We start from the raw sequence: 116673 nt of genomic DNA, 5'->3' as shown, positions 1-116673 counted from the left end.
TTGATGTCATTATATAAGGACAAAAAAGGTAGAATTTCAATAATTGTAAGAATCTTTCTTAGAAATTGTCAAATACTACGTTTTATGAATTGTCACTGTTGATAAAAGCAATATTCTTAACGTAATAATGTAACATTTTTCATGTTATTATATGCGAATAGAAACACATTTTAAAGTGTAAATAAACTATATTAGGCAAAGTGTTATGTGTTAGTTAGAGTTGCTCGTATATTCCATGGCGGCATAAGCCAGATCGAGTGCTTGTGAGTTCAGTTCGTTCACCCAGCCTACAGGTCATGGCGGGAGATCTGATTCCGTTCGATGAAGTTGTTTTTGTTGTTGTTGAGAGAGGGTTATATGGAGTGTAACATTAGGTACAGAAATGTGACATATTGAATTGCTATCCCATATAGAGTAATATTGCTTCAAAAGGACTCACTCGGGATAATGAGTGTCCCACTTTCGGACCATATATATCTTTGGTTTCTTATGAGATTGTTTGAATGATTCTTCTTCCTCTTCTGTTTAAGTTTTTCAAAAACAACATGAAAGAGACCGTTACAGCGTTACTGCGATCTACACGTTAAAAAGCTTATGTGCTCTTAAATTAGCTTGGAATGACATTAAGTGTTTTGCCCTTGTTTCACTGTGGGCTATAGGACTACACGTCTGATATTGATATAAGACAATTATTCATAATTCGTTTGTTGTGTAAATGCGTAACCCGCTGGGTAACTGAGGTCAAAGGTCAAGGTCACGAGTGACTTAGAGATCACCAATTCACGCACGTTTCATATTCAGCAGCCACTGTGATCATTGCGTGTCGACACTTACTCCGCACATGGAATACTGTCGCTGCGACATCGTCGCTATGTATCGCCCGTCCTTACTATCCGACATGTCCCCACCTTTGATACCATAACTATGACTCACGCCCTCACAACCGTCTACTAAAGCCCGATGCTGATCTTCAAAGAGTGCAAATAACCGAATATCCCAAATCATTAATCTCTGAATACAACCAAACCTTTCTTTTGTAAATGAATTTTAGTGAGAGGATCGAACGAGTCTACGAAAGGGTCGACTTTACTCGGGCTGTAAATATGTACTGCCATAGTTACAGGCTCAGTCGGACTATTTTCAATCGGAATATTTGCTTTCCTAGGATAAATGATTTGGACACAAGGTGATATAAACATCAGCAAGATATTCCTTAATTTGAACTCTGACAGAGCGTGTGAAGACCGTTGCAAAAATCAGCATCCGAGTTCAGTTTGGTGATACAGTATGATTTGTACAGGTGCCCCCGGGGCTACGGGTTAGTCCAATAGGTCTGAGTTCTATATAATCAGAGTGCGACGCTTATCATTTGTTTCCGTGTGCATATCATAACATCAGTAATTGTTACCCATTGTATTATCCATTTATCAAATATACGAATCTTCGACGTTCGGGAGTCGAGAGTGCACTTGTTATGCTTGCAGTCTGAACAGTTTCAGATTTCAAAAGATATGGATCGGAATAATTGCGCCGTCAGCTGATATGTCTTCCAAAGAAACATTTTGTTTAATGAACTTTGATGAGTGAGTGAGTGAAATGTTTGAACAGCTTTCAGCTGTAGTACATGAACCGCGCGGCATTGCTCACTCTGATGTTCATTTCCTTATTGTACAGCAATGTACTGCCTTTACACCATTCAAGCTTAACGATTTATGCCCCTTAATTGAAATATGGGTCATTCGGAGAAAAACAAAGAAAGTATAGAACCATCAATTAAACATCTTTCTGTTGACTGAAAGATCCTGTTTCATTACAAAGAAAGTAATTATATTTAAGACGATATAAAACTGTCATTAATTCTAAGCCGGCACATGACAGTGGCAGTGGTGTGTTACTGGTTGACAGTGTAATCTATCACTCCATCAACCTATTGTTTTCTCTGTGGCTCCAGGGCGGTCTCGCACTCGGTGCGTCCGCGTGACGTCATCAAAGAATTGATGGCTTAAGTTAGTGTGAAGTGTAACAATCGAAGCGCCCTTGTTTATTTAGGCATTGTTCATGAGACGCTCGTCTTAATGACTCGCTATGTCAGATTTATTCTGTACAACAAGGGCGCTGTGACGTGGGACTGGCTTTGTCTGGGGAACTAAGAAGCTTTACTCTTGGCAAAAATAATTTACTATAACTAATGGTATATTATAACCAAATAATATATTATTGCTATACAATTTATTATACCCAAATGATTTATTAAAACCAAATGATATATCATTGCCATACAATTTACTATAACTAATGGTATATTATAACCAAATGATATATTATTGCCATACAATTTACTATAACTAATTGATATATTATAACCAAATGATATATTATTGCCATACAATATACTATAACTAATTGATATATTACAATCCAAATGATATACTAATACAATATGGTTTACCCTAACTAAATGCTATTTCATAAGCCAATAATATACTGTGTGGGGGCTATGTTTGACGCCGCTCTTAACAGTGTTCCTTGTTATATCACGGCGTGTCAGCTTAGTGTCGGAGGAAAGCCCGAAGTTATGCAGGTCTCAGACGTTTACCACTTTGGTGAAACCCATGAGCATGGTTATGGTGCTGACAAACCTAGAAACATAATCGGGGCGAACCGGGATTCGAACCCACGATCATAGGTTTCGTTTCGCCGTGGGACGCCCAAGGGACGCGACTCTGCACAGCGAATCGTGGCGCCTTAGAAGACTGGGCCACCCGTGCCCCAAATAATATACTAGTGTCATATGATTCACTATCACTGATGAAATATATTATAATTCAAACCAAATTAGTCTTACCTAACATAAAAACACAGTGATAAAAATACGTCCATATTAACATTTATGAGCCACCCGTTTAGGGTTATTCGAGATTATTATTTGCATTAAAATACAAATAGAATATTTAAACAACAATGAGTTATCACAATATTGTCAATAGCCCAACAACAATAAAAGAAACCCGGCCACCATGATATTAAGACATTTGTTTCCTTTCGAGTCAACCATTGCAGGTTTTGCCAGTGATACAGCACAAGTCTGGGCGAGACAACCGTACTTTCCGCAAATCATTAAAAGTATTAACATTGCACATATTTCTTTGCTAAAATGGCACATCATTACGTCATTAAACAAGGGACAGTGTAATAAAACGTAACATTATGGATCTTTAAACCGTACTACAAAGGTTGTTTTGTAAAATAGATTTCTGTGTACCTTATAACAGCGACGACGGTAGGAAAACAATTGTATTAGGTCTGTGATCACTCATCTGCACTGCACAAAATGCTACATTGGAAACTATATGGCTGATATCTTAACATGCATAATTCAATACCCAAAGAACAGGCGTGCAAACAGAAACGATTGCATGACTTTGAGCTCAGTTTAAACACAAAGCTGCTGAAATGAACCACACTAAATGGTAATTTTATGAATCACTGAATATTGTTTTACGACGCCTCATTGTTTAGGAGGCAGAAGGTACTGGGTATCTCAGTTACCTGTGATAGTTTGCCTGCTTTGATAATCTCTCGGATTTCCAAGAAACAATGCTTCAGTGTCTAGGTTCCGTTCTTGTTACTGTTCTTGCAACCGTAAACTATGCGACGATTCGAACACGAATTCCAACGCAACAAGCGAAACGACTGTCCACTCAGACAAAATAATGACAACTGCATATTATTATTATTATTATTATTATTATTATTATCATTATTATTATATCTGAAATATTTTCCTGTTAGGTGAAAAGACCCGGTACACCAAAGAGATATTGTTCTGAAGGAATCTAGTTCAATTCGGGCCACACCTGAAACCCTATAACCGATATTCGCTTTCCCATGAAACTTATCAGAGTTAACAAAGGATGACCATAAAATACACTGTCACGTTATGTTTTATCTCCCCAATCTATCACACGTCGTGTCGGAATTGGCTAAGTATTAGACATGGGTATGGCAGCAGACGACAGTCAGTTGCGCCTAAGGTGCTTCGTCCTCCACCTGCGGCAATCTCTGACAGGGAGTCGATCAGTCAATGGCGTCATTGTTTTCCCCCATGGCTCACACGTTCATCGTCATTGGTGACGAGTTGAATAAGCCACGCCCCCTTTTGTCACGAGAAGGGTGTATAGGGTCGCGTCCTCACTTCACCCAACACACCTTCCTTCAACCACAAGACGACACCGGGACATTGGGACGGTGCCCATCTGAAGTGTGCCTGCAGTAGTTGAGAATAAGTGACCCCGACTTGGTACAGTGAGTTAACATTATTGTTGTGATAGACTGATATTATACATAACGATGAATTCCGAGGAATCAGCAGCAAGTATTTTCATGTTTACTGAACGAAAGCCGGCGCCACCACCCCGAAGTGCTTTCGTGGAATTCTTCAGGAGCAAAATTCTGTGCCGGAAGGATGACCCTGAGGAAGAGCGTAAGGCTTTACTGAAGAAGGAAGGTGGCTATAGGATCACGTACACAGGGCTGAGTGAACATCGAAGGAAATACGTTGCGGACATTTACATCACGCTCATCGACCTGGAATGGAGGTATGCTATCGCGGTATTATTCAACGTCTTCCTTGTAACGTACTTGGTGTTTGCTTTCTTCTGGTGGCTCATGGCCTACAACAACGACGATTTCGCCAACTTGGACAATCCGGATCACGTGCCGTGTCTGCTTGGCGTCAAGTCGTTTGCTGGCGCGGTTCTGTTCTCCATTGAAACGCAGACAACAATTGGATACGGGTATGCCTACCCTAACGCACATTGTGCTGGGACCTTACCCTTAATCTATCTGCAAGTCACGCTGGGATTTTTCTTAGAAACAGTTCTCCTTGGTTTTATCTTTGTGAAAATAGCCCGCCCCAAATATCGTGCTAATACCATCATCTTTAGCAAGAACGCCGTGGTATGCCAGGAAAACGGCCAGCTCTGTTTACAGATAAGAGTGGGAGATTTGAGGAAAACACATCTCGTCGACGCTCACCTCACGGCCATCATGGTTCGCAAGAAAACGACGGAAGAGGGCGCTGTGTACCCTTTGTTCCAGTACGAGGTCGAGATGGAGGCGAATGGAATGGGCGACAGGATCTTCCTCCTTTGGCCCCTCATCATCACCCATAAGATTGACGAGAACAGTCCATTCTGGGACATCAAGCCTGCTGATCTTTGCTCCGAGAAGTACGAACTCCTTATCTTCCTTGAGGGAACTGTTGAAGCTACGGGAGAGGTGTGCCAAGCCCGAACGTCGTACGGACCCAAGGAAATCCTTTGGGGGCACAGATTCGAGCGAGTTGAAGAATATGACCTGGGTATGAAAAGGTGGCATATTGATTTCACCGGGTTCAATGACGTGGTTTACTGCCAGAACCTACGTCACAGTGCAAAGGATCTCTCGCAGTACGCTGGCAGCACCCAGAAACTAGATACAACAGGGATCTCGAAACGCAAGTCTTCAGAACGACCGTCCCCAAACCCTCTTTCCCTTAACAGCGGCGTCCGGTACGACATGACGAATCTGAATGGTGCCCAGAATATGGTAGAAAGCAGCAGCGGAGCAGCCCTCCTCAGCAACGAAGATGAGACATCAACTTAGGTGAATATCTCTTATATTACCCCCTAGACATGTAGAGTGGGCGACTGAAGGGCCGTGTAGGCAGTAGGCAGCAGTGGTATTACTTATCATACGGTCGGTAAAGTGATTGAGCCTGGACTAGACACAGGTTACTGGTGGTGTGAGTATTGGTCACTGGGGATCACGACACACATCCAGGCCTGGGGCCATGTGCAACCCTAACAATATTAATATTCAGTAACCATTTGTACCATCCAATCCACATGGCTAGGGTGGATTTTTTGTATGGATTAGATGCGAGTTGCAATGGGTAGTTTGAAGGATCTATGGCTAAGTTGGCTAACTGGGGGGTTGAAGTGTAATTTCGTATGGATTGGTAGGTGTTCTATGTCAGATGTGAGGTCCACATATAATTCCCTTAGAAGAATTTATGGCATACATGTCCTCTTTGTTTATGTAGAAAACAATAAAGTGCAACATAATGAATACATATGTCACGAAATCACAAGACAGTTTCTTACCGTCTGTCATTCAATATTACATGGGAATGTATATATGTCAGTGGTGATTAATGACTACATAATAATATTTATTTTAATAATGGATTTGAAATAGCTTCCATGTCTCATGTATGTCATGCATTGTGTTATACACTCAATTAAGTTGTCATGTATTTATTCTTCTTCTTCCAGAACTTGGATTTCTGATTTGGTGTTACGCTGTTGACTCCCGGAGCCACAAGCTCTTCGTCACTGACAACAACTGATGATATATATGTGGCCTTAAAACAATGATCTGCGCGCCATGGGATGAACTATGGAGCTCTTTACATTATGTAATAGGCATAGGTTCAAACGGCGCAATAGAGAACTCTGATTGATTCAGTGTTTATTATTTATTTGTTGTCATGTTGTAAATATTCTCCATGTACATCTATTTCTAATCACGCAATGAGAGATTGATTTCATTGCTCTTGTAATTCATACCTCGCATTTGTAAATAGTTTTATAATAACTCTTTTTCATTGTTTAAATAAACATCGTGATTGTGTAAAACTGTTTTTCTTTGTGCTTATGAACATCACTACACTGTCAAACCTCCTTCCTCAAAACGAACACATATATACACTACTCAATACCAGCTACGAATGGTATGTTTTTGAGGTTAATATAACTTAATAATAGATTATACAAGAGCCATTTTTGGTCCAGGGATAAACATAATTTATGAAATGAGGAAAATCTTTTCAAATTTTTGTCTTTTTCGTTGTGAGAAGTGCCAACATTTCAACAGTGCGCTCGCTGACGTAATTCGCACAGCAGTTGCAGATTGCGATTGTAAGAAGTTTTGGTTTAAGATAGAAGCACTACTGCATAACTGTAATGAGAAGAAACATATCTCGTCAGGGAAGTGGTTTATCTATCTGAAAGATTTACTACATCCGACTCATTGTAACAGCAGTGATGGGTTTTATGTAACTGTCAATGATTACGACACATGATGATGATGAATGTACTTACTGTAACATTATCAATAATCTATGGGAACGTATTACCTTAGTTGAGATTGAGAAATCAAATGAAGTCAGTTAAAATAGTCAAATTCCCGGGTACTGATGGCAATCCACCCGAATGTTTCAAACACGTTAGTTCAATCGAATTGAATATTCCATGCTCTGTTGGAATGTCGGCTTGTCGCCATTGTATAAAGGAGGATGTTTATGATCGGTATTATTACCGTGGTGTTTCTTTGTTAAAACATTCACATCTATCCTTGAATCCAGAATAGGGATTTGGCTACAGGTACAAAAAGTATTAAATGAATGTCAAGCTGGTTTTAGACATGACTATTCAACAATTGATAATGTATTTGTCCTTCAATCTTTATGTCAAAAGTATTTGTGAAAACCAAAACACAGATTCTATGCAGCTTTTGACTTGACAGAAATGAGCCTTTGTGTTTACTTCTTATGAAAGGTGTACAAGGGAAAATGTTTATAATTCTAAGATATGAATGACACGCTTGTGTTAGAATCGGAAGTTCGATCATGTGAAGTACGCCAAGGATGTATGTTGTCATGTTTTATTTATATTTTTCTTTATGAAAGAGCTAGTATATCAAATGAAAAAATGTGGACTGAAGGGTGTTTTTTTGTCTGAGATGGACTAAACGATATCATGCTGCTATTTGCAGATGACGTAACATTGATTGATGACACTGTAGTATCATATTATATGCCTCCAACGAAACAATGATGTGTAAAAATGTTATTGCAACAATTAGGGCCTAGAAGTTAACCTAGAGAAGTCACAAACTGTTGTTTTCAGAAATGCTGGATACCTAAGAAATACAGAACAATGGCCATGATGGTAGACATATGAAAGTAGTAGCCCACGATAATTAGATATGGTCTCACATCCAGTAATTAGTAATACAAGCAAGAAAGGGTTCGTTACCTATTCTTACCGTTTTAAATGATTATCCAAATATGTCTCAAGAGGCAGCGGCTACAATATCGCACCAGTAAGACAGCTTCCATATTGTTATGTGGTTCGGAAATATGGGGTGTCACTTCTTGTGCAAATATTGAAACAAATCAGAGTTTCTACTTAAAACGATGTTTGTGTTAATAAAAAGTATCCATCTTACCCAAACTCATGATATGACATGTTGAAATCACAGGATGAAAACGGCAGCCACAACTGGATTACGCATGTTCGTTTACTGCCTTTAGAAACTGGATTTACAAATGTTTGGATCGCACTGGATTGTGGTAATATATCTAATTTTATAAAATGTTTTAAACAAAGATGTAGAGACAGATTCATAATTGGCATGCTAAAGGTATTCCTTCATCATTTCTAAACCATAATTCCACATAAATCTGGGTACTTGAACCTGAGAAATATATTATGGAGTTATGTCCAAATAAAGATCTTACATATACATATATATATACATATATCATACATCCGCATATTATTTAAATTCCGATGTCTGAGCAATAAGTTGGGTATTCAAGTTTCGATACAATGACAAAGTCAACAATGTTTAACTGAAGTGCAATAAATGTAATCATTCTTTCCATTTCCTTGCAGCTTGTCCGTTTTATATGAAAAACAAGACTACATCCCAAGCTACTGTTACATCCATCGATCACAATATTGCTATATATTTGGAAAGAAATCTGCCTGTATAATGCATCTTATAAACCTCTAACGATGTCACTGTTATAAATATAGGTTAGATTTTTCTCGGGTAAACCCGTAAAGGAGTTATTCCCTCAGAATGCCCGGGTAAGCGGGCATTCCGTGAAATTTAACGTTTCATAAACTTGCCTCTTGATGTGAACACAATTGTTTGATGATTGGTTAAAAGTAAGAAATTTGTTTTAAACATGAAAATTCCACGACGTGCATCGAACCTGCAACCTCACATATCGCGTTAATTTTGTAACTCACTGAGCTACTGGGGCAGGTGATGAGAATTTGTTCAGATTACCATGTCAGGACTCCCATTCGTGACAAACTCGTGTTATTCCGGGACAAGCCGAAAAGCGACTCGTGCCCCTCTCGTGGCCATTTTTGCGACCGGGTTCCGTCTTAGCGCAAACGGGCATACCTAAAACACATTGTCAACTCATTGCGTAATCGTTCACACATTTTCCCAATATATTATATATATTTCAGATGCAATTTAAAGCACATCGGGACGTGTGGAATTATACAGTATGCTTGAACACATTTAACTGTGTCTTTGTATATTTTTAGATGCACGACATATGTAAAATCAAAAAATATTTCTGAGGGATTCTTTGACGAAGAATTTTAAATCATACGCGCATTCTGATTGGTTTGTCGTATTTTCGCACATAACATTCATCGGTAGGGGGACGAGTCTTCTTGCAGGTTACGGAAAGGGGCGAGTGGTGACGAATGCAGGACTCCATCTAGTCCAGGCTGCACGTGTTTTTTTCTCTCGCACGCTTTGAACCAATTCGTTTTTAAAGCGCGATACTGTGCTGTTACACTATAGGGTATGTCGATATTTTCTTATTTTTCCTGGTGTTTCTTGCATTTAGACGGTTCATAAATAGGCCCTCCCCTATTTCCCTACTCCCCGGGTTTACATTCTCCGTCAAGACCTCGAGGGGAGTTTATGTCCATAACATAAGTATTGTATTGAGATGTAGAACATTTGTCCTACCTGTCCATGTGCCAAAGTTTTTTATCATGTTTCGTACTCCTTACCATGTGGCCTTAGATACCAACTAAACTTCATAAGCGACTGAGCCATAAATTGCAGGTGCGAAAATAGCATTTTCTGAAGGAAGATCGGTGTAGTGAAACTGCCTATCGTTTAGGTCGAAACCCTGCTGTAATGGAAAATTGCATCATTGAAAGTTTCGGCTATTATTGTAGGGTGGGTGATTTAACTGTATTTTACAGCCCAGACTTAGCCCCAAGTGACTATTTCCTGTTCCGGCAAATGAAATCTCCCCCACGTGGAAGACGCTTCCAGGATGACGAGGACATAAAGGCTGCCACAGAGGCGTGGTTAGAGGGCCAATCTGTGGATTTCTATAAAAGTGGTATTAAAAGCTTGAAGGGCAAATGGAATAAGTGTATTGAGTTGAATGGAGATTATACTGAAAAATAAAAGTGCAAAAGACATTCTGCGACTTGGTCTTATATTGAAGTTGCAAAACTTATTGAACGCCCCTCGTAGGTCCATGCGTTAAGTGACATTGTTTTGCAAAAACAGGATTTTTTATAACAATTCTGCTACAATAGTAGCCGGAAAAATCATATTTATAGGCGATGATTTCCTTATCCCCTTTCATTTTTCTATGTAATAAGACCCGGGATCCTTTTCATGTTGAAAACAAACGTTGTGACGTACTTCATAACCAAACACAAACTTTTGTTGCAGGCTATACAGTAGGACGGATATACAAATTGCAAATCCTTGATTATCCAATCTTCTCACTCGGACTGGGCGATTGTTGTTTGTTGTTTAACGTCCCAGACGGCAATATTGCAGCATCCTGGACCAGACCAGGGCTTAGGGTAAAACCCCATCCACAAGACACCGACACACCTCAGTGCGTGCAACTCGGCCCTGCGAATTCCTGGGTCCCTCTCAACACTATTACGACTTCAGCAACATGAAGGCCTGGGGCCTTTTCCCGACAAGGTAGCTGCTCTGTAGGTCAGTCGCAAGACCAGACAGATGAGGAACTCTGTTGGTCAGTGATGATGCCGCCCGGCAGATGTTCACAGGCTGACATCACACAAATGAAATAATGCCGAACAGGACCTCAAAGCAGGAAAGGGGTTCAAACATATAACGCTTTTACCACTGGACGACCCTACACTCATTCCCCATGAAAAAGTTCTTTTTATCATTTTATTTTTTCTTCTAATACATAACTCTGTTGGACAGCTCTTTCTCATGAATATATTTCCCCGTCCCTAACTTGGTGACAGATTAGATAGAGCTTTTTGGAAAAACTGAGAGTAGTGAAGTAGAGATTAGATGTTCAGGGTGAACCGTGATTCGAACCCACATTCATATGTTTCTAGTGTTACCAAGGGATACAACTCTGCACATCGAATTGCAGAACCTAAGACAACTGACCATCCCTTGCCCTGCTGATCACTTGATGAATAGGTGACAAAAAACAGGGAATGCAATGGTTCACTGATTTGAATTTGTTGTCATGAAAACCTTAAAGACAAAAAAATCCAAAATAGCAAAAAATCACCAGTTCATGGCTACACTGATATCAGTGCGAAGTTCGATCATGAAATACTCTTTGGAGTTATGATATGGAAACAAAGCATAACAGCGTTAGAAATTGGCACTAGTCCTGTAGTCCTTACCAAACTGCCCAATAGTAAAGGTATCCTAAGGACTAGTAGAAATTAGCCCATTTTAAGGGTTCTGCTATATGTTATCATCATAAGGGCTAGAGGACAAACACTGTTAGTTTCTAACCCTGCATAACCAATCCCCACCTTTACGGTGAGGGATACTAATATACATCCATACTTAGTCCGTTCCAAAAGAGATGGTGTGCACATTTTCCATTTCAAACAAGACAAAAAATTTGGACAAAATAAGCAAAATAATGTGTCTTTTGTATTTTTTTTATTTCCCCTTTTATAGTTTCCACTGCTTAGATGATGCCAATCTGTAAAGAAAAGAAGGTGTAATAAGTAAATGCAAAACTAGGATAACCAAAGAAATATGAAAATAGCCCACATGTCATGGATGAATCATTTGCAAATATGTTGCTGATAAGGAACTAGTTCTTCGTATTATCAGTTTCATGCCTTTAATAATCAGTTTGCCCAAGTATTGAGGGAGTTAACCTGTGTTAAACATGTCTCAGTTTCAGACACTTTCAGTGTCTGCCTTCACTTTGAGTGGGTTTGGTTAAACCCCGCTTTCAACAGTATTCCACTTATATCAGGGCATGTCAGCTTCATGTGGGAGGAAAGCCCCAAGTGACGCTGGTCTCGCACATCTACGACTTTGGTGAAACCCACGAGCAAGGATATGGTCCTGACAAACCTCGAAACAATCAGTGCCGAACCGGGATTCAAACACGACCATAGGTTTCTGGAGTGCCCAAGGAACACAACTCTGCACAGTGAATTGCAGTGTACCCCTGCCCTACTGAGGCTTAAGACTAGTTATCATAATTGACACAGAACAAACAAAATTCTTCCTTTTCAATGTTGATTCTGTCATCAAGCAAGCAGACGAGCATACACATACTAAGTGATGTGATGAAAGAAGCAATTTTTACAAATGTCCATACATTTCCTGCTTCACATGGTCAATAACAACCTTCCTTGTACATTTGATACCCATCAATACTACATAGATAACTATAGACCAGGGGCATCCTGAAACATGCCCTAACCATGTGTTTACATCAAATGTCACTACAATTGCAACACAGAAACTAACCGTCCCTACCATCTTGCCACTAAATCTCAACTTCTAATGCCACTCTTAGATATATTTATCAACATGCTGAACTTGCCTTGTTTGCAACATCCAGAGCATCATAATCTGATGCTAGCCTCACGTAAGCTTTCTTCTCCCCATCAGGTCTGAAAATAAAAGACAAAAATATCACGCCTATTTCACAGACAGTTGAAATCAAATCTACATCTGCATTTGAACAATGTCAGTAAAAATGTGGTTATTGGAGAAATAGATTGTCCCCCTTGAATTGTGAATTCATCCTTTCAATAGAACCATCCAATGCTTTATAAATATAGGAAGTAAAATCATGCTGCACCAAATATATGTGCTATCTTCGCAACTATGTACTATAATGGACAAAAATACCCTGCTGTTTCAGGCCAAATGTTATGCTAACATGGCCAAGCAAGTTAAATTACCAAAAATAAACCTTGTTTCAGTTACCATGACACTCATCAGAGACTAAACGTGGGCATCAAACAATGAGAAGAACAAACATGAATCCTTTACTTCTATGTAAAGTAAATCAATCATTTGTATTAGTGAGGGAATGTTCATTAAAGCGTCAGTAATATTCCAGCAATGTCACTATTTCGCTTTCAGTGAATGAAAGCATTCACTTTGGAGGTTTGATGTCAGGTAATTGACAAAGTCTGACCACCCGACCCATATTTACAACAAGCATGGGGTACTGGGGATCTATTCTGACCCTGACTTCCTTCAGAGGTCATGTGGATTAGAGTGAGTGTTTGTTGTTGTTTAATGCTGCACTCAGCAATATTCCAGCCATATGACGGCTGACTGTAAATAATCGATTGGACCAGACAATCCAGTGATTGACATCATGAGCATTCATCCATGCAATTGGTATATGATGACATGCATTGTATTATTGTATTAGAGAGTATGGTATTACACCTCTTTTTAGCAATATTCCAGCAGTATCACGGCAAGGGACACCAGAAATGGAATTCACATTGGGTTTCTGGCGTGACAAGCAAACGCTTTAATCACTAGGCTACCCCACCGCCCCCCACGTGTATGCTTACTTCTTACAAACATGCAGACAGGAAATAAAAAGAGTACATACCTGACCAAAGTGTTTACTTTAGCGACTTCAATATCATACAGCTTCTTGACGGAGCTCTTGATGAGGGGCTTGTTGGCTCGCTTGTCCACGATGAACACCAGAGTGTTGTTGTCTTCGATCTTCTTCATGGCAGATTCAGTGGTCAGGGGGAACTTCACAATCTTGTATCTGTCCAACCTGAAGGAATTACCAGAAGGAAATTAGAATTAGTAAAATCTAATCTAGTAAATTTTTTTTTTACATTTGTATACTTATCCTGCAATACTCCTTAATGCAGTCACTGCTTACCTTAAGACAACAAAAAGACAGCACACAGCAATGTTCTTGGGTGAAGAAATAAAGTTGTTTCAAAGTACCACTCCATCACCGCTGTCATCTGACCTTGATGACATGTCACCTTCCTCAAATCACTAAATCGGCTTAGCTTAAAACACATACTTTTGAGGTTTCTGAAGCCAAAGTAGGGAGGCAAGTCTTCGACAAGTGGGTCCTTAAACGTAGTAATGCTGGATAAGTATACAAATGTAAAAAATATTTAGATTTTACAAATTTTTTTTACTTATCCTGCATTATTCTTATTGCATCTGTTCCGCATACATATTTAGTAATAAAGAAAATATTAGCTAGGCAGCTAATTCTTCACTTACTTTGTCATAGAGCCAAGGCCGGACAAAAATGATTGTCTATTTTTCTTCCACTGGCCGAATCTCAGAAGACTGGCTCTGTATAGGGCTAGTTCATTACTTGCGTGGGGGGATGGTAACCTGCTGGGCTACTACTACCAGAGGACCAAAACTTTGCATGCCTTTCCGACTTCCTCGAGAGGCACATTGCAAAGGTAAATGACTAGCAAAAACTGTGTCTGACCTTCAAAAACATCCTTCCATGATCGTTCTAATAGAACAGTTGCTGTGTAATGCAAACGCACTGATCTTGCGAGAATTATTCAAACTCCTGCTTTTTATACGGACCATCGCCACTGTCATGTGACCTTAATGACAAGTCACCTTCCTCACATCAACGCCCTGATCTCGTGAGGATTATTCGCCCGCAGAAGATTCAGTTTGGTGATCTCGTAAGCCTGAGGATGACTGCGCATAACCATAGAGATATGGTGTTGCGACTACCTTCGGTATTGGACGTAGGAGAAACAGGTATAAATAACCGCTTCCTCTGACCATGTCTAGCGTTGGAGCGGCGGATGAAAACATTGATGCTGGTTCTAAGCAGTCTCAACGTGGTGAGGCGGTAACAAGGTGGATGCTTCAGATAACGTTCGTTGAACACGGGGAGATTGTGGATCATTCTCGTCTCGTCCAAGTCCTTCTTGGGTACCAGGCAAGTGTGAGAATAAAGCCCCAGTGTTAACTATGGGGTGTGAACCATCTCTACAGCTCCTTTCACCAACAGTATGTATGTTGGATTTTAATAGCAGATTGGATAATTCCAAAGCGAAGGAGCTGTGGTCAACAGTGGAGTTACCTCTATGACTAGACCGTAACAGTCTATAGTACGCTGAGTATGTAATCGTCCTTGAGAATGGTCCAGTTTTTCCAGAACAGATTCAGTCTCCTGCCTATGGGGGAGTCGCCAGGCATGAGTGTCGAAAACTTCAGCGTTTACCCCTCTTATCACCTCCCCTTCCCTGGTATTTACCACGACAGGATTGATAGGCTTGATGTTGCCTCTGCCACGCCCTTTCAAAGGAAGGGAATCCTGGTCTTGGCCTTCCTTGAGAGCCACGCCTCTAGGCTTATAATTGCCTGACTTACCGGCTCGCTGAGATAGACTATGAGAGACGTGCTCTAGAGCCTTGAGTGAGGTCGTCATTGGGAACTTTGGCCTTCGATATGTTCAATGGACAGGGAAGTAGATGACCAAGGTTGATGTAGCAGCTTGAACTCTGATGTGGACAATCTGACACTGTTGGAAATTAGCCATAGTTTGGAAATAATGTTATCAGATAGGGTTATCCTCTGATAGATCCTGATCCACCTCATGCGTTGACGATTTTGGTGCTGACAAAGGTTTCAGTACACAGCTGATTTCCGAGTTTGTCATCCTTTGAATGTTCTCATCTGAACTATGAGCTTGGGCTGCGACCGCAACCGCATGGATAGGATAGGAAAATCATCCTTCCTAAACTTGGGTGGCTTAAATGACGGAGCAAGTGTAAGCTTGGAGAAGTACTTGTCCAATGATCTTATCATGTCTGTCACCTCGGATCCGCTGGCAACGATGTAGGATGTGACCATATAGTGTCCCTTTTATCCAACCTGTTACCAGGGGAGGGCGCCACTGACACGAGACAGTCTGCTACCCATCCGGGTACTTGTGCTAAGCCTAGATGTGTATTCCACTCCACAGAGAAACCGGTGCGTAGCGCCTCCTCTATCAGAAGGCTTTGATGACCTGCCTGGCGATAAGGAGTGATGCGCCGATGTCCATGTACGCGCTGGCGTACTAGCGCTGCCCAAGGATGTATGTGTGTACCAAAACGCCACATTAGGCACCGATGTAGGCGCTAACACTTGTGCCATAGTTGTAGCCGACAGTAGACTGCTTAGCAGTAGGCAAGCGATTCGCTAGGTGTAGGTCTATGAGACGCAATGACTGGATCATGGCTAACGTCTACGCTATCCCCCATCAAGGCGTCTTGAAACGCAGACACCGATGTCGCTGGGATCATAGATCTTGATGTCCCAGGCGCCTGAAAATTAGGAGCAGCTACGATACTCACAATAGCCTCCGGTAATTGGTTCGTATAAAAAGCAGGAGTGGGACTTTCTTTACCCAATACAATCGCTGTGCGCTTGCTTTTAATTGTTGTAATGTAAGCAGTGAATGCATTGAGGAGCAATGCAGGATAAGTAAAAAATAAAGCATTTTGTAAAAACAGCATAAAAGACGAATCTTTAGTAACAATTGGGCTAACTACAAAACTTAAATTCTTAGAAATAAAACTTGCATGACTACATAAATGAACAAGAAGCCAGATAATAGCTGCAACAAGTGCAACAAGTGCACACATCGTTTGTTGTTTAGCACCACACTGAGCAATATTTCAGCTTCATGACAGATGTCTGAAAACAAAGTCCGGGCCAGACAATCCAGTGATTTACATCATGAGCATCTACACATTTGGGATATGATGACATGCATCACCAAAGTCAGCAAGCCTGACCATCCAATCTCGTAAAAATAAGACGCCCGTTACAGCAAGCATGGGTTGCTGAAAACCTATTCTAACCTGGATCTTTAAGGGTCTGAGCACTCATCAAACTCTTAGTAAATCTTTCTGGTTAGGTTGTATCCATGCATTGTAACCACCATTTCAACACCCAACCATGTCGATTGAACAATGAAATGGATGCAACCATTCTTTCCCAGTAATACTAATATAGTTCACAAATGTTCATATCCTGATCAGTATCTCAACTGTAAAAGTAATTTCGAGATTTTCTTCAATGGGAATTACCTGTCCCTTCGTGCAACACTTTTACGGGGATATCTGGGAGCTCTGGGCAACTTCATGGTCTTAGGCCTCCTGAATTTGACGGAAGTCCTGGTTTTCCTGTTTCTGTTATCATGTACACCACGAAGGACGGCTTTCTTTGCTTTCAGGGCCTTGTCCTTGGCACCTTTAGGTGCTGCTGCTGCCTTTTTGACAGGCTCAGCTTTTGGTTTGTCGGCCTCTGTAACAGTGGGTGTGATATTAATCATGAAATATAATAAATTTCTAAAATAGGTTTTCCTTACACAACAATTATAACATTTACCTTTATATCTAAGTGAGTGAGTGAGTTGTGTTTAACTTTGCTTTTAACATTATTCCAGTTATATCACAGCGTGTCAGCTTAATGTGGGAAGAAAGCCCGAAGTGATGCAGGTCTCAGACATTTACCACTTCGGTGAAACTCACGAGCACAGGTATGGTGCTGACAAACCAAGAAACATAATTGGGGCGATTTGAACCAAACAATCATAGGTTTCTGGCGTGTCCAAGGGACGAAACTCTGCAGCGAATCGTGGCGCCTTTTACGACTGGGCCATCCCCTTTAAATCTATAACTCTGTGGATTAATCACATGTGAACGATCCTCTTTATTTTCATTTCTCACCACAATGCAGCTAATATTTCAATAAAATATTCTTTCTACAAGAACACGAACAATGCAATACTGCAAGGAGTGCTCAAAATTAAAGGGGGTCCTAGGTTCCATGTATTGTGCTGTGATAGTATTTGAATGCTGAACTTGAGGCACCCCCTTAATCATTAACTGTTAATATTGGAATTGTGACCAGGACCCCTTGACTTTCATGACTGTGTCCACTGGTGACTTATTATCTTTCCCAAGATCATTTAGTATGGCAAAACATGGCTGCTAAGTCCATATTAACACAACTATTTACTCAATGGATAGAAAGAGACCAGTCTGGGCTATTAGACTTAACTATCTTAATAACAAGCATGGTCATTTTCAAGCCGTTCATTAACAATAGTGTTGTGTAGAGTGTTCTTTACTATCAGATAACAGCATCAGTTCTTTGGGCCACAGGTTAAATATCCCCATGTCACGTTTTCTAACCTCACCTCTTTTCATTTCAGTTTTCAAGACCCTAAACAATATGTAACCATACACTTAAAAAATGCAATCAAGGTAGACGCTTCTAAGCCCACTGAAGACTTCAAAGTGTTCACCACTTGCTGTTATGTTATGTTACAAATTAAGCTACAGGTGTCAGGTGGTGATATATTCAGTAAGCAATGAATACCCAAAAACATACTTTTACACTTATGCACATCTTCATCTGATAACTTTGCATCAGAACAACAGTATGCATCTGGTTGCTGTTTGTAAACTTCTTGACTGTAATGTCATGTGACTGTTCATATTGTGCATCTAGTTTAAACTTGAATGTCATGGACAGGCCTCAAAGCTGCGACTACAACGGTCGCCAATGCAACCCAAATTTCAATTTGTCTAAAATTCAGAGGTAGCCAAATGACTACCTTCAAAAATATCTTGTGGTGACTAAATTCTATAGCTACACATATGTAGACACAAAAATAAACATTTCTGCTACCGATTGTAGTTGCAAATAATCCCTTCTTTAAGTCAACAATGAACCAAAATGCATAAATATTATGGTAATTAGTATTTTATTTTAGTTGGTAGTTTTTTGGATAAGCAAGGATATACCTATATAATCTAGTAACATAAATTGCATCATTGTTCGCGTCACAAATAACAAAACTCAAGTACAGCATGTACAGTTTCCACCAATATACAATTCCAAGGCTAGTGCTATGACTTGTACATATAATAGTTATTTCATAAAAGATAATTTCAAATCCTTTTGGATACCTACAATATTGGCTCGACTTCTTGATGTTACCACTGGCTACCCGGAAAAAAATACTTGCAGCCATATGGCTACTTGGTTAATATTTAAACTTAGAGGCCTGATGGAGGGGCTCAAAATTATGTGACTGTAACAAGATGGCACCCGATCGACTCGTCCAGCTTAGCATTATCACTGTAAAATTAACAAGACATAGTCATTATGTAATCCAGTGTTAGCAAAAATAAATGTTCTCAAAGATAAAATGTAATTTTAGTGTATTGTGATTGTTGTAAGACACATAATCGGAAATACTATTTATGGCCTCGAAAACACAGTACGCGAGGATATATTAGACCCATAAATATTGAAAACAACCAATTGTAGCACAAGTGTACTTTGATGGTCATTCCCCTTACTATTATACCTACTCCGGGCACATGACATTGTACTGAGTAGGTACAAATCCTCAGACTCCCAATAGACCAGTGTGCCAGTCAAAGACCAATAATAAGATCACATAACTCTGCACTACACAGTGATGGACAAAGCATTATTCCCAGGATCATTAAGCGACAAGAGGTACAGGAACCGGTAAGAAATCAATGCTATTTACTGACTGTATGTACACTCACATAACCATGTCTCTGTGCTAGTTGAAAATGTAAACTAACAGGCATGATCCGTAATCCGTCACACGCGTGCACAATTAGATTTAAACCATCAAGTTCTTTTTGGTCGATTCAACCGTCATTACCGATGTCAATAACAACATAGCTATTACTTTCATACATAAAGTAACTTTTATCCAAGTGTGTACGATCGGGCTTTTTCAGAACCAACATGTGCCTTCACCCTATCAATTTGTTATGGGCTTGATTGTAACGTGATGCGACACTTCTATCACCATATTAAACTACAATCCACAAGTGCGATAATTAAAAAGGGTATCGGTATACTTATTTCTTGTGAACAACGTTTATTTTTTCAGATACATATCATGTTTTGTACGCACTTGCCGCTGGCTTCTTCTTAGCAGCCATGTTGGTGTGAAAGAGACCGAGTTGGGGCTACACGTGCTAGACCACGGTGGACGGGCACTTGCTTCCGTTTCCTTAACTCTGTTGCGCATGAATAGGTGTAGCGGTTCCGCTTCCGCTAAATTCCAAACACATGAACACGAGCTCTGTGGAGATTATCCGTCTATGTACGTTAGACAGTAGGTTCTGTTTCGAAACAGATCTGTTACTATTATTTTAATCGATTCGTAGAAGAAACCCACTTTCATTGCAAATTGACGGTTTCATTGAAAATATTAATGGTGTTTCAAGGATTCACCTGGTCGTCACTGTTTTATTTAGGCCCTAAAGGACAACATGCAACTAACGGTGTAAACCCATGTTATCAGATCATGAGAAAATGTGACAACATTGATAAAAAAAAGCCGCCTACCTTTGTGGGTAAAGGCAACATTTGTTCTTATTTCAATCCTTAATTATTTTGACTACCGTTGTTACTGAAAAGTCCAACAACTTCTATACTTCTGTACTGGCAACATCCAGAGGGACAGCAGCTTTCGTAAATTTAGAATTCCTACAAAGTTTATAAGCGGGTTGTGGTAAGTTCGTACCCAAAACGAATTTGTATCCCTATGGGTAAATAAATTGTGTTATATGAAATAACCCCATGCAATAAATTACTTGTATATTAAAATATGCCAATGTTTAAGAAAACACTGAGAATGGAAATGTGTATTTAAATAGAGCACCTTGCCAAATGAAAATAAATTGATGGGGCAATATGTTATTTCAACAGGATGAACATATGGGATTTATCTATCGATCGATGCTAATCTTTAAGAAAAGATTGTTTCAATTTATTTACACAGTTGTGATGGAGATTGGAGATGTTTATTTAACGAACAGCTGATGACATTATATATTTAAGCTATGAGAGGGCTTTCTAGACCTGGCTTTATGGTGATTGAATTATTTGTTTTGATAGTTTTGTATAAATGTATATCTGTGTTTTCCTTGAATGTTACAGAGAATGAATGCTTGACTGCTTAAATATGAATGCCAATGTTTTTTAACATGTGATGTTTTGGTTGTGTATGTTGTATGATAATAGTTGTATGTAAATTTTTATATATGTGTGGTTGACTGTGAAAGATTGCATGGTAATAAGCTTGTTTTATGACATCTCATCAGCTCGACTGACTTTCTCCAAGGTTAGGGCACCATCTAACTGAATCTGTCTGAATCAACCTCATATTTTACTGGCCGAGACAGATCCACCTTAGCCATGCTGGCAAACACGTTGCAGTCATCATTGATGAAAATGGCCCTGCCTGCAAAAATTCACCTGCAAAGATTACAGAACCACCTTTTCACCAATGCAGGGCGTTTTTTACTTGGGATTGTTTTGGCATGGGGGTTACTTCAGTCATAACCCATCCTTAACAAGGGGATGTGCTGATCCTGTTAAAAAAAGTGTTCCGCCATGATTCTTCTTTCATGAAATTACACATACTGTTTTCATGAAAACAAAATGCTTATTTGAATAATTTAATTCAGCTTTTATTTTTCAGTTGATATGCAGAATTAATCATTTGCTCGACTTACTGCAATCACTCCGTCCGTACCCCACTGTCCCAGCTGTGTGACCAGCGTCATGTCTGCAGGTCGTACAATTACGTCGGCTGTGGCCAAAGACAGGGTCATTTCCAAGTTCCCTCAAGTGAGAACATGAATTTTAATTAGGACTCATAGAAGTATGTCTTAATTTCAAAATGTTCACAAATTACAATTAACCTTTGTGCATGCTAAAGATTTTGGCCATGAAAAAGCAGTCATTATAGATGCATCTAAGTCCAGAATGAAAACAAATGATTTGTTTGCCCTTATCAACTGTCCAAGCCAGAAAAACATGCCAGACTAAATGCATTAGCAAATTGTTCCTTAGCAAATTGTTTTTGAACTGTCCACAGCAGCGTGTGATTTTGAAGTGATTGATACACGTCAGAGAAAGTTGTCAGAGAAAGTGTTTGAACTTGATTATCTTTCAGAACTGAACTGAATATGATGAATGTTTTTCAGTCTGTCTCTAATGTTATCATAATCAAAAATGAAAAACTCGTAGAGTGTCCAGTGTTGTCCCAGTCTGTATGTACGACCTGGTGAGACCGGCACTCGTAGTGTCCTGTGTCGTCCTGGTCTGTATGTACAACCTGGTGAGACTGGCACTCGTGTCCTGGTCTGTATGTACGACCCGGTGAGACCGGCACTCGTAAAGTGTCCTGTGTCGTCCTGATCTGTATGTATGACCTGGTGAGAACGGCACTCGTAGAGTGTCCTGTGTCGTCCTGGTCTGTATGTACAAACTGGTGAGACTGGCACTCATAGTGACCTGTGTTGTCCTGGTCTGTATGTACGACCTGGTGAGACCGGCACTTGTAGAGCGTCCTGTGTCGTCCTGGTCTGTATGTACGACCTGGTGAGAACGACACTTGTAGAGCGTCCTGGTCTGTATGTACGACCTGGTGAGACCGGCACTTGTAGAGCGTCCTGTGTCGTCCTGGTCTGTATGTACGACCTGGTGAGACCGGCACTTGTAGGGCGTCCTGTGTCGTCCTGGTCTGTATGTACGACCTGGTGAGACCGGCACTTGTAGGGCGTCCTGTGTCGTCCTGGTCTGTATGTACGACCTGGTGAGACCGGCACTTGTAGAGCGTCCTGTGTCGTCCTGGTCTGTATGTACGACCTGGTGAGACCGGCACTTGTAGGGCGTCCTGTGTCGTCCTGGTCTGTATGTACGACCTGGTGAGACCAGCACTCATAGTGACCTGTGTCATCCTGGTCTGCATGTACAACCTGGTGAGACCAGCACTCATAGTGTCCTGTGTCGTCCTGGTCTGTATGTACAACCTGGTGAGACCAGCACTCATAGTGTCCTGTGTCATCCTGGTCTGTATGTACGACCTGGTGAGACCAGCACTCATAGTGTCCTGTGTCGTCCTGGTCTGTATGTACGACCTGGTGAGACCAGCACTCATAGTGTCCTGTGTCGTCCTGGTCTGTATGTACAACCTGGTGAGACCAGCACTCATAGTGTCCTGTGTCATCCTGGTCTGTATGTACAACCTGGTAAGACCAGCACTCATAGTGTCCTGTGTCGTCCTGGTCTGTATGTACAACCTGGTGAGACCAGCACTCATAGTGTCCTGTGTCATCCTGGTCTGTATGTACGACCTGGTGAGACCAGCACTCATAGTGTCCTGTGTCATCCTGGTCTGTATGTACGACCTGGTTAGACCAGCACTCATAGTGTCCTGTGTCGTCCTGGTCTGTATGTACGACCTGGTGAGACCAGCACTTGTAGAGCGTCCTGTGTCATCCTGGTCTGTATGTACGACCTGGTGAGACCAGCACTCATAGTGTCCTGTGTCGTCCTGGTCTGTATGTACAACCTGGTGAGACCAGCACTCATAGTGTCCTGTGTCGTCCTGGTCTGTATGTACGACCTGGTGAGACCGGCACTTGTAGGGCGTCCTGTGTCGTCCTGGTCTGTATGTACGACCTGGTGAGACCGGCACTTGTAGGGCGTCCTGTGTCGTCCTGGTCTGCATGTATGATGTTGTTCCAGGCCTTCCACCCGGATGCAACACCTTATCAGAAGATGAACTTCCACCCCAAGGTGAAAGCAGCATGTACAGAAAACAGAACAGGAAGAGTTGGGTAGGTAGATATGACTCACCTGTCCCCTGTAGTCAGGATGGGCTTTCCAGGATAGAAGCTGTTCTCTGTAACCTGTGTTTGGCATAAGTGGCGATTGTGTCACCAGACACTGCTAGCATGGTAGTTTGCTCATAGTATCAACCACTCTTTTATCTGACTTGATTGTTTACAGTCAGTTGTCCTGTATATTTCAGGTGGCCCTTTGGTACCCCATTTATCTATTTTAACCGTGAAGATCTGGGGTAGATTAGGTCTTCAGCAACCCATGCTTGCCGTAAATGGTGACTATGCTTGTCATAAGAGACTCAGTTATTTACAGACCGCTGTCATATAGCTGGAATATTGTTGAGTGCGGTGTTAAAACAATAAACAAACAAACATTTGTCTATTCTCCATTTTACTTCAGATTATATTTGATAAATATATTTGTGCATCCATCAAACTTTGACAGTTGACAGTTTTGTGTTCAAATGCTGTGAAGTGTTTGCCGTGGTTACAAGAAAGATGTGTTTGTGGTTGCAGGTTGAAGATATCCAAGGCGGTGCTGGTGGGAGATGTGGCTGTTGGGAAGACCTGCCTCGTTAACAGGTGAGAGATTGTGTGAGATGCACCTAGGACAAAGGCTGTCAGAATGTGCTTGATATTGTTCGGTAGCCTAGTTGTTCCTTAAATGTTTTCTCGTCATGCTAAATATCTGTTTGATTTCTAATATGGGGAAGGTTTGTGAAACCAACTCTTGATATTATGGGAAGATTGCTAGAAGCAGTGGAAACCATACTCAGTCAAATTACACTCAGATTTGAAAAAAGATGAGCATCCTTCATTATCAGTGTATCTGCCATAAATATTGTTTTGAGGCTTCACATGACACAGCACTGAAAAAGTCATTCCTTCAAATTTCATTCATGTGCAAGAGAAATTCTACGAGGTGTTATTGCAATGTGGGGTCAAAGGAGCTGTGATTGTGAATTTGTCCATGGTATTTATCGTAACTGGAGCGTGTACAGTCTGTTTGCAGCAAAAAACAAATTGCTCTGTATATTAAGAAACTCATTCCTCAATCTCCCAAAATAACATTTATTTACCCCAGCCGATTCATTGTTGTTTTTGATGAATTGACGTACTTAACTTACTTAACATGCCTGATATGTCTGACTTGATTATTGACAGGCATCAGTGATGTAGTCAGTTGTTGTCACAGTTTGAGTGTTCCCTGCCACATGTTCCAGGTTCTGCCATGACGTGTTTGACCGAGACTACAAGGCCACAATAGGCGTTGACTTTGAAGTGGAGAAGTTCAGTATTTTGTCCACGCCTTTCACCTTACAGATGTAAGTTGTTCTGGGTATTTGGTTCAAGTCAGTCCTGTCTTTTGTAAGAATTTTACTGCCAAAGTAAGATGCTGTTTTTTATATCAATGACTGGGAGCGGGCAGCCCAGTCTCCTCAATTTGCTGTGCAGAGTTGCTTCCCTTTCATATGCCCGCAACCTATGATTATGGATTTGAATCCCAGATTTGCCCTGATTATGATTCTTGGTTTGTCAGTACCGTTTAATGTAGTCAATGTCAAAGATCTGCATTTCAAAGATTGTAGACACAGGAAATTTAGGAGAAACTGTCAAAATAATTTTGAAGCATTGTTATTGTTTTGTGAATGGGTGACCGTTACAGAGAGGTTGTCATGCAAGTGTGTTAGGGATGGCAGCATGATGACCAGTAAACCTCTTTATTATGCAATGTCATTTTTAAATGCTGTCGTCATAAAAGTATTCTCATCTCTCAGAAAGGTACCTAAAAATTGCAAGTTAATAGTTTACCAAGAATGTGCGCATTAATATATCACATGTTACGGTTGGTGATTAGTCAGTCAGACATTGACCATAGGCAATATAATTCCAACTGAAACTTGTTTTTGACACTGATTTTCGGTATCAGGGATTTACCCACAACACATAAATGGTCATGTTTAACTGACAGATGGGACACAGCAGGTCAGGAGAGGTTCAAGTGTATAGCTGCATCATACTACCGGGGAGCCAACAGTGAGTACCACACAACTAGGGGGGGTCACTCTGCCCTTTGTTCCCCACTCTAACTGGCTGTCATGCAGTGACTTCTTTAAGGCTAAGAACAGCAGTGTTTCTTCTGCACCATTGCACCACTTTAAAACATGTGCATAGGGCCCTTTCAATTCTATTTAAGAACCTATATTTGATTTCCTGGGTTGTGTTCATCTGTCATCTGTCATGTAGTGTAGGCAGTTGGGGTTTCGCCAATTGGGGATCAAACAATCTGGCCTGACTTTATTTCAGTTGAAAAAATGAAGTTGAAATGCCTCATTTGTTTTGTTTTGATTAATCTTATCCTATCTCACACTACGCATTTCTTCCTTCTTCTTTCATTCCATGTATGGAAACATCCTAAAACAAGGTTTCCAGATTCTATAACCATTTCTCTGTGACTGATGTGGTGTTTGTAAGCCTTGTCTTTGGTGTTGTGAATGTTCTCACCTATCAGCCTTTATGAATTACCTGCATAAATGTGAAAATGTAACGTTAATCAGAGTTAAACCTAAATAAAGCTTTACTTATCATTTACCACAATCATTGGATGTTGTACATGGGCCGTTGGCTACCAAGAAGCCTAAAAGCGTTACTACCAAAGCTTTGGTCCATTCCATCGTCAAATTCTCTATCAAACCACCACTGCCACCTACCTTCTGGTGCATGTGGGATTCTCCGACCATCACCTGAAAGGCGCCTTCTCCTGTTAACACAGTTAAACCCAGCGACGTTGTCCCGCCATGTTCTACCTCCTCTCCCCAGGTTCCACAAGTTCTGTCGACCACAGCTACAATCGACACCTCGGACAACTTCCACATCAACTATTGAAATAAGGAGGAGCAGAGAGCGTCAGGGGAAAAACCACCGGTCCAAAGAGCGACTTTCTAAGGAACGACATCTTGGAAAGCAACACAAGGGTCGACATTGAAAGGATCGATCTTCCAAGTGTCAACATTCGCAGGATTGATCTTCCAAGAGTCGACATTCGCAGGATCAATCTTCCATGGTTTGACATTATACTAAGCAGAAGTCTAAGGGAGATTGACATTGCACCAATGAGGAATATTCCGACTCTCATGAGTGTCGTCACTCTACAGATCAATGCTACACCTACGCCCAGCCGCAATCATCTGACTTTGACCCTCAATAACACTCCCACTGACACTTTTCTAGGAGGTATAGATACGACAGGTCATGATTGGGATAGATACACCTCAGGTCATGATTGGGATAGATACACCTCTCCGTCACAGCAATATCATCATATGCTGTACCAGCCGTTTGCCTGTCATGATCGTTACGGGGACCATCGATACCATCCTTTCTTGGTCTATTGATAGATGCCAGATTACTATTAATATGCATATCCTCAAAATTAACATGAGGATCCAAAAGAGGATCGGCATCGACCTTCCTCTTGTACACGTTCTAGTTCCCCGGCAGCTAGTAGTACAGGCCAGATCATCCAGCAGATCCCATTCCCCATCGCCGGTACAGTAACGTGACCTCCCCCTGTGGCAACTTCTACTAGTACGATCCCTCCAGCCACTGCACTTTTGCCGACTTTGTGGGATCATAGAGATCAGACCCTCTTTGGACTTTGGTTCCCTTCTACGGTCTTCATCTGCAGCTCTTTTGCAGTGCTCCGGACAGTCAACATTACCACCCAGGGACTGCATCTCAGGCGGCTGCTTCTATTACACTGGCTACAGCTCATCTCAACACTACACCTATGTAATGGGAAACTACACCAGACAGTCAAGCTTCACCTCTTTCATCAACTGGCATATACACAAGCTTTGACCCTGTATTGCGGACATGCTCAATCTTCCTGAGCTTCCAGTGATGATCTACTCACAGGTTTTGTGATGTGGTCCAGCACTGCTTCGTCCATGACGCTGCCCCCAGGCAGACTATGACAGACCTGCCTAAGAAGTGGGATCAGGCCTTTTCAGCTTTCCGTCATCAAAGGGACAAGCTGTCTGCTCCCCAGTTTATCATTGCAGAGACTCATGGGATGTCCTCCATTGCCACTACTCCGGAGTTAGACAGGACTGTTTCGACGCTCAATCCCAAGTGCTATTCTAATACATCCATCATTGAAGAACGGACACTGGCTCATCTTGAGATTACCATCAGACATACTGTCGGCTCTTCTTGTGGAACTAATGGACTGGAGAACCCTTCCTAATTGGTTATAAGTCATGGTTGAATAAATTCCCTACTTCAAAGCTATGCAGTCATTCTTAAAACGATGTCCTACGTGAAGACACATAATGAATGTTATACCAGATTTCATAGCGTTGTGTCCTAGTAAGGTAAAGCGGTCATTTCACTTATTACAGTCCATGTCATTCAGACGCTATTGTGTGACAATCTTGTGGTTGAAGCATGTTTTGCATCAGCTTCCTCGTGTATATCTTACAGGCTTCAGTATCTGCGACCCACCATCCAAACATGGGATAAAATGCATCGTGTAGGATAGGATGAGTTTAAAAATTATATTTATATTCTTATCCTAGCTCACATGTTATATATCCATCTGATCATCCCCGCATCACAGTTACACTAGCCTGTCAGCTCCCATCTTCCCGATGCAAGTGAGTTATCTGACTTTAAAAGTCCAGTTTCCACCCTTGATGAACTACGTCCCTTGGGCACGCCAGAAACCTATGATTGTGGGTTCGAATCCTGGTTCGCCCCGATTATGTTTCTAGGTATGTCAGCACCATACCTGTGCTCATGGGTTTCACCGAAGTGGTAAACGTCTGAGAACTGCATCACTTCGGGCTTTCCTCCCACATTAAGCTGACACGCCGTAATATAACTGGAATACTGTTAAAAGCGGCTTTAAACCCAACTCACTCGCTCACTCACCTTGATGAACTAGGCTGGAATTCCTGGGCTCGATTGTAGCGCCACCTGTGGCTATTATGAGTTCTGTCCCTCCTATGCCTCTCCTATGGACCAATCAGATTTCAAGCCCTCGTATCACTTGCGTTAGCTTCAAACAAAATAGCGGCGCCCAGTCAAGACTATCTGATCGATAATCAAGGTCTATGTTGTGATAAGACGGATCTTACATCGCGAATTGCATCAAATCATGTGAGATCCGTGATTAAAAACATGAAAAGACTTGAAATTATCTGTTGACACCGAGTTGGTGGTGCACATGCTTTGCAAATCCTGCAATCGACCGAGATCTGCATGACAGTTTACAAACCGTATTTCAATTTCATTGTGCGGTTTTGATTTGACTATGCATAGACTTGTTAGTCCAGCCAAAATGTAACTCCATAATACCAGCCTAGTTAGGCAAGAGTTTTAGAAGCTGTAAACTTTATTTTACGATGTTTCCATACAAGGAATGAAAGACGAAGGAAGAAATGCGAAGTGTGAGATAGGATAAGATTAATCAAAACAAAACAAATGAGGCATTTCAACTTCCTTTTTTCAACTGAAATAAAGTCAGGCCAGATTGTTTGATCTTTGGTAGTGGCTAAACCCCAACTACCTACACTACATGACAGATGACAGATGAACACAACCCAGGAAATCAAATATAGGTTCTTAAATAGAATTGAAAGGGCCCTATGCACATATTTTAAAGTGGTGCAACTTTGTGCAATTTTAAATTTATTATTTATTTATATGTTTATTAATTTATTTATATTAAATCCTCCTTCCAACATCACTTTCAAAAGAAAATATGCCTGAGAAATATTAAGTTACTGTTTATGAGACACAGCCTTACATTTTGTGAGTGCTTTTGTGTTTTGAAGAGGTAGAAAATGTCCTAGTTATATGCTCATTGATAACTCTCTCTAGATTGGTGTATTGAGTCATGGTTCAGTAAGATTTAATCTCTTCTGTTGTTTAGTTTTGACTCACAGATACTGGCACTGTGAAGGATGAAAAAGATGGAGGATATTACCATAGTTACAGTATATTTTTATCATGTTAGGGCTCTATGTTAATGCCTGGCTCACTCTTAACTGACTGTTCACAAAATCGAACTACTCAAACCTCAATATTGACATCTCTAAGAGAAAAGTCAGGTTGCAGCTAGATGATACTTTGAAGTACAAACTGAGGGTGTATTATTTCTGTGTTTACAGTTGTGATGGTTGCATTTGACCTGTCTGACGAGGCATCATTACGGAGTGTTCCCAAGTGGATGGACGAAGCATGTGAGAATGCAGCGGACCCCATCAAATGTCTTGTTGGAACAAAGAAAGATCTGATGGTACGCAGTGGTCTGAGTAAGGGAAGTGATTCTAGGGGTCGGGTCGGGAATGTAGATGATGGTTTCACTTCCTCTAAAATTATTGATCCATATATTTTCATACTTGGTATACACCTTCTCTAGCATGGGGCCCTGCTTTGAAAGCGTTTGGGTTAAGATTAGTCAAAGGTCAGGGTCAGCATTCAGTGCTAGTTCCTTGTGCACCTTTACTGGCAAAATCCTGATATTTGGATCATTGATGGATCTTAAGAAGTTCATCAAGGTAGGAAGTCAGGTATTGTGTTCAGACTGGACCAATCTCGTTAAGATTAGATCCTAGTTCCCACTACCGTGAAGCAAAGATCTGTGGACATCCCATTACAGGTCATGTAAGAACGACCTTTTCTTCCAACAATCAGAACATCGCTTTCCAGATAGGGTAAGTGACAGTCGGGATGTGTTTTCTATTCATGCAATCTTGAAAAGGATAACACAAGGTATTGAAAATGATAGCTACAGTCTGTAAGACTCATTATGTCAAAATCATTGTGTATCTCTCATTCGGCTGTACTGAGAGCGAGCCTGAACATGCTGGAAATACATGGACTGTTAAACTGTGAGCAGCGTGGAGACAATGGCAGTGAAGGCACTACAAACTCCTCCAGTTAGGGAATATGTTTGACTAAACAGTAAGGTGTTTTTGAGTCAGTAACAGTTTACACCGCAGTTATCATGGTTATCCTTGTTAGCAGGTAAAACACTGCATCCAACAGCCCTCATTGGTCGTCTGTTAATACCATCATGGCGAATTAGGACCCCATTCTGACCCACAATGATAAATATCAACTCTGTGATAGCAAGAAATGCTAATACTACAGGTGGAGTTCTGAATTAACTCCCTGTCTTACTTTTCAGTCTCCGGCTGGGTACATCGATGTCGAGTTCCGCGCCATGGCACTGGCCAATCAGTTAGGTGCTGAGTTTTGGGCTGTGTCCTCCAAGACAGGTAACATTATAACCAGTGAACTGAGATGACCTATTCTTGTTGAAATACCAGATATGCACTGTTCCAACAAACTAACATTGGTTATATGTTATCATCACCATGTTTTATCTCCACTTATACAGGAGGAAACATTGTGTGAAAAGGTGGTTCGTGGAAAAACAGAAAAGTTAGAAATATTCAATTTAAGTCCCAGATATAATAATGACATAATGTGGTGAACACTTGACAATATTTCATCTCATTCACCTCAGAGGTGTTATCAAGTGATCTCTGGTCATAGTCTATTCCACAATGTGTGCTTCAGTTTCAACAAAATACTTCAAATCATCAAATTACCATTACCAAAATGCCACTTATTTGGATTATGTGTTAATATCAATACACTGTGTCACCCTGTGTTAATATCAATACACTTTTTTGCCCTGTGTTAATATCAATACACTGTGTCACCCTGTGTTAATATCGATACACTGTGTTGCCCTGTGTTGATATCAATACACTGTGTCACCCTATGTTAATATCAATACACTGTGTCACCCTGTGTTAATATCAATACACTGTTTTGCCCTGTGTTATTATCATAACACTATGTTGCCCTGTGTTAATATCATTACACTGTGTTGCCCTGTTTTAATATCAATACACTGTGTCACCCTGTGTTAATATCAATACACTGTGTTGCCCTGTGTTGATATCAATACACTGTGTCACCCTGTGTTAATATCAATACACTGTGTCATCCTGTATTAATATCAATACACTGTGTCACCCTGTGTTAATATCAATACACTGTGTCACCCTGTGTTATTATCGATACACTGTGTCATCCTCTGTTAATATCAATACACTGTGTTGCCCTGTGTTGATATCAATACACTGTGTCACCCTGTGTTAATATCAATACACTGTGTCATCCTGTATTAATATCAATACACTGTGTCACCCTGTGTTAATATCAATACACTGTGTCACCCTGTGTTAATATCGATACACTGTGTCACCCTGTGTTAATATCAATACACCGTGTTGCCCTGTGTTGATATCAATACACTGTGTCACCCTGTGTTAATATCAATACACTCTGTCATCCTGTATTAATATCGATACACTGTGTCACCCTGTGTTAATATCAATACACTGTGTCACCCTGTGTTATTATCGATACACTGTGTCATCCTCTGTTAATATCAATACACTGTGTTGCCCTGTGTTGATATCAATACACTGTGTCACCCTGTATTAATATCAATACACCGTGTCATCCTGTATTAATATCAATACACTGTGTCACCATGTGTTAATATCAATACACTGTGTCACCCTGTGTTAATATCAATACACTGTGTCACCCTGTGTTAATATCGATACACTGTGTTGCCCTGTGTTAATATCAATACACTGTGTTGCCCTGTGTTGATATCAATACACTGTGTCACCCTGTGTTAATATCAATACACTGTGTCATCCTGTATTAATATCAATACACTGTGTCACCCTGTGTTAATATCAATACACTGTGTCACCCTGTGTTATTATCGATACACTGTGTCATCCTGTATTAATATCAATACACTGTGTTGCCCTGTGTTGATATCAATACACTGTGTCACCCTGTGTTAATATCAATACACTGTGTCACCCTGTGTTAATATCAATACACTGTGTCACCATGTGTTAATATCAATACACTGTGTCACCCTGTGTTAATATCAATACACTGTGTCACCCTGTGTTAATATCGATACACTGTGTTGCCCTGTGTTAATATCAATACACTGTGTCACCCTTTGTTATTATAGACATGCTGTGTCACCCTGTGTTAATATCAATACACTGTGTCACCCTGTGTTAATATCAATACACTGTGTTGCCCTGTGTTAATATCAATACACCGTGTCACCCTGTATTAATATCAATACACTATGTTGCCCTGTGTTAATATCAATACACTGTGTTAACATCGATATGCTGCGTCACCCTGTGTTAATATTGATACACTGTGTCACCCTGTGTTAATATCAATACACCGTGTCACCCTGTGTTAATATCAATACACTGTTTTGCCCTGTGTTAATATCGATACACTGTGTCACCCTCTGTTAATATCGATACACTGTGTTGCCCTGTGTTAATATCAATACACTGTGTTGCCCTGTGTTAATATCAATACACTGTGTTGCCCTGTGTTAATATCAATACACTGTGTTGCCCTGTGTTAATATCAATACACCATGTCACCCTGCATTAATATCGATACACTGTGTCACCCTGTGTTAATATCAATACACTGTGTCACCCTGTGTTAATATTGATACACTGTGTCACCCTGTGTTAATATCAATACACCATGTCACCCTGCATTAATATCAATACACTGTGTCACCCTGTGTTAATATCAATACACCTTGTCACCCTGTATTAATATCAATACACTGTGTCACCCTGTGTTAATATTGATACACTGTGTCACCCTGTGTTAATATCAATATGCTGTGTCACCCTGTGTTCATATCAATACAGTGTCACCCTGTATTAATATCGATATGCTGTGTCACCCTGTGTTAATATCGATACATTGGGTCACCCTGTGTTGATATCGATGCTCTCTCTCACCCTGTGTTAATATCGATATGTTGGGTCAACCTGTGTTAATATCGATACGCTCTCTCACCCTGTGTTAATACTGATACTGTGCCACCCTGTGTCTATATTGATAAACTGTGCCACCCTGTGTTAACGTATATCGCTGTGTATAAGGCGAGTTTTTCGTACCTAAAATGAGGGGGTTAAAAAGGGGGGTCGTCTTATACACGGAGTCGAAGATCTCACATTTTTTTCCACTGGCGATGTCAACCGGCGTCCGATAGCCAGCCAAGCATTTGACAAAAAAACTTCGCATTTCGTCCTAAATAACTGTTCCAATAACTATTTCCATACATAAACATGATTTGTATCTCTTTTCCTTGAATAAAGTTTAATAATTTCTGCAAATAAAGTTGAAATGACCCTCGCCTCAATGCAGATTGTCAAACCACCTGACACGATAAAACAATCAACATCCGTGAGTAGAGAGCCGGAAGTACCGGTAAGCATTTGCATATTGCACATGTGACATAACATGTGATAACCGGTGAAGCTGAAATCAATTCCCGCTGTTTTTACAGTTGTGTTGGAGACGGTGTGTACATGTGATTGTGGAATAAACACGCTGAATGTGAAGCAAACATAAGCCTAGTTAGTTACAACATAGTTAACTGGCGATTAAATTACTCACCTGTGTTAATATCGATACGTTGTGTCACCCTGTGTTAATATTGATATACTGTGCCACCCTGTGTTAATATCGATACACTGTGTCACCCTGTGTTAATATTGATACACTGTGTCACCCTGTGTTAATATTGATACTCTGTGTCACCCTGTGTTAATATTGATACACTGTGTCACCCTGTGTTAATATTGATACTCTGTGTCACCCTGTGTTGATATTGATATTGTGCCACCTTGTGTCTATATTGATATACTGTGCCACCCTGTGTTAATATTGATACGCTGTTTCACCCTGTGTTAATATTGATACTCTGTGTCAACCTGTGTTAATATTGATACTGTGCCACCCTGTGTCTATATTGATATACTGTGCCTACCAGTGTTAATATTGATACACTGTTTCACCCTGTGTTAATATCGATACACTGTGTCACCCTGTGTTAATATTGATATACTGTGCCACCCTGTGTTAATATCGATACACTGTGTCACCCTGTGTTAATATTGATACACTGTGTCACCCTGTGTTAATATTGATACTGTGTCACCCTATGTTAATATTTATACTGTGCCAACCTGTGTATATATTGAGATACTGTGCCACTCTGTGTTAATATCGATGATACACTGTGTCACCCTGTATTATCGATACGCTGTGTCACCCTGTGTTAATATTGATATACTGTGCCACCCTGTGTTAATATTGATGTACTGTGCCACCCTGTGTTAATATTGATGTACTGTGCCACCCTGTGTTAATATTGATATTAGGGGTTGGGACGATTCACCGATACATCGATGTATCAAGATACATTACAGTTCGATACGACTATCGATTCGTGGGTCTATGTATCGATACAAAACGATACACAGCTGATATACTACGAGTAACAAAACGTATTTGCCGCTGTTTACATCGTCCGTTTTGTTCCAACGCAGTCAGTAAAGAAAATAAAGGGATGAGACAAGGGCAAATATGATTGGTTGATTTTCGCAGTACGACCAATCAAATGACTCATATTAGTTTCAGCCTTCAATCATGGCGACTGGTTTTCCGGCCAAGAAGCATCGAGTCCCCAGACACCGTAGGCCGGTTTACGGGCCAAGCCATAGTCACATCAAAACAGTATATATTTTTATGGACCTATCTGTAATATCATTCATTTATTAAATCTATCACATTTCATAATGTCTGAAATACATATTCCAATTCAATTTATCATTCTTTATCAATAAATTAAAAAAATATTCACTAATTCCCGCGATGTTATTGAAATACGGGTTCACATCGAACATGTCAAAGAGCAAAATAAAGACGTTTTAAACAAATCTTTGAATATATTATACAAAGTAATAAATAATATCAACAAAAATATATCTAAAAGTAATCAAACTTACATCTAAGTTATTATTTCCATCTTTTCGTGCGATCGCGTGTAATGTAAGTCAAATGACATCTCGGCTTTCGTCGCCTTGAATTCTCGGCTCGGACACGATGTTTGATGCAAAAATATATGCATGAAAAATCTTTGTCACAGCTCGTAACCTAGCACGATACGTTCATGAAGTTCCATATTTTTAATATATATCGTGATTTCCTGCTTAAAACGTTCAGAATAGCACGATTTAACAAAATAAATTTCTCCAACTTCTGAAATTTATCAAACACGAGCTTGGTATGGTAGAATATCTCTTCATGTTACTGAGAGGACAGCCGCTGTTATCGGAAAATGGGTGATGACAGAAACTATTCATATTTCTTTTTTTAAAATGATTTTCCAATTACGTAAACAATGAAAATAAAACAGAAATAGGTAAGTGGATTTTATGAAATCTTATAAGTTATATTTGCCGAAAATCGTCAAGTTTTCACTTCCTTGGTCCTTAATCTGGATGTTAAACGTGTTAGCTTACATTTTTTATTTACAACGAACTTAATTAAGTTGTAAATGCATTATTTTAAATAATGTGAAAAACATAACTTTCATATTTATAAACCATAGGATCAGACCTTTCAAGTGGTGTATAACATGTAGTGGCAAATATGTTTTACAAGCAGATATTTTCTTTGATAAATGTTTGCTTCATCTGTCCCACAAGAGTCTCTGGGAACTCGGTGTCCCAGCAGTAAACACTTCTGGTTGACTGGTGTTGAAAGAGTTAATGTTCAGACATCAGTTAAACATGTCTGACTTTGTTTTGTGATTTACTAATTAGTGTGATGTTGATTATTCAAGTTCAGAGTTTCAGACAATTTGCCTTTCATTGATCATTGTGAGAAAATCACAAACCAGTGGTTGTTTTTACCAAATAGTTCTGCTGTTCAGATGACATTTAGAATGCATTTTTATTGCAGAAAATCCAGGTATTTAGTCAGGCTCCTCAACTCAGGTGTTTTGAGTCTTACTATTGAGTGACATGTGCTGTGTTTGACACATGTTCTGAAGGAAAATTTGAGTTATTTGATGAGAACTATTTTACATTAAACTTTCATCATCTTCCACCATCTTGTGACATTATTTTTTGTATCGTATCGTACGTATCATATCGTGACCCCACTATCGTGATACGTATCATATCGTGACCTTGTGTATCGTCCCAGCCCTAATTGATATACTGTGTCACCCTGTGTTTATACATCTTCCCGAGGCAAGAGAGTTAATTGACTTTTAAAGTCTAGTTTCCACCTATTCTGTTCCACCCGAACTAGGCTGGTATTATGGAGTTACATTTTGGCTGGACTAATGAGTCTATGCATAGTCCAATCAAAATCTCGAAAAAAAAGGCGATTTCGGTCAATTGTAGGATTTGCAAAGCATGTGCACCGCCAACTCGTCAATAGATATTTTCCAAACCTTTTCATATTTTTAATCAAGGTGCTCGCGTGATTTGATGCACTTCGCGATGTTAGACCCGTTTTATCACAATATAGATCTTGATTACAATTATATCGTCTTGACTGGGCGCTGCCATTTTGTTTGAAAAAAATGCAAGTGGTGGAATCGGATTGGTCCATAGGAGAGGCTCAGAAGGGTCATAGCTCATAATAACCCCTGGTGGCGCTACGATGGAGCCTAGGAATTCCAGCCTAGTTCGGCAAGGGTTTAAAACTGGACTCTTAAAGTCAGTTAAATCTCTTGCCTCAGGAAGATGGTGTTTATATTGATACTCTGTGTCACCCTGTGTTAATATTGATACTCTGTGTCACCCTGTGTTAATATTGATACTCTGTGTCACCCTGTGTTAATATTGATACTCTTTGTCACCCTGTGTTGATATTGATACTATCACCCTGTGTTAATATTGATACTCTGTGTCACCCTGTCTTAATATTGATAATCTTTGTCACCCTGTGTTTATATTAATAAACTTTGTAACCCTGTGTTAATATTGATATGCTGTTTCACCCTGTGTTAATATTGATACTCTTTGTCACCCTGTGTTAGTATTGATACACTAGGTCACCCTGTGTTAATATTGATACTCTGTGTCACCCTGTGTTAATATTGGTACTCTTTGTCACCCTGTGTTAATATTGATACTGTGTCACCTTGTGTTAATATCAATACACTGTGTCACCTTGTGTTAATATCGATACACTGTGTCTCCCTGTGTTAATATTGATACACTCCCTGACCCTGTGTTAATACTGATACCCTTTGTTTTCCTGTGTTAATATTGATACTCTGCATCACCCTGTGTTAATATTGATACTCTTTGTTCCATATTAACTATATTTAATCCAAACTCTTTTTTTTATATCTTTTCTGCCAGTACATTTTGGTGTTAGTTGAGTTGTGCCAATCATGTTCCAGGTGAGAATGTACGAGACTTCTTCTTCCGAGCAGTGTCCTTGGCCTTTGACAACGCTCTCCTTAAAGAAGTCGATACCTCTGCCACATCACCAACAAAGCAAATTGGAAATGATTTGATAAGTGAGTAAACAGTCCTCGCCTAAGTTGAAAAGTAAATGGTTCTACTGCATGTATATTAATTGTTTTCCCTTTAACTTTATCATATTGAATTTTGTTCTTGCTGTTCTCTGCCACAGTATTGAATTGTAGGTACCGATACCCTTAGGATCTTTACATTTTAACATTTTGGTACTGATTCGCCTCTAATCTTTACATTAGAGTTCTGACATGGACACACCAACTTTCATCCTCAACTTCTGCATTGGATGTCTACTGCCTACTGTAACAAATGATAAACGACTTGTATATTAATCATCATCTGGTTGAATCCATGTTAACCAAAATAATGATGTCATTGACAGATGATGGAGGAACATAGTGAACACAATAAATTCTGTTTATAGTGGGAATACTTTCACTCACTCTGTTTATAGTGGGAGTACTTCTTGACAGACACACTGTTTATAGTGGGAGTACTTCTTGATAGACTCACTGTTTATAGTGGGAGTACTTCTTGACAGACACTGTTTAAAGTGGGAATAGTTCTTGACAGACACTGTTTATAGTGGGAATAGTTCTTGACAGACACTGTTTATAGTGGGAATAGTTCTTGACAGACACAGGGTGATGGGGGTGGACTAGTAGTTAAAGTGTTCGCTTTTCAGGTTCAATTTCCCCACATGGGTGCAAAATTTGAAGCCTATTTCTGGTGTCCCCCGCCCTGATATTTCTGGAATATTGATAAAAATGGCGTAAAACCATACTCACTCACTCACTCTTGACAGACACTCTGGTTATGACACTCTTTGTTTCCAGATGTACAGCAGGAAAATACAGACATGTTTGAACGTCGGAAAAAGAAGATGAACTGCTGCCAGTGATGACTGTATGTGTGATGAGACGAAGCCAGGATGTATCTACGTCCTGCTGATTGTGTGCTGGTGCTTGAACTGTTTGCTGTTGAGGCAGGGTAGACAGTGCCATACTTAGAGGGGGAAAAAGTGGCATAAGTTTATGACCAAAACTGTTAAATCAAAACTGCCATTTTTTTCTTTGAAGTTCCAACAAATGTACATAAGTAACCTACTCTTTCATTCTAGATACATGTACAGATTGTAGAAGCATATGATTTAAGTTGCCATGATTAGTTTTGCAGAGTTGTGTCCTTTACCCATGCCAGATCACTGGTTTGAGTCTGAGGTTGCACAATGCCTATGGATGTTACCACAGTGGTGAAAGTCTGGAGACCTGAGTCACACTGACACAGCTGGCTGTAAGGGAAGGAAGCACTGGAGTGCTAGTCACACTAGAGCTGCCCCTCATGAAAGTGTGTGCAACATGGTCATTTATTGGAATGGTTGCATGCCTCAGTACCAAGATTATTGTATTTTCATGATTGTTGTTTGGTTGTATGGGAACAAGTCATCCCAACATGATAAACTGTACACTGGATTCAACTCTGAAATGACAAGGTACAACCCCTAACAGAACAAGCATGGCAATACTCATCATCACACCAAAAGCAGATGAGTAGCTGACTTCATGTGGCCAGGTTACACTAGGGCTATCTGGACATACTCTGGTAGGACATGTTAGAAGTGGTAGGGAAATGAATCTCCACTTCAATGATTCAGCTTATAGCAAATGTCATTTTTACAAATTCATTTTGGCATCTTGTTGTATAATATTAATTGATATATATTGTATCATCTATGGCATGAAGTAATGGATTGTGACAGCATCCAATGTACAATCACAGTGTTACCATCATGTAGTGATAATCTGGCATGAAAGTCAGGAGTGAATTACATGCAGCTGATAGAGAATAGAATCACATGAAGAATTTGCTTGAAGGTCAAACTGCTAAGGAAATTTAGCATCTATAGGATGGTCACACCAGATTTGACTGTCCATTGCACTTTTATGTGTTGTTTGTGTAAGAACTGCCCGTACTGAGTCTGTATTGATCGGGCATTACGCCCACAGGTCTTGCCTGGAACTGCTTCTGTACAGCCATCTCTGCATGTATCACTTGAACAGAACTACATGTTAACCACAACAAAGTTCATTTTAACCCTCTGTCATAGGAAAAGTGACATTGTTTTTGTGAGTAGCTGCCAACATAAGCAGCTACTATTAGAGCACTGTGTCCACTGTCCAGCAAGTGTCAGTGTGCTGTGTAGACCACTTGTTTTCTTAGTAAATGGGGCTGTTTTCCCTTATTGTGGTGAGATATGTGGTGATATGCTCAGATGAGCACAAAGTGTGAGCTGTAACTAAATCTGCTGTTATCAGTGGATAGCTATGGTAATAGTGTTGTACCAGGACCAGTCTAGAAATGATGTACTTCTATCTTCCTGCCTAGGACCTCATTAAATTCAGGTTTGCTGCACAGAAACATTTGAATTCTATGCAGCAAATGATAATGTGTCCTCATACAAATCACTTGAATATCTTAAATCATGAAATTAATGCAGAAAATGTGAGATTGCCTGCTTGCAGTGATGTACTTCCTCTGAACAGATTGGAGTTTATTTTCATGTCAGGTTCTCTGCACAGGCGGAGACAAGGACATACATAACAAAGCTCACAGTAGACAATGTAACTGCATGCTAGATATAGACCAGTTGTGCATGCCTTGTGGTCAGGTTGTTTCCACAAGTCGATTGAGCCCTTATGACAGTCGCCAACCTTGTAAGGTAATCTTACCGTTACAAGTACCACACTGCTCACCCAGGGAGTGAGGATGTCCTGTAAGAGCAGCTCATCTCTGTACAAAGGATTGCGTACACCAACTCGTGGAACAACACTTAGTCCCGGGACCAAAACTATCTCATTTGAATACTCCTTATTTGGAATTTCCTGCTTTGATTTCATGAAGTTAGATCACATGTCAAGTTAAGATTGTAAAGATATTGTGATATTCTTCAATCGACCTGTTATCGCCCCAAAACTGTTTCATGAAATTTGAAGTTTACAGTCTTGGTGTTAGGACTTACCAATTTGTCTTTTTACATATTTCAAAGGCAGGGCTATTAGCATTGATATCCTGATACATTTTAATCCAAATGTTGTCACTGGCATTAGTTTGGTGACACATTAACTTCATGACATACACTATATTGCTTGTTGTTTTTACTGAACTGCTCGTGTGTATAGAACATTGAAGCTCTACATCCACACACTTCCTATATGACTATGATGATACACTAGATGTTGTACAGTACAATGTTACTGCAAGGGTCACAATGAATGTATATATATATATATATGTTCATTCAGGGTTTAGATGGGATACATATTGTTGTACATGGGTTATGATGTTAAACTCTTGTAACACAACTTCATAATTCCTGTTGCGACTGAAACGAGGTTTGTGTATGCTCCGCCCAAAGGTCACAATTACATTGTTCACCTCAGGCCTTCTGCTTTATTGTCTTGGTTTACAAAACCAAAGGACAAAAAAAATGAAGTGAGTTTTGGCAAGTTTCCCGATCAATTATCTTTCCATATTATTTTGCAGTTGCACTTCATTGATGTTGTGACCTATGAGTTTGTTTTTCATTCATTAGCAGAAGAACTGATGTGGAATTTGAAAATTATTATATATTATTTTTTTACCACCTACATTGAATTTTAGGACTTATTTGATGTATCATTCATTTGTATTTGATCATTATTGTGATACAGAGGTCAGTTACAGTCTAATACAAGCTACACGGGTTATCATACAATGAGTGGTATACAAAGGTAAATGAATTGTGGATGCCTTTTTGACATGTGAAGTTTTGTCAGTGCCTTTGTTGCAATAATTTTGTTGTAGCTTAGGAACTCCTGTATGACTGTATCAAGGTGCACAGCGGGGCCACGGGTGGCCCAGTCGTCAAGAGTTGCATCCCTTGGGCAGGCCACCAACCTATGATTGTGGGTTCGAATCCCAGTTTGCCCTGATTGTGTTTCTAGGTTTGTCAGCTGATGGGTTTCACCGAAGTGGTAAACGTCTGAGACCTGCATCACTTCCGGCTTTCCTCCCTCATTAAGCTGACACCCTGTGATATAACTTGAATACTGTTAAAAATGTGGTTAAAGCTTGAAATTGTTAACTTTCTGGTGCTTTTCCTCATTGAATTCCGAGGTGATTTAATATCTAGATCAAGGCTCATGATGTCAGTCACTGGATTGCCTGGTCCACACTTCTTTACTTACAGACTGATGTCATATAGCTGGAATATTGCTGTGTTCAGTGTTGAACAACAAACAAATGAACAAACGAAATAGCAAACTTCATAGATGATCAAAAGTGCAAGATGGTTTCCTGAGTGTGAGGGACCATTCCCAAGACATGGTTGTAGTCACAATTACTGGTGTAATTAAGGTTTTCTTCTGATGCTGAAGTTATGTGAACAGGAAATTCACTGAATATTTACCAGCCAATATTGCCTCAGTTTTATTTCTGTACTGATCTTTGAGTGAGTTCCTTGCTGATTGATATCGGCTCAGCACTACAAGGGTCTGCTAACTGGGGGTTCTAACCCCAGCTTTATCCCATGATGAACATAGGTGTCAGGCACCCATGTCTGAAGGTTTCACATCAGGCCGCGGAAGGCAGGTGGGGCAAGCTGAAGAGTGAGGTAGGACTTCGTGAATTTGTTTTATTGAAAATAAAAGTAATGACTGAGGAACATTATTTTTATTTTTTTCCCACCAAGAATACATAGAAACAGATCTGGGCACACGTTGAGTTTGGCTCTTTAAGACAATGTCAGTTGTCAACCAAGGCATTCTTCATAGGATATGGGATAATTTGAAAATTCTATTTCTTCATTGGTGATACATATGACCAATGTACAGAATTTAAAGTGATGTGCTGATACCCAAGAAATATTTCCTTTTGTTTTAGTCTTTAAGTACCTATGAATGACATCACCTGGACGTTCCTTCCACAAGAAGCTATCAAGCTATGATGTTACTGTACTACTTAGAGATGCTTTGAGTGTTGACATCCTTGCCTTTCTGTACATAGCCTTATCTAATGTTTGTATTCTTTTAGGTATATTTTGTTATCATTACCGTCCATCTGATCTAGTTGTACTGTCTTTCATGCCAAACCTGTTTTTAAACCAGATGATAATTCCGACATGTCTGTTGTTGTTTGTGTATTGTACATGTCTAATTGTAGAAGCATTTGTTTTTGTTTTGAATTGAAACTTTATGAATAAGTTGACAAGCGTTTCTATGTTCCTATGTGTTCATATATTGTTGTGTGTATTGTATGTGAAGTTGATGTGCAGATGATGAGGTGCCTATGTCTGAATTATGTCCCACAACAATCTCCTGTGTAGAGAACCATCAGCAGTGCCAGGGTCTTGAGGCCCTGTTTTCTATAATTATGATTGATGGTTTCTCAGTGCCATACTCGTGGTCTTGGGTTTCAGCAAACTGGCAATTGTCTAAGACCTGCAACCTTTTCATGCTTGATTTAATTAAAATACTGTCAAAGCAGAGCCTGACACACTCACTCACCCTGGTTATGACTACTGTCCATCACGACTTGATGAAGCCAAGTTATTGTCCTGAAAGGCAATCCACATGGCGTACACTATCACTTGGCAGTACGTTATGGTGATGGACGAAAGAACACATGATGTTAGCAGGAGGAATATTACTGCTGCGTTCAGTATATGGCTTCAGTACAGCAGGTAACTGTGATGCCTCAGTGTATCGGTAAGCACCAGCCTGTTTGTAGGTGTAACCACTGTACCAGACATATACTCTTACTTCACTTTGGGCTTGCCCTCCAACATTAGCTGACACTGGAATGATTTACCATAAACTTAAATAGTGTTGAAAGAGATGTTGAAGCCAGCTCACTCAGTCACACCACAACGTACATTGCCTAACAATCTCTGGCCAGTTGAGGCACGCACAGGAGATGTAGCAAATACTTCCCTTCCTGGAGAGTCCTGTTTCCATCAGCATATTGAGATCATTGTCCCCTTTCTTCTTTCTATCAGCATGTCTCGAATGTTTCTGAAGTCCATTCAAAGTTTACTCTGTTAGATTTGGAAACCAATAAGTTAGATATTTGTTGTTCATAAGAAACGGGCATACAAAGTAATGAGTTGTGTTTAAAAAAATTCATGTCTCATCTCTTCCCATTTTCAGGAGAATGGCATAATTGTATTTTGTATATGCCCTAATACTGATCTTGTCACATATTTTAGTGATGTTCTACATTCTATATGTTGTATATTTTCAGGATATGAGTTCACTTTGATCCTGTTTTACAAAAGGTCACATATCAAGCATAATGGTGAATAATAAATCTTATAAGATTGTGATATTAATAAATTTGGCTTTTATGAAAAAAATTGTGTTCTTGCTTTGATTCAGTAAGTGTCTTAAAACTGTTTGATATCTTTTCTTAACTTCTATTATGTTCTGTCATTAGCCTTGAATTATTATGTTCTAAATGTTGTTAGGGGCCAGTTTATATTGTTATGGAAGCCTTTGATGAGTCAAGACTGCAAAACCAGTGTAGAAATCTGAACCATATTAGTATGGGACATTGGCACCTTGTCTTGCCAGTAGTTGGGTGCAGACCCATGTGAGGATGCCATGCCACTAAAGGTCCCCAGATCCCCAGTCTCCTGACAATTCAGGGTCAACACTGTTCCAGATAGGTTTCAAGCACCCTATACATGTTCCCACTGTGTGTCAGTGGTATGTCATTAATGACTGGCTTGTCTGGTCTACATCAGATAACTTCCATGCTGCATCCTTGATCAACTTCACCAACATAACTTCAAAAAATGTAGAAAATGACCCATGCAGCAAGGATTCCTAATGTCTGCAGGTCTGACAGTTTTACTGCAGTGATATTGGTAAAGTGTTGGTCTTAGTGTTATAAACATCTAGTGAGAGCATCCTATTGTTTTTAAGGGGGAGGGGGGCTTGTTTCTGTAGGTTAACATATTGGCAGGACTTACTGCAGAATGTCCATCTGTATTATGGATGTTCTACAGCAAGGCCCTGTGCCATGAATATTCTGTAGTAAGTCCGTTTGTCCTAGGAAGATTTTATGGAAAGTCTCCCTCTTCCAGGCATACTAGTTTTCAATATTCTACCATGACACTGAAGAAAATGACAGGTCAAAATACCTCAAACTTAACATGCCGTTTCGTAAGGTTCATGGAAAGTGTTTTGGAAACCAAATCATTGACGAAAATTGTTTCAGATTGGTCTTTTGACTTATGAGACAGATAAAACCCTCTGGGTTGGGTTAAACATGTAAACACTCAGGGTCGGGACAAACCCACGAGGCTTTCCCCCGAGTTTGTCTGTGTCCCTCATGTTTACCTTTTCACCCAAACCTCAGGAGTGTGTTTATCCTTTACATAATCCCTCCAACAATAAGTGACAGACACCACCGAGCAGTCACTTCCTATTGCTGACTAGTCAGATTCGCTTGATTTTGATTGGTCAATCAGAGGTTTGAAATCACCTTAAACACCGCTGATAAAGTTCCGTGAATGAAATTCCACACGGTCCCATATTCCATTGTTGTGATTCTAAAGTACTGTCGGAAATACTAGAAAACTGCTTTTCTGGCTTCATTTGATTAATACGAGTCACAGGACTATAAAATGAGCAATTATCAAAATAACGCAACTTTCCCTAATCTAGCCTGTCATAACTGACACTGTGATTACCCTTAAAATGTACTTTTATAGGTAAAATGATGATCAACTTAGATAATATTCGTGTGTTGTCATGCATGTTTATATAATCTTTATTCATTGGGTATTTTAGGCCACAGGCACAATATACATTACAGTTTATACAGTGAGGTGAGGTGAAATTGGGTTTAACGTCGCGTCCAAGATTATTGCACTCACACACACACGTGCATGCACGTCGCTATATGTGTGTGTGTGTGTGTGTGTGTGTGTGTGTGGCTGCTTGTACTAGAACGGACTGATGCCGATTTATAGTGCTAGCCCACTGAGATACCATGCCGCAGTTTTAACATGAATACCCCACTCAGACACAGTATACTGACTCCGAGCCGACCAGTCCTTGCTTTAACCCCTTAATGCCGAGCGCCAGACGGGGTAACAACAAGTACCATCTTTAAACGTCTTTTGGTATGACGCGGCCGGGGATCGAACCCCGGACTTTCTGCTCTCCGGGCGGACGCTCTACCACTAGACCACGGAGGCGGTTTATACAGTGAGAGAGAAACATTACACAAGATTTACACAAGAGGTAGTTTCATTGATTTGTAAATGAATACGGATATATTTTGAATGATTAATACATTATTCGATGCCATTAAAATATTAAAGGTATATATATATGTGGGGGGGGGGGGGGGGGGGGCGGGGGGCGGTGTAGGTATCGGTAAAACTTAGGTAAAAAAAATTATAAAATGAAATTCATTTTCAATTTGATTTTGATTGCAAGCCACACAACCTTTCAGATTTTACCTCTTTTTTTTTATACCTCCCAGTCTCAATTCGGAGCTGGTGGGAACAGCATCACAATTGCGCAAGGGCACGTCATATTATAAACTTGATAATTCTTTTAAACATGTTTCTAAGCCGACATTTGTTTTGAATAAACTGTAAAGAGTTGATTTTGAGCTTGATGAAAGAGCTGCGTGCCAATGTTGTTCATAACATAATTTTAGTCTGAGTATAAATTCTGACAGAAAGCTGGAGATATTACTTATAAATTGTTGTTCCCATATGTAACCAAAACCAGTAGAGAATAGGATGTGTTTTACTTTTGATGCCCAGTTAGTTTTACCACTACTACAGTCTAACAATAATAAGTTATAACATTTCCTTACCAAACGTGATTCAGGCTTATTAATTATTTTCCACCAATACTTAACAACACGTTTAAATGCAAATATGTACATTGGGTATCTTCCACATTCTCCTCTAACAACGTGATTTGCGGATGACTGCTTAACGCATAAAAATCTCTTACAGGCAAACATTTGTACAACTTCTATTTCTTCGTAATTATGAACACCCCAAACTTCAGAGCCATACAATAGAATTGGGCTGATTTTGGAATCAGAGATTTTAAAAAATACATCATGAGGTCATGGATTTAACATATATAGTGATTTAATAATTCCACACAGAACTTTTTTTGCCTGAGTTGATGCACTTTTAATAGGAGTAGACCACAGAAGTGACCTAGAGAATAATAATCCCAAGTATTTGTAACATGAAACACATTCAAGTGCATTTAACATTGGGGGAAACTCCCCTGTGATTTTAATATGAACCACAATCCAGATCTTTTAACAAAGTCGAAAGCTTTTTTGAAGTCAACAAAAGGCGCATAAAACTTACCACGCTTTTGTGAAAGTAGGGCAAAATAATAGTTTGTGAAATGAAAATATTATCTATTGTGTTATATCCTTTTCGAAATCCCGCTTGCTAATTTTGTCGTACGAATTTACCAAAAATACTAATCTTGCATTAATAACTGATGAATAAAGTTTACTTCAAGTGCTTAAAAGGAAAATACCTCTATAATTATTAGGATCAGATTTATCCCCTGACTTCTACAAAGGGATTACGACACCTGTTCTCCATGATTCAGGGAAATAGGATGATTAAAAAATGTCATTAAACAACAATTCCTTGTATGGCAACAATATATCGGAGGAGGATTTGAAAAATTCTAATAATGTGCCCCCATAGACAGGATGGAATATTTTCCACTGGAAAAAAGCTCGGTCATCGGCAATAGTTAGTGCAGTTAACATAAATTGTATCTTAATTCCTCCCAAATTCTATTACAAGTCAGGGTTACCTTCTGTTCATAAAGCTTGTACACTATACGCTTAATCACCCTGTATCCAAGCTGTCTAATATCCTTTTACGTCCCAGTTTTGTTTTTGAGACCACCCCTATACCTGTTTTGTTTTATTTATCATACCGTAGACTTGATGGTATGAATTGAAAAACCGGTAGCTTGGCCAGTTCCGTAATTCACCCTATCTAAATTAATTAACAGATTTCCCTCTATCTCTCTAAAGTGTAAAGAATGTGTATACATTTCCTAGTACAGACTCCATATGCTCTACCATGGTTATGGATCACTCGTCACCACTCGCCCCTTTCCGTACCCTGTAAGATGCTATTCGGCTTGTTTTGGAATAACACGATTTGGTCACGAATGGGTTATGGCTCTGCAAGTGAAATGTAACATGCATCATGGGAGCAATGTTAACAAAACAAACTCAGCGTCATTTTGTCATCTTAGAAGATGCACATCTAGAATTTTCTCAAAATAGTTTTTGAGTGTGGATTAGATGTTTTTTTATGAAGATTACATTATTATCATTATAACGGAGTCACGTGCGCATATTTCTATAATCCGTTTCAGAATGCCAACATCGGACTTAATAAATGTAAACTTCCTGTTTTCGTTCGAATTTGTCTCCTGTAAACTTGTCGATAGGACTCCTTGTGACTGAAATACTTCAAACCACAGGTAGGTCGATCGTTAGTTACTCGATATTTCAATAACAACAGTCTGTGAAAAATTATATCCTTTTTTAACAGGCAAAAACACAGCTTTATAGCATTTCCGATAGTACTTCAGTGTAGCTGAATTAATAATCCTTTGAAACTTAAATACGCAATCTTGTTCGTTGATTAATGCTATTGATATCCCGACGGCTTGTAAATTCTGGAGAATGGACCACACAAAGCAGTCACCGAGAAAATCACCTCGTATGAAAGGCATAGGTTGCTGGAGACCGTTTTTTATCCGAACCCCCACAGTAACAGTAGGTGTATCTCCTGCCTCTAAACACGCCCATCTCCCAGTGATGTATACGGACATGCACACACTGGGGTTGTTTGTCGTACTCCACTCTCTCAGGAACAGCTTCCTCTGCTGTAAGAAGCTGCCCCTTTACTGACTACTTTCCATATTACGCCTACTTGTCACAGGAACCACTGTCGCGGTCATGGAGCTGTCAGTAACAAACTCGTCTAGTTGGTTTCACCACAGTAGTAAACGTGACGACCTGCCTCATGTCCTGTGTTTCACCACAGTGGTAAACGTGACGACCTGCCTCATGTCCTGTGTTTCACCACAGTGGTAAACGTGACGACCTGCCTCATGTCCTGTGTTTCACTACAGTAGTAAACGTGACGACCTGCCTCATGTCCTGTGTTTCATCACAGTGGTAAACGTGACGACCTGCCTCATGTCCTGTGTTTCACCACAGTAGTAAACGTGACGACCTGCCTCATGTCCTGTGTTTCACCACAGTGGTAAACGTGACGACCTGCCTCATGTCCTGTGTTTCACCACAGTGGTAAACGTGACGACCTGCCTCATGTCCTGTGTTTCACCACAGTGGTAAACGTGACGACCTGCCTCATGTCCTGTGTTTCACCACAGTGGTAAACGTGACGACCTGCCTCATGTCCTGTGTTTAACCACAGTGGTAAACGTGACGACCTGCCTCATGTCCTGTGTTTCACCACAGTGGTAAACGTGACGACCTGCCTCATGTCCTGTGTTTCACCACAGTAGTAAACGTGACTACCTGCCTCATGTCCTGTGTTTCTAAACAGTGGTAAACGTGACGACCTGCCTCATGTCCTGTGTTTCACCACAGTGGTAAACGTGACGACCTGCCTCATGTCCTGTGTTTAACCACAGTGGTAAACGTGACTACCTGCCTCATGTCCTGTGTTATTTCCTGAAGGGTTTCCTCTGGATTTCCTCTAGGGTTTCTGCTGGATTACCTCTAGGGTTTCCCGTATATATTTCAAACAAATACATCACGAATATGTCCGTTTGCAGAATTTTATTTGCAACACTTCATTCAGATAAAACATGTATAATATGGCACATAATTGTGTCCAATATCAAGTTAACAAACCTGCTTACATCTCTATGAAAAGGACAAATTGCTTAAATGAACAGAGATAACTTACAAGGAACACATACGAAGCAGGTGAGCTAGCCAACAGTAAGTAGATCCGGCACAGCCGAGGACACACAGGACATAGGACAGATGATAGCAGTTGTCGTTGTACAAAGCGACGGGGACAGAATGACGCGGAATGAGTATGGGTTTACGTGAGAGGTTTAGTGTGAACTCAGTAGTAACAAGTTCAACAGTATTAACAGTTGTTCATTTATAGAAACTAGGACATCTCGCCGGGGTCGCAGAGGATCCAGAATCGAGCCTGAAAAAAACAATGTTTGTGATTAGAAGGGGGAGGGATAGAGAGACCTGCCAGATTCAATCTGCTGAATAGTGTTGACCAGTTTGACCATTTAGGGCTGTTGCTGAGAACAAACCCGTTTCCCCCTGAATAAGGAGAGTGAAAAAAGAAACCGAAAAAGAGAGGGTTTAAGTTATATCCAGACGCTTTGTATATAACCCTAAGGTTAAGGAATACCCGTAAATAACAACAACAATAATAATAATAATAATAATAATAATAAACAACACAGCAATGATAATAACAATATACAAATATTTATATACTTATTGAAATTGATAACATGGATGCACAATAATTTTGTCAGATAATGTTTACTGCAGTGTTTAATAAACATACACGACTTCAAGAAATTCTGCCCCTGAGAGAAATTTTATCTTCAGTTTAACATCTTATTATTACGTCTCTGTCCACCAATACATACGAGGGGCCTCGTATTTGTACATATATATTGCAGATGCGCCCAGCTAACTCACCACCACAATGCCCTTGGTGGTCGCTGATGGTCGCAAGGAGAGACGTTCGCCATTACATTTGCATTGAGTAGGCAGTTTACCTACTTATTGCTCTATCAGTTTAGACTATACTTGTACGTACGTGTAGCACTCCGTGGACACTATAGGTTGCACTTACCCAGTCGACGAAGCCTACAAATGATTGGTACAGGTAGCCCTGGCCTATTTGCACCGGACACTCACGGGTGGCGATTTTACCTGGTTGAAGAAGAGACGGCCAATGAGATATACAAAAGTAGGCCTATATATATAGTTCGGCTGCAAGGTCTCCTAACGTGGGTGAAATTAGGACAATGTGTACTGATACTCATTAAACATGAGTTGATCACAAAAATTAAGTAAACATCTCTTATTCTTACCAAGACCGTATGGATCTTGTTTACAAGAAGGTAACAAAATAAAACGTATTGCAGCAGTTGCAACTTCATGCGACTCGTAACGAGCCACTCAACAGCATTACGCTATTATATCTTATCATGAGATCATGTGTTGAATGTTACTGGAGAACATGTATGGTATTAACTTTTTGTATAATTAATATTTATTATACTCATCGTATCGTGACAAATGTTATCGACACAGCACAAGCTGCGCCCATTGTAGAACTCATAATATTGGTCATTGACCCGGAACTCACCCCCAAGTGTCACTGTTGAAGTACGTGTAACTGCGCCTGCGCCCTTGGCACTTCCTGTCAGGTCGTAAGATCCTTCCCCACTGAGGACATACCTCAGCTCGAGAGTGACCCAGTCGTTCTGAAACAGTACACATGGTTTAATAATCCCGAACACTGGGGGGAACACTTGGGACACTAGACGTCACAATGTATGCGGGGTTGCGTACCTTAGGCGTACCAGGATCTTATGATAGTAGGCTTTGGTCTCACATTCGCCTTGATTATGATCATTGGTTTGTTAGTACCTTGCTCGTTGTCCATAGGTTTCATCAAAGAGGTAAATAACCTTCGTCACGTGATTTCCTCCCACATTAAGCTAACATGCCCCGATTTAAGGGACCAACCAACCAAAACTCTTCAATCACAAGAAACTTACAGAGTCAGTTGTATATTGGAGATCGACTGCTGATTCTTGGTCGTTACCCTCAGCAACAACCTTGAAAAATGCTTGTCCGCTTGTGGAAGACGACGGGCGTACAGTGATGGCCATGCTGGCAGTGACGTTGCAGTCACCGTTGCTGACAACGGCGTATTCTTGACCGGGTTGCAGGAGAGATGTTTGGATGCGCACACGGGACACGAACACGGGGTTATGGAAGCCGGACTTGGCGAAGGGATTGATGAAGACCCGGCTTCTACCGGTGAAATTGCCAGCCTTTCCGTCGGCACCGCTTCTTGTAACCAGATCGACGTTCTCGAAGACGAAAGAGGAGTTGATTTTATCGTTGAACTCAATGGGCCAGTCAGCACTGTCACAGGAGCCTGAATGAAACGAAATAAGTCAACTAAGGATATAACTAAATCAAATATGTAATCAGTAGTCGGTCATGACGAACCAACATTTCTAATCACACAGCAGTTGGGTCATCAGATGTTTTCTCGTGTGTCGACTTTGAACAAGTCTCCTTGGGTGAGTGGAACCACACAGATAACGATATGTTCTTGTTTCAAAGTCGTTTTGAAATAAGGTTGTAAAACATGCTTTTTGAATAGTATCCTTTAAGACTAAAACAGAATTAATCCATGGCAGTCTCAAAACACAGTACCATATGAATTGTGAACGATTAGTGTGTACAGATGGCCCACTGGTAGAAGTCACGTTGTTTCAGGATCGGCTGATCATGGGTTCCTGTCCCAGAGTCGCAATGACTATGACTCTTGGTATGTCAGCACCATATTCTAGTTTCAACAAGAGGTAAATGTCTCTTGCGTCAATTTGGGTTTCGTCCCAAGTTACACACATTGCTTTTGAAAACGGTTATAAAGCCAACACTCATTCACTCACAAAGAACACTTGAATACTTTAATGGACCTACCGACTCTGGTTGTGGGTCGTGTGTCATGTACACACACGCAGTTGTCCAGATCGAACACGGTGCCAGGGCCACAGCTGAATGTCTTTTTCACATCCCCAACCATCTGCGAGAAGACTTTGGGGTTCGTTGGGTCGTGTATCAGGTGACATCCTGGGAAGAATCAGATTAAACGTCTATATAGAGCGTGAAGGGCCATTTTACAGACGACAGCAGGCATGTTTGTTGTGATTAATTATTATGACATTATTATTATGTTTAGTTAACATTTATTACACATTTTTTCTCGTTAGAATATGAAATATTTAGATTAGTTTATGACGCAAATTAACCCAAGCTGATTCTCAATCGACCAACTTCGATGTTATACTGAAATGTATTTTGTAAGTTCGCTCTTTTATTTTAATAACGACTTTAAATACTTTGTTTAGGACCCCTTACTCTTTTCTCCGGGACATGGAGGCCTGCTGGTCGCGTCACGCCGACAAGTCTCGGGGCAGTTGGGGTCGGGGAGACAGCGCCTCTGTCCGCGGTCGTAGCCTTGTCCAGGGGGACAACACATGCTCTGGACCGTCTTCCCGTTGGAACAACGCCAGTAGGGTTGGCATTCCCGAATATGGGAGTAGGTGCTGTTGCTTGCTTTACCAAGACAGAAATCTGGAAATGCCATGAGATGAAAACAATGGTTAAATGTTTTTAATAATTTAACAGCCTATGGCGCAGAGAGTGTGTATTGCAGGTGATCATTCGTTCATCATTTGAACGTTTCTAAAACCTGAATCACTTTCAGAATAGGAATCAACATTTTATTGATTGGTTTCCGTCATGGTGTAAGGTAACACATGGTCACTTGTTGAACTTTGTGTTACACGGCTGAGACATTATTCTAATAGAACGGTTTCTGGCGAATAACACATACGTTGTGTTCATAATGTACGGTGTCTACGATACAGAAACAATTTATATGACCTCACCGTCTTTACAGAAGACCTGGTCGGGGTGGTTGCAGGTGAGCGTACTCTGATCGAAAAGAGTTCCAGGAGCACATTCAAAAATCTCTGGCACTGGTGGCCCGCTGACCGACTCCTGACAGCGCACAAACAGATCACAGCGCTGCTGGACACCAGTGTAGCCCACGCCGTTCTGGTACTTGCAATCGTCACACAGGTTGGCTAGAAAAATGGTGGACGAGAATACAACGCCGGGAGACCGCTGAACAGATATAATGATACAGCAGTTTATCACTGTATGAACTGACTAGCATAATTGCTATTACATAAGAATGTGTGTTTACGAACTGTGTAAATTGATACTGTGTCCCAGCAAGGTTGGGTTTCTGACATGTTGGAATTCTTTGTTTCAGGTGGAAGGGGACGGTAAGGAGGCGAATTTTCCATTTTAAATTTCAGAGAGAAATGAGGATTAAGGACAATCACACTCAGATAATGATGACAGTTTCAATAGTACGAAGGCATTTGCCACGTTTTTGTCATACTAGTTTACCTCTCAGTTCAATGTCACATCGCGGTCCACCCATAAAGCGTGGGCACCTGGTGCAGACACAGCGGCCATTACAGTCCCGGGTGGCCTCGCCTCCAGGGCCGCACAGTTCCTCGGAGTTGTCGCAGGTACGAGTCGTCAGGTCTGTAGGTAGAACCATAGAGGAACCACTTAACTTGACTCGGTACTATTTGCATTGAAATTCCGAATCCTCTTTGTATCCACTGGACAATGTAACCCCCAGAAGTAAGAGCGATATACCCTGATGCATGTACTACGACCTTGAAGTGATACTTTTAAAGACAATGTGGACATCATTGGGTACAATAGCAGTTTTGCTATTAAATGTTCACAAGGTCGACCCATTTCTTTTTTTCAACATAATGAATAGGAGTTTCAAAAGCAACTGTGATCATGAAGATATAAACTGTATTTGCTGGGATAAATAATACAATACAATAGTATTACAATACTGAGCTATATTGAGCTTCTTTAGTTATTTTCAGTTTACGTTGAAATGTCTGGATATGTTAATTCACAAATTTGTGTGTTTCAAGAAATACGCCTTAGTTACTGTGGCTAATGGGTGTAGAAGTGGTGAGCTAAGACTACGGTGTCAAACTGTCAATCTCTAAAGGTGTGTTCTCTTCTATTTCCAACCCCACCCACCCTTTTTAACTTGAGCGACATATCTGTAGAACCATAACTATTTATAACCAGTTATCTTTCCCCATAAGGTGACTCCTCTACTTCCAACACACCACCCGCATGTGAGCTCACACCCTTCAGGTGTGGCAGGGGGTAGGTGGACCTACCCGTGATGTCCTCGCACTGTGCCCCAGTGAAGCCGAAGACACACTGACATGTGCAGCTTGTCGTGCGCACAGTCCCGCCATTGAAACAGTTGAGGTTGCATGGAGTGCCGATCTTGTCTGGAACGAAGCAATTTCCAGCATGACACTGTTTCATGCACGATTACATTACAACAGCAGCTCCCAGCCCAGCCCTTTTGTTGATCGCCAATGTTACCACCAAGCAGCGCTCATGATAGATCGTGTCCTCATGTCTAACCTCTGAATGACTACAGTTATAAATATTCCATTGTTTACCCCAGTTTCTACCCCTCATGTTCTGTCACTGTGTGATAACATCCCTCTTAACAATACCACTCTGAACACCATCGTGCAAGAACAGCTACTACTGAATGAATGCACACTGTCGCGTAAAACACGTCCAATCCTCAGGAGGACATGGCTCTGAGGCATGCATAGGCCACCACGGGGGGATCTTCTGCCCGACTGCCCGCATGACTTGAGATGGGTTTGTACTTACCACTGCAGGTGAGACCTGTGTAGCCGGTGTCGCAGACACAGACGCAGTTGCCATTGGAGGACACAGCCCTGCCGTTCTGGCAATAAGTCCGACTGCATTCTGTAACCAAGTGTCATTTACTTACAGTCAAGTTCGAAAGGTACATGTTTCTAAACTGATGGCATTTATAGGGTATCCTTCTGTCCCTGTGTTTGACATGGGTCAAGTTCAAGACCTAGGTCGCTTTGTGTAACAATACAGTGTGGCACAAGGATCTTAATCTGAGTTTGTTGTGTCATATATTCTCCAGGGAAAAGATACGAATGAGAGAATTTGTCGGGGAATGTGTATCTGCATGTTTCTCCATTGTTGGTACAATTCCTGTATTGATTGCCTTCCCCTACAGGCATACAGCGGCGACCTACGTGGAGTGATGATTTCACAGTTGAGACCTGAAGAACCGACAGGGCACTGACATATGCATCTATTTCCAAATCTTACGTTAGTTCCACCATTCCTACAAGCATTCGGGTTACATACTGAAGAAGAAAAGTGCAAACAAAGTTTTAGCTGCCGTGCCAAATGAACCGCTCGTCATTTAACTCATATGTTCAAATCGGCGAACAACTTATAGGATGTGGAGTGTGTCCTATCTGTTATACGAATCCGACTCTCCGTGTGTTCAGTAGTGAGTGAGTTCAAATATTAGGCCGCATCGGTATTGTTCAGGTGAACATCTGAGTTGCTATTGCATGTGACGGGTGTCCCCGGTGGGGCAGGAAACGCTCACCCTCTAAAAACACCTGTTATCATTGCTTTTTGATAGTTAGGAGATAGACATACCGACAACAGCCTGTGAACAAAATATCGCGCTGTTTATGCGGGGTAAAGCTGTTTGTATACACAGTAATACTTCATGCAAACATATGACAGGCATTGAAATCATGTAAGCACGGCAATTTGGTAAGATAACAAGAAGTGGGAAGCCCCTAAAGAAAACTAAGCAAGCTTTGAAAAGCTTCGTTCCACACAGCACCTCACCACTGTGATGTCATATCGCTAATTGTGACGCAAAAGATATGACGTCGTAGTCGTATATCGAAAGCTCTCTGTTGTCCCCAAAACTTTAACTACATTCTCTTCTTTCTTGTTTTCTGCACGAAATGCATTGCCACACATTCTCTGAATATTGTAGTAATCGCAACTTTGCATTTTGTAACCTGTAATTTTAGATATAATTAGTTAAATATGCCTACCGACAATGACTGAAAAAAGTACTATTCTGTTTCAATCAGAGGGGGTTTATTATTGTGATTTAATAGCCTCTAAATGACCAATCAGAATCGAGTAATTTCCAAATTCATGGTAGAATGATTGATAAACACATGCTTATGATATAGTCGGAAAGGTACAATGGACTCTTATGATTATGGAAATGTTTGTGTCGCTCATGTTCCAGCCATACGGCGATAAGAACAACTGTTTAGCAGAACAACCAAGAGTTGTCTGTTCTTGCATACTGCTCAAATGATACTTGTCAGCCCTATTTACAACATGTCCCCAGCCATGTTGCCAAGACTCAATCGTGTACAAGCAGCAGTGGTATGACTGGAATAGTGCTCAGGCCATTTTCTCTCTCGTTCACAATATTTGTCAGGGATCTGGAATCAAAGGTTGTACCAGAGGAGCATATATATGTCATATCTACCCTTATCATGTGACTCCCTACCCCCAACTAAGTGGTTCACGTGACACAATATCGGCCAAGATTTACCAAGCAGATTCGATTGAACCAACATGGTGGTGACCAACAGCCAGGATATAGCTGACGGAATGCTCCGTTCAGCATTAAAGCCCACGAACTTAACCCACAACTTAGGGAAGCAACTGCGTAGAAAATCAGTAGATTTTAAATACATAACAGGAATGTGTGCTCGATCCCTCCCCAACTCAGCTTTTGTCCAAAACATTTATGACACAAAGCAAAGCTTTGTAGTAATAGTTGCAACAAACATTTACAGTGCCAGCTGATGTATATCCTGTTACCCATGTATTCCCACGAGCCAACTGACCTGGTTGCGTAATCTCACAGTTGATACCGGAACTCCCGACAGGGCACTGGCATCTGCACGTGCTTCCAAATCGCTCGTTTGTTCCGCCGTTCTGGCAAGCTGTCTGGTCGCATGCTGTTGGAGAACAGTGCGATACCCTAAACATGCTACTCGTAAATACACAAAAATCTGTGCAAAATGTATTCATAACAGAAATATAGGATAATTACGATGGAATGGACTGTATGTCTGTGTCTTCTAGTGTAAGTACAACTAATCACAGACCAGTCCATTTCATGCCATTGTCAATCGATATTTTCATGAAAGTCATTCCCTTTCAAAATGCTGAAAATATCTAAAGGGGGAAATTGACAACAAAAGGTGATGTCCCCATTTATGTAATTCCCATGATACACTACACGGTAGTGTCGCTATTTTACTGAACTTTCATCGGGCTAACACGAAAACGCAACCTTCACCCACCCTACACAACAATCTACACCCACCCTGCACTACAACCTACACCCACCCTGCACTACAACCTACACTCACCCAACATAACAACCTACACCGACCCTACACAACAACCTACACCCATCCTACACAACAACCTACACCCATCCTACACAACAACCTACACCCACCCTGCACTACAACCTACACCCACCCTACACAACAACCTACACTCACCCAACATAACAACCTACACCGACCCTACACAACAACCTACACCCATCCTACACAACAACCTACACCCATCCTGTACTACAACCTACACTCACCCAACATAACAACCTACACCCACCCTACACAACAATCTACACCCACCCTACACTACAACCTACACTCACCCAACATAACAACCTACACCCACCCTACACTACAACCTACACCCACCCTACACTACAACCTACACTCACCCAACATAACAACCTACACCCATCCTACACAACAACCTACACCCACCCTACACTACAACCTACACCCATCCTACACAACAACCTACACCCACCCTACACAACAACCTACACCCATCCTACACAACAACCTACATCCATCCTGCACTACAACCTACACCCACCCTACACAACAACCTACACCAATCCTACACAACAACCTACACCCACCCTACACAACAACCTACACCCATCCTACACAACAACCTACATCCATCCTGCACTACAACCTACACCCACCCTACACAACAACCTACACCAATCCTACACTACAACCTACACCCATCCTACACAACAACCTACACCCATCCTACACAACAACCTACACCCATCCTACACAACAACCTACACTCACCCAACATAACAACCTACACCCACCCTACACTACAACCTACACCCACCCTACACTACAACCTACACCAATCCTACACAACAACCTACACCCACCCTACACTACAACCTACACCCATCCTACACAACAACCTACACCCACCCTACATAACAACCTACACCCACCCTACACAACAACCTACAACCACCCTACACAACAACCTACACCCATCCTACACTACAACCTACACCCATCCAACATAACAACCGACAACCACCCTACACAACAACCTACATCCATCCTGCACTACAACCTACACCCACCCTACACAACAACCTACACCAATCCTACACTACAACCTACACCCATCCTACACAACAACCTACACCCATCCTACACAACAACCTACATCCATCCTGCACTACAACCTACACCCACCCTACACAACAACCTACACCAATCCTACACTACAACCTACACCCATCCTACACAACAACCTACACCCATCCTACATAACAACCGACACCCACCTTACACAACAACCTACACCCATCCTACACAACAACCTACATCCATCCTGCACTACAACCTACACCCACCCTACACAACAACCTACACCAATCCTACACTACAACCTACACCCATCCTACACAACAACCTACACCCATCCTACACAACAACCTACACCCATCCTACACAACAACCTACACCCACCCTACATAACAACCTACACCGACCCTACACAACAACCTACAACCACCCTACACTACAACCTACACCCATCCTACACTACAACCTACACCCATCCAACATAACAACCTACACCCACCCTACACAACAACCGACAACCACCCTACACAACAACCTACATCCATCCTGCACTACAACCTACACCCACCCTACACAACAACCTACACCCACCCTACACAACAACCTACACCCACTCTGCACTACAACCTACACCCACCCTACACAACAACCTACACCCACCCTACACAACAACCTACATCCACCCTGCACAACAACCTACACTCACCCAACATAACAACCTACACCGACCCTACACAACAACCTACACCCACCCGGCACTACAACCTACACTCACCCAACATAACAACCTACACCGACCCTACACAACAATCTACACCCACCCTACACAACAACCTACACCCACCCTACATAACAACCTACACCTACCCTACACAACAACCTACACCCACCCTACACAACAACCTACATCGACCCTACACAACAACCTACACCCATCCTATACAACAACCTACACCCATCCTACACAACAACCTACACTCACCCAACATAACAACCTACACCCACCCTACACAACAACCTACACCCACCCTACACAACAACCTACGCTCACCCTGCACAACAACCTACACCCACCCTTCACTACAACCTACACCCACCCTACACAACAACCTACACCCACCCTACACAACAACCTACACCCACCCTACACAACAACCTACACCCACCCTACACAACAACCTACACCCACCCTGCACAACAACCTACACCCATCCTGCACTACAACCTACACCCATCCTGCACTACAACCTGATCGCCAATGTTACCACCAAGCAGCGCTCATGATAGATCGTGTCCTCATGTCTAACCTCTGAATGACTACAGTTATAAATATTCCATTGTTTACCCCAGTTTCTACCCCTCATGTTCTGTCACTGTGTGATAACATCCCTCTTAACAATACCACTCTGAACACCATCGTGCAAGAACAGCTACTACTGAATGAATGCACACTGTCGCGTAAAACACGTCCAATCCTCAGGAGGACATGGCTCTGAGGCATGCATAGGCCACCACGGGGGGATCTTCTGCCCGACTGCCCGCATGACTTGAGATGGGTTTGTACTTACCACTGCAGGTGAGACCTGTGTAGCCGGTGTCGCAGACACAGACGCAGTTGCCATTGGAGGACACAGCCCTGCCGTTCTGGCAATAAGTCCGACTGCATTCTGTAACCAAGTGTCATTTACTTACAGTCAAGTTCGAAAGGTACATGTTTCTAAACTGATGGCATTTATAGGGTATCCTTCTGTCCCTGTGTTTGACATGGGTCAAGTTCAAGACCTAGGTCGCTTTGTGTAACAATACAGTGTGGCACAAGGATCTTAATCTGAGTTTGTTGTGTCATATATTCTCCAGGGAAAAGATACGAATGAGAGAATTTGTCGGGGAATGTGTATCTGCATGTTTCTCCATTGTTGGTACAATTCCTGTATTGATTGCCTTCCCCTACAGGCATACAGCGGCGACCTACCTGGAGTGATGATTTCACAGTTGAGACCGGAAGAACCGACAGGGCACTGACATATGCATCTATTTCCAAATCTTACGTTAGTTCCACCATTCCTACAAGCATTCGGGTTACATACTGAAGAAGAAAAGTGCAAACAAAGTTTTAGCTGCCGTGCCAAATGAACCGCTCGTCATTTAACTCATATGTTCAAATCGGCGAACAACTTTTAGGATGTGGAGTGTGTCCTATCTGTTATACGAATCCGACTCTCCGTGTGTTCAGTAGTGAGTGAGTTCAAATATTAGGCCGCATCGGTATTGTTCAGGTGAACATCTGAGTTGCTATTGCATGTGACGGGTGTCCCCGGTGGGGCAGGATACGCTCACCCTCTAAAAACACCTGTTATCATTGCTTTTTGATAGTTAGGAGATAAACATACTGTGTTTTCAATGTAGAGCTGCGCGTTCGATTCCAAATTCAGTTTAGCGCGGTTAAATCTGCAGGTAACCTAGATCTCCACTGAAAACAGAGAATGTTTATTTCCATTCTGTCATGACTAAATAAAACGCGAACTCTTTGGTTGTGGCAAATATATTTAGTGAAGCGGCATGGGTTTTGAGTCCAGTGTTTCGAGTGGTTTGTCGATCCGAATTACGGAATCACCGACAACAGCCTGTGAACAAAATATCGCGCTGTTTATGCGGGGTAAAGCTGTTTGTATACACAGTAATACTTCATGCAAACATATGACAGGCATTGAAATCATGTAAGCACGGCAATTTGGTAAGATAACAAGAAGTGGGCACCCCTAAAGAAAACTAAGCAAGCTTTGAAAAGCTTCGTTCCACACAGCACCTCACCACTGTGATGTCATATCGCTAATTGTGACGCAAAAGATATGACGTCGTAGTCGTATATCGAAAGCTCTCTGTTGTCCCCAAAACTTTAACTACATTCTCTTCTTTCTTGTTTTCTGCACGAAATGCATTGTCACACATTCTCTGAATATTGTAGTAATCGCAACTTTGCATTTTGTAACCTGTAATTTTAGATATAATTAGTTAAATATGCCTACCGACAATGACTGAAAAAAGTACTATTCTGTTTCAATCAGAGGGGGTTTATTATTGTGATTTAATAGCCTCTAAATGACCAATCAGAATCGAGTAATTTCCAAATTCATGGTAGAATGATTGATAAACACATGCTTATGATATAGTCGGAAAGGTACAATGGACTCTTATGATTATGGAAATGTTTGTGTCGCTCATGTTCCAGCCATACGGCGATAAGAACAACTGTTTAGCAGAACAACCAAGAGTTGTCTGTTCTTGCATACTGCTCAAATGATACTTGTCAGCCCTATTTACAACATGTCCCCAGCCATGTTGCCAAGACTCAATCGTGTACAAGCAGCAGTGGTATGACTGGAATAGTGCTCAGGCCATTTTCTCTCTCGTTCACAACATTTGTCAGGGATCTGGAATCAAAGGTTGTACCAGAGGAGCATATATATGTCATATCTACCCTTATCATGTGACTCCCTACCCCCAACTAAGTGGTTCACGTGACACAATATCGGCCAAGATTTACCAAGCAGATTCGATTGAACCAACATGGTGGTGACCAACAGCCAGGATATAGCTGACGGAATGCTCCGTTCAGCATTAAAGCCCACGAACTTAACCCACAACTTAGGGAAGCAACTGCGTAGAAAATCAGTAGATTTTAAATACATAACAGGAATGTGTGCTCGATCCCTCCCCAACTCAGCTTTTGTCCAAAACATTTATGACACAAAGCAAAGCTTTGTAGTAATAGTTGCAACAAACATTTACAGTGCCAGCTGATGTATATCCTGTTACCCATGTATTCCCACGAGCCAACTGACCTGGTTGCGTAATCTCACAGTTGATACCGGAACTCCCGACAGGGCACTGGCATCTGCACGTGCTTCCAAATCGCTCGTTTGTTCCGCCGTTCTGGCAAGCTGTCTGGTCGCATGCTGTTGGAGAACAGTGCGATACCCTAAACATGCTACTCGTAAATACACAAAAATCTGTGCAAAATGTATTCATAAAAGAAATATAGGATAATTACGATGGAATGGACTGTATGTCTGTGTCTTCTAGTGTAAGTACAACTAATCACAGACCAGTCCATTTCATGCCATTGTCAATCGATATTTTCATGAAAGTCATTCCCTTTCAAAATGCTGAAAATATCTAAAGGGGGAAATTGACAACAAAAGGTGATGTCCCCATTTATGTAATTCCCATGATACACTACACGGTAGTGTCGCTATTTTACTGAACTTTCATCGGGCTAACACGAAAACGCAACCTTCACCCACCCTACACAACAATCTACACCCACCATGCACTACAACCTACACCCACCCAACATAACAACCTACACCGACCCTACACAACAATCTACACCCACCCTACACTACAACCTACACCAATCCTACACAACAACCTACACCCACCCTGAACAACAACCTACACCAATCCTACACAACAACCTACACCCACCCTACACAACAACCTACACCCATCCTGCACTACAACCTACACCCATCCTACACAACAACCTACACCCATCCTACACAACAACCTACACCCATCCTGTACTACAACCTACACCCACCCTGCACAACAACCTACACTCACCCAACATAACAACCTACACCGACCCTACACAACAACCTACACCGACCCTACACAACAACCTACACCGACCCTACACAACAACCTACACTCACCCTACACAACAACCTACACCGACCCTACACAACAACCTACACCCATCCTGCACTACAACCTACACCCATCCTACACAACAACCTACACCCATCCTACACAACAACCTACACCCACCCTACACAACAACCTACACCCACCCTACACAACAATCTACACCCACCCTGCACAACAACCTACACTCACCCAACATAACAACCTACACCGACCCTACACAACAACCTACACCCATCCTGCACTACAACCTACACCCATCCTACACAACAACCTACACCCATCCTACACAACAACCTACACCCATCCTACACAACAACCTACACCGACCCTACATAACAACCTACACCCATCCTACACAACAACCTACACCGACCCTACACTACAACCTACACCGACCCTACACAACAACCCACACCCATCCTACACAACAACCCACACCCATCCTACACAACAACCTACACCCATCCTACACAACAACCTACACCCACCCTACACAACAACCTACACCGACCCTACACTACAACCTACACCGACCCTACACAACAACCTACACCCATCCTACACTACAACCTACACCGACCCTACACAACAACCTACACCGACCCTACACTACAACCTACACCCACCCTGCACTACAACCTACACCCATCCTACACAACAACCTACATCGACCCTACACAACAACCTACACCCACCCTACACAACAACCTACACCCACCCTACACAACAACCTACACCCACCCTACACAACAACCTACACCCACCCTACACAACAACCTACATCGACCCTACACAACAACCTACACCCATCCTGCACTACAACCTACACCCATCCTACACAACAACCTACACCCATCCTGCACTACAACCTACACCCATCCTACACTACAACCTACACCCATCCTGAACAACAATCTACACCCACTCTGCACTACAACCTACACCCATCCTACACTACAACCTACACCCACCCTACACAACAACCTACACCCACCCTACACAACAACCTACACCGACCCTACACAACAACCTACACCGACCCTACACAACAACCTACACCCACCCTACACTACAACCTACACCCACCCTACACAACAACCTACACCCACCCTACACAACAACCTACACCCATCCTACACTACAACCTACACCCATCCTGAACAACAATCTACACCCACTCTGCACTACAACCTACACCCATCCTACACTACAACCTACACCGACCCTACACAATAACCTACACCCACCCTACACTACAACCTACACCGACCCTACACTACAACCTACACCCATCCTGCACTACAACCTACACCCATCCTGCACTACAACCTACACCCATCCTACACAACAACCTACACCCATCCTGAACAACAACCTACACCCATCCTGCACTACAACCTACACCCATCCTGCACTACAACCTACACCCATCCTGCACTACAACCTACACCCATCCTGCACTACAACCTACACCCTATTAGGCGAAGGTCCGCCAACAAATATGTATACAACAAAGATAACTTGTAATGTTAACAGCGATAGAGGTTGCCGAACTCATCATTCAGATGGAGTGTACTCACGGATAATAATTCGAGCTCCACAAAATTCACCAGAAAATCCATTGGCGCACTGGCACACACAGCGTCCGCCACTCAGCACCTGTGTACCGCCATTCTGACAGAGTGGGGAGTTGGCGTCACAGACTGGCGAAAATAATAATAATAATAATAATCATCATCATCATCATCATCATAATCATCAACGCCACACTATAATAATAACGACTCATCCTCACCACCGTAATGATCATAATAGTTACTACACCTACATCATCATTATCATCATCATCAGTGCATCGTCATTGTCATCAGCATTACCATGATCATTTCGTGAGGCAAGCGACTCAAGAAACATGTCTTGACTCCGACAAGAAACACGACCTCAATTATTATTGTTTTAAGCCACAATTGTCACATGCAACCTACCGGGTGTTTCGCAAAATCGTCCATTGAATGCTACTGGGCAGGCGCAGTTGCACTGTGCGTTCGGTGATGGGAAACCGCCGTTACGGCACGGGTTTGATGCGCAGGCTAAAATGATAAACTTGTTTATATATCTTATCTATACTCGTTTTTGTTGATATAAACATGTATGAACTAACTGAACATTTTCTAATTCTCACATATTGTTTATTCACGATGATTTGTAAAGTTGAGTATTATCCTGACAAAGTTTTAGCAGCGAGTACTTCCCTCCCGGACTTTGAGATGGGACATATCACTTTCAAGACAAAACGACCACAGAATATCACATACCGTCTTGTTTTGTTTGTTAGTTGTTTAAGACCGCACTTACAGCGATATTCCAGCTATATGACCGCGTGAAGAATACGACGGTGGTCTATAAATAGTCGAGTCATTGATATCATGAACAATTGGGATACGATGACATGCACTAACCAAGTCAGGGAGCCTGACCGTTAGTCGCCTTTTACGACAAGCATAGGTTGCTGAAGATCTATTCTCTTATTCTCCACCGGGATCTTCACGGGTAACGCATACTGTCTGGAGATAAACATGCAAACGTAATATTGTGAAAAGTCTTTTATTTTAAAGATCGTTACTCTTCATAATGCCCATGAAGTTTTTATTATCATGCTTGTATGATCAGCCCACAATAAGGCCATGTTAAAACTCACTCAAAAACAATGACTTGTGGGTGTCCCAAGCGCCGAAATTTGCACGAACACGCACACGCACGCACGCACGCACGCACGCACGCACGCACGCACGCACGCATGCATGCACGCAATGTTGCTAAATAAGTGCATTAATCTTATAATCTCGAGTGCGACGTTAAAACCCCCATTAATTTTCGACTCGTCTCGCCTCACCTTACTCGTGCCAGGAAGTTAGCAACGTCGAAACAGAACTCAGAGTGATCCTTGTTTTGTCAGCACCATACCTGTAGCTTTAACTTAACTGGTAAACATTTAAGAACTAAATTACTTCGGGGTTTCCTCCAATATCATGTTGTCACGCCGTGGTATAACTGAACTATTGTTCAAGGCGACGTCAAACCCAAGTCACTCAAACTCACTGCAACGCGCTATGCTAACACTCACTGTCGCACAGTTGTCCGGTATATCCCGTGTTGCACTGGCAGGAGCACGGACTGGTTGCCGTTGCTTCGACCAGAGCACCGAACCGGCAGTTGAGCGAGCACCGAGGACCTGGGAACACGGCATCAGTACTAAACATCACAGGCATCATATACATACACAGAGAATAGTATTGCCAATAACATATTTATCTTATCCAGTGATGGTTTTTTGACAATGTCAGATATAAACATGTTATTTGACGAGAAAACACCAGTGTTCTATTTATTACGTAGTTTGTTTGTGATCTACACCATCGTGCTCTGAAAACATAGTGTCACTGAGGCACTGGGGCAGATTGAGTGTCGAATGTATTAAATATCATTTTACAAAAGTGATGTTTCACCCGAGTGAAATTTGGATTTTTTATTTTCAGAATTCGTCACATAATGAACAGTCCATGACATAACACATGACCTCATTCTTTCCTTGTTGACGTCACTGCAGTAAATGTGAATTGTGATGTCACTATGTTCATTGAATTCATATATTGATAACAGAACCAAAGAGAAACTGAGGATTTAGCCCACTGAAGAATTACGCAAATATATATTAGATGGTCACACCTGTTTCACACTGGTTACCAGAGAAGCCAGGAAGGCAGGTGCATGGACAAACGCCATTCGAGGGTTGGGGGACACGCTGGGGGGTTCCTCCGTTCATACAGAACTGGCGACCATCGCAAACTAAAGGAAATGACACCTCAGGTAAACACAGGTACGAAGAACACAGTCTGTAATGCGCATTCACACTCATACACATTGATTCGCCAGGCAGCATTAGTTCAAATAGTCCTAGCGTCCTGTAAATGATAAAGCCTGTGCCAGAATGACCAGTTGTTGAGCAACGCTCCACGCAGTTGAGGTTCAATGACACACAACCCGCCAGGCCTGACACTGTTAACCAGGCGATCCACATTAGTCCTTCTTTTTAATAGCATGGGCTAGCGCCTTGGTCAGACATTTCTAACAAAATCTTTTAGTTATGAAGAACACCCGACAACACAGAACTGATCTGTAAAAGGCATCAGGAAGAATTATATCTGCGTGTTTTCCGAACAAACACTTGTTGATTTGAGTTATGTTTTATAACTCAACATTATGAAAATTTTCAAGAAATTGTTCGCAATAAAACATTTTTATATATACCGAGTAATCATGTGGAGAGAGGAAAGCAAAAACAATTGTAAACAATGCTCACATCGTGTTTCACAGCGAGATCCCGCGTAATCAGAGGGACAGACACAGACACACTGTCCATTCTGCTGGCTGACACGCCCGTTATTCAGACACGTGAAGGTAGCACATGGATCGACTGAAAGAACACATAATTGTTCATCTCTATCGTAATAGGTGTTTCAAGAAGACATCTTGAGTGGGAGTAGGCTCGAGAAATTTGGAGAAGTCCCTGAGAGGTTTCATTCAAGTTAAATTTAATTATACAAATCAATCTCAGTTTATGATGACCCTACGTAAAGATATCATATGAATGAGATCTGTTACGTCAGTTCTTTCATTGAAGGATTTTTAGTTACAATAAACAAATCAACGATTCATGACTTCTGTTTTATAATTTCTCAGATACCTTCGATGCCTCTCAATATTATGACGAAGCTTAATCAGAAAGAACTAGTATTGCATATGAAGTACATATGGCGTTCTTGTCACTGACGTAATAGTTAAGAAGCAATAAAAACATTTTATTCTCCATCAGAGAATTATATAAAGTACATTGCTACATGCACAATCATCATGGATATTATAATGTGTCATTCAGACAGAGTGTATCATAATCTGAAAAACAACAAAGCAGCTTATCTCCGGTTTACATCATAACCAAACAGCTTCATGATTAAGCATATGCAATATTCCTTGCAACCTGTGTGCAAAGCATTATGCTGTTATATGAAAGACATACATGTTATAACAAGCTGAAATTAAACATACAAAACATAACCGGAAATTCGTTCTGAAATAACATCAAACACTATATAATAATGTATATTGATGGTAAGCACCACAACGTAATGGAAACTTATCCTGTACAATACTAATATGTGCCAACGCCAACGAAAATTACATAGAATTCAGGTCTATGAAATAGACGATAATGAAGGCAGCACACAACAAGCCGAAAAAACAACACAAACAGGTATACCAATTGTGAAATGTTTGAAAGTATGATGTATATAGCCAGAACGTTAAAATCCAGAGCATATCTTTTGAAAAGAGCATCTGAGGAAAGGCAGAGAGAATGCGGATGTTCATTCTCTATTTTTTTCAAAGCATCACACAGCAAGTATTGAAACATGGGTATTGAAATGGCCCCGTCGTGCATACACACATTAAACTGTCCATTGTGGGGACAAAGAATCAACTAGCAGAGATTGAAATACGAGTATTGAAGTAGCTGATACAGGCGTGGAAAAAGTTGCACAAGCGCTAAAACAAGGGTATTGAAATGGTATCAGCAAGCACAAGATCCGGACTGTCTCTGACATCTGCAAAGCATCATACACGAGCTGCAACAAGGGCATTGAAATGGTCTCAACATGCATAGAGACAAAGAAGTATATTTCGGATGTAAAGTTATTCAGACAGCAAGATCCGGAACATATGAATGCCATGCATAGTATAGAAGAGTTGACATGACACCATGCTGTCATACTTCCAGTATTCTCGCACTGCAGTCCAAAGTATCCGTCCATGCATACACATTGGCATCTATCCAGATCGATATCCCATGTGCCCTCCTGGGAACAGCCGAGTTCAGCAGCCGTGCACTGTGGACCTAATGGTGATACTCGTAACGACTGAGTGAAGGGGACAACAGGAAAGCACGCAAAATAGGTGAATCCAAAATGCAAATGTCAGGTATTCTGATGAAGACATCAAGCCTGAGAAGAAACAACTAGGTCTGATAGTATTGATCTAAGACCAGTAAACACAGACAACATTATTATGCAGAGATGTTCGATCTAAATAGGATACAAAGACGAGAAGACAGTCATTTATAAAGGACAAGAACATGTAGAACCATGGAAGGGCTGAAATTGGTGTGAATAGAAAGATTGTTGAAACGAGTTTTCCTCTTCTGAATAGAAGGAAAGATAAGCCTACTCTGGCCTTGGCAGGTGTCTCCAGTGAAACCAACTTTGCAGAGACATATGCAGGTGTCAGTGTCAGTCTCAGCAGTTCCAGCTTGGTCACAGTTTAGACCAGGACAAACCGCAGACCGGTCATCTGAAACATGACATCTGTTGTGAGGAACTATAGTGAACATTGTAACGATATATTTAGGCTTTACAGCCATATAAACCCATTTGGGGGAAAGCGAAGCATTTCCATAATTCAAATCTGCTGTGATACAAATCGATGCCGTCCCTCCACTAAAATGGAAGCTAAGCTGTTGCACCTACTCACAAAATGTATTACACAAAGCAGTAACTGTTACAACCGCATAGCTGTAAATAAAGCGATTAAACCCTTTCCATAACCAGACGAAACTTCAATATGTGAGTGTGGCATCAGAGATACTCGTAAGCTATAGAGGAATACGTGTCTTTTCTTATACACATGGTACACTTATACATTTTGATATTTCGTCCTCACACCCAGTAATGCAGCAAACACATATGTACCGGGTTCACATCTAGGACCAGAATATCCTGGCCTGCACTGGCACTGGCATGTACTGGTAATTAACATTGTACCAGAATCGTCACAGTCAGCAAATGGACACCCATTATTATCTGCAAACAAAATTATTAAATAGGGTAAACGAAATACTCATAATAATATGAGTGATTGTCCTCATAATATGGGAATTAGAATCAGTCATCGTTTAAGTCTAAAGTTTTAAATTAGTTTTAAGAACGATCGGATGAGATGTAAACAATGTAAATATTACTTATTATCTGGGCTTTCTTAATTATAGTAAGTCCACTAGTATCTTTGTCTTTGAAATGGTTACTGTCACGTGTATGTGAAGTTAGAAGCTATTGTACCCGGTTGACAGGAATCCCCAGAGTATCCGGCTTTGCAGACACATTTGCAGTTGTTGACATCTCTGAAGTCTGTCCCACTATCGTTACAGATTAGACTGGTACAGGTCTGACCTGGTGGCCTGATTGGTGCCTGGGTTGTTAGGTTGGGAAAGCTTGATCCTAAATCAAGCAATCGTATTGTTCAGAGTAATGTATATGTAACTAAAGATTGAGAGGGAAAAAACAAGCAAATCAACATTTTTTTTAAGAAAGTATGTCACTTAGACAAGAAATGCAAGAATATTAATGTGTGCAATGCAGAGGCAGTTTATGTTTCTTCATCACCACAGCGAGCCAAGAACAGTGTCCTGGTGCTGTTCTCGGTGGACTACCTTCCCCTAAAGGTATTCAAAAGTACTTCAACATTACTAAATACAAAAATGTTAAAACTTTTGTAGATGACTGAAGGGCATGCGAGAGATGTCAATCACATTGAAAAGGTGAAGGAAAGAATTAGCCCTCTGACACGACTTCCCAGAAAATCCACGTCTACAGATACATCGACAATTTCTGATATCTCTCCTGGCTGTCCCTGACTCGTTACAGTTAAGGCTAGTGCACGTTTGTCCAGTTGGGGCTGAAGTTGATCGTTGTGGTAACACCTGGTCCTAAAGATTTATTCACGACATGCTTAAATAAAACGGATTTCTTTTCAAATAAAGTGGGGGAGTGAAGATATTGAATGAAATAAATCTTAAATAAGACATGAGAAACCGGCGTCTTATAGATGATAGAAATGTATATAAAAGATGTCATGCACATTGAGTAGGTGCAAAAGAAAGAAAAAATTACCCCTCTGACACGAGTCCCCAGAAAATCCACGTCTACAGACACATCTACAATTTCTGATATCTCTTCTGGCTGTCCCTGACTCGTTACAGTTAAGGCTGGTACACGTTTGTCCAGTTGGGGCTGAAGTTGATCGTGGTGGTACACCTGGTCCTAAAGATTTATTCACGACATGCTTAAATAAAACGATTTCTTTTCAAATGAAGCGGGGGAGTGAAGATATTGAAAGAAATAAATCTCAAATAAGACATGAGAAACTGGCGTCTTATAGATGATAGAAATGTATATAAGAGTTGTCATGCACATTGAATAGGTGCAAAAGAAAGAAAGAATTACCCCTCTGACACGAGTCCCCAGAAAATCCACGTCTACAGATACATCGACAATTTCTGATATCTCTTCTGGATGTCCCTGACTCGTTACAGTTTAGGCTGGTACACGTTTGTCCAGTTGGGGCTGAAGTTGATCGTGGTGGTACACCTGGTCCTAAAGATTTATTCACGACATGCTTAAATAAAACGGATCTCTTTTCAAATAAAGTGGGGGAGTGAAGATATTGAAAGAAATAAATCTCAAATAAGATATGAGAAACCGGCGTCTTATAGATGATAGAAATGTATATGAAAGATGTCATGCACATTGAGTAGGTACAAAAAAGAGAAAGAATTACCCCTCTGACACGAGTCCCCCGAAAATCCACGTCTACAGATACATCGACAATTTCTGATATCTCTTCTGGCTGTCCCTGACTCGTTACAGTTAAGGCTGGTACACGTTTGTCCAGTTGGGGCTGAAGTTGATCGTGGTGGTACACCTGGTCCTAAAGATTTATTCACGACATGCTTAAATAAAACGATTTCTTTTCAAATGAAGCGGGGGAATGAAGATCTTGAATGAAATAAATCTCAAATAAGACATGAGAAACCGGCGCCTTATAGATGATAGAAATGTATATGAAAGATGTCATGCACATTGAATAGGTGCAAAAGAAAGAAAGAATTACCCCTCTGACACGAGTCCCCAGAAAATCCACGTCTACAGACACATCTACAATTTCTAATATCTCTTCTGGCTGTCCCTGACTCGTTACAGTTAAGGCTGGTGCACGTTTGTCCAGTTGGGGCTGAAGTTGATCGTGGTGGTACACCTGGTCCTAAAGATTTATTCACGACATGCTTAAATAAAACGATTTCTTTTCAAATGAAGCGGGGGAGTGAAGATATTGAAAGAAATAAATCTCAAATAAGACATGAGAAACCGGCGTCTTATAGATGATAGAAATGTATATAAGAGTTGTCATGCACATTGAATAGGTGCAAAAGAAAGAAAGAATTACCCCTCTGACACGAGTCCCCAGAAAATCCACGTCTACAGATACATTGACAATTTCTGATATCTCTTTTGGCTGTCCCTGACTCGTTACAGTTAAGGCTGGTACACGTTTGTCCAGTTGGGGCTGAAGTTGATCGTGGTGGTACACCTGGTCCTAAAGATTTATTCACGACATGCTTAAATAAAACGGATTTCTTTTCAAATAAAGTGGGGGAGTGAAGATATTGAATGAAATAAATCTCAAATAAGACATGAGAAACCGGCGTCTTATAGATGATAGAAATGTATATAAAAGATGTCATGCACATTGAATAGGTGCAAAAGAAAGAAAGAATTACCCCTCTGACACGAGTCCCCGGAAAATCCACGTCTACAGATACATCGACAATTTCTGATATCTCTTCTGGCTGTCCCTGACTCGTTACAGTTAAGGCTAGTGCACGTTTGTCTAGTTGGGGCTGAAGTTGATCGTGGTGGTACACCTGGTCCTAAAGATTTATTCACGACATGCTTCAATCAAACGATTTCTTTTCAAATAAAGTGGGGGAGTGAAGATATTGAAAGAAATAAATCTCAAATAAGACATGAGAAACCGGCGTCTTATAGATGATAGAAATGTATATAAGAGTTGTCATGCACATTGAATAGGTGCAAAAGAAAGAAAGAATTACCCCTCTGACACGAGTCCCCAGAAAATCCACGTCTACAGATACATCGACAATTTCTGATATCTCTCCTGGCTGTCCCTGACTCGTTACAGTTTAGGCTGGTACACGTTTGTCCAGTTGGGGCTGAAGTTGATCGTGGTGGTACACCTGGTCCTAAAGATTTATTCACGACATGCTTAAATAAAACGATTTCTTTTGAAATGAAGTGGGGGAGTGAAGATATTGAATGAAATAAATCTCAAATAAGACATGAGAAACCGGCGTCTTATAGATGATAGAAATGTATATAAAAGATGTCATGCACATTGAATAGGTGCAAAAGAAAGAAAGAATTACCCCTCTGACACGAGTCCCCAGAAAATCCACGTCTACAGATACATCGACAATTTCTGATATCTCTTCTGGATGTCCCTGACTCGTTACAGTTAAGGCTGGTACACGTTTGTCCAGTTGGGGCTGAAGTTGATCGTGGTGGTACACCTGGTCCTAAAGATGTATTCACGACATGCTTAAATAAAACGATTTCTTTTCAAATGAAGCGGGGGAATGAAGATCTTGAATGAAATAAATCTCAAATAAGACATGAGAAACCGGCGTCTTATAGATGATAGAAATGTATATGAAAGATGTCATGCACATTGAGTAGGTGCAAAAGAAAGAAAGAATTATCCCTCTGACACGAGTCCCCAGAAAATCCACGTCTACAGATACATCGACAATTTCTGATATCTCTCCTGGCTGTCCCTGACTCGTTACAGTTAAGTCTGGTACACGTTTGTCCAGTTGGGGCTGAAGTTGATCGTGGTGGTACACCTGGTCCTAAAGATTTATTCACGACATGCTTAAATAAAACGGATTTCTTTTCAAATAAAGTGGGGGAGTGAAGATATTGAAAGAAATAAATCTCAAATAAGACATGAGAAACCGGCGTCTTATAGATGATAGAAATGTATATGAAAAATGTCATGCACATTGAATAGGTGCAAAAGAAAGAAAGAATTACCCCTCTGACACGAGTCCCCCGAAAATCCACGTCTACAGATACATCGACAATTTCTGATATCTCTCCTGGCTGTCCCTGACTCGTTACAGTTTAGGCTGGTACACGTTTGTCCAGTTGGGGCTGAAGTTGATCGTGGTGGTACACCTGGTCCTAAAGATTTATTCACGACATGCTTAAATAAAACGGATTTCTTTTCCAATAAAGTGGGGGAGTGAAGATATTGAATGAAATAAATCTCAAATAAGACATGAGAAACCGGCGCCTTATAGATGATAGAAATGTATATAAGAGTTGTCATGCACATTGAATAGGTGCAAAAGAAAGAAAGAATTACCCCTCTGACACGAGTCCCCAGAAAATCCACGTCTACAGACACATCTACAATTTCTGATATCTCTCCTGGCTGTCCCTGACTCGTTACAGTTAAGGCTGGTACACGTTTGTCCAGTTGGGGCTGAAGTTGATCGTGGTGGTACACCTGGTCCTAAAGATTTATTCACGACATGCTTAAATAAAACGGATTTCTTTTGAAATGAAGTGGGGGAGTGAAGATATTGAATGAAATAAATCTCAAATAAGACATGAGAAAGCGGCGTCTTATAGATGATAGAAATGTATATAAAAGATGTCATGCACATTGAATAGGTGCAAAAGAAAGAAAGAATTACCCCTCTGACACGAGTCCCCAGAAAATCCACGTCTACAGATACATCGACAATTTCTGATATCTCTCCTGGCTGTCCCTGACTCGTTACAGTTAAGGCTGGTACACGTTTGTCCAGTTGGGGCTGAAGTTGATCGTGGTGGTACACCTGGTCCTAAAGATTTATTCACGACATGCTTAAATAAAACGGATTTCTTTTGAAATGAAGTGGGGGAGTGAAGATATTGAATGAAATAAATCTCAAATAAGACATGAGAAAGCGGCGTCTTATAGATGATAGAAATGTATATAAAAGATGTCATGCACATTGAATAGGTGCAAAAGAAAGAAAGAATTACCCCTCTGACACGAGTCCCCAGAAAATCCACGTCTACAGATACATCGACAATTTCTGATATCTCTCCTGGCTGTCCCTGACTCGTTACAGTTAAGGCTGGTACACGTTTGTCCAGTTGGGGCTGAAGTTGATCGTGGTGGTACACCTGGTCCTAAAGATTTATTCACGACATGCTTAAATAAACGGATTTCTTTTCAAATAAAGTGGGGGAGTGAAGATATTGAATGAAATAAATCTCAAATGAGACATGAGAAACCGGCGTCTTATAGATGATAGAAATGTATATAAAAGATGTCATGCACATTGAATAGGTGCAAAAGAAAGAAAGAATTACCCCTCTGACACGAGTCCCCCGAAAATCCACGTCTACAGATACATCGACAATTTCTGATATCTCTTCTGGCTGTCCCTGACTCGTTACAGTTTAGGCTGGTACATGTTTGTCCAGTTGGGGCTGAAGTTGATCGTGGTGGTACACCTGGTCCTAAAGATTTATTCACGACATGCTTAAATAAAACGATTTCTTTTCAAATGAAGCGGGGGAATGAAGATCTTGAATGAAATAAATCTCAAATAAGACATGAGAAAGCGGCTTCTTATAGATGATAGAAATGTATATAAAAGATGTCATGCACATTGAATAGGTGCAAAAGAAAGAAAGAATTACCCCTCTGACACGAGTCCCCAGAAAATCCACGTCTACAGACACATCTACAATTTCTGATATCTCTTCTGGCTGTCCCTGACTCGTTACAGTTAAGGCTGGTACACGTTTGTCCAGTTGGGGCTGAAGTTGATCGTGGTGGTACACCTGGTCCTAAAGATTCATTCACATGCTTAAATAAAACGGATTTCTTTTCAAATAAAGTGGGGGAGTGAAGATATTGAATGAAATAAATCTCAAATAAGACATGAGAAAGCGGCGTCTTATAGATGATAGAAATGTATATAAAAGATGTCATGCACATTGAATAGGTGCAAAAGAAAGAAAGAATTACCCCTCTGACACGAGTCCCCAGAAAATCCACGTCTACAGACACATCGACAATTTCTGATATCTCTTCTGGATGTCCCTGACTCGTTACAGTTAAGGCTGGTACACGTTTGTCCAGTTGGGGCTGAAGTTGATCGTGGTGGTACACCTGGTCCTAAAGATGTATTCACGACATGCTTAAATAAAACGATTTCTTTTCAAATGAAGCGGGGGAATGAAGATCTTGAATGAAATAAATCTCAAATAAGACATGAGAAACCGGCGTCTTATAGATGATAGAAATGTATATGAAAGATGTCATGCACATTGAGTAGGTGCAAAAGAAAGAAAGAATTATCCCTCTGACACGAGTCCCCAGAAAATCCACGTCTACAGATACATCGACAATTTCTGATATCTCTCCTGGCTGTCCCTGACTCGTTACAGTTAAGTCTGGTACACGTTTGTCCAGTTGGGGCTGAAGTTGATCGTGGTGGTACACCTGGTCCTAAAGATTTATTCACGACATGCTTAAATAAAACGGATTTCTTTTCAAATAAAGTGGGGGAGTGAAGATATTGAAAGAAATAAATCTCAAATAAGACATGAGAAACCGGCGTCTTATAGATGATAGAAATGTATATGAAAAATGTCATGCACATTGAATAGGTGCAAAAGAAAGAAAGAATTACCCCTCTGACACGAGTCCCCCGAAAATCCACGTCTACAGATACATCGACAATTTCTGATATCTCTCCTGGCTGTCCCTGACTCGTTACAGTTTAGGCTGGTACACGTTTGTCCAGTTGGGGCTGAAGTTGATCGTGGTGGTACACCTGGTCCTAAAGATTTATTCACGACATGCTTAAATAAAACGGATTTCTTTTCCAATAAAGTGGGGGAGTGAAGATATTGAATGAAATAAATCTCAAATAAGACATGAGAAACCGGCGCCTTATAGATGATAGAAATGTATATAAGAGTTGTCATGCACATTGAATAGGTGCAAAAGAAAGAAAGAATTACCCCTCTGACACGAGTCCCCAGAAAATCCACGTCTACAGACACATCTACAATTTCTGATATCTCTCCTGGCTGTCCCTGACTCGTTACAGTTAAGGCTGGTACACGTTTGTCCAGTTGGGGCTGAAGTTGATCGTGGTGGTACACCTGGTCCTAAAGATTTATTCACGACATGCTTAAATAAAACGGATTTCTTTTGAAATGAAGTGGGGGAGTGAAGATATTGAATGAAATAAATCTCAAATAAGACATGAGAAAGCGGCGTCTTATAGATGATAGAAATGTATATAAAAGATGTCATGCACATTGAATAGGTGCAAAAGAAAGAAAGAATTACCCCTCTGACACGAGTCCCCAGAAAATCCACGTCTACAGATACATCGACAATTTCTGATATCTCTCCTGGCTGTCCCTGACTCGTTACAGTTAAGGCTGGTACACGTTTGTCCAGTTGGGGCTGAAGTTGATCGTGGTGGTACACCTGGTCCTAAAGATTTATTCACGACATGCTTAAATAAAACGGATTTCTTTTGAAATGAAGTGGGGGAGTGAAGATATTGAATGAAATAAATCTCAAATAAGACATGAGAAAGCGGCGTCTTATAGATGATAGAAATGTATATAAAAGATGTCATGCACATTGAATAGGTGCAAAAGAAAGAAAGAATTACCCCTCTGACACGAGTCCCCAGAAAATCCACGTCTACAGATACATCGACAATTTCTGATATCTCTCCTGGCTGTCCCTGACTCGTTACAGTTAAGGCTGGTACACGTTTGTCCAGTTGGGGCTGAAGTTGATCGTGGTGGTACACCTGGTCCTAAAGATTTATTCACGACATGCTTAAATAAACGGATTTCTTTTCAAATAAAGTGGGGGAGTGAAGATATTGAATGAAATAAATCTCAAATGAGACATGAGAAACCGGCGTCTTATAGATGATAGAAATGTATATAAAAGATGTCATGCACATTGAATAGGTGCAAAAGAAAGAAAGAATTACCCCTCTGACACGAGTCCCCCGAAAATCCACGTCTACAGATACATCGACAATTTCTGATATCTCTTCTGGCTGTCCCTGACTCGTTACAGTTTAGGCTGGTACACGTTTGTCCAGTTGGGGCTGAAGTTGATCGTGGTGGTACACCTGGTCCTAAAGATTTATTCACGACATGCTTAAATAAAACGATTTCTTTTCAAATGAAGCGGGGGAATGAAGATCTTGAATGAAATAAATCTCAAATAAGACATGAGAAAGCGGCTTCTTATAGATGATAGAAATGTATATAAAAGATGTCATGCACATTGAATAGGTGCAAAAGAAAGAAAGAATTACCCCTCTGACACGAGTCCCCAGAAAATCCACGTCTACAGACACATCTACAATTTCTGATATCTCTTCTGGCTGTCCCTGACTCGTTACAGTTAAGGCTGGTACACGTTTGTCCAGTTGGGGCTGAAGTTGATCGTGGTGGTACACCTGGTCCTAAAGATTCATTCACATGCTTAAATAAAACGGATTTCTTTTCAAATAAAGTGGGGGAGTGAAGATATTGAATGAAATAAATCTCAAATAAGACATGAGAAAGCGGCGTCTTATAGATGATAGAAATGTATATAAAAGATGTCATGCACATTGAATAGGTGCAAAAGAAAGAAAGAATTACCCCTCTGACACGAGTCCCCAGAAAATCCACGTCTACAGACACATCTACAATTTCTGATATCTCTTCTGGATGTCCCTGACTCGTTACAGTTAAGGCTGGTACACGTTTGTCCAGTTGGGGCTGAAGTTGATCGTGGTGGTACACCTGGTCCTAAAGATTTATTCACGACATGCTTAAATAAAACGGATTTCTTTTGAAATAAAGTGGGGGAGTGAAGATATTGAATGAAATAAATCTCAAATAAGACATGAGAAACCGGCGTCTGATAGATGATAGAAATGTATATAAAAGATGTCATGCACATTGAATAGGTGCAAAAGAAAGAAAGAATTACCCCTCTGACACGAGTCCCCAGAAAATCCACGTCTACAGATACATCGACAATTTCTGATATCTCTTCTGGCTGTCCCTGACTCGTTACAGTTAAGGCTGGTACACGTTTGTCCAGTTGGGGCTGAAGTTGATCGTGGTGGTACACCTGGTCCTAAAGATTTATTCACGACATGCTTAAATAAAACGGATTTCTTTTGAAATGAAGTGGGAGAGTGAAGATATTGAATGAAATAAATCTCAAATAAGACATGAGAAACCGGCGTCTTATAGATGATAGAAATGTATATAAAAGATGTCATGCACATTGAGTAGGTGCAAAAGAAAGAAAGAATTACCCCTCTGACACGAGTCCCCAGAAAATCCACGTCTACAGATACATCGACAATTTCTGATATCTCTCCTGGCTGTCCCTGACTCGTTACAGTTAAGGCTGGTACACGTTTGTCCAGTTGGGGCTGAAGTTGATCGTGGTGGTACACCTGGTCCTAAAGATTTATTCACGACATGCTTAAATAAACGGATTTCTTTTCAAATAAAGTGGGGGAGTGAAGATATTGAATGAAATAAATCTCAAATGAGACATGAGAAACCGGCGTCTTATAGATGATAGAAATGTATATAAAAGATGTCATGCACATTGAATAGGTGCAAAAGAAAGATTTACCCCTCTGACACGAGTCCCCCGAAAATCCACGTCTACAGATACATCGACAATTTCTGATATCTCTTCTGGCTGTCCCTGACTCGTTACAGTTTAGGCTGGTACATGTTTGTCCAGTTGGGGCTGAAGTTGATCGTGGTGGTACACCTGGTCCTAAAGATTTATTCACGACATGCTTAAATAAAACGATTTCTTTTCAAATGAAGCGGGGGAATGAAGATCTTGAATGAAATAAATCTCAAGTAAGACATGAGAAACCGGCTTCTTATAGATGATAGAAATGTATATAAAAGATGTCATGCACATTGAATAGGTGCAAAAGAAAGAAAGAATTACCCCTCTGACACGAGTCCCCAGAAAATCCACGTCTACAGACACATCTACAATTTCTGATATCTCTTCTGGCTGTCCCTGACTCGTTACAGTTAAGGCTGGTACACGTTTGTCCAGTTGGGGCTGAAGTTGATCGTGGTGGTACACCTGGTCCTAAAGATTCATTCACATGCTTAAATAAAACGGATTTCTTTTCAAATAAAGTGGGGGAGTGAAGATATTGAATGAAATAAATCTCAAATAAGACATGAGAAACCGGCTTCTTATAGATGATAGAAATGTATATAAAAGATGTCTTGCACATTGAATAGGTGCAAAAGAAAGAAAGAATTACCCCTCTGACACGAGTCCCCAGAAAATCCACGTCTACAGACACATCTACAATTTCTGATATCTCTTCTGGATGTCCCTGACTCGTTACAGTTAAGGCTGGTACACGTTTGTCCAGTTGGGGCTGAAGTTGATCGTGGTGGTACACCTGGTCCTAAAGATTTATTCACGACATGCTTAAATAAAACGGATTTCTTTTGAAATAAAGTGGGGGAGTGAAGATATTGAATGAAATAAATCTCAAATAAGACATGAGAAACCGGCGTCTGATAGATGATAGAAATGTATATAAAAGATGTCATGCACATTGAATAGGTGCAAAAGAAAGAAAGAATTACCCCTCTGACACGAGTCCCCGGAAAATCCACGTCTACAGATACATCGACAATTTCTGATATCTCTTCTGGCTGTCCCTGACTCGTTACAGTTAAGGCTGGTACACGTTTGTCCAGTTGGGGCTGAAGTTGATCGTGGTGGTACACCTGGTCCTAAAGATTTATTCACGACATGCTTAAATAAAACGGATTTCTTTTCAAATGAAGCGGGGGAGTGAAGATATTGAATGAAATAAATCTCAAATAAGACATGAGAAAGCGGCGTCTTATAGATGATAGAAATGTATATAAAAGATGTCATGCACATTGAATAGGTGCAAAAGAAAGAAAGAATTACCCCTCTGACACGAGTCCCCAGAAAATCCACGTCTACAGATACATCGACAATTTCTGATATCTCTCCTGGCTGTCCCTGACTCGTTACAGTTAAGGCTGGTACACGTTTGTCCAGTTGGGGCTGAAGTTGATCGTGGTGGTACACCTGGTCCTAAAGATTCATTCACATGCTTAAATAAAACGGATTTCTTTTCAAATAAAGTGGGGGAGTGAAGATATTGAATGAAATAAATCTCAAATAAGACATGAGAAACCGGCTTCTTATAGATGATAGAAATGTATATAAAAGATGTCATGCACATTGAATAGGTGCAAAAGAAAGAAAGAATTACCCCTCTGACACGAGTCCCCCGAAAATCCACGTCTACAGACACATCTACAATTTCTGATATCTCTTCTGGCTGTCCCTGACTCGTTACAGTTAAGGCTGGTACACGTTTGTCCAGTTGGGGCTGAAGTTGATCGTGGTGGTACACCTGGTCCTAAAGATTTATTCACGACATGCTTAAATAAAACGGATTTCTTTTGAAATGAAGTGGGAGAGTGAAGATATTGAATGAAATAAATCTCAAATAAGACATGAGAAACCGGCGTCTTATAGATGATAGAAATGTATATAAAAGATGTCATGCACATTGAATAGGTGCAAAAGAAAGAAAGAATTACCCCTCTGACACGAGTCCCCAGAAAATCCACGTCTACAGACACATCTACAATTTCTGATATCTCTTCTGGATGTCCCTGACTCGTTACAGTTAAGGCTGGTACACGTTTGTCCAGTTGGGGCTGAAGTTGATCGTGGTGGTACACCTGGTCCTAAAGATTCATTCACATGCTTAAATAAAACGGATTTCTTTTCAAATAAAGTGGGGGAGTGAAGATATTGAATGAAATAAATCTCAAATAAGACATGAGAAACCGGCTTCTTATAGATGATAGAAATGTATATAAAAGATGTCTTGCACATTGAATAGGTGCAAAAGAAAGAAAGAATTACCCCTCTGACACGAGTCCCCAGAAAATCCACGTCTACAGACACATCTACAATTTCTGATATCTCTTCTGGATGTCCCTGACTCGTTACAGTTAAGGCTGGTACACGTTTGTCCAGTTGGGGCTGAAGTTGATCGTGGTGGTACACCTGGTCCTAAAGATTTATTCACGACATGCTTAAATAAAACGGATTTCTTTTGAAATAAAGTGGGGGAGTGAAGATATTGAATGAAATAAATCTCAAATAAGACATGAGAAACCGGCGTCTTATAGATGATAGAAATGTATATAAAAGATGTCATGCACATTGAATAGGTGCAAAAGAAAGAAAGAATTACCCCTCTGACACGAGTCCCCGGAAAATCCACGTCTACAGATACATCGACAATTTCTGATATCTCTTCTGGCTGTCCCTGACTCGTTACAGTTAAGGCTGGTACACGTTTGTCCAGTTGGGGCTGAAGTTGATCGTGGTGGTACACCTGGTCCTAAAGATTTATTCACGACATGCTTAAATAAAACGGATTTCTTTTCAAATGAAGCGGGGGAGTGAAGATATTGAATGAAATAAATCTCAAATAAGACATGAGAAAGCGGCGTCTTATAGATGATAGAAATGTATATAAAAGATGTCATGCACATTGAGTAGGTGCAAAAGAAAGAAATAATTACCCCTCTGACACGAGTCCCCAGAAAATCCACGTCTACAGATACATCGACAATTTCTGATATCTCTCCTGGCTGTCCCTGACTCGTTACAGTTAAGGCTGGTACACGTTTGTCCAGTTGGGGCTGAAGTTGATCGTGGTGGTACACCTGGTCCTAAAGATTCATTCACATGCTTAAATAAAACGGATTTCTTTTGAAATGAAGTGGGGGAGTGAAGATATTGAATGAAATAAATCTCAAATAAGACATGAGAAACCGGCTTCTTATAGATGATAGAAATGTATATAAAAGATGTCATGCACATTGAATAGGTGCAAAAGAAAGAAAGAATTACCCCTCTGACACGAGTCCCCCGAAAATCCACGTCTACAGACACATCTACAATTTCTGATATCTCTTCTGGCTGTCCCTGACTCGTTACAGTTAAGGCTGGTACACGTTTGTCCAGTTGGGGCTGAAGTTGATCGTGGTGGTACACCTGGTCCTAAAGATTTATTCACGACATGCTTAAATAAAACGGATTTCTTTTGAAATGAAGTGGGAGAGTGAAGATATTGAATGAAATAAATCTCAAATAAGACATGAGAAACCGGCGTCTTATAGATGATAGAAATGTATATAAAAGATGTCATGCACATTGAATAGGTGCAAAAGAAAGAAAGAATTACCCCTCTGACACGAGTCCCCAGAAAATCCACGTCTACAGATACATCTACAATTTCTGATATCTCTTCTGGATGTCCCTGACTCGTTACAGTTAAGGCTGGTACACGTTTGTCCAGTTGGGGCTGAAGTTGATCGTGGTGGTACACCTGGTCCTAAAGATTCATTCACATGCTTAAATAAAACGGATTTCTTTTCAAATAAAGTGGGGGAGTGAAGATATTGAATGAAATAAATCTCAAATAAGACATGAGAAACCGGCTTCTTATAGATGATAGAAATGTATATAAAAGATGTCTTGCACATTGAATAGGTGCAAAAGAAAGAAAGAATTACCCCTCTGACACGAGTCCCCCGAAAATCCACGTCTACAGACACATCTACAATTTCTGATATCTCTTCTGGATGTCCCTGACTCGTTACAGTTAAGGCTGGTACACGTTTGTCCAGTTGGGGCTGAAGTTGATCGTGGTGGTACACCTGGTCCTAAAGATTTATTCACGACATGCTTAAATAAAACGGATTTCTTTTGAAATAAAGTGGGGGAGTGAAGATATTGAATGAAATAAATCTCAAATAAGACATGAGAAACCGGCGTCTGATAGATGATAGAAATGTATATAAAAGATGTCATGCACATTGAATAGGTGCAAAAGAAAGAAAGAATTACCCCTCTGACACGAGTCCCCGGAAAATCCACGTCTACAGATACATCGACAATTTCTGATATCTCTTCTGGCTGTCCCTGACTCGTTACAGTTAAGGCTGGTACACGTTTGTCCAGTTGGGGCTGAAGTTGATCGTGGTGGTACACCTGGTCCTAAAGATTTATTCACGACATGCTTAAATAAAACGGATTTCTTTTCAAATGAAGCGGGGGAGTGAAGATATTGAATGAAATAAATCTCAAATAAGACATGAGAAAGCGGCGTCTTATAGATGATAGAAATGTATATAAAAGATGTCATGCACATTGAGTAGGTGCAAAAGAAAGAAAGAATTACCCCTCTGACACGAGTCCCCAGAAAATCCACGTCTACAGATACATCGACAATTTCTGATATCTCTCCTGGCTGTCCCTGACTCGTTACAGTTAAGGCTGGTACACGTTTGTCCAGTTGGGGCTGAAGTTGATCGTGGTGGTACACCTGGTCCTAAAGATTTATTCACGACATGCTTAAATAAACGGATTTCTTTTCAAATAAAGTGGGGGAGTGAAGATATTGAATGAAATAAATCTCAAATAAGACATGAGAAACCGGCGTCTTATAGATGATAGAAATGTATATAAAAGATGTCATGCACATTGAATAGGTGCAAAAGAAAGAAAGATTTACCCCTCTGACACGAGTCCCCAGAAAATCCACGTCTACAGATACATCGACAATTTCTGATATCTCTTCTGGCTGTCCCTGACTCGTTACAGTTTAGGCTGGTACATGTTTGTCCAGTTGGGGCTGAAGTTGATCGTGGTGGTACACCTGGTCCTAAAGATGTATTCACGACATGCTTAAATAAAACGATTTCTTTTCAAATGAAGCGGGGGAATGAAGATGTTGAATGAAATAAATCTCAAATGAGACATGAGAAACCGGCGTCTTATAGATGATAGAAATGTATATAAAAGATGTCATGCACATTGAATAGGTGCAAAAGAAAGAAAGAATTACCCCTCTGACACGAGTCCCCAGAAAATCCACGTCTACAGACACATCTACAATTTCTGATATCTCTTCTGGCTGTCCCTGACTCGTTACAGTTAAGGCTGGTACACGTTTGTCCAGTTGGGGCTGAAGTTGATCGTGGTGGTACACCTGGTCCTAAAGATTCATTCACATGCTTAAATAAAACGGATTTCTTTTGAAATAAAGTGGGGGAGTGAAGATATTGAATGAAATAAATCTCAAATAAGACATGAGAAACCGGCTTCTTATAGATGATAGAAATGTATATAAAAGATGTCATGCACATTGAATAGGTGCAAAAGAAAGAAAGAATTACCCCTCTGACACGAGTCCCCAGAAAATCCACGTCTACAGACACATCTACAATTTCTGATATCTCTTCTGGATGTCCCTGACTCGTTACAGTTTAGGCTGGTACACGTTTGTCCAGTTGGGGCTGAAGTTGATCGTGGTGGTACACCTGGTCCTAAAGATTTATTCACGACATGCTTAAATAAAACGGATTTCTTTTGAAATGAAGTGGGGGAGTGAAGATATTGAATGAAATAAATCTCAAATAAGACATGAGAAACCGGCGTCTGATAGATGATAGAAATGTATATAAAAGATGTCATGCACATTGAATAGGTGCAAATGAAAGAAAGAATTACCCCTCTGACACGAGTCCCCAGAAAATCCACGTCTACAGATACATCGACAATTTCTGATATCTCTTCTGGCTGTCCCTGACTCGTTACAGTTAAGGCTGGTACACGTTTGTCCAGTTGGGGCTGAAGTTGATCGTTGTGGTACACCTGGTCCTAAAGATTTATTCACGACATGCTTAAATAAAACGGATTTCTTTTGAAATGAAGCGGGGGAGTGAAGATATTGAATGAAATAAATCTCAAATAAGACATGAGAAACCGGCGTCTTATAGATGATAGAAATGTATATAAAAGATGTCTTGCACATTGAATAGGTGCAAAAGAAAGAAAGAATTACCCCTCTGACACGAGTCCCCAGAAAATCCACGTCTACAGACACATCTACAATTTCTGATATCTCTTCTGGATGTCCCTGACTCGTTACAGTTAAGGCTGGTACACGTTTGTCCAGTTGGGGCTGAAGTTGATCGTGGTGGTACACCTGGTCCTAAAGATTTATTCACGACATGCTTAAATAAAACGGATTTCTTTTCAAATAAAGTGGGGGAGTGAAGATATTGAATGAAATAAATCTCAAATGAGACATGAGAAACCGGCGTCTTATAGATGATAGAAATGTATATAAAAGATGTCATGCACATTGAATAGGTGCAAAAGAAAGAAAGATTTACCCCTCTGACACGAGTCCCCAGAAAATCCACGTCTACAGATACATCGACAATTTCTGATATCTCTTCTGGCTGTCCCTGACTCGTTACAGTTTAGGCTGGTACACGTTTGTCCAGTTGGGGCTGAAGTTGATCGTGGTGGTACACCTGGTCCTAAAGATTTATTCACGACATGCTTAAATAAAACGATTTCTTTTCAAATGAAGTGGGGGAGTGAAGATATTGAAAGAAATAAATCTCAAATAAGACATGAGAAACCGGCGTCTTATAGATGATAGAAATGTATATAAAAGATGTCATGCACATTGAATAGGTGCAAAAGAAAGAAAGAATTACCCCTCTGACACGAGTCCCCAGAAAATCCACGTCTACAGACACATCTACAATTTCTGATATCTCTTCTGGCTGTCCCTGACTCGTTACAGTTTAGGCTGGTACACGTTTGTCCAGTTGGGGCTGAAGTTGATCGTGGTGGTACACCTGGTCCTAAAGATTTATTCACGACATGCTTAAATAAAACGGATTTCTTTTGAAATAAAGTGGGGGAGTGAAGATCTTGAATGAAATAAATCTCAAATAAGACATGAGAAACCGGCGTCTTATAGATGATAGAAATGTATATAAAAGATGTCTTGCACATTGAATAGGTGCAAAAGAAAGAAAGAATTACCCCTCTGACACGAGTCCCCCGAAAATCCACGTCTACAGACACATCTACAATTTCTGATATCTCTTCTGGATGTCCCTGACTCGTTACAGTTAAGGCTGGTACACGTTTGTCCAGTTGGGGCTGAAGTTGATCGTGGTGGTACACCTGGTCCTAAAGATTTATTCACGACATGCTTAAATAAAACGGATTTCTTTTCAAATAAAGTGGGGGAGTGAAGATATTGAATGAAATAAATCTCAAATAAGACATGAGAAACCGGCGTCTTATAGATGATAGAAATGTATATAAAAGATGTCATGCACATTGAATAGGTGCAAAAGAAAGAAAGAATTACCCCTCTGACACGAGTCCCCAGAAAATCCACGTCTACAGATACATCGACAATTTCTGATATCTCTCCTGGCTGTCCCTGACTCGTTACAGTTTAGGCTGGTACACGTTTGTCCAGTTGGGGCTGAAGTTGATCGTGGTGGTACACCTGGTCCTAAAGATTTATTCACGACATGCTTAAATAAACGAATTTCTTTTCAAATAAAGTGGGGGAGTGAAGATATTGAATGAAATAAATCTCAAATGAGACATGAGAAACCGGCGTCTTATAGATGATAGAAATGTATATAAAAGATGTCATGCACATTGAATAGGTGCAAAAGAAAGAAAGATTTACCCCTCTGACACGAGTCCCCAGAAAATCCACGTCTACAGATACATCGACAATTTCTGATATCTCTTCTGGCTGTCCCTGACTCGTTACAGTTTAGGCTGGTACACGTTTGTCCAGTTGGGGCTGAAGTTGATCGTGGTGGTACACCTGGTCCTAAAGATTTATTCACGACATGCTTAAATAAAACGATTTCTTTTCAAATGAAGTGGGGGAGTGAAGATATTGAATGAAATAAATCTCAAATAAGACATGAGAAACCGGCGTCTTATAGATGATAGAAATGTATATAAAAGATGTCATGCACATTGAATAGGTGCAAAAGAAAGAAAGAATTACCCCTCTGACACGAGTCCCCAGAAAATCCACGTCTACAGACACATCTACAATTTCTGATATCTCTTCTGGCTGTCCCTGACTCGTTACAGTTAAGGCTGGTACACGTTTGTCCAGTTGGGGCTGAAGTTGATCGTGGTGGTACACCTGGTCCTAAAGATTTATTCACGACATGCTTAAATAAAACGGATTTCTTTTGAAATAAAGTGGGGGAGTGAAGATCTTGAATGAAATAAATCTCAAATAAGACATGAGAAACCGGCGTCTTATAGATGATAGAAATGTATATGAAAGATGTCATGCACATTGAATAGGTGCAAAAGAAAGAAAGAATTACCCCTCTGACACGAGTCCCCAGAAAATCCACGTCTACAGATACATCTACAATTTCTGATATCTCTTCTGGCTGTCCCTGACTCGTTACAGTTTAGGCTGGTACACGTTTGTCCAGTTGGGGCTGAAGTTGATCGTGGTGGTACACCTGGTCCTAAAGATTTATTCACGACATGCTTAAATAAAACGATTTCTTTTCAAATGAAGCGTGGGAAAGAAGATCTTGAATGAAATAAATCTCAAATAAGACATGAGAAACCGGCGTCTTATAGATGATAGAAATGTATATAAAAGATGTCATGCACATTGAATAGGTGCAAAAGAAAGAAAGATTTACCCCTCTGACACGAGTCCCCAGAAAATCCACGTCTACAGACACATCTACAATTTCTGATATCTCTTCTGGCTGTCCCTGACTCGTTACAGTTAAGGCTGGTACACGTTTGTCCAGTTGGGGCTGAAGTTGATCGTGGTGGTACACCTGGTCCTAAAGATTCATTCACATGCTTAAATAAAACGGATTTCTTTTCAAATAAAGTGGGGGAGTGAAGATATTGAATGAAATAAATCTCAAATAAGACATGAGAAACCGGCGTCTTATAGATGATACAAATGTATATAAAAGATGTCATGCACATTGAATAGGTGCAAAAGAAAGAAAGAATTACCCCTCTGACACGAGTCCCCAGAAAATCCACGTCTACAGATACATCGACAATTTCTGATATCTCTTCTGGCTGTCCCTGACTCGTTACAGTTTAGGCTGGTACACGTTTGTCCAGTTGGGGCTGAAGTTGATCGTGGTGGTACACCTGGTCCTAAAGATTCATTCACATGCTTAAATAAAACGGATTTCTTTTCAAATAAAGTGGGGGAGTGAAGATATTGAATGAAATAAATCTCAAATAAGACATGAGAAACCGGCGTCTTATAGATGATAGAAATGTATATAAAAGATGTCATGCACATTGAATAGGTGCAAAAGAAAGAAAGAATTACCCCTCTGACACGAGTCCCCAGAAAATCCACGTCTACAGATACATCGACAATTTCTGATATCTCTCCTGGCTGTCCCTGACTCGTTACAGTTTAGGCTGGTACACGTTTGTCCAGTTGGGGCTGAAGTTGATCGTGGTGGTACACCTGGTCCTAAAGATTTATTCACGACATGCTTAAATAAACGAATTTCTTTTCAAATAAAGTGGGGGAGTGAAGATATTGAATGAAATAAATCTCAAATGAGACATGAGAAACCGGCGTCTTATAGATGATAGAAATGTATATAAAAGATGTCATGCACATTGAATAGGTGCAAAAGAAAGAAAGATTTACCCCTCTGACACGAGTCCCCAGAAAATCCACGTCTACAGATACATCGACAATTTCTGATATCTCTTCTGGCTGTCCCTGACTCGTTACAGTTTAGGCTGGTACACGTTTGTCCAGTTGGGGCTGAAGTTGATCGTGGTGGTACACCTGGTCCTAAAGATTTATTCACGACATGCTTAAATAAAACGATTTCTTTTCAAATGAAGTGGGGGAGTGAAGATATTGAATGAAATAAATCTCAAATAAGACATGAGAAACCGGCGTCTTATAGATGATAGAAATGTATATAAAAGATGTCATGCACATTGAATAGGTGCAAAAGAAAGAAAGAATTACCCCTCTGACACGAGTCCCCAGAAAATCCACGTCTACAGACACATCTACAATTTCTGATATCTCTTCTGGCTGTCCCTGACTCGTTACAGTTAAGGCTGGTACACGTTTGTCCAGTTGGGGCTGAAGTTGATCGTGGTGGTACACCTGGTCCTAAAGATTTATTCACGACATGCTTAAATAAAACGGATTTCTTTTGAAATAAAGTGGGGGAGTGAAGATCTTGAATGAAATAAATCTCAAATAAGACATGAGAAACCGGCGTCTTATAGATGATAGAAATGTATATGAAAGATGTCATGCACATTGAATAGGTGCAAAAGAAAGAAAGAATTACCCCTCTGACACGAGTCCCCAGAAAATCCACGTCTACAGATACATCTACAATTTCTGATATCTCTTCTGGCTGTCCCTGACTCGTTACAGTTTAGGCTGGTACACGTTTGTCCAGTTGGGGCTGAAGTTGATCGTGGTGGTACACCTGGTCCTAAAGATTTATTCACGACATGCTTAAATAAAACGATTTCTTTTCAAATGAAGCGTGGGAAAGAAGATCTTGAATGAAATAAATCTCAAATAAGACATGAGAAACCGGCGTCTGATAGATGATAGAAATGTATATAAAAGATGTCATGCACATTGAATAGGTGCAAAAGAAAGAAAGATTTACCCCTCTGACACGAGTCCCCAGAAAATCCACGTCTACAGACACATCTACAATTTCTGATATCTCTTCTGGCTGTCCCTGACTCGTTACAGTTAAGGCTGGTACACGTTTGTCCAGTTGGGGCTGAAGTTGATCGTGGTGGTACACCTGGTCCTAAAGATTCATTCACATGCTTAAATAAAACGGATTTCTTTTCAAATAAAGTGGGGGAGTGAAGATATTGAATGAAATAAATCTCAAATAAGACATGAGAAACCGGCGTCTTATAGATGATAGAAATGTATATAAAAGATGTCATGCACATTGAATAGGTGCAAAAGAAAGAAAGATTTACCCCTCTGACACGAGTCCCCAGAAAATCCACGTCTACAGATACATCGACAATTTCTGATATCTCTTCTGGCTGTCCCTGACTCGTTACAGTTTAGGCTGGTACACGTTTGTCCAGTTGGGGCTGAAGTTGATCGTGGTGGTACACCTGGTCCTAAAGATTCATTCACATGCTTAAATAAAACGGATTTCTTTTCAAATAAAGTGGGGGAGTGAAGATATTGAATGAAATAAATCTCAAATAAGACATGAGAAACCGGCGTCTTATAGATAATAGAAATGTATATGAAAGATGTCATGCACATTGAATAGGTGCAAAAGAAAGAAAGAATTACCCCTCTGACACGAGTCCCCAGAAAATCCACGTCTACAGATACATCGACAATTTCTGATATCTCTCCTGGCTGTCCCTGACTCGTTACAGTTTAGGCTGGTACACGTTTGTCCAGTTGGGGCTGAAGTTGATCGTGGTGGTACACCTGGTCCTAAAGATTTATTCACGACATGCTTAAATAAAACGATTTCTTTTCAAATAAAGTGGGGGAATGAAGATGTTGATTGAAATATATCTCAAATAATATATGATAGACCGGAGTCACATAGATAATAGAAATGTATATGAAAGATGTTATGACAATGAAAAGGTGCAAAAGAAAGATATATCTACAATGTAGGCTGGCACACGTTTTTTTTCGGTGGGAAGGCTATGGCCTGTGTTGAGCGTGGTGGAACATCTGGTCCTAATGTTGTTTGCGCGATATGTTTACAGACGCTCAGAAAATACACTTTTTTAACAAGATAGGGTTTGATACAGCATGTGAGCTGAAAATTGAATGAACAAGTGGAAAGCATTAAAATGAGAGAAATACTGGTATATGAGACACGGGATAATGTGTACAGAAGAGCGACATAGAACCCCTCTGACACATTTGTTTATGAGGGCCAGCTGGAGCTTGAATGGATAGTGATGGTGACTACGCAACATACCTACATATTATTTATTCAGTAAAATTTGTGAAGAGTTATACTATTTTACCATGTTGTTACAGACTATATACTATTGGGTTGACAAGCCTATATGAAAACAATTAAATGATATGATTGAGTGATGAAGTATATTGAGGAACTATTTCAGACAGTAATCAGTAATCAGGGACTGATGTCTGAAAAAACAAGTTGCTCGTCTGTGACTTATTATGGAAGTGGAAAAGTAGAGGCGATGCAATCTTACTGAGGTAACAAAGATTTTAAAAAAGTGTGAGGAAAGAGAAAAATGAACGAAATCAGCTAATCTGATGCTTGGGCAAAGAATGTATTGTATCAAAACGAATGAAGAAAAGTGAAAGCCAAGGCCAGTATGTGAGAGTGAGTGAGTTTAGTTTTATGCCGTCTTTGCAATATTTCAGCAATATCACATTATCACAGAGGGTGACACCAGATATTTGAGTCTCACATTGTACCTATATGGAGAATAGAACCCGGGCCTTTTGTGTGATGAGAGAACGCGAAACCACGAGGCTAGCCCGTACATATGCACCGTCTGGGATTATTGTTGAAAAGGGAGAAGAAAATGTATGTCTATTACTGGAGCAGTCTTGTCCAGTGTATCCGTCCTGACATACGCACTGACAGTTCAGTTCATCAACAGATGCTGTTCCTCTGTCGTTACATCGAGGGTCACATCTTGGAGCTGAAATGCAACATTTGTATTTCCATGACAACGCACAGAATGCAGCAGAGACAGGAGGTCCTTTATATAATGGGAAAGCCTTAAAGGTTGAGGCAGAGTGACTGTAAACGTTGTATTAAGACATTGCTATACAGAAGGCACGCGTGTATAGTAACTGCACATTGAAAGATACTATTTTTAGGAAATGTCCATCCAAAGAGGCAAAACAATGGAACAAAAAGACATACCTTCAGGAATCGGTGTCTGACAAAGAAAAGAATATTGAAGCACACAGGTCATACAAATGGAATATACAACTGTATATCCATAGAATCCACGCTTTCAGAGTGGTTTATGCAGGAGAAGCAGGGTTTCAATAAAACATGTTCAGATTTTACTGGACACACTAAATACAAGGATGGAGTTAAGACAGTGGGTTAAAAGTGAGATAGAGAGAGTTGGGAACTTAGGGAATTTGCTGCTTTTAGATACCTAACAGCAAATTTACCATCGACGGCGGGGTGTTTCTGTATTGCAAGTGCACGATGTGCGCTAGGGTAGCCCGCATGTGATACAGATGAAAGACAACATCTTCTGTAGAAGACGCTCCCAAACAAAACACATAACATCGCAATTCATACAGGTTTATTTGTCTGTTTATAATCCCCATTTTGCATAGTTTAACAAACATTTCCCCTGCCTGCAGGACCATCAATAATGAATGAAAACACATCTGTTCCGGAACTGGATGGTTCTCTCCTCCTCGGCGACTGAAGCACAGCTGCAGAATCTTGTAGAAACCTACCTGGCATTCCCCGGATCTGGAGGTAAAGACACCACGCTCTCTGTTTGATACCCCTGCAATGTAACTATGACTTACTTGGTGTTTGACATGTGGGTCCTGTGAACTGGGAGGTACATCTGCATTCGCAGTTACCACTGAAGGCGTTCTGGACTGCGCTGCCGCGGTTTGCACAGGTGATAACGCTTGAACAGTCTGAAAGGCAATAACACCATCTTGTAAACGTTTTCTTGACCAAATGTTACAGCTTTTGAGTAAGTGAATGTCAGTTATTTCGCAGCGTGTTAGTGGAAGTAAATTCTGAAGTGAAGCCGGTTTCGAAATCTAAGAACACTGACACGGTGCTGCCCAACCAAAATCATATTGGTGTCGCACCTTCGATGATAGGATTCAGGTCCGCCGAAAGGACGTAATCCTGTACCGCGAATTTCAGGACCCTAGACCACTGGACCGCCCGTAAAGCATTTGAAATGGCCGGCGAATTGCAAGTTTCAGACATGCAGACAGACAGTTTATTCAGTAAGAAGGCCATGGGCCCATAATACAGACAATGGTTGATTGCATGAACTACGCATGCCAAGGAAGTAGTCGATTTAAGTTTCTCTTAGCCGTTGGACTTTATATAGTTATAAACATGTGTTATATACAACATCAAAGTTTTCTGATGAAATAATTTCAGTAAAAGATGTTACAGTTTGAAACTTGATATACTGTTTAAGATACATATTTCTTATGGCTGAATAACGCTCACATACAAGTAAAACATGAAATTCATCTTCAATAAAACATATACCATTTTCTATACAATATTTACATAATCGTTCAGTGTATGGGACATTTGTGTATCTCCCCAAGTCAATTGCAAGTTTAAACTTGCTACATCTGAAACGAGTCATACATATTCTCAGATGTACTGGTATGGGGAGTGTAAGATATTTTTCTACATTCAACAGGGATTTAAAATGTTTATAATAAAAGGTATCAGATATACTATTGATAGAACTACACCATTATTGTTGAAGGTTATCTAATAATCTTTGCTTAAAAAGATGAATAAATATCTTCACATTGCCAACGTCTTGTGTTAACCATACATATCCGAAACCTAATTTAAACAAAATATTCTTAATGTGAGTAGCCCATGTGGTGCGACCAGAATGGTCCAGTGATTTGAGCATTAAATAACATTGGCGAGGCAGTCTGCGCTCGTCCAAACGCAGTAGCTTGCACCAATACTTGATGGCCCTTGTGGTATACACAAGTTGGAGAGGGGCTCTTCCGCACTCTCCTAAAACCATTGCATTGTTTGTTGTTTTACCTGTATTTAGAAACCATTTACACATTTTGTTCTGTACGTCTTCAATAATTTTACAATATGAGATGCCCCATATTTCTGCACCGTAACAGACAATAGGCACAATCATAACATCAAATATCTTAAATAAATCTTGACAGGGTATATTACCAACTTTCTTTTGATATCTATATAATGTCATAATGGCCTTGTTACTCTGTGCAGCAAGAGTATTTAGTGCCTTAGTCCAAACAAGTTTGGGCGTGAACACAATACCCAAATATCTATAAAACGACACGGTTTCAATATATACACTTTTAAATTTCCATTTTTCATAATGTCTATTGGGTCCGCCATTTCTGAATACCATAACTTTAGTTTTCTTCAAGTTTACCTTCATGCCTGTGGTATTGCAAAAATGTTCCAAGGCATTGATCTTCTTTTGTAAATTAAAAGGTGTATCAGCAATAGATGACACGTCATCAGCAAACATAAGTGCATATATTGCTGGGCAGTCTTTAGTAATAAAGACAGTTTGTCCTCCATAATTTTCCATAAAATTTACAAGTTTATTTATGAATATTTAAAACACCTGAGGGCTGAGGATGCATCCTTGACGGGTACCTATATTACACTTAAAGTATTTGGATAACCCAGTAGGTGTTCTAACACAGGCACACAATTTTATTGTACATTGATGTAATAATAGTCAAAAACTTTCCGCAGACACCAATATTAGCCAAACTCTGTAACAACATATTGTGATCAACATTATCAAAAGCTTTTGAGAAATCTACAAATAAGCAGTAGAACCTTCCTTTCTTTTTACATGCATGCTTTTGGATAATGGCCTGTAGTGAAAATATATGATCTGTCGTGGAATAGTTGGGTCTAAATCCAGCTTGAGATTCGTCAATGATATTGTTATCATCACACCACCTCTGTAGTCTAGCATTAAGAATAGATGTAAATACTTTGCATATGGTATCAATGAGTGATATGCCTCTATAATTGTTGGCATCATTCACCAGACTTGAACAGAGGACATATGATACTTTTCCCCCAAACATCTGGAAAGTTACCACTCTCAAAGATTTTGTTAAATGTAATAACTAAAATTGGTGTAATTTGTTTCTCTGAAGACTTTAAAAATTCAGCAGCAATACCATCAGGCCCAGGGGATTTATTATTCCCAAGCTGGTTTATTTGACTTGATATTTCTTGTGCTAGAATAGGAATGTTAATTGTTAGATCATTATTGTCAGGGATATGGTACATACTGCTATCAAGTGCAAGATCCTGCCTAAAAAGAAGAGACATAAAATGGTTAGTCCATTGCTCAGTATTAATTGATTGAGTAACTGCATTAAATGGTTTATTATCCTTGAGCAGTTTCCAGAACAACTTTGGGTTGTCTCTTGCAGCTATCAGTTTTTCTCTTTGTGCTTCAAGAAATGAGTTTTTCTTTCTACTAAAAGCATTTTTAAACATTGATCTTAGGTGTCTAAAGAGTGAAAAATCTTCCCCATGATCTCTGTGAGCTCTCGGGGCTTTGTATTTGTCATGTTTAATTAATTCAAGTTCATCATCCCACCCGGGAGGCTGCTGATTTCTCCTGAAGTTAGAATTTAAACCATATACTTATAATCATGTAATCCACAGCACTTGATCCATTATGAGTGAAACATGTGAATTCACCATTTGTATAATTAAACAATCTCCCATTCAATGTGTGAATACCAAAGGTCCTACACAATTCAACAAGTCTTTTGCCAAACTGAGTCTCTGTTTTTTCTTGGCATATCAAATGTATCAAAGGGATAATCATCAACATCTCTCTGAATAAAGTCAATATTGTCATCAGGGATATAGTCAAGGAAGTCCTTTGTCCTTGCATTAAGATCACCAGCAAGGAATATATGCTTGTGTGGGTGTTCCCCTACAATAATGCTTCAGAATTTAGAAAACAAAATACTACACACCTCTAATTTGACAGTTGGTTCCCGAGTAACCGAAGGGACACTGGCATCGACACGAACCGGACTGACTGACAGCTGTGCCGCCGTTCTGGCAGATAAGTGAGGAACAATCTGAAAAGAAACAGTTCACGAAAACTTAATGAATGAACTTAAATAGATAAAAGGCTTTATAACTTCCATGACCAGTATTTAGAATCAGGTTTTCTATTTGGATTCGCAACTTATCCGTCTTTTTAGTATCCGAAAGGTCATAATATTTTTACTATGTTCGTTTGTCATTTATTTTGAATGTACTATTGCTCCGATTTAAGACTTTAAGCTGTACATACCTTGGTTCTCACAGTTGCTCCCCGTGTAACCAGAAGCACATTGGCATCTGCATGTACCGAACTGGTTAACCGCTACACCGCCATTGCGACAGGAAATCTGTCTCGTGCAGTCTGGGAAGGAGAGAAGAACGTTGTGTAATATTCTCTCAGTCTTGTTATAATTTTTATCAACGTTGGATGACAGACAACCTTTTCGTTTTGTTTGTAAAACACTTTCGACTAGATGAATACGTAAGAGTCCATATGTGAATGTTTGTACACAATCGACATACCCAACACCTAGTGGCATTAACGTCTCCTCGCGACTCATAACATTATTTGTTTGATGGTTTCAATTTTATAGACTTGGACTTGGCAAACACTCACCAACGTTCGCACAAGTTGGTCCTGAGTAGCCAACCGGACAGCGACATGTGCAACTTCCAAACTGTTCAATCGCTGTTCCCGAGTTCTCGCATAGGAGTTGTGTTGAACAGTCTGGAGAAGTGAGGTGATATGTAAAAAGATACTGTGATATGTAACGATATGTAAGTCAAGATACTGTTTGGGTAGGACGCTGACATAATGATAGGATAGGAGGTTGACCTAATGATAGGGTAGGACGTTGACATAAGGATACGATGTTGACATAATTATAGGACGTTGACTTAATTATAGGATAGGACGTTGATATAGTCATAGGACGTTGACTTAATGATAGGATAGGACGTTGACATAATCATAGGACGTTGACTTAATGATAGGAAAGGACGTTGACATAATCATAGGACGTTGACTTAATGATAGGATAGGACGTTGACATAATCATAGGACGTTGACTTAATGATAGGAAAGGACGTTGACATAATCATAGGACGTTGACTTAATGATAGGATAGGACGTTGACATAATCATAGGACGTTGACTTAATGATAGGAAAGGACGTTGACATAATCATAGGACGTTGACATAATGATATAATTAGAGGAGGATGTTAACAGCATGAGAAATATATATATACGATCGCCCAAAGGAGCCAGAAACAGCATTTTCGCCATTTTGACAGTTAATGTCAGCACTGGTGCACACTAAAAGCAATATTGGTCTCAATGTAGCAAAATATACCAGGCTGATATTCAGTTTTTAGAAAATTCAATATTTATATATTCTAACATGGTTTCAAGAGGATATATATATATATAAAGTGAAGAGCAGCACTAACGCTCGCACGCGCGCACGCACTGACCTCTGGTCTGGCAGTTGGTGCCGATGTAGCCAGTTCTGCAGCTGCACACGCATCGCCCAAAGGAGTTAGACACAGCGCTTCCGCCGTTTTGACAGTTAATATCAGCGCTTGTGCACACTGAAAACATTATTGGTCTCCATAACTACCAATGTATTTGGATAATGTTCAATTTTGAATAACCACCTACATGACGTGTAACAAAGTTTGAATTTGCGACGGCTTGCTCATTATGAATTCTTAAGCAGAGGTGACCATTTGCTTTGTATTTACATTTACATCCAAAAGTAGATCATAACGATAAATATACCAAGAATAGAGACACGAAGTGAAGGACGGTAATAACGCTCGCGTGCACTGACCCCTAGTCTGACAGTTGGTGCCGGTATAGCCAGTTCTGCAGCTGCACACGCATCGCCCAAAGGAGCCAGAAACAGCTGTTCCGCCATTTTGACAGTTAATGTCAGCGCTTGTGCACACTAAAAGCAATATCGGTCTCAATAAATCCCAAAATATTTGGCTTGAACATCAGTTTTGTAATATAAAAGATGGATTTGTACTTTATGACATCTGTTAATGCTTCTTTCATTATCATTGTTCAGATTGTTAGACCATTTAGCTTTTCAGGTATAGCTCCATTAAAACATAAATGGTAATTAGAAATATTTCAAGAAGAAATGTAAACTGTTGAGAAGCAATTACGCTCGCACGCACTGACCTCTGGTCTGGCAGTTGGTGCCGGTGTAGCCAGTTCTGCAGCTGCACACGCATCGCCCAAAGGAGTTAGACACAGCTGTTCCGCCATTTTGACAATTAATGTCAGCGCTTGTGCACACTAAAAGCAATATTGGTCTCCATAACTAACTACATATTTGGATAATGTTCAATTTTGGATAACCGTGTGGAACAAAGTTTGAATTTGCGACGGCTTGCTCATTATGAATTCTTAAGCAGAAATGACCATTTGCTTTGTATTTACATTTACATCCAAAAGTAGATCATAACGATAAATGTAACAAGAATAGAGACGTGAAGTGAAGCACAGTAATAACGCTCGCGTGCACTGACCCCTAGTCTGACAGTTGGTGCCGGTATAGCCAGCTCTGCAGCTGCACACGCATCGCCCAAAGGAGCCAGAAACAGCTGTTCCGCCATTTTGACAGTTAATGTCAGCGCTTGTGCACACTAAAACAATATCGGTCTCAATAAATCCCAAAATATTTGGCTTGAACATCAGTTTTGTAATATAAAAGATGGATTTGTACTTTATGACATCTGTTAATGCCTCTTTCATTCTAATTGCTAAGAATGTTGGCCATTTAGCTTTTCAGGTTTAACTATATCACAACATAAATGGTAATTAGAAATATTTCAAAAAAGAAATGTAAACTGTTGAGCAGTAATTACGCTCGCACGCACTGACCCCTAGTCTGACAGTTGGTGCCGGTATAGCCAGTTCTGCAACTGCACACGCAACGCCCAAAGGAGCCAGAAACAGCTGTTCCGCCATTTTGACAGTTAATGTCAGCGCTTGTGCACACTAAAACATTATCGGTCTCAATAAATCCCAAAATATTTGGCTTGAACATCAGTTTTGTAATATAAAAGATGGATTTGTACTTTATGACATCTGTTAATGCTTCTTTCATTCTAATTGTTAAGATTGTTGGCCATTTAGCTTTTCAGGTATAGCTCCATTAAAACATAAATGGTAATTAGAAATATTTCAAGAAGAAATGTAAACTGTTGAGCAGCAACTACGCTCGCACGCACTGACCTCTGGTCTGGCAGTTGGTGCCGGTGTAGCCAGTTCTGCAGCTGCACACGCATCGCCCAAAGGAGTTAGACACAGCTGTTCCGCCATTTTGACAGTTAATGTCAGCGCTTGTGCACACTAAAAGCAATATTGGCCTCCATAACTACCTACATATTTGGATAATATTCAATTTTTGATAACCGTGTGGAACAAAGTTTGAATTTGCCATGGCTTGCTCATTTCGTATTCTTAAGCAGAAATGACCATTTGCTTTGTATTTACATTTACATCCAAAGGTAGATCATAACGATAAATGTAACAAGAATAGAGACGTGAAGTGAAGCACAGTAATAATGCTCGCGTGCACTGACCCCTAGTCTGACAGTTGGTGCCGGTATAGCCAGCTCTGCAGCTGCACACGCATCGCCCAAAGGAGCCAGAAACAGCTGTTCCGCCATTTTGACAGTTAATGTCAGCGCTTGTGCACACTAAAACAATATCGGTCTCAATAAATCCCAAAATATTTGGCTTGAACATCAGTTTTGTAATATAATAGGTGGATTTGTACTTTATGACATTTGTTAATGCCTCTTTCATTCTAATTGCTAAGAATGTTGGCCATTAGCTTTTCAGGTTTAACTATATCAAAACATAAATAGTAATTAGAAATATTTCAAAAAAGAAATGTAAACTGTTGAGTAGTAATTACGCTCGCACGCACTGACCCCTAGTCTGACAGTTGGTGCCGGTATAGCCAGTTCTGCAACTGCACACGCATCGCCCAAAGGAGCCAGAAACAGCTGTTCCGCCATTTTGACAGTTAATGTCAGCGCTTGTGCACACTAAAAGCAATATTGGTCTCCATAACTACAAACATATTTGGATAATGTTCAATTTTGAATAACCACGAGTTATATGCAAACCTACATGACGTGTAACAAAGTTTATATTTGCCATGTCTTGCTCATTATGAATTCTTAAGCAGAGGTGACCATTTGCTTTGTATTTACATTTACATCCAAAAGTAGATCATAACGATAAATATAACAACAATAGAGACATGAAGTGATGGACGGTAATAACGCTCGCGTGCACTGACCCCTAGTCTGACAGTTGGTGCCGGTGTAGCCAGTTCTGCAACTGCACACGCATCGCCCAAAGGAGCCAGAAACAGCTGTTCCGCCATTTTGACAGTTAATGTCAGCGCTTGTGCACACTAAAAGCAATATTGGTCTCAATATAACAAAATATATATAAGGCTGATATTCAGTTTTGAAAATTCAATATTTATGTATTCTTACATTACATATAATGGTTTGAATTTGCAAGATCTCGTTCTTTACAAATTGTTAAGATTTTTATCATTTTGCTTTTCAGATATAGTAACATGAAAAAGTAGATGGTAATGAGAATTATTTCAAGAGGATATATAAAGTGAGGACCAGTTATTACGCTCGCACGCACTGACCTCTGGTCTGGCAGTTGGTGCCGATGTAGCCAGTTCTGCAGCTGCACACGCATCGCCCAAAGGAGTTAGACACAGCGCTTCCGCCGTTTTGACAGTTAATATCAGCGCTTGTGCACACTGAAAACATTATTGGTATCAGTAAATCCCGACATATTTGGCTTGAATGTGTTTTTGTCATATATATTTTTGTTATTCCTCGTTCATTCTCACTGAAAAGAATGTTGACTATTTTGATTTTCGGGTGTAGCTAGAACACAAAGTAAATGGTTATAAAAATTATATCAAGAAGATTCATAAAATGAAAGGGAGAAATCAGAATAGATATGTTTCTTTTGATATGAAAGTGATGTTATATTAGGAAGCAGAACACAGGAAGAGTGACTTGAACTTACCTCTTGTCTCGCACCTGGAACCAGAATATCCTGGGTTACATACACATCGACATCCGAGGCCGTCATCCTGGGCGTTACCGTTGAGGCATCCGATCAGGGCATTTGTACAGACGAGCACTATAACAACGGTGAGGCATGTTGATGTTAAACCTTCAACAGGATTATGACTGTCATCTCAAAAGTGGTGATACATTGCAGAATTTAGCTACTTGAGGAAAGTTTCAGTAATTTACATAATACTGCCACTAAATGTTGTCTAACCGAATCACTGACTGACTGGCTGTCGTACCAACCACTGACTGACTGGCGTCAAACCAATCACTGATACGACCAAAAGTCATATCTCAGTAGGATAAGTGGAGCCAATAACCTTGTACAAGGAAACAACACAGTGACTTGCATGATATGGCCTCTTGAAATGGAAGATTTGAAATGATTATTGATAAATAAGGGTTACATACATATTGTCTCACATGGTGATGTCTCTCTGTCAAAGATTATGGCTTTTTATGAAATACTCTGTATTGATGAGGATGGTCACATTGCGGTCGAGACGTTTAACTGAGGCTGACTTATTTTCAATGGTCCGCCCCTTTCCAATCACGGACTGACTGACTGTCTTACAAATCACAGACTGACTGACTGTCTTACCAATCACAGACTGACTGACTGTCTTACAAATCACAGACTGACTGACTGTCTTACAAATCACAGACTGACTGACTGTCTTACCAATCACAGACTGACTGACTGTCTTACAAATCACAGACTGACTGACTGTCTTACCAATCACAGACTGACTGACTGTCTTACAAATCACAGACTGACTGACTGTCTTATCAATCACAGACTGACTGACTGTCTTATCAATCACAGACTGACTGACTGTCTTACCAATCACAGACTGACTGACTGTCTTACAAATCACAGACTGACTGACTGTCTTATCAATCACAGACTGACTGACTGTCTTATCAATCACAGACTGACTGACTGTCTTACCAATCACAGACTGACTGACTGTCTTATCAATCACAGACTGACTGACTGTCTTATCAATCACAGACTGACTGACTGTCTTATCAATCACAGACTGACTGACTGTCTTATCAATCACAGACTGACTGACTGTCTTATCAATCACAGACTGACTGACTGTCTTATCAATCACAGACTGACTGACTGTCTTATCAATCACAGACTGACTGACTGTCTTATCAATCACAGACTGACTGACTGTCTTATCAATCACAGACTGACTGACTGTCTTATCAATCACAGACTGACTGACTGTCTTATCAATCACAGACTGACTGACTGTCTTATCAATCACAGACTGACTGGCTGATTAACCGATCACGGACTGGCTGATTAACCGATCACTGGCTGGCTGCTTAATCGAGCGCTGACTGTCTTGGTGATTGATCACAGGCTGCCAAATCACTGACTGACTAAACCGGTTAATTGACTCCTTCCATACCCACTCACACCGGGTGTCACATGCTGCCATTTCACTGACTGACTAAACCGGTAAATTGACTCCTTCCATCCCCACTCAAACCGGGTGTCACATGCTGCCATTTCACTGACTGACTAAACCGGTTAATTGACTCTTTCCATCCCCACTCACCCAGGGCGTCACAGACTGCCATTTCACTGACTGACTAAACCGGTAAATTGACTCTTTCCACCCCCACTCAAACCGGGTGTCACATGCTGCCATTTCACTGACTGACTAAACCGGTTAATTGACTCCTTCCATCCCCACTCACCCAGGGTGTCACAGACTGCCATTTCACTGACTGACTAAACCGGTACATTGATTTTTACCATCCCCACTCACCCCGGGTGTCACATGCTGCCATTTCACTGACTGACTAAACCGGTAAATTGACTCCTTCCATCCCCACTCAAACCGGGTGTCACATGCTGCCATTTCACTGACTGACTAAACCGGTTAATTGACTCCTTCCATCCCCACTCACCCAGGGCGTCACAGGCTGCCATTTCACTGACTGACTAAACCGGTTAATTGACTCCTTCCATCCCCACTCACCCCGGGTGTCACAGGCTGCCATTTCACTGACTGACTAAACCGGTAAATTGACTCTTTCCATCCCCACTCACCCCGGGTGTCACATGCTGCCATTTCACTGACTGACTAAACCGGTAAATTGACTCCTTCCATCCCCACTCAAACCGGGTGTCACAGGCTGCCATTTCACTGACTGACTAAACCGGTAAATTGACTCTTTCCATCCCCACTCAAACCGGGTGTCACATGCTGCCATTTCACTGACTGACTAAACCTGTAAATTGACTCCTTCCATCCCCACTCAAACCGGGTGTCACAGGCTGCCATTTCACTGACTGACTAAACCGGTAAATTGACTCCGTCCATCCCCACTCACCCCGGGCTTCACAGCGTGTTCCGGTCCAGTCGGCACTGCATATACAGCGACAGTTGCCCAAGGAGTCAGCTTGAGCGACACCATTGATGCAGCCAATCAGAGCGTTCGTACATACTGTGGTGAAAATAATTACATTTCAATGACGGAATATTCGTGTTGGATGGCACATACTCAGGCACGCACTCACACACTCACACACGCACTCACACACTCACACACGCACTCACACACTCACACACTCACACACGCACTCACACACACACACTCACACACTCACACACGCACTCACACACACACTTACCACGGTTCTCACACCTGGCACCAGAGTACCCAGCGTTGCAGAAACAGCGACATACATTGGAGCTGTCGAGGTTAGCATTACCGTTGATGCATCCAATATCAGCATTTGTACAAGACGGGGCTGTAACAGTCTAGAAGGCTTAGACAACGCATTTAACTCAACAGAACTAACTTACTTTATCAGCCTGTCGTACCTCAGGTCGGCTGACTGACACATTCGTAACCAGATGAAAATAAAACAATTATCAAAATCTTTAAATTCATTATAATGACATAGATAATGCAAATGGACTATTCATAAAGAAATGTAGAAATATATTAATGCACAAATAGTCATCCATTCTTGTAACAGTCACGCACTTCTGGAATAAAATCAGTTATTAAACGATCCTCATTTTTTAATGTGATGTGTCTTAATATAACATGCCTCTTTGGATGGACTTGATTTGAATTACATAAAGTTGCTCTTAACAACATGTAAAGGGAAGTAACACACGGTGTGAGGCCTGTGAAGGGCAACCAAAGACATATATAGGAAGATAACCTACGGTTGGGGACACCGCAGGTAGGTCCGGTGTAGCCTTGGTTGCATAAGCATCTGCAAACACCGTTTGAGTCGAACCCAGCGTTGCCGTTCACGCAATTAGCGATGGTGTTGTCGCACAATATCCTCCCTGAAAGAATATTTAGAGGTATAATTTGTAATAAACAGTACTGGAGGCTAAGTGTATAGAATCGTCAGTCAGCAAGTCATTGAATCATACCGAATAAATGTTTGAAACTGCTTTTCTTGTACTGTGATGAAATGCTTGATTATTCATCTTATGTACTGAATATTAAACAGTTGGTTATAACAATATAACAGTTGGTCTGTCGTACAAGCAGCAGCAGCAGCAGCAGCAGCAGCAGCAGCAGTAGTAGTAGTAGTAGTTGTTGTTGTAGTGGTGGTGGTGGTTTTGTTTTGTAAATGGCAGTGGTTGTTCTGTGGTGGTGACAGTGGTGATTCCAGTAATAGTATGAGTAGTAGCAGCCGCAACAGTAGAAGTAGAAGTCGTAGTCAAAGAATATTAGTAATGGAAGTAGTAATTGATTGATTGTCATTCTAGAAGTTGGTGAGTCAGTAAGAAAACCTACAACTTAATGGACAACAACTTCTGGTTTATTGCATATCGCCATGTTTCGATATGATATATGCAGGATATGTTTCGGTGTAGATTCTTACACCGTTATCAAGCTGGAGTGACTACAACCAAGTGATGAGAGGTATAATATATGTATGATATGTTTCGGTGTAGATTCTTACAGAGTTATCAAGCTGGAGTGACTACAACCAAGTGATGAGAGGTATATTATATGCAGGATATGTTGTGATGTAGATTCTTACAGCGTTATCAAGCTGGAGTGACAACAACCAAGTGATGAGAGGTATAATATATGTAGGATATGTTGTGATGTAGATTCTTACACCGTTATCAAGCTGGAGTGACAACAACCAAGTGATGAGAGGTATAATATATGCAGGATATGTTGTGATGTAGATTCTTACAGAGTTATCAAGCTGGAGTGACTACAACCAAGTGATGAGAGGTATAATATATGTATGATATGTTGTGATGTAGATTCTTACAGCGTTATCAAGCTGGAGTGACAACAACCAAGTGATGAGAGGTATAATATATGCAGGATATGTTGTGATGTAGATTCTTACACCGTTATCAAGCTGGAGTGACTACAACCAAGTGATGAGAGGTATAATATATGTATGATATGTTGTGATGTAGATTCTTACAGCGTTATCAAGCTGGAGTGACAACAACCAAGTGATGAGAGGTATAATATATGTATGATATGTTGTGATGTAGATTCTTACAGAGTTATCAAGCTGGAGTGACAACAACCAAGTGATGAGAGGTATAATATATGTATGATATGTTGTGATGTAGATTCTTACAGCGTTATCAAGCTGGAGTGACAACAACCAAGTGATGAGAGGTATAATATATGCAGGATATGTTTCGGTGTAGATTCTTACAGCGTTATCAAGCTGGAGTGACTACAACCAAGTGATGAGAGGTATAATATATGCAGGATATGTTTTGATGTAGATTCTTACAGAGTTATCAAGCTGGAGTGACAACAACCAAGTGATGAGAGATATAACATATGCAGGATATGTTGTGATGTAGATTCTTACACCGTTATCAAGCTGGAGTGACTACAACCAAGTGATGAGAGATATGATATATGTATGATATGTTGTGATGAGCAGCAGATTAACATTGATAACTGGTAATAGATAACAATTAGCATACAGATTATTGGATGAAGCCAGATGTACAGTGAGAATAACAAATAGCACACAGGTAATGAAGCACATGGGTAATGAAGCCAAATGTACAGTGAGAATAACAAACAGCACACAGGTAATGAAGCACACAGGTAATGAAGCCAGATGTACAGTGAGAATAACAAATAGCACACAGGTAATGAAGCACATTGGTAATGAAGCCAGATGTACAGTGAGGATAAGGATAAAACGGATTCAACAGTTGTGACAAGCTGATAGGGTCCTAATTAAAATTATCTTCATAGGGAGACGACATGTTGATACGACATGTTGATCGAAGGTTTGTGACGGCGTAAGTGCTGACGTTTGGCTGACAGGATTTGGACTTTGTTAAACTGAATATGATGTCTAGGGAAACTTGGCGAGTGGTCTGAGAGGGCTGAATTGTTGTCTGCTTTAGCTGTCGAAGACTTATGTTCCTTGATGCGAGTATCTACTGGACGGGAGCTTTCACCAATGTACGAGTCGGAACAGCAGTATTGGTGGTGGTAGTTATGGTCTTCATTTCATGTGTGGTGATAGTAGCAGTGGTTGACATACAGGTAGTTGGGGTAATCAGAGTGGCACTGTTAGTGTTTGTAGTGGTAGTTGTAATTGTAGTGTTGTGTGTTAGTGTCAGTGTTAGTGTAAGTGTTAGTGTTAGTGTTAGTGTTTGTGTTAGTGTTAGTTTTAGTGTTAGTGATAGTGTTAGTGTTAGTGTTTGTGTTAGTGTTAGTGTTAGTGTTAGTGTTAGTGTTAGTGTTAGTGTTAGTTTTAGTTTTAGTTTTAGTTTTAGTGATAGTGTTAGTGTTAGTGTTTGTGTTAGTGGTCACAGTAGTATCCAAGCACCTACCTCCACAGAGCAATGAGCTGAAGTCAACAGAATAGAGGTCAAGGTAGGTGTCAATCTGGAACACGTTGTCTTGGTTGTTGCCAGCAAGGCTGACAAGATCCGAGCTGCTGATATCGTCACCGACGCCGATAACGACAATTTCATATCCTGCACTACGGGCGGAGCTGACAGCGTTGATGGCGTTGTTCAAACTAAGTGGAGGACCATCGGTGACGAGAATAAGTGCCTTCGAGTTGCTTCTCCCGGCCTGGTCCAGGAGTCTCTGGGCCTCGACAACGCCGCTTGTTGTCCTGGTCCCGCTTAGAGGAAAGTCCAAACCATTTATCTCGGCTTTTACTACCATCTTGTTGGTGTTCGGGGCAGCCTGACTGCCGATCTCGGTACCAAAGATAGTCACGCCAATGGCGTTGGAAACGTTCTCATAACGATGGATGGCGCTCTTCAGATAGGCCTTGACGATGTCCTGGTGGTGGCAGAGACTGTCGGAACCATCAACCACGAACATAAAATCACGACAATCTGAAAAAGAAAAACATTTATTGTGTAGATTCCTAGAGAATCTAGCAACTAATATGAGCACAACGTTGCTGCAACCCAATTGCAATTTATTATGAAACGAGGTTTTCTGTACGAGTAGTGACACAGTTGTCCCAGTGGTCTAAGGCTAGCACGAGTTGCGTCCCTTAGCAGTGGGAGGATGTGTTGGTGATGGAAAACGACAAATCATCCCAGAATTTAACGTTTTATAAGACTAGTTATTATTTACAGGAGTCGGTTTCATGTATATGTTTTTGTCATGTCAACAACTGATAAAGATACTCTAAAAAATCTATCAATGTTCATTTATCATGCTATGTTAATTAGAATATGACCTGTTAAACGGATCTGTAACCACTCCCGAAAACAGAATTGTACTATGGGCCTGAGGCCTTTCAGCATGGAATAAAACTTATCCTATCCTATCCTATATGTTTTTGATAAAGCTGAACATAAGCACTGTTATTTTATGCCTGTAAGTATATTGTAAATACTGTCATCCCGAAACACTTACTGGACGTGGCTCCGATTCCGGGGAGAATGACACCTGCAACAGAACATGAGATCATGGTAGATCTGCCACAATCACCCTCCGAGACGAACAGCATTTTCTACATATTACTGGCATACGTTCCCCCCTGTCACATGACACATACAAACCTTCTTTGGTAAACCATTTGTCAATGCAAATCAGTAATAAGGTAATTTCAACAGAAAAACCCGAATCAGCAACATATTTAGATTTATATTAATGAACATGTCATCTTTCATTGCCAGTCTACAAAATCACAATCAATCCAGTACAGCTGAATGTAGTCCAATACAGCTGAATGTATTCCAATACAGCTGAATGTATTCTAATACAACTCAATGTAGTCCAAAACAACTCAATGTTGTCCAATACAACTCAATGTAGTCCAAAATAACTCAATGTATTCCAGTACAAGTCAATTCAATCGCATTATACAAATCTGTGATCAAAGGAAGTCCTTCCATTAACACCTGTAATACCCACCTGGGCACATGAGGATGTCGCTCCAGTCGATGGAAGTGTTACCGTCCTGGATCCGACTTGAAATCTTCTTCTGGAGGCTGATCTGGGGTTCCTCAATTCCAAGGCTGATGATGAAGATGCCCTCCAACCAAGACAGTAGAGCCTCGTTGACGGTTGCGTGGAGGTTGTAGGGACAGCCGTCGGAGATGACAACGATGACGTTACCTTCCTTCTTGTACTGTTCTAGAAGCTGCCGTGAGCGTCTTAAGGCCGTTGTTAGTTCTGTCTTGTCCCTTGGTTGCTGTAGGTTGTCGATGTCGTTGTACAACTGTTGGAGCTGAGCGCTGTTGCGAGTTTGGAGAGGCATCTCACGGTAGATGCCGTCGCTGAAGAAGAGGACACCAACGTCGGTGCCAGCGAAAGAAGATGTCACTGATCTGATTTCACGCTTCAAGTAATCCTTGGCCTTCTGGAAGCCATTCAAAGAGACGCTGTCGGAACCATCGACGACGAAGACAACGTTCACGGGGCATCTCTTGACTTAAATACAAAGACGAAGCTGTTCTTGTGATGGTCAAAGGCATACCATACTGTTATTCCACTTACTTCAAAGTCAAATTTTCAGTTGCTAATGGCAAAGAAAATGAATCTAGTACATGTTTATTTAACGTATGCTACAGATATTTGGCCGATAAAGCGTCATGTCATTTTAGAATCCTAACCTGGACAAAACGAATAAGGTAGGGGGGTCTATACATTGAATAGACACCCTTTCTCCGATGTAGTTATGTCCCGCGATTCGGCATCTAATGGGTTTGCTGCGCAGAGCTGCGTCCCCACGTGTTTACATACCTTTAGTTGATCCCCAGTTGTGAAACTCGAAACCCCAACTCCTGGCCGTAGGTTTAGATTTTGGCCTCATTTGTTGACCAGTAAGTGAGTCCACCCATCCCCTAAGTAGTTTGGCGTCTTGACCATAGTTCCCCGTGAGTGCCCCGGCGTGAGCGTGGCCTGCCAGGCACACAATGGCGCATACCGCCATCCACATCTCCATTCCTTTGGTGTCTTGCTGAATTAAAGAAAGTACATTTGCAATTAATTGAATTTTACTGCAAACGTCCATCTATCCGTCTTGCAATTATGCTCTTCCCTGTATTGCGTTGGTCAATTATGTGGGTGGGGTGTGTCCAGGTGTCCAGTACTGGTGCCTCATGTTATAAGGCTGCGTGTCTGTCTGCGAGGATTCATTGGGCGTGGGTTCCCAGATAAACCCTTGTTATGCTCCTTGGCTGTCACAAAAGGGGCTAGGGTCTTACTTTTGGAATTAAAACGCACGTTTTCGTGTAACCGGACAGTTTTTAAAACGCCTTGAACCAAAAGATTACGATTTTATATTGCTTGTCCACTGAGATACCGAGCCGCAGTTTAACATGACTACCCCACCCAGACACGGTATACTGACTCCGAGTACTTGTATATGGCTCTTAATGCTGGGCGCCAGGCAGGGTAACAACAAGTACCATCCGCTCTCCGGGCAGACGCCCTACCACTAGATCACAGAGGTTGTCGATAAGATGCGGACTGGAAGCGGTCAATAAGATGCGGACAAAGATACACATTATAGTACGTCTGGAATCTTTCTATGTGAATTAACTAAATGGGTTGAAAAATTCAAATCCTAAAGCGTATTTAAATTCAAGTCTTTTTATGTAGGACACAACCCGACACTTGGTTAAACTTACTTTGAAGAAACACAAGGCGTCGTTAATAATAAAGTGTTAAAAACTTAAGCTGATCAGTGGAACCATAAGGAGATACTCGGCTTTGGTCAATTGCAGAACATTGGATACAAAATTGCCGCTAAGTCAAATGATTTGATGAACATAATGTTTTAGTTTATGTTCCATTTCTGGTGTCCCCCGTCGTGATATGGCGGAATATTGCTCAAAGCGGTGTAAAACCATACTCACTCACTCACTCACTCACTCACTCAGTTTATGTTCACTCTGATTAAACGGGTACAATGTCACAAAATGTACAGCGTCAACACCTTCACTACAAATATCCCCGCCTTGAGAAAGGCTTACTTACGCTGTGGGGAATTATACATAATATCTAATTCTAAATTAGAACACGCGTACAAGTCACATTGATTATAAACAACAACTCATACTTGTGTACAGATGATAGAATACATGTTCTGTTGGAACCACTTGACTCACATCACTGCCAGGAGAATTAAAGAACCATTCAAATGCATCTGTTGTATTAAAGATAATTATATAAAACCAAACTTTGGTCTAAGGTAGTGATACTGCAACAACATCTCTGCACACTGGTATATATACAAACTAAAACATACCTTAAAGTCTGCACTACGAAAGTTCTTTACGAAAGTAGTGTACAACAGGACAATCAGAAGACGTCTAGTCACTTGGCCGTTTGTCCGAGCACTAGTCGTGTTGAAAGTTGGATTAATCTAGTCACACAATTCAAGAGGGGCACTTCATAGGCCTACGTCATTTTACCAAATGGCATGAGAATGTGTTTGTATAGGGATGCGTGATTTGAAAGTTTCATGGGTTGTTCAAACTAGAAGCTATCGTGTCCAGGCTAATTGCAGGGCCACCACACTGTACGTTCATTGAGCGTTAATTGGGGATAAGGGGGACAGAAGAGACATGACGGGACTTGGCGTTTGTTCTTGGGGTGGAGCTCACATCCACGGTGTTAACTGGCCTCTGGCGACCTGTGACGTCATGGCCCGCCTCAAGAAATCCTGTAGCTACCACGGAGAAGCTTGTTGACAGGACCGCATGAAATTTCCACTTACACAATGGCTTCATGAGGTTAAAAAAATCCGCTCTTTAAAATAAAAATGGTTTCCATAAAGAAATATGTTATTTTCAAAACATTAACATGCCTACCAGACCAGGATCTGATGCCAGGTGTAAAGCAAATAAGTCATTTTACTATTACTATATATATATATCGATACGAAATGTTTATGAACATTATACAATGTCTTTATGAAATAGTAAATGTAATCGTTCATACTTTATTTAGAAATAATAGCTGACAAATACTTCACTCTCACGCCCACCCTCTTAAAGTAACCCTGCAACGGTAGATATCACTATATCCACTTGGGATACGATCAATGTGTCTCAGGCTCATTGCGGGTACCAGATGTAGTGACTGCTCTAAGCTGTTGTCATGAGAATACTATTCGATATTGCCATTGCAAAAACAATTCCAACCACAAACAAAACAAACGTTCTCTGAGTTTTGGAAGGTGAAATATGTCAGCATTCTATCAAAACCTAAGTAACATGATAGTTAGGGGTGCAAAGACGACTCACACTGTTTTAGATTTCCAATATAAGAACTGTAGATCGGATGATATTTCGATCATCGGAGGTACAAACCGTACTATCATTATTGTTATAGTTATAATAATGATAACAACAATTAAGTGATTACTGTGTAACATCGTTAACCCCAAGTTCAGATGACCAACGACGATGCATCGAATTGACCAATGTTAGGCCATTCTCAAGTGACATCGTAAGCGATATATGGGGTAAAGTAGGGTTGAGTTCACGAGGGTTCAGTGTACAGTCGAACACATGTCTGTAAGTCATGTAGCATTCAGTATTCTCTACTCGCCGTACATTGGACCACAGACGTAGCGGTTAAAGTTAAGGGGTTATGTGATTCAAAAATGACCTTTCTCTAAACCTTTATACCACATGGTTTATATTTATACACACCAATGTAGGCTTTAAACACGATGTGTGGGGGACGCATAAGAACTTAGCAATCCAATTAAGAATGAAGAATAGATATTTCTGCTTCTACAAACTAACGACAATGCTGAGACGAGCGACGACCTGTGGGCATGTGAAGGGCAAGCATCCAGAGAATAATAGTCGTCCCGTGCATTGAAGAACGCCAAGCAAACAACATGTGCCCCGCGATGTTGATGCTGATAAGGAGTATTTGGTCGTCACGCCTATCCACGTTTACTATTCGGGAGGAGGTCAAGAAACCCCCATCTTTTTAAACTTTTGCAGCAGAGCGATACCCAGATTGAGGCACCCTCACCCAATAGGATATCTCTTATCGTTTCGATGTGTTTAGGTACTGCTGTAAGTTACTTTCCGGATTATTACAGTTCCCACTTTCACACACACCTTCCGTGGTTTAATTACGTCTTTTGATCTTCAAACAAGGTGACGCGGTTCGTTTTTATATGGGTAAGAGTTTCACAAGCTGAGGACGGCCATGTTTACTCGGTTGGGAATGACGGGGGTCATTTCTCGGGGACTTTACAGATTGTGTACGAAGAATTCCTCAGTGTGTAAGTGACACGGTGACGTATTAATACGGTCACGGATTACGTCATTGTTTGTTTGATTATTTGTTTGTTTAACGCGTATTCAGCAATATTCCAGTTATATCATGGCGGCCTGAACATAATGGTGTCTGGAAGCAGACTATCCAGTCAATGATATAAAGGCCAAGGCCCCACCCTGTCGGAGAAGCATAACGGGCAATCACGCCACCGTGTCTGACCACCCGATCCATGTAGTCGCCTCTTATGACCTGCATACCTATGGGGACCTACAGTCGTACCTGAAATCATCACACCAGACAGAAATCAGAAACAATCAAGGCTTGTACATTTATTTCAGTGAATCGTCTACAGAACAGACAGAGCATGGTTTTAATGTTGGAAGCACTGGTATGAAATCTGTGAAATACAACAACTATATTATTAACTGATCAACTAGATTCTACGACAATGGCACGCACAGTTGCAAAATCGGACACTCGTTTGGTGGGGTTGCATATGTGTAAGTGTCAGTCGATATGAGGCATTCGTTTCTCAACGTTTAAAAGAGCGGTGACTAAGGGTCGGTCAATAAATGTTCGATAAATGAATGGCGATCTGGGACTGACCCCCTATTAAAAGACAGTTGATAGGTTAAGAAAGGCGTTTTTTAATATTGGATTGGTGCACGTGTTGAATACCGTTGGTAGAAGTAACAAAAGCTTTGTCTGTGGAGGAATAAGTATATAACATCTGGGAATGGTTTACTCAACAAGCATCTATGTCCGCAAAATCGAGGTGAATTAAAGTATTCATTGAAAACACTCCCCCTCCAAGGATTCAGCTTTGACAGTCGTCTGCCACCTCCTCGCGGACAAATGTAGCCTCCATCTAACTTAGAAATTTACAACAATGTTTTGTTTTTATACAAACAAATTTAAACTTTAAAAAAATATTCAATTTTTGAAATACCTACGTACTTTCCAAAGGAGTTTGCTATCTGTGTTACTAATCTAGCCACATTGTCACCAATGTGATATTTGCTTTTCTTTGATTGAAGGGACAGTTGTTCTGTGTGGAGAAATGTCTTAAAACTACATGCCCTTTCCACATCCAGTATTTCATTATCTGAGAAAAACTGTAGTTCACCATGGTGCAGCGATTTCCCACGTAGTGCTACACGGCAACTCAAATGGGGGCTTTCTGGTTGGATTGGGTTCACCATGTAATGGTTTACAAGTATCACCATTTCTGATGTTATAATAACCACCCGCCGGCAAATCAACATTATTTAATCACATTATCGTACAATCATGTATCAGTCATTGATGCAGGAAACCTAATATGCGTATGCTTTTCTAACATGAGAATAAACGATGGTGTTCGCATAATTTAGAATATATATAACGGATTGGTTCTAGAGTAAATCTAAAGATCACAATGAATGATTTTGATTTCCTGTACTTAATCAACGGATTGTATCTCGAACGCTACCATGTTTACGTTTACACCGACCGATGTCTGGTGTTTCTTCACATGAAGACAGACCGACCAGTATCCGGTGTTTCTCCCCATCAAGACTGATGATTTGGTTGTACCCTACAGTTATCTTAGTATTCAAAGATGCAATGTTAAAGTATGGACGTTACGATGTCCCTAGCTAAGATCGGTTTTTGAAAGAGGCCTTGGACACCCATGTAGTATTTCCCAATAGAAATATATCTTGGGCACCCATGTAGTATTTCCCAATAGAAATATATCTTGGGCACCCATGTAGTAT

General features: G+C 40.7%; 4 protein-coding genes across 6 annotated transcripts; 2 read left to right on the top strand and 2 right to left on the bottom strand.

Annotated features, from left to right (window-relative positions):
• Positions 1–4350: 4350 nt before the first annotated feature.
• On the top strand, positions 4351–5646 carry LOC139455697 (G protein-activated inward rectifier potassium channel 2-like). Its single transcript, XM_071237248.1, has one exon. It carries the CDS (start codon positions 4351–4353, stop codon positions 5644–5646), a length of 1296 nt encoding a protein of 431 aa, XP_071093349.1.
• A 6115-nt stretch (positions 5647–11761) lies between these two features.
• Positions 11762–20158, bottom strand: LOC139456427 (large ribosomal subunit protein uL23-like). The gene is made up of 5 exons (XM_071238133.1): positions 20078–20158; positions 17196–17412; positions 13718–13894; positions 12683–12752; positions 11762–11821 (listed from the first exon to the last, which is right to left on the bottom strand). The coding sequence occupies exons 1-5, from the start codon at positions 20103–20105 to the stop codon at positions 11807–11809; spliced, it is 507 nt and encodes a 168-aa protein (XP_071094234.1). The 5' UTR covers positions 20106–20158; the 3' UTR covers positions 11762–11806.
• A 55-nt stretch (positions 20159–20213) lies between these two features.
• Positions 20214–44626, top strand: LOC139456432 (ras-related protein Rab-34-like). Of its 3 annotated transcripts, none has more exons than XM_071238140.1 (10): positions 20214–20281; positions 21653–21801; positions 23707–23798; positions 24321–24386; positions 25028–25129; positions 25777–25841; positions 29981–30108; positions 31003–31093; positions 38179–38298; positions 39094–44626. In XM_071238140.1, exons 2-10 carry the CDS (start codon positions 21736–21738, stop codon positions 39156–39158), a joined length of 795 nt encoding a protein of 264 aa, XP_071094241.1. In that variant the 5' UTR covers positions 20214–20281; positions 21653–21735; the 3' UTR covers positions 39159–44626. The 3 variants fall into 3 exon arrangements, with proteins under 3 accessions (XP_071094241.1, XP_071094240.1, XP_071094242.1); XM_071238139.1 differs by having other exon boundaries at positions 20225–20269; XM_071238141.1 differs by lacking the exon at positions 20214–20281 and adding an exon at positions 20293–20680.
• A 5490-nt stretch (positions 44627–50116) lies between these two features.
• Positions 50117–113030, bottom strand: LOC139456426 (fibrillin-2-like). The gene is made up of 78 exons (XM_071238132.1): positions 112920–113030; positions 111410–111626; positions 110579–111097; positions 110078–110110; positions 109027–109545; positions 106396–106521; positions 105849–105968; positions 105548–105661; positions 103137–103253; positions 102745–102861; positions 102376–102492; positions 102002–102118; positions 101648–101764; positions 101298–101414; positions 100944–101060; positions 100589–100705; positions 100239–100355; positions 99883–99999; positions 99524–99640; positions 99277–99365; positions 98665–98806; positions 98299–98409; positions 97973–98080; positions 94775–94891; positions 92561–92710; positions 92230–92379; positions 91899–92048; positions 91566–91715; positions 91232–91381; positions 90899–91048; positions 90566–90715; positions 90235–90384; positions 89904–90053; positions 89571–89720; positions 88904–89053; positions 88571–88720; positions 87570–87719; positions 85904–86053; positions 85571–85720; positions 85237–85386; positions 83907–84056; positions 83573–83722; positions 82243–82392; positions 81909–82058; positions 80911–81060; positions 80582–80731; positions 80248–80397; positions 79250–79399; positions 78917–79066; positions 78583–78732; positions 77915–78064; positions 76584–76733; positions 76251–76400; positions 75917–76066; positions 75249–75398; positions 74249–74398; positions 72916–73065; positions 71418–71576; positions 71052–71162; positions 70531–70653; positions 70079–70201; positions 68612–68725; positions 67978–68097; positions 67376–67483; positions 66237–66341; positions 65832–65954; positions 63381–63494; positions 61511–61624; positions 61107–61205; positions 55375–55491; positions 54563–54703; positions 54034–54231; positions 53501–53716; positions 53063–53212; positions 52123–52508; positions 51708–51825; positions 51189–51268; positions 50117–50516 (listed from the first exon to the last, which is right to left on the bottom strand). The coding sequence occupies exons 2-78, from the start codon at positions 111609–111611 to the stop codon at positions 50475–50477; spliced, it is 11298 nt and encodes a 3765-aa protein (XP_071094233.1). The 5' UTR covers positions 111612–111626; positions 112920–113030; the 3' UTR covers positions 50117–50474.
• Positions 113031–116673: the final 3643 nt, after the last annotated feature.

The sequence above is a fragment of the Haliotis cracherodii genome, unplaced genomic scaffold (assembly GCF_022045235.1).
Source record: "Haliotis cracherodii isolate W230 unplaced genomic scaffold, xgHalCrac1.p SCAF_11, whole genome shotgun sequence".
NCBI lineage: Eukaryota > Metazoa > Mollusca > Gastropoda > Lepetellida > Haliotidae > Haliotis > Haliotis cracherodii.
Note: the sequence above shows the minus strand (reverse complement) of the source record. Positions and strands in the feature narration are given on the sequence as shown.

Coding starts and splice junctions, on each gene's coding strand:
- LOC139455697 (XM_071237248.1), top strand. CDS start 4,351: ATGAATTCCGAGGAATCAGCAGCAAGTATTTTCATGTTTACTGAACGA.
- LOC139456427 (XM_071238133.1), bottom strand. CDS start 20,105: ATGGCTGCTAAGAAGAAGCCAGCGGCAA. Junction 13,895..17,195: donor AGTGTTGCACGAAGGGACAG/GTAATTCCCATT, acceptor TAATTCCTTCAG/GTTGGACAGATACAAGATTG. Junction 12,753..13,717: donor AAAGTAAACACTTTGGTCAG/GTATGTACTCTT, acceptor TTTTATTTTCAG/ACCTGATGGGGAGAAGAAAG.
- LOC139456432 (XM_071238140.1), top strand. CDS start 21,736: ATGTCTGCAGGTCGTACAATTACGTCGGCTGTGGCCAAAGACAGGGTC. Junction 25,842..29,980: donor ATACTACCGGGGAGCCAACA/GTGAGTACCACA, acceptor CTGTGTTTACAG/TTGTGATGGTTGCATTTGAC. Junction 31,094..38,178: donor GGCTGTGTCCTCCAAGACAG/GTAACATTATAA, acceptor ATCATGTTCCAG/GTGAGAATGTACGAGACTTC.
- LOC139456426 (XM_071238132.1), bottom strand. CDS start 111,611: ATGGAGATGTGGATGGCGGTATGCGCCATTGTGTGCCTGGCAGGCCAC. Junction 54,704..55,374: donor ACAGTGCGAGGACATCACGG/GTAGGTCCACCT, acceptor TTCTACCTACAG/ACCTGACGACTCGTACCTGC. Junction 54,232..54,562: donor ATGTGACATTGAACTGAGAG/GTAAACTAGTAT, acceptor CCATTTTTCTAG/CCAACCTGTGTGACGATTGC.